Source organism: Lynx canadensis, chromosome X (assembly GCF_007474595.2).
Source record: "Lynx canadensis isolate LIC74 chromosome X, mLynCan4.pri.v2, whole genome shotgun sequence".
Taxonomy (NCBI): domain Eukaryota; kingdom Metazoa; phylum Chordata; class Mammalia; order Carnivora; family Felidae; genus Lynx; species Lynx canadensis.
The window spans coordinates 41971400-42109460 of record NC_044321.2 but is presented as its reverse complement, the minus strand read 5'-3'; the positions used below and the strand labels follow the sequence as shown (position 1 = coordinate 42109460).

General features: G+C 48.0%; 8 protein-coding genes across 22 annotated transcripts in view; 7 read left to right on the top strand and 1 right to left on the bottom strand.

The window, feature by feature from the left end:
* Nucleotides 1-6918, top strand: part of TFE3 (transcription factor binding to IGHM enhancer 3) — an 11421-nt gene extending 4503 nt beyond the window's left edge. For both annotated transcript variants that reach the window (XM_030305371.1, XM_030305373.2), the window contains exons 4-10: nucleotides 252-497; nucleotides 580-684; nucleotides 2158-2275; nucleotides 2634-2690; nucleotides 2864-2939; nucleotides 4452-4599; nucleotides 5082-6918. In XM_030305371.1, the coding sequence (XP_030161231.1) occupies nucleotides 252-497; nucleotides 580-684; nucleotides 2158-2275; nucleotides 2634-2690; nucleotides 2864-2939; nucleotides 4452-4599; nucleotides 5082-5522 (1191 nt within the window). In that variant the 3' untranslated portion in view covers nucleotides 5523-6918. The remainder of the gene's footprint in view (nucleotides 1-251; nucleotides 498-579; nucleotides 685-2157; nucleotides 2276-2633; nucleotides 2691-2863; nucleotides 2940-4451; nucleotides 4600-5081) is intronic.
* A 35167-nt stretch (nucleotides 6919-42085) lies between these two features.
* GRIPAP1 (GRIP1 associated protein 1) lies at nucleotides 42086-64429 on the top strand. 3 transcript variants are annotated; one of them, XM_030305178.2, is made up of 26 exons: nucleotides 42086-42150; nucleotides 44221-44287; nucleotides 44429-44490; nucleotides 45991-46017; nucleotides 46805-46912; nucleotides 49736-49886; nucleotides 50864-51048; nucleotides 51244-51291; nucleotides 51993-52024; nucleotides 52128-52175; nucleotides 52307-52406; nucleotides 54176-54253; nucleotides 54456-54548; nucleotides 55267-55401; nucleotides 56206-56301; nucleotides 56559-56771; nucleotides 56906-57019; nucleotides 58044-58121; nucleotides 58226-58321; nucleotides 58446-58502; nucleotides 58588-58687; nucleotides 60460-60590; nucleotides 61951-62073; nucleotides 62202-62295; nucleotides 63042-63196; nucleotides 63880-64429. In XM_030305178.2, exons 1-26 carry the CDS (start codon nucleotides 42109-42111, stop codon nucleotides 63970-63972), a joined length of 2526 nt encoding a protein of 841 aa, XP_030161038.1. In that variant the 5' UTR covers nucleotides 42086-42108; the 3' UTR covers nucleotides 63973-64429. The 3 variants fall into 3 exon arrangements, with proteins under 3 accessions (XP_030161038.1, XP_030161039.1, XP_030161040.1); XM_030305179.1 differs by lacking the exon at nucleotides 51244-51291 and having other exon boundaries at nucleotides 42087-42150; XM_030305180.1 differs by lacking the exon at nucleotides 63042-63196 and having other exon boundaries at nucleotides 42087-42150.
* A 1809-nt stretch (nucleotides 64430-66238) lies between these two features.
* KCND1 (potassium voltage-gated channel subfamily D member 1) lies at nucleotides 66239-74541 on the top strand. Of its 2 annotated transcripts, XM_030305590.1 has the most exons (8): nucleotides 66239-66459; nucleotides 67779-69023; nucleotides 70968-71130; nucleotides 71233-71316; nucleotides 71408-71506; nucleotides 71779-72029; nucleotides 73116-73337; nucleotides 73663-74541. In XM_030305590.1, the coding sequence occupies exons 2-8, from the start codon at nucleotides 67903-67905 to the stop codon at nucleotides 73679-73681; spliced, it is 1959 nt and encodes a 652-aa protein (XP_030161450.1). In that variant the 5' UTR covers nucleotides 66239-66459; nucleotides 67779-67902; the 3' UTR covers nucleotides 73682-74541. The 2 variants fall into 2 exon arrangements, with proteins under 2 accessions (XP_030161450.1, XP_030161451.1); XM_030305591.1 differs by having other exon boundaries at nucleotides 66240-69023; nucleotides 73116-74541.
* A 3383-nt stretch (nucleotides 74542-77924) lies between these two features.
* On the top strand, nucleotides 77925-107496 carry OTUD5 (OTU deubiquitinase 5). Of its 6 annotated transcripts, none has more exons than XM_030306431.1 (10): nucleotides 77925-79251; nucleotides 79773-79823; nucleotides 89948-90041; nucleotides 97562-97626; nucleotides 97714-97870; nucleotides 97969-98117; nucleotides 102730-102915; nucleotides 104403-104604; nucleotides 104694-104807; nucleotides 105112-107496. In XM_030306431.1, the coding sequence occupies exons 1-10, from the start codon at nucleotides 78658-78660 to the stop codon at nucleotides 105234-105236; spliced, it is 1737 nt and encodes a 578-aa protein (XP_030162291.1). In that variant the 5' UTR covers nucleotides 77925-78657; the 3' UTR covers nucleotides 105237-107496. The 6 variants fall into 6 exon arrangements, with proteins under 6 accessions (XP_030162291.1, XP_030162289.1, XP_030162290.1 ...); XM_030306429.1 differs by having other exon boundaries at nucleotides 77926-79251; nucleotides 102730-102933; XM_030306430.1 differs by having other exon boundaries at nucleotides 77926-79251; nucleotides 102730-102933; nucleotides 105115-105236.
* Nucleotides 107497-109198: 1702 nt separating this feature from the next.
* Nucleotides 109199-114277, top strand: PIM2 (Pim-2 proto-oncogene, serine/threonine kinase). Its single transcript, XM_030306428.1, has 6 exons — nucleotides 109199-109445; nucleotides 109581-109690; nucleotides 110422-110472; nucleotides 111942-112314; nucleotides 112810-112986; nucleotides 113085-114277. The coding sequence occupies exons 1-6, from the start codon at nucleotides 109385-109387 to the stop codon at nucleotides 113246-113248; spliced, it is 936 nt and encodes a 311-aa protein (XP_030162288.1). The 5' UTR covers nucleotides 109199-109384; the 3' UTR covers nucleotides 113249-114277.
* Nucleotides 114278-115200: 923 nt separating this feature from the next.
* SLC35A2 (solute carrier family 35 member A2) lies at nucleotides 115201-124284 on the top strand. 4 transcript variants are annotated; one of them, XM_030305127.1, is made up of 5 exons: nucleotides 115201-115241; nucleotides 117572-117754; nucleotides 120887-121038; nucleotides 121899-122641; nucleotides 123987-124260. In XM_030305127.1, exons 2-5 carry the CDS (start codon nucleotides 117697-117699, stop codon nucleotides 124012-124014), a joined length of 981 nt encoding a protein of 326 aa, XP_030160987.1. In that variant the 5' UTR covers nucleotides 115201-115241; nucleotides 117572-117696; the 3' UTR covers nucleotides 124015-124260. The 4 variants fall into 4 exon arrangements, with proteins under 4 accessions (XP_030160987.1, XP_030160986.1, XP_030160990.1 ...); XM_030305126.2 differs by lacking the exon at nucleotides 115201-115241 and adding an exon at nucleotides 115248-116025 and having other exon boundaries at nucleotides 123987-124284; XM_030305130.1 differs by lacking the exon at nucleotides 115201-115241 and adding an exon at nucleotides 115248-116025 and having other exon boundaries at nucleotides 122489-122641.
* Nucleotides 124285-124339: 55 nt separating this feature from the next.
* Nucleotides 124340-128352, bottom strand: PQBP1 (polyglutamine binding protein 1). Of its 3 annotated transcripts, none has more exons than XM_030305132.1 (7): nucleotides 128247-128352; nucleotides 127716-127800; nucleotides 125878-125989; nucleotides 125505-125617; nucleotides 125040-125324; nucleotides 124747-124810; nucleotides 124346-124564 (listed from the first exon to the last, which is right to left on the bottom strand). In XM_030305132.1, the coding sequence occupies exons 2-7, from the start codon at nucleotides 127780-127782 to the stop codon at nucleotides 124408-124410; spliced, it is 798 nt and encodes a 265-aa protein (XP_030160992.1). In that variant the 5' UTR covers nucleotides 127783-127800; nucleotides 128247-128352; the 3' UTR covers nucleotides 124346-124407. The 3 variants fall into 3 exon arrangements, with proteins under 3 accessions (XP_030160991.1, XP_030160992.1, XP_030160993.1); XM_030305133.1 differs by lacking the exon at nucleotides 128247-128352 and adding an exon at nucleotides 128021-128151; XM_030305131.1 differs by lacking the exons at nucleotides 127716-127800; nucleotides 128247-128352 and having other exon boundaries at nucleotides 124340-124564; nucleotides 125878-126503.
* Nucleotides 128353-128504: 152 nt separating this feature from the next.
* TIMM17B (translocase of inner mitochondrial membrane 17B) lies at nucleotides 128505-133037 on the top strand. Its single transcript, XM_030305134.2, has 6 exons — nucleotides 128505-128605; nucleotides 129469-129568; nucleotides 130983-131046; nucleotides 131842-131970; nucleotides 132057-132167; nucleotides 132264-133037. The coding sequence occupies exons 1-6, from the start codon at nucleotides 128580-128582 to the stop codon at nucleotides 132350-132352; spliced, it is 519 nt and encodes a 172-aa protein (XP_030160994.1). The 5' UTR covers nucleotides 128505-128579; the 3' UTR covers nucleotides 132353-133037.
* Nucleotides 133038-138061: the final 5024 nt, after the last annotated feature.

Sequence of the window (138061 nt, the reverse complement as noted above, 5' to 3'; positions counted from 1 at the left end):
ACACAGTGCTCCAGAAACTGAGGGATTCTGTCCACCATGGGTGGATCTTGGGGGCTCAGAGGGACTTCTAAAAAAAAGAGTTTGGGTCCTGGAGGAGACTTAACCAGTATTTGGGGAGGGGGTCTCAGATTCTGGGCCTGGTTTGCTGGTCTGAGCCTAGAAACAGATGACCTCTGAGGGTCAGGCTGGGGCTGAGGGTCACCCCTGTCCTACCTTGCCTCCCCCCATCCCTCCTCACCCTTATCCCACAGGTGCAGACCCATCTAGAGAACCCGACGCGTTACCACCTGCAGCAGGCACGCCGGCAGCAGGTGAAACAGTACCTGTCCACCACACTTGGCCCCAAGCTGGCTTCCCAGGCCCTCACCCCACCACCGGGGGCTGCTAGTGCCCAGCCCCTCCCTGCCCCTGAGGCTGCCCATGCTACTGGCCCCACCGGCAGTGCTCCCAACAGCCCCATGGCTCTACTCACCATCGGGTCCAGCTCAGAGAAGGAGGTAAGTGGCTGTAGTCGACCTTCCTATGCTCCCCTTCCTCCAGCTTCTTCTAACACTCTTCCATATTTACTTATTCCCCTAGATTGATGATGTCATTGATGAGATCATCAGCCTGGAATCCAGTTACAACGATGAGATGCTCAGCTATCTGCCTGGAGGCACTGCAGGGCTGCAGCTCCCCAGCACGGTGAGGCCCAGGGATGGGAGGCTGGTCTGAACATCAGTGCATCCCTCTATCACTGAGACTACACCCATGCTGGCTGTGTACATAAGACCCTCGCTTTGGATTGTACTAAGATCGAGAAGGAGGCCGTATGATGAAGATAGAGCATACCAATGCCCTGGTACCTTGTGTTGGACTGCATGGAGAGGTAGACCTTGTAGATTTTGATATATGCAGGGTGGAGACTTCATGTAAATATCAGTGCATACCCAAGCACTCAAGCTTCAGTGTGGGAGGGACCAAGAAATGGAACTCTTGCAGCAATTTGAATGTACCAAAAGATTCAGGTCATTGGGACATACCCAGACCATGTAGTGATTGGAACATATCAAAAGTCATAAAACATAGGGTGGCTGAACCTTGTGATTGGAATGTACAACATCTCTTTCAGTGAACCATGCCAAGAGGCTGGGTCATTTTTAGAGAGGGGATAAAACTCTCTAGAGCAAAGGATGTACCAATAAATTGTAACATTCTGGTTCTGGAACATTCCAGAAGTCCCATAACTTGCTTTGGGACATACCAAGTGGCTGTAACTTTGTTCTAACTTACCTGAAGGATAGAAGCATGTATAAAAATGGCATCAGCTTCTCAGAATTTTTTATTGATTTGGAACAGCTAATGAATGGGACCTTATATTACATGGGTCCAGCAGACCAGCAGGGGTTTCAAGAGATGGGACTAATTCATCAAGAGGTGGGACTAATTACTTAAGGATTAGTGTGTTGCCCTAGAGTATATCCAGGAGAGTGCAAAAGAGAGAGAAAACACTGAGGCTGGGATAAAAGCAGTGAGTGCTCGTGGAGTAGTTGGATGAGAACTCCTGAGAGATCAGAACGTGTAGGAAGATACTAGAGTCAGGAGCTTGGTGCTTGACGATGTACATAAGGTGGTGCGACGTAATCATGGCAAAAGACTAGAGATAGGGCTAGAACTCTCCAGAAGGCTGGATTTTGGATGGAACATTACCATGACAATTTCCCAAGGTCTGAGGAGATTGGGTTGGAGTGTTCAAAGAATGCTGAGTTGGAATGTTCTGCTAGGAGGGGCTAGCGGATTGGAATGTTGCCTTGGAGCCATCAAAGACCTGAGAAGGGTGGTTTTCCAGCATTTCTTCTCAGAGCCAATCCCAGAGTTTGGGAGAGGGGCTTCAGAGGATGATCTGAGGTATTTGAGGGCCTGCAGGGGCATGATGAACAGGCCCAGCAGGCTCAGGTCCCCTGGCAAAGCAGGGTAGGTACCCTAGATCCTGTCTTTCCTATGAGTTGCTCTGTGAAATTCCCTTGAAGGAGAAGGAAAGGTTCCCCATGCTGAGTCAGCCAGCCCTTGCATTAGATTGTCTCTGGAGTATGCGGAGGGTTGGGAGCCTGGTTCTGAGAAGGGGCCAAGCCTGGGGGCTGGTCCCAACCGTCATTTCTCTGCCCTCCCTGCCCCCAGCTGCCTGTGTCAGGGAATCTGCTTGATGTGTACAGCAGTCAGGGCGTGGCCACGCCTGCCATCACCGTCAGCAACTCCTGCCCTGCTGAGCTGCCCAACATCAAACGGGAGATCTCTGGTAAGGGCCAGGGTCTTGGCCCTTTGCGCCCATGCCATACCCCGGGGTGAGCCCTATATCAACCAGGTGGGCCTGATGCTGGGGGAAGGGCTCTAAGCAGACAGAAACGGGCTGTTTGCCCTCTTTTTCCACGTGGACCCTGGACTTGCTTTTACCCCATTTCCTCTTGTCTTGGGTTTTAACAAATGACCTATCACCCGGGCTTCTTAAAAAAAAATCATAAAAGTGGCACTTTTTAAAAAAGTCATTTCCCTGCCTGCACCCACCAAATCCTACCCGCCCCCACCCTGGCAGCTGCACTTGCTGCCCTCTTTCTCTCCTGTGCGCAGAGGCCCTGACTACTCCCACTCTCTTCCAGAGACAGAGGCCAAGGCCCTTTTGAAGGAACGACAGAAAAAAGACAATCACAACCTAAGTGAGTGCATGTATATGCCCCTGCCAGCGTGCTGTGCTGCCCTGCCTTAATCCACACCCTGGCCTTCCTTGGGGGACCTCTCCCTGCAACAGCCTCTCCCAACCCCCCAAATCCTCCTCTTCCCTCTTCAGCCCATTGACAACTTTCCTACTCTTCTCCCCCCACCCCCAAAGTTGAGCGTCGCCGGCGATTCAACATTAACGACAGGATCAAGGAGCTGGGCACCCTTATCCCCAAGTCCAGTGACCCGTGAGTCTGGGCCTTAGGGGAGCTGGAGGCTGGCGGGAAGTGGGACAAGGGCCCCATTCCCCTAAAGTTCTTCCTGGGGCGTAACCTTCCAGCATTTCTGCTCCTGGCTGTCTCCCACCTAGCCTTCATCACCCTGAACAGGATTGATACTCCTCATTGTCATCAACCTAAAATTTTAGATGCATGACATTGTAGTCTGTGTGCCTCCTCTGGTCCCCGTAGGACATAGGCACTTAGTTCCTTCTTTTTTTTTAATTTTTAATTTTATTATTATTATTTTTTTAGAGAGGGCACAAGTGAGCAAGTGGCAGAGAGAGTAGGAGAGAGAGAATCCCACGAAGGGCAGAGAGAGAAGCGGAGCTCACCCAAAGCAGGGCTCGAACTCACCCCATGCAGGGCTCAAATTCACAAACCGGTGAGATTATGACCTGAGCCAAAGTCTAGTGCTTAACCGACTGAGCCACCCAGGTACCCCTAGGCACTTAGTTTCTTGTTCACTTAGTGCTTCCTATATTCATTCAAGACATGTATTGAGCTTCTTTGTATCAGAGACCATGCTAGGCCGTGAGGGTACCAGAGGCACAAAACAGACAAAAATCCCTGATATGGAACTGATATTTTAGTGGAGGCAGACAGACCACAAACAAGATAAATAACTAAAGTCTGAGTGATTATTATGAGTGTTGTGGAGAAAATTAAAGAATAGAAGATGGAGGGAGGGCACCTGGCTGGCTCAGTCAGTAGAGCATGCAACTCTTGATCTCAGGGTCATGAGTTCAAGCCCTACATTGGGCACAGACCTTACTTTAAAAAAAAAAAAGAATAGGGGCACCTCAGTGGCTCAGTTGCTTAAGCGTCTGACTTTGGCTCAGGTCATGATCTCACCGTTTGTGGGTTCGAGCCCCACATTGGACTCCATGCTGACAGTTCGGAGCCTGCTTGGGATTTTTGCTTTATCTCTCTGACCCTCCCCAACTCATGGTTTTTCTCTCTCTCTCAAAATAAATAAACTAAAAAAAAAGAACATGGGGGAATGTTGGCAAGGGTTACAACTTGGGGTGAGGAGGGTGGGCACAGGGCAGGCCTTGACTGACAAGGAAACATTTGAATAAAGATCCTAAGGAGGTAAAGTAGGAGCCATCTGAGTGTCTTGGAAAGAGTGTTTGAGGCAGAGGGCAGAGCTGGGCTGGAGCCCCTGAGGTGGGAGTGGTTTTCTGAGTTCTAGGAGCATTAAGAAGCCTGTGTAGCTGTAGTGACAGGAATCCAAGGGATGTAGGCAAGAAGCAGTGAGGGATCAGGTCAGAGAGGGCCTCCTGGGTTCATGGTGTGATGGGGCACCATTGGAATGTTCCAGGCAGGGAGTTTCCATCTGAGCATTGTATACCCTTGATGTATACCCCCCCTTTCAGATCTAGGCCTACAGCAGGGTGCCCTGCCTAGTGCAATTCCCCCTCGGCTCCCGAGACCCCGTCTGTAACCCCCCCCTTCTTTCTTCCCCCTTGGGCCCTACAGGGAGATGCGCTGGAACAAGGGCACCATCCTGAAAGCCTCTGTGGATTATATCCGCAAGTTGCAGAAGGAACAGCAACGCTCTAAAGACCTGGAGAGCCGGCAGCGATCCCTGGAGCAAACCAACCGTAGCCTGCAGCTCCGAATTCAGGTTTGGGAGGACAAGGCAGTGGCAGAGATTGGGGCGGGGGGGGGGGGGTGCTTCCTGCAGGCAGAGGCAGAGGAAGAACCGGCCAGGATTTTCCTGGCATGTTTGGGGGATCCCCGGGCTTCCCGATTCACATGATGGTGATGATAAATAGGAATCATAACATTAACAAGAACAATGATGGGGATTGGCTAACGTCTATAGTGTTTATCTTCAGCCACGCACTGTGAGGAGAGCCTTATCTCCACTTACTAAGTTGGTCCTCCCGACAGTCCTATGAAGCAGGGACCATTGTTGTACTCATTTTACAGATTGGGACTCTGAGGCTCAGAAAGGTTAAGCAACATGCCTAAAGTTACACAGCTAGTGAGTGGCAGAGGCTGATTTCGAACCCAGGCAGCCTGCCCTTTTCACCATTAAACTCCTCTGCCTCTGAGGAAGTGTGAACCCCATCTTACCCCACCCCCACCCCCTACTTTTTGCAGGAGCTAGAATTGCAGGCACAGATCCATGGTCTGCCAGTACCTCCCACCCCAGGGCTGCTCTCCCTGGCCACAACTTCTGCCTCTGACAGCCTCAAACCAGAGCAGCTGGACGTTGAGGAGGAGGGCAGGCCAGGCACAGCAACATTTCATGCAGCTGGGGGCTCTGCCCAGAGTGCTCCCCATCAGCAGCCCCCAGCGCCACCCTCGGATGCCCTTCTGGACCTGCATTTTCCCAGTGACCACCTGGGGGATCTGGGGGACCCCTTCCATCTAGGGCTGGAGGACATTCTGATGGAGGAGGAGGAGGGGGTGGTGGGAGGACTGTCTGGTGCCCTGTCCCCTCTGCGGGCTGCCTCCGACCCCCTGCTCTCATCGGTATCCCCCGCTGTCTCCAAGGCCAGCAGTCGCCGCAGCAGCTTCAGCATGGAGGAGGAGTCCTGATCAGGCCTCACCCCTCCCCTGGGACTTCCTCACCCAGGAAAGGAGGACAAGCATCAGGATGAGGCCCCGCCTTTTCCCCCACCCTCCCAAGAGACTGCCCTGCCCAGGTGTTCTGGGGGAAGAGAAGAGATGAGGCCCCACCCCTGTAACCAGGCAAGGAGGAGGAGTCAGATGAGGCCCCGCCCCCTCCCCACAATACCAGCTGGTAAGGTATTTAAGCCATGGAGAAGGTGGTAACATCAGGGCCTGTCACCTGGAGGTCACAGCCTCACCTGCACCCCATGGGACCCACCCTTGCCCAGGTGAGAGAAGGAGACAGGATGAGCTGGGCCCCTGAGACTTGGGGACTTTCCTAGCCAGGTCTCCAGGGATAAGGAGGTATCAAGATACTGGTCTATCCCCTCTCTTGGAACCACTAGTCTAGTCCACCATGGCAAGGAAGAGGGGTCAAAATAATAGAGGTCCCACCCAGGGGGTTTAAGCCCTGCCTCTTTCCCATTCTCCCTACCCTGTCCAGCCAAGGAACAGAAGTGAGAATGAGAGCCCCTTCACCTGGGAGCTCAGTCCTGGCCTTCTAGCAATGTAGGAGCCAGGCCCCTTCCCTTCCCTATAGGATCAGCCCAGCGCAGGTATTTCAGGCATGGAGGAGGCCATAAGATCAGGCCACCATGTGGAAATCACAGACCTTGTCCCTTAGCAACATCCCATCCAAGCATTCCACGCTGCAGGGGGGAGTGGCACTTAAGCTCCCCAGCCTTAACCTGGGACCAAGGGGACCTAACCTAGGAGGGCTCTGAGCCGACCTTGGAGAAGGGGACAAATCTTCAAATCTTGTGGGCCAACATTCCAGACCTAGGTCAGGAGTGAGAATTAGACCCTCAACTTTGGGCAGAGTCCTGCCTCCTTCCTTGAAGGGCAGTTTGGGGAAGTGATAGGGATTAGGGGGTACCAAGTACAGGTTCCCAGAACCAGCACCCCAGCATTCTGATATTTTGTATAGGAACAGGAGGAAGGAAGGGGCCTTTGTGGGGAGTTCTTGAGTCCAGGAAAAAGTGGAAGCCTGCCCTAACAAAGCAGAGGCTTGGAGGGAGGATTGCAAAAGCATATGTACCCCTCTTTTGTTTATCTGATTTTTTTATTGACCCTCCACTCAGAAGCTAGGCCACCTCCAACCTCCAGCCTCCACTCAGTTCTCCATTTGGAGGAGTCCTCCCCATTTCAGAGTTATTAAGAGACACTCCCTGCCCATCCCCATCCTTCCTACCACATACACCCAAGGTTGTCAGCTTTGGGTCCTTGGGGTCGAGCCCCAAGGAGGGTGTGCTAAGGGGTCTGTAGGTTTGTGATTAAAATAATAAATGCTAGGCGTGTTTGATGCGCTTTTAACTTTGGCAAAGTGTCTCCTGTCCTTGCTTTTGACTATACAGTGAGCATGGTCCATGTTGGCCAGGAAGAAGAAGGGTTCTTTGAAAAAAAATAATTTAAGTGAGATGGGCACAAGAATTTAGATAGAGGGGCTTGAGGAAAACCCTGTAAGAAAAAGCAGTCAGTCCTTAACTATCTGCCAGGTACACTCCTATTACAAGTGTTACACCTAAATTTTTTTATAAATGTTTATATTTGAGAGACAGAGACAGAACGCGATTGGAGGAGGGGCAGAGAGAGAAGAACTGAAGTGGGCTCTGTGCTGACAGCAGAGCCCGATGCATGGCTTGAAATCACGAGCTGTAAGATCATGACCTGAGCCAAAGTCAGAGGCTTAACCGACTGAGCCACCCAGGTGCCCCCGCCTAATTTTTTAATCTGAGGAATATTTGTCAAGATAGTGCTGGTTCTTATTCCCATTTCACGTTGGAAGAAACTGAGGGCCAGAATTTAACTATCTGAAGATATACCTGTAAATGGATTAAGAGCTAAATGGTAAAGTTAGATCTGGCTTGAAGAATTTCGCTGAGGGCAGAGGAGGCAAAGATTTTCTTGCACGTTCACTTTTGAAAGCAACAAGGAAGTGTAGGAGGCTATCTCCTGGCAGACAGTAGAGGTATGCCAGATGGTTGAAAGGGCAAAAAACAAAAACCATGAAGGTAGGGGAACAGGCAAGCAATTCAATTTTGGAACAAATGTTGACATTTGTGGGGGGGGGGATTTAAATGGAGGTAAACAAACACAAGTATCTTCTTGAAGGCTGAGGAAAATATTAGTTTTGGCATTCTGCCACCAAACTCTGATTTCCCAGGGCAGGCATCAGGCCTGCCCTGCGTCTCCCCTAGCAGATTATAACTACCACACTGGCTACTCCTTTATATCCTATCACACTGACCCTTAAGGCCTGGTTGCTGAGTCTCTTCCTCCAGACTGGAGGCTCTCAGATACCTTTACTTTTTTCTCCTTGAATCTACCATGTTCTCTTTTGAATTTTGTAAACATGACCTGTAACACCCAGATGTGTTTTTTTTTCAAAGTTTGTGTTCTGATATCATTTCAGATTTACAGAAGAGTTGCAGACATTAATGTTCCTGTACCCATCACCCAGCTCTCCCTAATGTAAATATCTTACATAACCATGGCATGTTTATCAATTTTAAGAAAATAACGGCGCAGTACCGGGAACTCCACAGACTTTATTTGGATTTGACTTTTTACCGTGATTTTTTTTTTTCTGTTCTAGGATCCAAGTAAGGAAACTCCATTTGTTATCTCTTCCTGTGTAGCCAGTTACCACGATCTCAGTGGCTTAAAAACAATGCACACTCTTTTTCTCCCAGTTTTTACGGGTCATGAATCCAGGTTGTTAGCTGGGTCCTCTACTCCAGTGGCTCCTGCAAGGATACAAGCGAGGAGGGTGTTGGGCAGGATCAGGTTCTCTGTGTAGCCTGTTGAACCGAGGGCCTCAGTTCCTTGCTGGCGGTCAGCATGCCTTGTGTTCCTTTCCTTCCATGAGGTAGCTCACAACATAGTAGTTTGCTTTGTCAAAGCCAGCAAGAGAGCCAACTAGCAAAATGGAAGTTACTGTGTCTTGTCATTTAATCACGGGAAGTGACATCTCAAAGGTGAGGCATTTTGTTGGTTAGGATCAAGTTACTCAAGGGGAGGGGAGTACAAAAGACCAGGAATATCCATAGGCAGGGACCCCTGAGGAGCCATCTCCCCAGCTCCCTGTCACAGATACCATGTTGCCTTTAGCCATCATGTCTTGGTTTCCTCTGACAGTTTCTCAGTCTGTCCACTGAGAAGGCCTAGACACTACTAATGAGCATCTCTAGCACCCAGATCTTGGTTTCTAAATGCCATTCTCTAGTAAAAGGAACCAGGATCATTGGAGAAATGGCTGGTTTTAAAGGCCAGAATGGGGAAAATAAAAGATGATTCTGGAACATCATATAGTCCCAGAAAGAAAGGAAGTACCCCCCCCTCCCAAAAATGGGAACATGTCTTAAGGATATAATAGCCAACCTGAAAGCTCACAATGGCCAAATCTGGAACAACTTGAGCAACAAAAAAATAATGATAGTGTTAGTTTATAGTGGTCCCAAATTAAATATCAATAATTCTGTAGTTATATAAATAAGTGGTATGACTGAATAAGTAAATAAATGCTGGAGACTGGACAACTCTTCCATGCATAAGAATTCTGAATAACAGGGGTGCTTGGGTGGCACAATCGGTTAAGCCAACCGACTCTTTTTTTTTTCAATGTATGAAATTTATTGTCAAATTGGTTTCCATACAACACCCAGTGCTCATCCCAAAAGATGCCCTCCTCAATACCCATCACCCACCCTCCCCTCCCTCCCACCCCCCATCAACCCTCAGTTTGTTCTGTTTTTTTTTTTTTTTTTAATTTTTTTTTTCAACATTTATTTATCTTTGGGACAGAGAGAGAGAGACAGAGCATGAACGGGGGAGGGGCAGAGAGAGGGAGACACAGAATCGGAAACAGGCTCCAGGCTCCGAGCCATCAGCCCAGAGCCCGACGCGGGGCTCGAACTCACGGACCGCGAGATCGTGACCTGGCTGAAGTCGGACGCCCAACCGACTGCGCCACCCAGGCGCCCCTGTTCTCAGTTTTTAAGAGTCTCTTATGCTTTGTAAGCCAACCGACTCTTGATTTCAGCTCAGGTCATGATCTCATGGTTCATGGGATCAAGCCCCGTGTTGGGTTCTGTGCTGACAATGTGGAGCATGCTTGGGATTATTTCTCTCTCTCTCTCTCTCTCTGCCCCCCCCCCCCCCCGCCGGTGTCTCTCAAAATAAATACACATTTAAAAAATAATTCTAAATAATAAATAGAGAAGGAATAAGGGAAATATAAAATTACCATTAAAATATCAGTCTTAATTGCTGCAGACCTAATCCACTAAATGCTAAAATTAGTGGGCAAAACTTTAAGGTGAAGAAAAAGAAATGTGTCAAGTATAATCAAATTTTTTAATTATGGGACGACTGGGTGGCTCAGTTGGTTAAGCGTCCGACTTCAGCTCAGGTCATGATCTTGCGGTTCGTGGGTTCGAGCCCTGCATCGGGCTCTGTGTTGACAGCTCAGAGCCTGGAGCCTGCCTCAGATTCTGTTTCTCCCTTTCTCTCTGCCCCTCCCCCCACTCGTGCTCTCTCGCGCTCTCTCTCTCTCAAGAATAAAAACATTACAAAAATTTTTTGTTCAATAAAAATTTTAAAACTTTAAGGTGAACACCATAGTTGCACAGCCTTAAAGTATCACCTCCAAAATATTCAATATTTAATTCCCCACTGCCAGGACTTGGAGCTTAATTCCCTTCCTCTTGAATACAAGCTGGACTCAGTCACTTGCTCCTAATGACAAGAGTACAGAAAGTGAAAAATAGTAACTTCGCCATGGAGAAACCTGGCAGACACCGCCTTAACCAAGAGATGAGTTAACATCACCGGTTATATGACACATTGCTGTCATGTACCCCCTGATGTGATGCAGTGAGAAGGGCATTTCACTTTCTTTGTACTCTTCCTCAAAACACCATAACCCCTGTGTAATCACGAGAAAAGAGCAGAGAAAACCAAATCAGGGGACATCCTGCAAAATATTTTACCCATATTCTTCAAGTGTCAAGATCAATAAGACAAGGAAAGACTGGTTGTATATTTAAGCAAACAGTTATTTTCGTCTCCATCTGTCAATGCTGGCTTTTTATTTGGGGGGATCCCTGAGACCAAAGCTGGTATCATTCTACAGATATGTTTATCAAGGCTCTCTGGTGTCCTCTGCTCCACTGGATGGAATGTGATGGCCAGGAGAAGCAAAGCTTGCAGTGAGCCTGGACTGTATCTTCTTTCCACCTGGGTCATTTTCAGGACCTGCCTGTAGGGACATAGAATGTAGGGAGAGGACAGCAATATAGCTGAGATGGGGGGCTGGGACAGACCAGATTGCGGGAATGCTGGGATTTCACTCTACTGGAGAGAAAGGAGGTTTTTAGAGGCCAACTTCCCAAAAATCACCAGAGGCATTGCTGTAGGTTTGCGGCCAAATACTAGGCTGTGCAGGCTTATAGTGAGACACTGGGAGGCCAAGCAGAGATCAGTCCTGGGATTCCATGAGCTGAATGGATGCTTGCACAGTTCTGGGAGACACAGGTCTTTTGACCAGCCTGAGTGGAGAGTCCTCATCCAATACCTCAAACAAGAAACAAACACCCCAGAAGGACCATGCCTTAACAGTAAGCCACTTCAGCCAGACCTAGCAAGAGTAAGGGTTACTGTAGATCCTCTCTAAAATATCCTTAAAACCTGTCTCAAGAGGATCAAACTGGAGTGCCCAACTGGCTCAGTCAGTAGAGCATGCAACTCTTGATCTCAGGGTCCTAAGTTCAAGCCCCACATCTAGCATAGAGTTTACTTAAAAAAAAAAAAGGAGGATCAAGCTGAATTGTGGAATTTATACTGCAAGAAGATATAATATACATAACAATGACACAAAGGACAAGGCTTGGGAAAAGAAACTATACTATTGCAGGGGTTTTGCATCTCATGTGAAATGGTGCAATGTTAAATTTCATTTGCATCATAAGGATGCATTTTGTAATCACCAAGGTCACCTCTAAAGAAAATAATGAAAACATGCACAGGTGACAAGCCAATAGAAGAATAACAATTGAGGGGCGCCTGGGTGGCTCAGTTGGTTGAGCATTCAACTCTTGATTTCAGCTCAGGTCATGATGCCAGGGTCGTGGGATGGAGCCCTGTGTCAGGCTCCACGCTGAGAATGGAGCCTGCTTGAGATTCTCCCTCTCTCCCTCTGCCCCTTTCCCCTGCTCACACCCTCTCTCTTTCTAAATTTTAAAAAATAAAATAACAATTGAATATTAAAATATATTTTAACTCAAAAGAAGGTGGGAAAGGAGGAACGGAGGATCAAAACCCAGAAGGAACAAATAGAAAACATATCATAGAACTTAATCTGACCATATCAATAACTCCATAGAGTGTAAATGACTAAAAACCCACGTTAAAGGCAAGGATTTTAAGACCAGAAAGAAAAAAAAAAAAAAACAGACAGACCCAACCGGAGCTAGGATTAAGATAAGGCAAGTGAGGCACTTGCCTTGGGTGCAAAATTTAAAGGGATGTCAAAAAACTCAGCAATCAAGATAAAAAAAAACATTGTTTTTTTTTTAATTTTAATTCCAGTACAGTTAACATAGAGATAACTAACATTTTACTGCAATATTGAGAAAAAATAAAACCTCTACTACAAAGCTGTAATCATCAAGACAGTATGGTATTGGCACAAAAACACATAGACCAATGGAATAGAATAGAGAACCCAGAATTGGACGCACGAATGTATGGCAAACTAATCTTTGACAAAGCAGGAAAGAGCATCCAATGGAAGAAAGAGAGTCTCTTTAGCAAATGGTGCTGGGAGAACTGGACAGCAACATGCAGAAGAATGAAACTAGACCACTTTCTTACACCATTCACAAAAATAAACTCAAAATAGATGAAGGACCTGAATGTGAGACAGGAAACCATCAAAACTCTAGAGGAGAAAGCAGGAAAAAACCTCTTTGACCTCAGCTGCAGCAATTTCTTACTCGACACATATCCAAAGGCAAGGGAATTAAAAGCAAAAATGAACTATTGGGACCTCATCAAGATAAAAAGCTTCTGCACTGCAAAGGAAACAATCAACAAAACTAAAAGGCAACCAACGGAATGGGAAAAGATATTTGCAAATGACATATCGGATAAAGGGCTAGTATCTAAAATCTATAAAGAACTCACCAAACTCCACACCCAAAAACCAAATAATACAGTGAAGAAATGGGCAGAAAACATGAATAAACACTTTTCCAAAGAAGACATCCAGATGGCCAACAGGCACATGAAAAGATGCTCAACGTCACTAATGATCAGGGAAATACAAATCAAAACCACGCTGAGATACCACCTCACGCTGGTGAGAGTGGCTAAAATGAACAAATCAGGAGACTATAGATGCTGGCGAGCATGTGGAGAAATGGGAACCCTCTTGCACTGCTGGTGGGAATGCAAACTGGTGCAGCCGCTCTGGAAAACAGTGTGGAGGTTCCTCAAAAAATTAAAAATAGAACTACCCTATGACCCAACAATAGCACTGCTAAGAATTTACCCTAGGGATACAGGAGTGCTGATGCATAGGGGCACTTGTACCCCAATGTTTATAGCAGCACTTTCAACAATAGCCAAATTATGGAAACAGCCTAAATGTCCATCAACTGATGAATGGATAAAGAAGATGTGGTTTATATATACAATGGAATACTACTTGGCAATGAGAAGAAATGAAATCTGGCCATTTGCAGCAACATGGATGGAACTGGAGGGTATTATGCTAAGTGAAATAAGTCAGGCAAAGAAAAATACCATATGTTTTCACTCATAGGTGGATCTTGAGAAACTTAACAGAAGACCATGGGGGAGGGGAAGGGGGGAAAAGTTACAGAGAAGGAGGGAGGCAAACCATAAGAGACTCAAATACTGAAAACAAACTGAGGGTTGATGGGGGTGGGGGAGAGGGGAAAGTGGGTGATGGGCATTGAGGAGGGCACCTGTTGGGATGAGCACTGGGTGACGTATGGAAACCAATTTGACAACAAATTATATTTTTAAAAAGTTAAAACTATTTCAAAGAAATCCATGATGCACACAACATCAAAATTTTACATCAAGACAGGATTCCAGGGGCACCTGGGTGGCTCAGTTCGTTAAGCGTCCAACTCTTCATTTTGGCTCGGGTCATGATCTCATGGTTCGTGAGTTCATGACCCCCGCATCAGGCTCCATTCTGGCAGTGTGGAATTTGTTTGGGATTCTCTCTCTCTTTGCCCTTCCCCCTCCTCTCTGAAAATAAATAAATAAATAAATAAACTTTTAAAAAAGGACAGGATTCCACCCTGCACTTTGCACTACCCCGGGAATCATGTAACATGGGTGGGGTCAGGCTTATTGACATACAAAAAAAAAATCTCTGAAAAACTGGTGGTTGCTAGAGGGGAAGGGTTGGGAGAAATAGACAAAATAGCTGAAGGGTATTAAGAGGTAGAAATTTCTAGTTATAAAATAAGTCACAGGGATAAAAAGTATAGCATAGGAAATATAATCAATAATATTATAACATGTGGTGGGAGCGCCTGGCTGGCTCAGTCAGTGGAGCATCCATCCCATCCGACTCTTGATCTCAGGGTGGTGAGTTCAAGCCCCGCACTGGGCTCTCTGCTGTGAGCACAGAGCCCACTTGAGATCCTATGTCCCCCTTCTTTGCACCCCCCATTCACTCTCTCTCTCTCTGAAAAATAAACATTAAAAAAACACAGATAGTTTGCTTTGCTCTTATTAAATTCTTTTATAAAAAATTACTTTTCAATATTTGTTTCTCACCAAATTTGTCTGAAAATCTGGTACATAGTTTTCTGCTGTTTGTAATGGTTGATTTTTGTGTTTTTGGTATAAACTTTTATGCATACCAATCTTATATTAAATATTATAATTTATAGGATCTTAAGATATATATTAAGGAAATATTACATATATTTACTGTAAATATTGTGTTAGTAAGAATATATTTTAAATTATTTTTAAATTATTTTAACATTTATTTTCTGAGAAACAGAGAGAGACATAGCGTGAGCAGAAGAGGGGAAGAGAAAGAGGGAGTCACAGATTCCAAAGCAGGCCCCAGGCTCTGAGCTGTCAGCACAGAGCCAGACGCAGGGCTCGAACTCACAAACCACATGATCATGACCTGAGCCAAAGTCAGACATTAAACCGACTGAGCCACCCAAGTGCCCCGAATATATTTTAAATTAATACCAAGAATTTTCAAAGACAAATATGGCATCTAAAAAGCCAAGTGGTGCAATGTTCAGAAAAAGAAAAATATGTTAAGAAATGAATCAAAATTACAGAAAGTAGTTATAGTTTTTGCTATAAGACCTAATATCTCAGCTACTGAAAATGACTTTTTAATTTTAATTTTTTCCAGCTTTATTTATGTGTAATTAACATATAACACTGGGTATCTTTAAGGCATACAACATGATTATTTCATGTATGTATATATTGTGAAATGATTTGTGAATTGAACTACCATATGGGATATTCTTTTTTTTTTTTTTTAATATTTATTTAAGTAATCTCTACACCCAACTTGGGGCTCAAACTCACAACCCTGAGATGAAGAATCATATACTCTTCCAACTGAGCCAGCCAGGCACCCACAGATGGGATATTCTTATGTCTGCCTTAAAAACATTAAAACCTTTTACAGATATTTGATGGGCACCAAGATCAAATATAATCAAGGCATTTTGCTCACAAATCAAAAGTATGTATTATATATTAAAGTACATACTAAGAAATGATAAAATACATTGTTCTGAAATGAAAAGCATCTTGGTGAAAACATGACAAATATGTCTGGGACTTATCTGTGTGGGGCGATATTTTGAGCCAAGTGGCAAAAGTTAGTAAAACTCTGTGATTAAAAAAAAAACCAAAAACATGACTATGGAAAAAACTGCAATCTTAATAGATGGCTCATTCCTCTGCTTACAACAAATAAGAGGACGTAACTTTGAAAGAGATTTTGCTGAATGTACATCATTAGTACAAGGTATGAATATACTTGGGGCGCCTGGCTGATTCAGTTGGAAGACCATGCAACTCTTGATCTTGGGATCATGAGTTTGAGCCACATGTTGGGTGTAGAGATGACTTTAAAAATCTTTTTAAAAAAAATATGGGGGGTGCCTGGGTGGCTCAGTCTGTTGAGCACCCAACTCTTGATTTTGGCTCAGATCATGATGTCACGGTTTGTGGGATCAAGCCCTGGGTCAGGCTCTGCGAGGCCATCATGGAGCCTGCTTGAGATTCTCTCTCTCCCTCTCTCTCTCTTCCCCTCCCACATACTTTCTCTCTCTTTCTCTCACTCACTCTCTCTCTTTCAAAATAAATAAACATCAAAAAAGATATGGATATACTTGTCAAATTTCAAAATAAACACAAAAGGATAGTACAGAAATTGCAAATGTAAAAAAAAAGAAATTGCAAATGTATGAATCACTGTTTGAGAATATCACTTATTATGGAAAGAGTGCATATCAAACAGAAATTAAAAACATCATAGATACTCTAATTTCACATTTAAAATGGTGACTGGAAAAATTTAGTGTCTTTCAGATTTTTTATTTTATCCAGAGATAAGTTATTTTCTACAAATACATCTGATTTACAAAAGGCAGCCATTGACTTATATCTTAAATATTTTTTTAATGTTTATTTAGTTTTGAGAGAGACAGAGACAGAGCATGAGCAGGAGAGGGGCAGAGAGGGAGGGAGACACAGAAGCTGAAGCAGGCTCCAGGCCCTGAGCTGTCAGCACAGAGGCTGATGCGGGGCTTGAACTCACGAACCGCGAGATCATGACCTGAGCCAAAATCAGATGCTCAACCAACCGAGCCACCCAGGCGTCCCAGCTCTTAAATATTTTGATCTACGTCCTGCAGAAATTTATCCAAAATAGTTTGAAGCAGTGTTCAACATCAATAATTTGCAATATAATTCAGCATTACATTTGGATCTTCTAGAACTGATTTACAAATTTTGCTTAGTGCAACCTTATCCAAATTTGGAAATGGCCTTGAGAATTTTTTTTCAGGACAAATGTTTTTTTTTAAGTTTATTTATTTTATTTTGAAAGAAAGAGAGAGAGAGAGCATGACTGAGGGAGGGGCAGAGAGAGAGGGAGAGAGAGAATCCCAAGCAGGCTCTGTGCTATCAGCACAGGGGGCTCGATCTCATGAACTGTGAGATCATGACATGAGCTGAAATCCACAGTTGGACCCTTAACCAACTGAGCCACTCAGGTGCCCAAGGTCTAATGATCAATTATTTTTTTTATTGAAGTATAATTAACATACAGTGTTATATTATTAGTTTCAGGTGTACGATATAATGATTCTATACTTCTATACATTACTTGGTGCGCCTGATGATAGTTGTATACTTAATCACCTTTATCTATTTCACCCATGCCCACACCCACCTCTCCTCCAGCAACCGCCAATTTTTTTCTCTTTATTTAAGAGTCTGGGGGATTTTTTTGTCTTTGTTTGTTTGCTTTGTTTTTCTAAATTCCACATATGAGTGAGCATATGGTAGTTGTCCTTCTCTGACTGACTTATTTCACTTATCACCATACCCTCTAGGTCTACCCATGTTGTTGCAAATGGCAAGATCTAAATATTTTTTATGGCTGAGTAATATTCCATTATAACCCCTCTTCTTTTTTTTCTAATACCTCTTCTTTTTTACTTTTTATTTTTATTTTTAAAAATGTGGAGGGCACCTGGGTGGCTCAGTGGATTAAGCACCTGACTTTGGCTCAGGTCATGATCTTATGGTTTATGGGTTCAAGCCCTGCGTCAGACTCTGTGCTGACAGCTCAGAGACTGGAATCTGCTTCAGATTCTCTCTCTCTCTCTCTCTCTCTCATTTTCTCAACAATAAATAAACAATTTTTTTTTTAATTGAAGGCATCTGGGTGTCTCAGTTAAGCGTCTGACTCTTGATTTCGGCTTGGGTCATGATCTCACAGTTCGTGAGATTGAGCCCTGCATCTGATTCAGCGCTGACAGCACAGAGCCTGCTTAGGATTCTCTCTCTCCCTCTGCCTGTACCCCACTCTCAAAATAAATAAATAAAGTTTAAAAAGTTTAAAAACATTTTTTAAATTAAGTAATCTCTATGCCCAATGTAGGGGTCAAACTCACAACCCTGATATCAAGAGTCATATGCTCTATCAGCTGACCCAGCCAGGTACCCCATATTCCACTTCTTTATCCATTCATCTATCGATGGACACTTGGGTTGCTTCCATATCTTGGCTATTGTAAATAATGCTGCAATAAACATAGGGGTGCATATATCTTTTCAAATTAGTTTCTTCTTTTTCTTTGGGTAAATACACAGTAGTGGAATTAATGAATCATATGTTAATTCTATTTTTAATTTTTTGAGGAACTTCCGTACTGTTTTCCACGGTTTACATGCCACTAACAGTGCACAATTCTCCACATTCTTGCTATCACTTGTTAGTTCTTGTTTTTTGGTTCTAGCTGTTCTGAGTGGTGTGAGGTGATATCTTATTGTGGTTTTTACTTGTATTTTCCTGATGATTCGTGATGTTGAGTATGTTTTCATGTTTCTGTTGGCCATCTGTGTGTCTTCATTGGAAAAATGTCTATTCAAGTCCTCTGCCCATTTTTTTAAAATTTTTTTAACGTTTATTTATTTTTGAGACACAGAGAGAGAGAGCATGAACAGGGGAGGGTCAGAGAAAGAGGGAGACACAGAATCTGAAACAGGCTCCAGGCTCTGAGCTGTCAGCACAGAGCCCGACGCGGGGCTTGAACTCATGGACCGCGAGATCATGACCTGAGCTGAAGTCGGACGCTTAACCGACTGAGCCACCCAGGCGCCCCTCCTCTGCCCATTTTTAATTAGATTATTTGCTTTTTAGGTGTTGAGTTGTAGAAGTTCTTTATATATTTTGAATATTAGCCCCTTATTGTATATATCATTTACAAACATCTCTCATTCAGTTGGCTGCCTTTTTGTTTTGTTAATGGTTTCCTTTGCTGTTCAAAAGCTTTTTATTTTGGTGTGGTCCCAATAGTTTAATTTTGCTTTTGTTTCCCTTGCCAAAAGAGACATATCTAGAAAAATATTTCTATGGCTACTGTCAAAGAAATTACTGCCTATGTTTTCTGATAGAATTTTTGTCATTTCAGGTCTCACATTTAGGTCTTTAATCTATTTTGAGATTATTTTTTTCTATGGTGTAAGAAAGTCCAGTTTAATTCTTTTGCATGTAGCTGTCCGGGCTTCCCAACACCATTTGGTTTTTTTTTGTTTTTTTTTTTTTGTTTTTTTTTTTTTAAAGATTTCATTTTTAAGTAATTTCTACACACAACATGGGACTCGAACTTCCAACCCTAAGATCAAGAGTCGCATGCTCTACTGAGTGAGCCAGTCAAGCACCCCAACACCATTTCTTAAAGAGACTGTCTTTTACCATTTTGTATATTCTATTTCCTAAATATTTTTTAATGTTTATTTATTTTTGAGAGAGAGAGAGAGACAGAATGTGAGCTGGGGAGGGGAAGAGAGAGAGGGAGACACAGAATTCAAAACAGGCTCCAGGCTCCGAGCTGTCAGCACAGAGCCTAACGTGGGGCTTGAACCCACGAACCTTGAGATCATGACCTGAGATGAAGTACGCTCAGCCAACTGAGTCACCCAGGCGCCCTGTCCCCATTGTATATTCTTGCCTCTTTTGTCATAGATTAATTGGCCATATAAGTGTGGGTTTCTTTCTGGGCTCTCTATTCTGTCCTATTGATCTATGTGTCTATTTTTACTGTTTTGATTACCACAGCTTTTTAGTAATCTGGGATTATGATACCTATGGCTTTGTTTTTCTTTCTCAAGATTGCTTTGTTTATTTAGGGTCTTTAGTGATTTCATGCAAGGGCTTGAGGATATTTTAACAATAGTGGTCACAGTGGTGTCCTACAAAATAAGTTTCTGGAAACTGAAGTTGATAAAAATTATTTCAGATTGTTATTTGGTCAAGAGAAATTGTCAAACACGGCAGTTCTCTCAACTGAAAACAGGATAAGCAACGAAGTACATTTTAAAAATATTACTGGTGAGCTTGCTTCTATTAAAGCAAAGAAAGCAAAATTATAATAATTCTATTTTTGGTACAAGTAAAATATTCAAACTTAAAATAATGTGCACTTTAATACATCTACTTCTCCATTTGCCAGATTTTTTCCTCACAACTTTAATATTCTAGAGCAAATTTAACCACTAAAAATTACATTATGGGGCGCCTGGGTGGCTCAGTCAGTTATGTGTCTGACTCCTGGTTTCAGCTCAGGTCATGATTTCACGGTTTGTGAGATTGAGACTCGGGTCAGGCTGTGCGCTGACATCTCTCTTGTGGGCACAAAATAAATAAATGAACATTTTTAAAGTTTTAAAAACTGACATTAAAGGGGCACCTGGGTGGCTCGGTCAGTTAAATGACCAACTTCGACTTAAGTCATGATCTCCTGGTTCATGGGTTCAAGCCCCGCATAGGGCTCTGCACTGACAGCTCAGAGCCTGGAGCTTGCTTTGGATTCTGTGTCTCCCTCTCTCTCTCTGCCTCTCCCCCACTTGTGATCTCTCTCTCTCTGAAAAACAAAGTAACCGGAAAAAATTACATTAAAAATGTATAGGAGCACACAGTTTTCCTTCTGCCTCAGGCACCAATATGGCTTGGCGCAGCACTACACCCAACTATATGCTGTCTATGGGAGAAACCCATTACATGAAAAGACACAGGTAGTTTGAAATTTAACACATAGAAAACTATATACCACAGAAACATTAAACTTGAGAAAGCTGGAATTGCTGTATTAATAACCAACAAAATACATTGTAAGACTATGAGTATTACCAGAGATGGAGACATTTCATAATGACAGACGTGTGAATTCATCAGGAAGACGTAACATCATAAATATGTAAGACATCTACTAACAGAATCTCAAAATACATTGCACAACACAAACATAAAGAGTGAAATACACAAATCTACAATCATGATTGGAGATTTTAACATCCCTGATTTAGTAGTAGAGAAGATTACAACATTAGCAAAACAGTAAGAAGATTTCCACTTTCAACCAAGATAGACTAATGTGGACCAAGTGACCTTCCTGCCTAAAACAACAATCTAGAGAAAATATATGAAACAACGAACAAATCTTGAGATATGGGACATCAGGCCATGAAGAAAAGTGATCCCTGAGAGATGGAGAATAAACAAGGTGAGCCTTGTAATTGATTGTTCAGCTTACTGCCTGAGACAGAGGGACCAACTAAGGCAAAACCTGGAAGTCTAGGGACACCTGGCTGGCTCAGTTGGTAGAGCATGCAGCTCTTGATCTCAGGGTTGTGAGTTTGATCCCCACAATTGGGTAGAGGTAGAGTTCACTTATTTTGTCAAATATTATACATGTGTGTGTGTACACACACACACACACTTTTGTTTTTTGAGAGAGAGAGAGAGAGAGAGAGAGCACAAGCTGGGGAGAGGGCCAGAGGGAGAGAGAAAGAGAAAGATCTTTTTTTTTTTTAATATATGAAATTTATTGTCAAATTGGTTTCCATACAACACCCAGTGCTCATCCCAAAAGGTGCCCTCCTCAATACCCATCACCCACCCTCCCCTCCCTCCCACCCCCCATCAACCCTCAGTTTGTTCTCAGTTTTTAACAGTCACTTATGCTTTGGCTCTCTCCCACTCTAACCTCTTTTTTTTTCCTTCCCCTCCCCCATGGGTTTCTGTTAAGTTTCTCAGGATCCACATAAGAGTGAAACCATATGGTATCTGTCTTTCTCTGTATGGCTTATTTCACTTCGCATCACACTCTCCAGTTCCATCCACGTTGCTACAAAAGGCCATATTTCATTTTTTCTCATTGCCACGTAGTATTCCATTGTGTACATAAACCACAATTTCTTTATCCATTCATCAGTTGATGGGCATTTAGGCTCTTTCCATAATTTGGCTATTGTTGAGAGTGCTGCTATAAACATTGGGGTACAAGTGCCCCTATGCATCAGTACTCCTGTATCCCTTGGATAAATTCCTAGCAGTGCTATTGCTGGGTCATAGGGTAGGTCTATTTTTAATTTTCTGAGGAACCTCCACACTGCTTTCCAGAGTGGCTGCACCAATTTGCATTCCCATCAACAGTGCAAGAGGGTTCCCGTTTCTCCACATCCTCTCCAGCATCTATAGTCTCCTGATTTGTTCATTTTGGCCACTCTGACTGGCATGAGGTGATATCTGAATGTGGTTTTGATTTTTATTTCCCTGATGAGGAGCGACGTTGAACATCTTTTCATGTGCCTGTTGGCCATCCAGATGTCTTCTTTAGAGAAGTGTCTATTCATGTTTTCTGCCCATTTCTTCACTGAGTTATTTGTTTTTCAGGTGTGGAGTTTGGTGAGCTCTTTATAGATTTTGGATACTAGCCCTTTGTCCGACATGTCATTTGCAAATATCTTTTCCCATTCCGTTGGTTGCCTTTTAGTTTTGTTGGTTGTTTCCTTTGCTGTGCAGAAGCTTTTTATCTTCATAAGGTCCCAGTAATTCACTTTTGCTTCTAATTCCCTTGCCTTTGGGGATGTGTCGAGTAAGAGATTGCTACGGCTGAGGTCAGAGAGGTCTTTTCCTGCTTTCTCCTCTAAGGTTTTGATGGTTTCCTGTTTCACATTCAGGTCCTTTATCATTTTGAGTTTATTTTTGTGAATGGTGTGAGAAAGTGGTCTAGTTTTAACCTTCTGCATGTTGCTATCCAGTTCTCCCAGCACCATTTGTTAAAGAGGCTGTCTTTTTTCCATTGGATGTTCTTTCCTGCTTTGTCAAAGATGAGTTGGCCATACGTTTGTGGGTCTAGTTCTGGGGTTTCTATTCTATTCCATTGGTCTATGTGTCTGTTTTTGTGCCAGAGAGAAAGATCTTTAAGCAGGCTCTGTGCTCAGCACAGAGCCCGATGTGGGGCTCAATCCCATGACCTTGGGATCATGACCTGAGCCGAAATCAAGAGTCAGATGCTCAATCGACTGAACCACCCATGAGCCCCTAAAGTTTACTTGATAAGAAAACATTTCTTAAAAAAAAAAAAAACCTAGATGTCTGCCTGTTTTGAGGAGAAATCTGAGAGTCTGGTGGAAGCCAAGGCATTTAGCAGGTCAGAGTATCAAAGTGTGAGAGGGATTCACCGAGAGGCAATTCCAGAGACAACCAGGGGTTTCCAGTGGTATTCAGTTGAGTGTTAATCAGCACAGGCTTGTGAGGAAACTACACAAGGCCAGGGAAAAATACACGAAAAGATTAAAAAAAACAATAGCTGGAATTCACACAGAGCAGGAAATAATACCTTTTCCCAAAAGCCAGAAAGGAAAACCTGATAATTAATGGATTATTGGGTAAAATACTAAGAAGGGTCTCGCCTTGGTAGTGGCGGCAATTAACCCAAGTCTCAACACTGCCCTGGTCTAACAAAGCTTAAAAGCTATACTTAAAAGTAACAAAATGTTTCCAAGTAACTTGATCACATCCCCAAGTAAAACTCAAGAATAGTTAGAGGAATACAAAAATATCCAGTACTCAACAAGATAAAAGTCACAACATCTGGCATTGAATACAAAATCACCAGGTATGCAAAAAAAAAAAAAAAAAAAAAAAGGAATATACAATTCATAATGAAGAGAAAACTCAGTAGAAACAGACCCAGAAGTGATACAGACGACAGAATTAGTAGACAAGGACTTAAAAGAGTTATTGTAACAGTATTTCATATGTTCTAGAAGCTAAAGGAAAGATTAGACATGTTAAGTAGAAATGTGGAGAAATGAGCTAGCCAGGTGCTAGCTCAGCCATTTAAGCAAGCAACTCTTGATCTCAGGGTTGTGAGTTCAAGCCCCACGTTGGGTGTAGAGATTACTTAAAAGTAAAATCTTAAAATAAATAAACAAAATGTGGAAAATATATAAAAGACCCAAATTCAATTTCTAGAACTGAAAACAACATACGATTTTAAAAGTACACTGGATGGGGGAAGGGAGTGCAGTGCTGGGTGGCTCGGTTGGTTGAATATCCCATTCATGGTTTCAGCTCAGGTCATGATCTAATGGTTTGTGAGTTCAAGCCCCAAGTCAGGTTCTGTGCTGACAGTGGAGCCTGATTGAGATTCTCTCTCTCTGACCCTCCCTCATGTTCTCTCTCTCAAAATAAACAAATAAATAATTTTAAATGATTATTTATAATAGGCAAAAAGTGAAAATAATCCAAATGCCAATCAACTGATGAATGAATAAACAAAATGTGGTATACCCATACAATGGAATATTATTCAGCAATAAAAAGGAATGAAGTCCTGGTACATGCTATAACAGATAAACCTTGAAACATTATGTCTAGTGAATGAAGCCAGTCACAAAAGACCACATGTTGTGTGATTCCATCTATCTGACATAGCAAATCTATAGAAATGGAAAGTAGATTAGTGGTTGCCTAGAGTTGGAGGGGAATGGGGAACAGTTGCTAATGGGTAAAGAGTTTCTTTTTGAGATGATGAAAATGTTCTGAACTTGTGCTGATGATTGCACAACTCTGTGAATATCCTAAAAAAATCATTGAATCATACACTTTAAATAAGGGAATTGTATGGGATGTGACTTACATCTCAATAAAGCAGTTAAAAAAGACTAACATTTAAAAATTAAAACAAAAAGGGGCACCTGGCTAACCTCATCAGAAGAGCATGTGACTCTTGATCTTGGGGTCGTGAGTTCTAGTTCCACATTGGGGGTAGAGATTACTTAAAAATAAATAGATAAGCTAAAAAAAAGTATTAAAACAAAACTTGAAAAGGGGTTAGCATATAATTCTGATGATAAAGAGTTCAAAATAAGAGCTACCTAAATATGGAAGGGAAAAAAAGGAAAATCTGAAGGAATTCATCACCAGAAGACCTGCAGACAGAAAGAAAATGATACCATGTGGAAATCTACATCTACACAAAGGAATGAGGAGGACCAGAATTGATAACTACATGAGTAAAAGAGAGGCTTTTTTTCATATAATTTAAATACTTATAAAAGGCAACAAAACTGTTTAGTGTTTATTTATTTATTTAGAGAGAACATGAGTGGGAGATGGGCAGAGAGAGAGAGGGAGAGAGAGAATCCCAAGCAGGCTACTCGCTATCAGCACAGAGAGATGTGGGGCTCCATTTCACCAATCATGAGATCATGACCTGAGCCAAAATCAGACGCTTAACCAACTGAACCACCCAAGAGCCCCAGCAACATACTTGTTTAAGGCAAGAGAGAGAGGCAGGGGAAGAACATGGTATTGGGAGAAACACATGAAATAAATGCATAGAAATAAAATATATGGCGAACAATAGCACAAATGTTGGGAAGGGAGAAATGGTAATATATGGTTTTAAGTTTCTTATACTATACATGAAGTAGTACACTATCATTGGATGGTAAACATTATATAATAAAGATTAATAAGAAGTTAAAAATAAATGCTAAAGCAACTACTAAAATAAAACAAAGAGTTGTAATGAATCAACAAACGAGATAAGAGAGTATCATAAGAAAATACTCAGTAAGGGATGCCTGGCTGTCTCAGTCAGAAGACCACGCAACTATTGACTTCAAGGTTGTGAGTTTGAGCCCCACATTGGGTGTAGAGATTACTTAAACAAATAAACTTAAAAAAATAGTAAATCCAGAAGAAGTCGAGAGAGAAAGAGAGAGGAAGCAAAGAACAAATAGGACTAATAGAAAACAAATAGCGGATTTAAACCCAACCATGTGGATAATAACAGAGTTTCAAAATAAATGAAACAAAAGTTGGTTGGATTGCAATGAGAAATAGACAAATCCATGAATAAAATCAGATTTCAGCCCTCCACTCTCAACAATTAATAGAATAATCAGACAGAAAATCAAGTAAATAGAAAATCAGTAAGGATGTAGAATATACCAGAACTATCAATCAACTTGACCTGACTGACATTTATGGAAGATTTTACCCAGCAAATGCAGAATACACATTTCCTTCAGCTGCATATAAAATATTTTCAAAGGCAGACCATTTTCTGGACCATAAAACAAGTTTGAAGAAATTTTAAAGGATTCAGGTCATACTCTGTTCTTTAACCAAAATTGATTTAAATTGGAAACCAGTAACAGAAGTAGATCTGGAAAGTCCCCCAAATACTTGGAAACTAAATTCATCTTTTAATTCATCTTTTCATAACCTATGGGTCAAAGAGGAAATCAACAGGCAAATTATAAAGTGAATTATAGTGGGAAATTGTAAAATGAACTGAATAAATGAAAACAATATATCAGAACTAATGGGATTCAGCAAAAGCAATTCTAAGAAAGTTTAAAATAAACTACCTTACTTCCACCTTAAGGAACTAGAAAAATAAGCAAAAGAAACAAAATAATAAGGGTGAGAGTGGAAATCAGTGATATGAAAGACAGAAAAACAACAAAGGAAATCAATGAAACCAATTTACTGAGAATATTGGTAAAGGTGATAAACTTCTAGCTAGACTGATCAGGAAAAGAAGACACAAGTGACCAATATCAAGAATTAGAGAGGTTGGGAATGCAAACTGGTGCAGCCACTCTGGAAAACAGTTTGGAGGTTCCTCAAAAAACTAAAAATAGAACTACCCTACGACCCACCAATTGCACTACTAGGCATTTATCCACGGGATACAGGTGTGCTGTTTCGAAGGGACACATGCACCCCCATGTTAATAGCGCTATCAACAAAACCAAAGTATGGAAAGAGCCCAAATGTCCATTGATGGATGAATGGATAAAGAAGATGTGGTATATCTATACAATGGAGTATTACTCAGCAATCAAAAAGGATGAAATCTTGCCATTTGCAACTATGTGGATGGAACTGGAGGGTATTATGCTGAGTGAAATTAGTCAGAGAAAGACAAAAATCATATGACTTCACTCATATGAGGTCTTTAAGAGACAAAACAGATGAACATAAAGGAAGGGAAGGAAAAGTGATATAAAAACAGGGAAGGAGACAAAACATAAGAGACTCTTAAATATAGAGAACAAACAGAGGGTTGATGGAGAGGTTGTGGGAGGTGGGTAGGCTAAATGGGTAAGGGGCATCAAGGAATCTACTCCTGAAATAATTGTTGTAGTATATGCTAAGTAACTTGGTTGTAAATTTTTAAAAAGTATTAAAAAAATGAGAGAGGTAACATCCCCACAGTTTCTACAGATATTAAAGGGATAATAAGGGTTGCTTGTACACCAACATTCTTAGCAGCATTATTCACAACAGCCAAAAGGTGGAAATAACCCAAGTGTCCAAAAACAGATGCATAGATAAGCAAAATGTGGTAGATACATATAGTGGAATAGTTTTTGTCCATAAAAAGAAATAAAGTTCTGACACATGCTACAACATGGATGAATCTTGAGGACACTATGCTAAGTAAAATAAGCCAGACACAAAAAGATTATATGTATTGTATAATACCACTTTTATGAGGTATCTAGGGTAGGCAAATTCCCAGAGACAGAAAGTAGAATAGAGGTTACCAGGGGGTGGGGGTTGGGAGAGAATGGGGAGTTATTGCTTAATGGGTACAGAGTTTCTGTTTGGAATGACGAAAAAGTTCTGGAAATACACAGTGGTGATAATTACACAACATTACAAATTTATTTAGTGCTACTGAATTGTACACTTAAAAATAGTTAAAATGGTAAGTTTTATGTTATGCATATTTAATCACAATTAAAAAAAAAGAATAATAGGGGAATATTATGAACATCTTTGTCGCAATAACTTGCAACAAGTTCCTTGAAAGACATAAAATACCAAGGCTCACTCAGGAAGAAATAGATAACTTGAATAGCCCTGTATCTAGTAAAGAAATTGAATTTGTGGGGCACCTGGATGGCTCAGTCAGTTAAGCATCTGACTCAACTCAGGTAACGATCTCATGGCTCTTGGGTTTGAGCCCCACATCGGGCTCTGTGCTGACAGCTCAGATCCTGGAGCCTGTTTCAGATTCTGTGTCTCCCTCGCTCTCTCTGCCCCTCCCCTGCTCACACTCTGTCTCTGTCTCTTTCAAAAATAAATAAACATTTAAAAAATTAAAAAAAAATTGAATTTGTAATAAGACATCTTCCCACACAGGAAATTCTAGGCCCAGATGGTTTTTTTGGGTAATTCTGCCAAATAGTTAAGGAAGCAATAATGTCAATTCTACACAAATTCTTCCAGATGATTTAAGAGGAGGGAATACTCCCCATCTCATTCTATGAGACTAGCATTACTCTGATACTAGACCAGAGAATGTTATTATAAGAAACCTACAGTGGACCCTTGAACAGCATGGGTTTGAATTGCGTGGGTCCATTTATATGTGGATTTTTTTTTTTATTTTGCGAGAGAGAGAGAGAGCAAGCAAGCCTGGGAGGAGCAGAGAGAAAGGGAGAGAGAATCCCAAGCAGGCTCCGAGTTGGCAGCAAAGAGCCCAACTGGGGGCTCAAACTCATGAACTGCTAGATCATAACCTGAGCTGAAACCAAGAGTCAGACACTTAATCAACTGAGCCACCCAGGCGCCCCTGTATGTGGATTTTTTTTTAATTTTTAAAAAATGTATATTTATGAGAGAGAGAGACAGAGCATGTGTGGGGGAAGGGTAGAGAGGGAGACACAGAATCAGAAGCAGGCTCCAGGCTCTGAGCTGTCAGCATAGAGCCTGACCCAGCGCTGTGGATTTTTTTTTTTAAGATTGTTCTTTATTTTCAGAGAGAGAGAGAGAGAGTGCAAATGAGGAAGGGGGCAGAGATAGGGAGAGAGAGAATCCCAAGCTCAGCTCAGAGCCTGACTTGGGGCTCCATCTCAGGAGTGAGAGCATGACCTGAGCTGATATCAAGAGTCAGACGCTCAACAAACTAAGCCCCTATACGTGGATTTTTTAAGATAAATATAGTACAGTACTGTATATGTATTTTCTCTTCCTTATGAATTTCCTAATAACACCTTATTTTCTCTACCTTACTTTATTATAAGGATATGATATATAATAAATATAACATACATAATATGTGTTAATCAATTGTTTATATTATCAGTAAGGCTCGTGGTCAACAATAGGCTATTAGCAGTTAAGGTTTTGAGGAGTCAAAATTTATTTATTTTTCTTTTTTTGGCTTTATAAAAATTGATATAATACCATTAAAATAACTTTTAAAAAAATTTTTAACGTTTATTTATTTTTGAGACAGACAGAGACAGAGCGTGAACGGGGGAGGGGCAGAGAGAGAGGGAGACACAGAATCGGAAGCAGGCTCCAGGCTCTGAGCCATCAGCCCAGAGCCCGACGCGGGGCTCGAACTCACAGACCGTGAGATCATGACCTGAGCTGAAGTCGGAGGCTTAACCGACTGAGCCACCCAGGCGCCCCTAAAATAACTTTTAAAGTAGAAAAATAAACATCTTAATCCTACTCCCCGAACACAAGTAAGTTTCATATTTTTCACATTGCCTTCTAGTCTTTCTTTCTTTCTTTCTTTCTTTCTTTCTTTCTTTCTTTCTTTTTTTTATATATATATGAAATTTATTGACAAATTGGTTTCCATACAACACCCAGTGCTCATCCCAAAAGGTGCCCTCCTCAATACCCATCACCCACCCTCCCCTCCCTCCCACCCCCCATCAACCCTCAGTTTGTTCTCAGTTTTTAACAGTCTCTTATGCTTTGGCTCTCTCCCACTCTAACCTCTTTTTTTTTTTTTTCCTTCCCCTCCCCCATGAAAACTATAGAAAGCTTATGAAGGTAATTGAAGAAGATTTAAAGAAATGGAAAGACATTCCCTGCTCATGGATTGGAAAAATAAATATTGTCAAAATGTCAATACTACCCAAAGCTATCTACACATTCAATGCAATCCCAATCAAAATTGCACCAGCATTCTTCTCGAAACTAGAACAAGCAATCCTAAAATTCATATGGAACCACAAAAGGCCCCGAATAGCCAAAGGAATTTTGAAGAAGAAGACCAAAGCAGGAGGCATCACAATCTTTCTTTCTTTCTTTCTTTCTTTCTTTCTTTCTTTCTTTCTTTCCTTAATTCTTTCTTTCTGTGTTTTATATGAAATTTATTGTCAAATTGGTTTCCATACACACCCAGTGCTCATCCCAACAGGTGCCCTCCTCAATGCCCATCACCCACTTTCCTCTCCCCTCCACCCCCCCATCAACCCTCAGTTTGTTTTCAGAGTCTGTTATGCTTTGCCTCCTTCCCTCTCTGTAACTTTTTCCCCCATTCTCCTCCCCCGTGGTCTTCTGTTGAGTTTCTCAGGATCCACATATGAGTGAAAACATATGGTATCTGTCTTTCTCTTCCTGACTTATTTCACTTCGCATAACACTCTGCAGTTCCATCCACATTGCTACAAATGGCCAGATTTCATTCTTCCTCATCGCCAAGTAGTATTCCATTGTATATATAAACCACATCTTCTTTATCCATTTGTCAGTTGATGGACATTTAGGCTCTTTCCATAATTTGGCTATTGTTGAAAGTGCTGCTATAACATTGGGTACAAGTGCCCCTATGCATCAGCACTGAGGAGTCAAAATTTATATGTGGACTTCAACTGTGCAGGGGGTCAGTGCCCCAGCCCCCATGTTGTCAATTGTAGGGACGCCTGGTTGGCTCAGTGGGTGGAGACTGTGACTCTTGATCTCAGGGTCATGAGTTCAAGCCCCATGTTGAGCATAGAGCTTACTTAAAAAAATAAGTAAAAAGTTAAAAAAAAAAAGGAGTCAACTGTATACACAGCTATCCTTCACAGAGATGCAAAAGTTTTTAGCAATATTTTAGTAAATCAAATCCAGCAATATATACAAAACTGAATACATCAGCACAAAGTTGAATTTACTCTAAGAATGCAAGCAAAACCATATGATTATCTGATAAATGCAGAAAAAGCATTTGACAAACTCCACCATCCATTCCTGACTTAAAAAAAAAACTCTCAGAAAACTAGAAATTAAAAATAATATCTCCTCAACATGATATAGAGCATTTACAAAAAATCTATAGTAACCTCAAACTTTAAAAAAAATTTTTGATATTTATTTATTTATTTGAGAGAGAGACAGACAGACAGAGCATGAGCAGGGGTGGGGCAGAGGGAGAGGGAGACACGGAATCCAAAGTAGGCTCCAGGCTCTGAGCTGTCAGCACAGAGCCCGACATGGGGCTCAAACACACAAACCGCAAGGTCATGACTTAAGCGAAAGTCGGACGCCCAACAAGTGAGCCACCCAGCTGTCTCACCTCAATTTTTTTTAAGTTTTAATTTTGATTCCATTTAGTTAACACAGTGTCTTATTAGTTTCAGGTGTAGTACAATATAGTGATTCAACACTTCTATACATCATCTAGTGGTCATCACTTCAAATGCACTCCTCAATCTCCAATACCTATTTCACTCATCTTCCACCCACCTCACTTCCAGCAATCATCAGTTTGTTTCTTGGTTTGCCTCTCCCTCTCCCTTTTTCCCCCTTTGCTCATTTGTTTTGTTTCTTAAATTCCACATAGAAATGAAATCATATGGTATTTGTCTTTCTCTGGCTAACTTAGTTCACCTAGCATCACACTCTCTAGTTCCATCCATGTCGTTGCAAATGGTTAGTAACATCAAACTAAACAGTGTAAGACTGAATGTCTTTCCCCCTAAGATCAGGAACAAAGTGAGGATCTCCACTCTCATCACTTCAGTTCAACATGGTACTGGAGGTTCTAGCCAATGCAATAAGGCAAGAAAGAAAGAAAACGTATACAGAATGGAAAGGAAGAACAAAGCTGTCTTTATTTGGAGATAATATGTATGTATGTATGTATTCATCTATGTAAAAAATCATGTGGAATCTACAAAAAACCACTAGAACTAATAAGTGATTTTAGCAAGATTGTAGGATACAAGATCAATACACTACATTTAACTGTATTTCTATATACCTGCAATGACCCTTAGGGAATTGAAATTTTAAAATGTCATTCATGTGGCTCCTGGGTGACTCAGTCAATTAAGCATCTGATTTCGACTCAGGTCATGATGTCACGGTCTGGCCAGTGAGCTAGCATTGGGTGATCTGGAGCCCTGCTTTAGGTTTGGCACTCTCTCTCCCTCTCTCTCTGCCTCTCACTCACTTGTGCTCTCTCACTCTCAAAACAAACAAACAAACAAACAAACAAAATGGTAGCTATTTCTAGAAAAAAACCACAACAACTTAGAAAAGCAAGAACAAATTTGTAGGACTTCCTGACTTCAAGATTTATCGCAAAGCTATATTAATCAAGACATTGTGGCACTGGTGTCAAGACAGCAACATATATCAATGAAAGAGAATAGAAACTCCAGAAATAGACCCACACATACATGGTCAATTGACTTTTGAAAAAGGTGCAAAGGCAGTGCAGAATGGGCAATATTTTCAACAAATGATGGAACAATAGAATACCCACATGCCCCCCCAAAAAAAACCCAACTCAGAACAATAATTGCCCCATGGGGGAAGGGATTGACTGGAAAGAGGGAGGAGGGAAAGTTCTGGTAAATAGTCTATAACTTGATAAGAGTATGGGCTACTTGAATATATTCATCATTTGCCAGGATGCTATAAATTTTGAGAGACAGAGCACAAGTGGGGGAGGGGCAGAAAGAGAATGAGACACAGAATCCGAAGCATGCTCCAGCTTCTGAGCTGTCAGCACAGAGCCCGACGCAGGGCTTGAACTCACAAACCAAGAGACCATGTCCTGAGCCAAAGTCAGACGCTCGACCGACTGAGCCACCCTGGCGCCCTGAGATGCTATACATTTTGATTTGTAAATCTTTCTGTATGGAAATTTTACCTTTAAAATGCCTATAAATAAATGTTGGACTCTAGTAAATAGATTTGCTCTTGTAGAGGTATGGGTTGACAATTCCCCAAATCCCTTTTGTGTGATCTAGGCTTCAGGAAACAAGTAAAATATATCAGGAATAATAGGAGCTAGGTTACTTGCAAACAGAGTTATAGCTATAAGAAGGAAGGTATAAATATGGATGGGGGGGAGTGTCTGGGTGGCTCAGTCGGTTAAACATCTGACTTCGGCTCAGGTCATGATCTCATGGTTCATGAGTTAGAGCCCCGCGTTGGGCTCTGGGCTGACAGTTCAGAGCCTGGAGCCTGCTTCAAATTCTGTGTCTTCCTCACTCTCTGCCCCTCCCCTGCTCGTACTCTCTCTCTCTCCCTCTCAAAAATAAATAAACATTTTAAAAAGTTAAAAAATAAATAAATAAAGATGGATGGAGGAGACAAGAATGTACCCTGAAGTATTGATTTGGAATTGGAGGTAACAAGATGATCTCAAGATTTTAGATAAGATAGTCAGAGAAAGAGAACTGTGTATGTATATTTCCCACGTATGTTCTTGAAGAGGGCCTGGAAGTAGATACACCTTTAGCAGTATGCAATGTATCCACTTAGGATACAGATTTGGTTTCGTTTTCCATTAAAAAATTTATTTTGAAATAATTTCAGATTCACAGAGAAGTTGTATACCCTTTAACTGGGATGTTCCTATGTTAACATTTTTGTCACTTCCGTTTATCATTCCTTCTTTCTGTGTGTGTATGTGTGTGTGTGTGTGTGTGTGTGTGTGTGTGTGAGGGGTCCCCAAGACCATCCCCCAGTTTGGTGATTCAGTAGAAGGACTTACAAGATTTAGCATATAGTGATACTCCTAGCTAAGATTTATTACAGTTAAAGGATAGGTCCATGATAGGATCATTAAGAACAAAAGACACAGGTGGAATCTGGAGAAATCCTTGCACAGATCTCCTTAGGCTGCCCACCTCCCCGGAGCAAAGGGAAAAGGGACATGGGCTGAAGTCCAGAGGAAACCAGGCACAAGCCTCTAAGAGTCCTCTCCCAGCAGAGTCACACAGGATGCATATAACCTCTCCAGCAATGAATTGTGAAAACACATGTGACATGTTGTCTTCCAGGGAAGCTCATTAGAGACTCAGTGCCTAAGGTTTTCACTGGGGGATGGCTACAAGTCACCCTCTACCTGGCATGGAGCAAAATTCTAGACTTCCTAAAGGAATGCAGGTGCTCAGCATAAATTGTCTGTACAAACGGTTTGGCACAGTGAACCATTCTTATCATTTAGAAAAAGTTTTATATCACTGTAGGGAACAGTTTATCAGCCAAGTTTCCAGATGCTAGTCAGGGGCTAACCTTGCAATCAAGTCCTTGTGAGGATAGCCAATCTCAGGCCTCTAGGGCTAACCTTGCAATCAAGTCCTTGTGAGGATAGCCAATCTCAGGCCTCTTTCCTTTACAAAGATCTCTAAGAGAAAGCTATTCCCCTATATAACCACAGTATCATTGTCGAAATCAGGAAGTCAATACTGATATAATCCTGTTATCTATTTTACAGACATTATTCAAAGTTTGCCCATTGTCCCACTGATATCCTTTATAGTAAAATAAAAACCTTTTTTCAGGTACAGGGATTCAATCCAGAATCACGATTGCATACAGTTGTCATGTTCCTTTAATCTTTTTAAATGTGGATCATTTCCTCAGTTTTTCTTTTTTTTTTATGACCTTGATGTTTTTGAAGAGTGCAAACTGTTATTTAGTAGAATGTCCCTCAATTGGTGTTTGCTTGGTATTTTCTCATGATCAGATTCAGATTTGAATTTTTGGCAGAAACACCACAGAAGTGAAGTGTCTTTCTCAGTACATCACATCAGGGGGCAGGAAATACCAGTTTGTCCCCATCTCTTTGATGTTAATGTCATCCACTTGGTTAAGGTGGTGTCCACCAGGTTTCTCCACTGTAAAGTTACCCCTTTCTTCATTATAATTAAGAAGTAATTTGTGTGTGTGCGGTGGCGGGGGTGGGGGGCGCCTGGGTGGCTCAGTCGGTTAAGCGTCCGACTTCAGCTCAGGTCATGATCTCATGATCCATGAGTTCGAGCCCCGCGTGGGGCTCTGTGCTGACAGCTCAGAGCCTGGAGCCTGTTTCGGATTCTGTGTCTCCCTCTCTCTCTCTGAACCTCTCCTGCTCATTATCTGTCTGTCTCTCTCAAAATTAAATAAACATTAAAAATAGTAGATAGATAGATAGATAGATAGATAGATAGATAGATAGATAGAAGTAATCTGTGAGGATGGGAGCGACAGGGTGGCTCAGTCGTTTAAGCGTCTGACTTCAGCTCAGGTCATGATCTCGAGGTTCACGAGTATGAGCTGTCAGTACAGAGCCAACGCGGGGCTCAAACCCACAAACCTTGAGATGGTGACCTGAGCCAAAGTCAGACGCTTAAACGACTGAGTCACTCGGGCACCCCAAGGACTTTTTTTTTTTTAATTTATTTTGAGAGAGAGAAAAGGCACAAATGGGATAGGGGAAGAGAGAGAGGCAGAGAGAGAGAATCCCAAGCAGGCTCTGCACTGTCAGTGTAGAGCCTGAAGCAGGCCTCAAACCCACAAACCATGAGATCATGACCTGAGCCAAAGTCAGACACTTAACAGACTGAGTCGCCCAGGCACCCCAAAGATTTAATTTTAAGTAATCTCAGGGCGCCTGGGTGGCTCAGGTCATGATCTCGCAGTTCAGGAGTTAGAGCCTCGAGTTGGACTCTGCTGACAGCTCAGAGCCTGGAGCCTGCTTCGACATCTGTGTCTCCCCCTCTCTCTGTCCCTCCCCCGTTCTCTCTCTCTCTCAAAAATAAATAAACATTAAAAAATTTAATTTTAAGTAATCTCTACGCCAAACATGAGGCTCAAACTCACAACCCTGACATCAAGAGTCGCAAGCTCTACAGACAGCCAGCCAGCTATCCCCAGAGATTCTTTTTAAGTTCAAATTCATTTAATGGCAGGTAAAACAAGATGCCCCAGGTTCATCTTGTACTGTCCTGTCTCAGCCCTGGAATCAACCATTTCAACAAGAAGCCCTGGTTCCTGTTGTAGAAAGTGGTAATTAGATAAGAGAAATCAATTAGAGGTACATGAATTGGAAAAGAAGAAATAAAGATACCTTTATTTTCAGACGATATGATTTTGTCCCTGGCAAACTCTAGAGAATCAATGATAAAACTAACTCCAACAATACAAGTATTCAGCAAAGTGGAAGGATGTGAAATTAACATAAAGGAGTCAATGGCCTTCGTGGGGTGCCTGGCTGGCTCAGTCTGTAGAGCACGTGACTCTTGATCTTAGGGTTGTGAGTTTGAGCCCCACATTGGGTGTAGAGATTACTCAAAAATAAAATATTTTTTAAAAGTCATCAATTGCTTTTATATATACAAATAATAACCAGTTAGAGGATTATAATGTGAAAACTCCACTTAAAATAGCAACAAAGAAGATAGTATACCTTAAGAAGGAACCTAAGAAGAAATGTGAAAAAAAAATCTATGTGAGGAAAACTTTAAAATGTGTTTGTCGGGGGCACCTGGGTGGCTCAGTCGGTTAAGCATCCAACTCTTGATTTCAACTCAGGTCATGATCTCACGGTTCATGAGATCGAGTCCCTTGTCAGGCCTGCTTGGGATTCTCTGTCTCCCTCTCTCTCTGCCCCTCCCCACACACTCTCTCTCTCTCTCTCAAAATAAATAAACAAACATTTAAAAAATGTGTTTGTCAAAACCTATAGATCATTACAACACAAAAAATAAATTTTAATGTATGAAAATTTTAAAAAGCCAACCAGGAGATCAGGTAATCCCAGGATGGAATGCAGACTGTGACAACATAATCTAACTGTATGACAAATAAATAACATGACCTCACTGAAGGGGGAGGAAGAAGACATGCTGAACTAGGTAATCTTTGAAATGGTATTTTTTTTTAAATGTTGATTTAATTATTTTGAGGGAGGGGGAGTAGAGAGAGAGGGAGGGAGAGAATCCCAAGCAGGCTCCATGTTGTCAGTGCAGAGCCGGACATGGGGCTCTATCTCACAACTATGAGACTATGACCTAAGCTCATAAGTGTCAGATGTTCAACCGACTAAAACACCCAGGTGCCCCAGAAAGTGCCATTTTGACTGGAAACTCCAATGCTAAAGATAAAAGGGACCATAGAAAAGCATTTAACTCAATGTTGGCAAATTTATTTCCCATAGGGCTACAAGTTAACAATTCTGATATCACTATACATGTATACTGCAATTGAATTAAGTAAATGGGTGGTGGATGGTTGGAGCCAGGTTTCTCATAGTTGGAGTGGGAGGACACAGATAAGCAAGAAGAGATAGAATGAACCATGTTGTACTGGAATATCAGTATGAATTCATGTTTTCCTTAAAATACATACAGATTGATAGATACAGAAATATAGATAGGTGTGTATACATGGATTAGTATATACATACCTCTATTTCCAAGATACTATTATCATAAACATGACCAAAAGACAACTGACAATCTGGGAGAAAATACATGTAACATCTATTGCAGTAAAGTGTTCATATCCTCAATATATAAAGAACTCTTAAAAATTAAGGGATGGGAATGTAAGCTGGTGCAGCCACTCTGGAAAACACTATGGAGGTTCCTAAAAAATTAAAAATAGAACTACTCTACGACCCAGCAATTGTACTACTAGGCATTTATCCAAGGGATACAGGTGTGCTGTTTCGAAGGGACACATGCACCCCCATGTTTATAGCAGCACTATCAACAATAGCCAAAGTATGGAAAGAGCCCAAATGTCCATCGATGGATGAATGGATAAAGATGTGGTATACACACACACACACACACACAATGGAGTATTACTCAGCAATCAAAAAGAATGAAATCTTGTCATTTGCAACTATGTGGATGGAACCAGAGGGTATGATGCTAAGTGAAATTAGTAAGTCAGAGAAAGACAAAAATCATGACTTCACTCATATGAGGACTTTAAGAGACAAAACAGATGAACATAAGGGAAGGGAAACAAAAATAATATAAAAACAGGGAGGGGGACAAAACAGAAGAGACTCATAAATATGGAGAACAAACTGAGGGTTATTGGAGGGGGTGTGGGAGGGGGGATGGGCTACATGGGTAAGGGGCACCAAGGAATCTACTCCTGAAATCATTGTTGCACTATATGCTAACTAATTTGAATATAAATTTAAAAAAATAAAACAAGATTAAAAAAGATTTTATTTTGTTTTCTAATGGCAAAAAAAAATTAAGGGAAAAATTGGGTGCCTGGGTGGCTCAGTTGGTTGAGCATCCAAATTCGGCTCTGGTCATGATCTCATGGTTTGTGGGTTTGAGCCCCCTGTTGGGCTCTGTGCTGATAGCTCAGGGCCTGGAGCCTGCTTTGGATTCTGTGTGTGTGTCTCTCTCTGTGTCCCTCCCCTGCTCACTCTCTCTCTCTCTCAAAATTAAATAAGCATTTAAAAAAATTTAAGGGAAAAAGGTCAAAAGAGCCAACAGAAAAATGGGCAAGATATGTGAACAGATAATTCACACATTAAAGGGGGATATTAAAATGGCCCTTAAGCATATGAAAAGTGTAATCTCTCTCATAATTAGAGAAACAGAAATGAAAACTACACTGAGAGAGGGGCACCTGGGTGGTTCGGTCGGTTACGAGTCTGACTCTCGATCTCAGCTCAGGTCTTGATCTCAGGGTCGTGAGTTCAAGCCCTGTGTTGGGCTCCACTCTGGGCATGGAGCCTCCTTAAAAAAAGAAAAAACAACAACAACGAGAATGGATAAATGGATGGTGAAGTATCTATATCACAGAATTCTATTCATCAATAAGAAGGGGGGAAATTCTGATATACACAACAAGTTGGATGAATCTCAAAAGCACGATGCTGACAGAAAGAAGCAAGACACAGAAGAGTGCAAACTGATTCTATTTGTGTGAAACTCTAAAAAAGACAAATACAATCTACAGTGACAGAAAGCACATCAGTGGTTGTCTGATGTGTGGGGGGGGGGTCAGGATGGGGCACAAAGGAACTTTTTGTGGGGCAATGAAAATGTTTTACATATTGATTGTGGTAGTGGTTACAAGGTTGTATACATTGTCAAAGCTCACTGAACTGTAGCCTTAAGATAAGTATATGTATTGTTAAACAAACAAGACAACCGGCCCAAAATGGAGTTGCTTATGCTAAGCCCCACTTCACCAAACCAAGACTTAATTACAGTTTTGGCTCTCCCAGAAATGGAATCGTACACAATCAGGAATCACCTGATCAGCACTAGTTTGGTAGTCTGCCTGACAGACTCCTGCCATCCCTAAAGGAAAGTAACCTTGCAATAACCAATCTGGGTTTTTTGCTTAGAAAATTTCCTTATTCCCGCTCCCTTCCGGCCATAAAAATCTTTTATTTTTGTACAGCTTCTCAGGGCTCCTTTCCATCTACTAGATTAGATGCTGCTGTAGCAGGATTCTCGCATAGAGTCACGACGCCGATGTGGTTTTTTTGTTTTTGTTTTTGTTTTTTGTTTTGTTTTTAGGAACAACTTTATTTGTGCCAGCATGGCTCAGTTGGGTTTTTACCCCAAGAACTGAGCACTGAATGCCACATGGCATAGTTTTTTTTAATATATTTTTACTTTTTTGTTTCCCATATATGGTAACACATAAACATGCAGTCTGATTAAGTGGTCTCATGTTACAAGGTCTTGAGGGCTGTTGTCATGTGTATAGCCAGGTTGCCTTGAGGTTTTTTTTTTTTTCCTTAGGGAGGGGACCCTACCACACTGCCTAATTCAAATAGATTTTTGCTTAAATAAACTTAAAATTTTTAATAAGCCTCGGTTTATCTTTTGGGGGGGTGGGAGAAAGAGGGAGAGCATCTCAATAAGGTTCATGAAATTACAAAAGGGAAAGAGGAGCCTTGGCTGAAAACATTTTCCCACAGCAGGAAAATTATTTATCCCTATGAAATGAGGGCAGAAAAACCCACAAACGCTTCAATGAGCTACCATCTCTTGTCTCTCAGATCAGGGAAAAGTTTTAAATACAACATAGTCTGTTGGAAAGGCTGTGGGGAAACAGGCTGTCAAATACAGTGCTAGTGGAAATAAAATTGGAACAGCCCTTTTGGTAGGAAATTGGTACATACCTAACAAAACTATATATGCACTTTTTGATGCAGCAGTCCTAGTCCTATGTATTTACCCTAAAGATATACCTCAGATAATACAAAAATACATATATGTACAAGGGTATTCTTTTTGGCATTGTTTATAATTAATATTGGAAACAACCTACATGGGAAAACATAGGAGAGTGGTTAAATTGTGTCTACATAATGGGGTACTGTGTGGCTGTGAGAAAGGAGATATTATCAAATGAAAAATGCAAAGCATGCTATACTTCATGTAGGATAAATAAGATAATATACATATACCTGTTTATCTGAGTGAAAAGAAACACAGAAGGGATAAACCAGAAAGTAGAGTGGTTACCTTAGCAAGGGTGGGAGGGGCAAAATGTAATTCAAACAGAAACAAAGGAATCTGACTGCATTTCAAATGAATAACACAGCCTAATTGAAGGGGTTTGAGGAGGAGGAGAACTAATTCAAGTAGTTTTTGAACACAGTATTTTGACTATCATATTAAAGACAAAAGGAACTATGTCAAATATTGAAGATTGTAAAACCCAGTATTTTGACTATAGACTGTCATGACCCTAAAGACAAAAGACTGTAATACAACTATTGACCTCTAGTTGGTAGGTTTGTTTTTTGAAGTAGTCTTATGGTTTAGCAATTTTGGTTATTTAATGTGTATGATTACACAAATAAGTAAATTTATTGTGGATAATGAGAGCCAGGTTTCTTTCTGTTGGAGAAGGGATTTACAAATATGGAAAGTGAGAAAACTAAAATGAACCTTGTGTTGTTGGGCTGAAATGTAAGGTATTAGTAATGAACTTATGTTTTCAAAATATAGATACCTATAGCAAAATATATAAATAGATATGTATGACTAGCTGGATTAGAATACATACATATATTTCCTAACTGTGTACACTAAGAGGGCCTAGAAACAATTAGACCCTAGTAGCAATGAACACTTTGTCAACTGGGGCTGAAAAAGAATAAGGTGAGTCTGTAGCATCTTGTAGTGCCAACAAGAAAGTGCTACAAAAAAAAAAAAAAAAAGAAAGAAAAAAAAACTGTGATGGCAGCATGCCAAAGGGACACAGAAGTCAACTTGAAGGAACTCCCACTGGCCAAATCCGGAACAGTTTGAGCGGCAAAGAAAATAATGATAGTGATTATAATTCATTGAATAAAATAAGTCTGTACAGCTATACATACATAAATGGAAGAGAAAGCTCTTCCTTACAGTAGAACAGCAACTAATAAATACCAAAGGAGTTGGTGTTAGAAAATCATCAATAAATACAGAAACCAATGGTTCAGAAATTTTATATAGAAAGAATGATAAAGAAAAGGTGGTAAAACGTAAACAATTTATGAATTTGGGTAAAGGCTACATAGAATTTCTTTGTACCATTCTTGTTTCTGTGTACATTTAAAATATCAAAGTTAAGTTACCACCCCCCCCAAAGAAATATTTAAAAAAATAGCATGCTAGTATTTATATGTTTCTAAACAGGCTAATGTTTTTCTTTCCCAGATAAAAATTACTGCTTGGGTGGCGGGCGTTGCAGAGGGGGCCAGAAAGCACAAGAGAGGATTATAGAGCATTTTACTACTTATTTGGATGTTCCTGGTGTTTCGCCATCCTGTTTCTGTTTTGTTTTGTTTTTTAAACGAAGTTTTTCGTTTGATTCACTGCCATTCTTTCCTCTCAGGTATTTTAAATTTATTTGTGCCTAGGTCCTTTACCTAACATGATTTACAGCATCATATCAAGAAAATTAGCGTCAAATCTTACCAAAAAAAAAAAAAAAAAGCCAAGGGCTTCACAGGAGGCGGGATTCCCCTCCGGGGTCACACGGAGGAGGGCGGGAACAAGACCAGAGCAAAGCTTCCGCTTTCATTTCTAACATCATAAGTCAACCATTCTCATTAAAGGAGTACGACGGAAGGGTGATTTTCTGTCGGCAAACATTTCCCTAGCGACGAGTCCAACCATGACACAGGGATACCACAGGGTCGCATCACAATGGGTACTTTGTGAAAGCTCAAAAGCCAGATCAGATGACCTAGTTTGTGGTAAAACATTAAATTGCAATTCACTTGACCTGTCAGTTTCATTCTCTTCTATTTGTCTCTAAAATACTGAACTTCCGGGGTAGACTCCTCCCCCTCCATTCCTGGCCGGTGGTTTGATCCGGCCAGAATACTGACAGGAGGGACGAACTGCGTCTGCGCAGAAGGCTGTCGGGGGGGGTGGGGGGAGGAACATGGCGCAAGCTCTGTCTGAGGAGGAGTTTCAGCGGATGCAGGTGCCGCTCACCGGGGAAAAGACCACCGCGTTAACGGACGGGGGGCGGGGTAGAGAGAGGTCGGGCCACCGGCTCTGAGAAGGGGTTGGTTGGGATGGACCTTGAGTCTAAGGGGTTGGTCTGGAGAAGGGAAACTGAGGCTCTGAGTGGTGAGACTGTTGGATTCCGAGATACTATTGGGCTCTGAGGGGTTGGATTCTATTAGCTTTGTGGGCGGAGGAGAGAGTCCTAGAGTGGGTGATACCTTACTCAGACCTGGAGGGGACGAGACTTTTGGACCCGTGCGGGGGACACCATGGGTCGGTGATGATAACATTGGGTTTTGAGGGAAGGAAATCCTGAGAGGGCGAAACCATTTTGTCTGGAGAGGAAGGAAGCAGACGTTGGGCCATTTGCGTCATGGTGGGGGGAGCCCTTGAATGGGCAATACCATTACCCGGTGGAAGGTGGAAATGTTTGTGGGAGATACCACTATGCCGAGGAATTGGGGAAAGAACCCACATGCTGTCATTGTTCCTGAGAGGTGGAGATCCTGCGTGAGTGCTGGTACTGGATCCTAAGAGGTGGTGGTACCATTGGGTGATTACAGGTGATCCCATTAGGTCTGGGGTGAAGAGGACCCTGACTGGGTAATACCGTTAACTCCTGTTGGAGAGAAGACCAAAAGAGGTTAAAGAGTGTTACCTCGGACCACATGGAGGGGAAATCACTGGGCTTTAGGGAGGTACCCTAATTGGGTATCCTGACCACTTGATTCTTTCTGGGACGACTCTGAGATCGGATGAAAGGCCAGAGTAGGCCCTTGTTGAGAGAGTTCCTTACCGGGGAAGACCATTGGATTTTGTGTGGGAGGAGACTCTGAAAGGGGGAAGCCCTGAGTGGGATTCTGTGGGAGGAGAAGAAGAACTCCACGTGAGTATAGGTAGTCCTTTGATCCTTGAATGAGAGAAACCAGTTGTCCCTGTGTGATGGAGGCTTAGAGTGAGAGGGTAAGATCACTGGACCATGAAAGGGGAAGTTAAAACTTGTAACTTGTGTGGGGAGATTCCAAGTAAGAGTACTCACTTAACTGGCCCACCCAAGGCTTTGTGGAGGAGAGACCCTGAAGGATGTAGGACCATCACATTGGATCATGACTGGGGAGTTCTTGAGGGATGTGGGGGACCCTTGGGTGAGGAAGATTGATTTCACTGGGCCATGAGTGAAGGAAAAACCATTTGGTTCTGATAGATAGGGCTTCTCCATGTGTTACAAGGGTGTACAAATTGGGTCAAGACAGGTAGATCACTGGGTCTGGTAGAAGAACAGGGCCAAGCCCTCTGACCTTAAGCCAACTACCAGGGGGTGGAGGCTGGTGCCATGGGAGGAGGGAAAGAACTTGGTGGGGTAAGGGACAGTAGGTCTGGGAAGAACTGGCCTCAGTGCCTTACAGGGCTGTTAGGAAGGGTATGCTATTTGGAGTGGCCCATACCTCACTCTCCCTTAATTCTTGAAAGTGGTTTGGATGTGTTTTGAGAGTCTTGGGGGTAAGGAGGATCCAGGCAGCCCCCAACTTAGTGTAAGTTGGACAGGAGTATACTGGGCCCTCTTCCCTTGAAAAAGGAGTAATGCAGGCCCTTGTCCCCTATACTCAGGGGCCTCCAAGTCTGGCCAAGAGTATAGACAATACTCTTCTATGACAGAAAGATAGAACAATGTTTAGTGTCTGATGAGGCCAGTGAGGATGAGGAGGAAGAACTTTATGCTGTGGGCGTGGAGAACCATGGAACATGCATATGAGCAAGAACCTGCTGGAGCAGTGCTCTGTCATGGCCTGAGTGCTGAGTGAATTGGAAGAGGATAGAAAGAAGAGTGAGGCTGGCTGTGGTTATAAGTAGAGCTAGAGAAGGTAGGACATGGGCTGAGGGGCTGGAGGCTCATTTAGGATGCAGGGTACATAGGTCTTAAGGAGTGGCTAAAGAGGCATGTGGAAGGCAGCAGGATCTGTGGGGCTCAGGGGATTGGTGCCCTCACTGTGAGAGTAGGGACACATTCCTGACCAAGTCATTTCCCTTCCCTGCCTCCCCCAAGGCTCAGCTCCTGGAACTCCGGACAAATAACTACCAGCTTTCAGATGAACTACGCAAGAATGGTGTTGGTGAGCCAAGAGGGTCTCATTAGATGGGGGTGGCTTTTGGAGATAAGAGGCCAAGGGAAAAAACCTCAGAGGCCTGGCAGGAAGACCTTTCAGCTTCCTACCACTGACTGAGGCTGAGATTCCCTGCTTTCCCCACACTAGAACTCACCAGTCTTCGACAGAAGGTCGCCTACCTGGATAAGGAATTCAACAAAGCTCAGAAGGTACCTCCCTCCACCCAATCACCCACCCATTCTTCCCTGTAGCCCTCTGACTCATTCACCTAGCCAGTGAGCACCTACAGGGAACCAGACCTAATGTTACATGCTGTCATCAGTCATTCAAAAAAACTCTCACAGAAGTCTCTTTAGTTTGCTAATTTTATCTAATCCTGCTTAATTATTGATTTTTAGTTTACTCTTAATTCATTTTCAATTTCAATTACTTATTCTCATTCACTACCTTCTAACTAAATAGTCACATCCAGGGGCATCTGGCTGGCTCAGTCAGTGGAGGATGTGACTCTTAATCTCAGGGTTGTGAGTTCAAGCCCCACGTTGGGTGTAAAGATTACTTAAAAACAAAAAAATTCTTGGGCCGCCTAGGTGGCTCAGTCAATTAAGCGTTGGACTCTTGATTTTGGCTCAGGTCATGATCTCATGGTTTGTGAGGCTCTGCCCTTGGTATTCTCTCTCTGCCCCTCCCCTGCTCACACTCCCTCTCTCTTTCTCTCTTTCAAAATAAATACATTTTTAAAAATCTTTTAAAAAATAGTCACATCCATGGGTGAATCTGTTTTGAATCTGCCTTTTTAAATTGTATTTTTAAAAATTTTTTTGAGAGAGAGAGAGAGAGGGGGAGAAAGAGTGTACAAGCAGGGTAGAGGGGCAGAGGGAGAGAGAGAGAATATTAAGCAGGTTCCATGCTCAGCGCAGAGCCCGATATGGGACTTGATCCCATGAACCTGGGATCATGACCAGAGCTGAAATCAAGAGTCAGACACTTAACTGACTGAGCCATCCAGGTTCCCCCCTTGAATCTGCCTTCTATCCTCCACTCACACTCCTGCCTTGTGCTCCCACTTCCCATCCCTGTCCTGGCCCTGTTGGTAAATTGAGACTAAACCTACCTCTCAGATCATCTGAAGATGAATTGCGTGTAACCTATTATGGCCCCTCAAGGCATTCAAGGCCCTCCTTTATCTCTTTCTTCCTGTCCCCATGCATAACTCAATGTTATGTGCTCTATAAATATTTGTTAGATGAAGGAATACAGAATGCGGAAAGTCTGGCAGTCCTGAAGGTGAGCTTCTCTTTGGTAGGGTGCTGATTGCCCAACCTGGCAGTGCCCTCAGCTACCCAACAAGGGAGCAGCAGTTTTCATGGTGCATGGGAGGGATCCACATAGATGTGTTTGGACTGATGTAGAAATGAAGCCATAATTTCTGAGCCCAGAGACCCAGCCCATGAAGGGTTAAATACTAAAACTCACGGAAAGTCTCCAGAGCTTAGAAGAAAACATGTAAACAGGATGTCATTCACTCACTCACTTCATCATTCCTGTGGACTACAGATTTCATTCAAGTTCTGTGGTTAAAGACACTCCCATCCCTTGAACCTATCATCATTACCCACCCCCTTGACACTTGCCACAATGTTTCCATACCCTAGTGAGGGAGTCCATCTCTGTTCACCTTATCTCTCTTCCCACCCCCTCACCCTTAGGCACTGAGCAAGAGCAAGAAAGCTCAGGTAAGGGGACCCATGGTGGGTGAATGTGTCTGGGAGACTGAGGGGCGATATTTCTGTATGCTGGGATCTCCTAGTACTGGCCTTTCTTTCTCTGTGTGTGCACTCACATCTGTGACTACCTCACTGTCACCTGTTTCTATGTCTGTCTTTATTTTCCTGTTTGTCTCACTCTGTGCTGCTTTCTGTGTCTTTCCTTCTCCCTTTCTCCCCATCCTTCTCTCTGAGTCTCTCTATGCCTCTTTTCCTGTTCCTCTCTGACTCTTGCTTCTCTCCCCATCCAACCTTCCCTTTTTCTCTCCCCCGCCTGTTCCTGTCTGCCATCATTTCTCTTCTCTCCCTTTCTTTATCTCTCCCTCTGACTCCTTGTTTCTCTCTCCCCCTGTTCCTCTATCTCTTCTTGACTCATTTCTTTCCCTGACCCCCTCTCTCTTGCCTCTGTTCTGTTCTCCCTCCTTTGATCTCTCTGTTCCTATCTTTCTCTCTGCCTTTTCTTTTTTTTCTCTCCCTCTCCATCCCTATATATCCCCCTTCCCTCATCTCTCTCTACCTCCTCTCACCTATTTCTGTCTACCCCTCTCTTTCTTCCCACTCTCTCCCCTGCCATGTCCACCTTCCCTTCTCTCTACCCTTCCATGTCTGTCTCTTTCCTTCCTTTTATCTCCTGATTTCACCCATCCCATTCTCTGTACCCTATGTCCCCCCCCCATCATTTTCTCCCTGTTTCGTTGTCCTACCTCTCCATCCTTTCTGCCCTTGTTGGAGACCCTGCCCTTGTCTGCCATTGCAGGAAGTCGAAGGGTTGCTAAGCGAAAATGAGATGCTGCAGGCAAAGCTGCATAGCCAAGAAGAGGATTTCCGCTTGCAGAACAGCACACTTATGGCGGAGTTCAGCAAGGTGCTGGTGCCTGGGATTGCCGAGGGGGATCCAAGGGGGGATCCGAGGGGAGGGGCCACCTGGGCTAAAGTCTGAGGGTAGCTGAAAGTGGTTGGACAGAGGCTGGCCCTGGATCACTGTCCATGGTGCTGAAACATCCTTGCTATGTGCTGGGGGGCAGTGATTTGACAAATGGGGCTGCCGACTGTGCTGCGATTAGAAGGCTGCGAGCCCTGAGGACAGCTGGTTCCAGACCAAGGCACTCCTTTTCTTTGAGCTTCAAGTTCCCTTGTGTATATTTGACAGCTGATGCTATGAAGCTTCAGGGCATTGGAGGGTCTGGAGGGTCTTAGGTAAAGTTCTTATGCTTAGCATGAGATGGAAAGATGTTCTAGCTGCTTCCCTTTACTCTTCCTTCCCTTCATCTGACATGAGCCTGGAGTTCTAGTTCTTCTAGATAATTCGTGCTGGATTGGATCATTCTATCTCCTCACTGGTTTTAGTGTCCTGGCTGTTTCTGAATCTACTAGGGAGTTAGAGATATTATCTTTTGTTTCTTTATCTATCTTCTGTATCCATGATCAATAAGTCTCTAAAGTTTTAGTGTGTTTTGAGGAAAAAATTATCACGACAGCAAAAATGGTATTTCCAGGACTGCATGTGAGAATGTAGTACTTAAGACCTTAAATAAGAAAATACGAAAACAACCTTTAAACAGTTACAATATCGGGAGAGGTGATTTAACAAGTCTAAGTTAAGAACCATAAGGCCTAGATTAAACTCTTGGCTCTGCCTTTTACTAACTGTAATCTTGAGCAAGTCACTTGACCTGCCTGTTCCTTGGTTCCCAGATGTTTAAATTGGAAATGATAATGACAGTACCTGCTTTGCAGGGATTTTGTGAAGATTGAATGGATTAATGTCTGTACACCACTTATAACGGAGCTTTGCACATAGTATCAGCTATGTAGGTGTTAGCTACTATCTTTTTATTATTACTGATTCATTTTTCCCCTAAAATATTTTTTGACTATTTAAAAGTTTTGAATCCATCCTGTGGCCCTGCTCTGCCTCAGCCCTTACTGCCTCTTACCTGCTCTATTCCCACAGCCTTCTTGCTGGTCTCCTTACTTCTAGTTTGTCCTACCAGTCTGTGCCCTAGAGGTTGTCCTGACCTGCAGGCCTTACCACATCACTCCTTTAAGCAACAACTCCGAGTGGGTCCCTGACCCTGACTGTTCAGACCCCCTGGTGCTCATGTAATAGCTGACCTCATCGCCTCACTTCTCACTGCGTCCTGCCTCCAGCCTCAATGGTATCATGGTTCTTTTAGGATGAGGCAGGGACAGGGATTCCTCCATAAATACAGCTTGTGTTTTCCAGCACCTGTCCTGGGCTAGGCACTGGACCAGGTATAGAACCTCCTTCACACTCCCCCTCCTCCTCCTCCTGGGAACTGGAAGTGCTAACAGAGAGACCTGGATTCAAGGCCTACCTCTACCACTTATTTGCCAAGATATTTCAGCTCAATTTTTCCTTCAACAAATAGTTATTGAGCACCTCCTTCATGCTCTGTGTTCTGGACATAGTTGTGAGCAGCACAGAACAGCCCCCACTCTTAGGTAGCTTATATTCTGCTTATGGGGTGGGGAGAAAGATAAGATATTAAAAAATAATAATAGTACAGATAGCTGACAGTTACATAGTGTTTACTGTGTGCCAGGTCCTGTTTGATGTGTTTTACATTATTCACTCATTTATTCTTACAACAGGCCAATGAGATATTAGTAGTATCCCTACTAAGCACATGAGGAAAACTGAGCCCCAGAGAAGTAAAGTAATTTGTCTCAAGGTCACATAGCTAATAAATAGCAGAGTAGAAGTTCACATCCAAGCAGTCTGGTTTCAGAATCTGTGCTTGTGACCCTATGTTACAAAATAAAGTTTAATTGTCGATCACAATTTATAATCCAAAAATGTGCAGAGCTTTAGGAAATTAGCGTACTAGGTAAATTTAATTGTGATAGTACTAGGTAAAAAAAGAAATTAACAGAGTGCTGTGACAGAGAGTATTGGGATTTCTGTGTTGGGGGATTACTACTTCAAGGAATACATCTGAACAGAGCACTGTAGGATGCAAAGGAGCCAGTCATGTGAAGAACTGGATGAAAGGAATAGTGTTCTGGGTAGAAAGTAATTCCAGGCAAAAAAATAAAAATTCTCTGTAGGTTTCAGTATTCTCATCTGGAAATGGGGTTTTAGCATCACTTATCAGGAATGCTCTGCAAACTGTGTTTTGGCCAGGAGTCGAGCAAGGGGCTGGCCTAGTTTTATTTGCATTGTACCTCGCTCCAAGGCCAAGCGCTGATGATGGTGGAAGGCGGGGGGAGGGGAGGTGGCTGTGGGTAGCACTGGCTTTGGAAATGCCCTGAAAGCTGTGGTGCCTAGGCTCCCAGACACAGACCCTTCACAGAAGAGGTGTGGCAGCAGGGCTATTTGTGATGTTGACATCTGGGACCAGCAACTTCCAGAGGAATCTGAGGTCTTGGATTATGACTATGAGGTTGGGATTGGGCAAGCAGAAAAGTATTCTTGGTATCCTCAATCCTCTGTGACTCTGCCACTTACCAGATGTGGAATTTGAGGTCATTTAACATTTGTGGCTCAGCATCCTTATCTGTGAAGTGGGGGGGGGTGGATAATGAGGAATGACAGCACCTACATCACAGAGACATTATGAGAATTCAGTGAACTATAAAGTACATCAGCCAAGCACCATGTATATTTCAGCAAATGTTGTTTTGATTCTCTGCTTTTCTGTTCCCTCCCTCCTCCCCTGTTCAGCTCTGCAGCCAGATGGAGCAGCTGGAGCGGGAGAACCAGCAACTGAAGGATGGAGCTGCCAGGGCAGGCACTGCCCAAGCTGGGAGTCTTGTGGATGGTGAGCTGCTGAGGCTGCAGGCCGAGAACACAGCCTTGCAGAAAAATGTGGCAGGTACAAGGAGGCCCTCCTTGGAGATGCAGAGACCTTGGGGACTGAGTAGGGTGTCTTCCCCCTGGGGGCAGGGGAAAGGCTTCAGAATTAGGCTTGGCCCTGCTATGAACCAGCGTATAACTTTGGACAAGCCATTTCACCTCTCTGAGTCAAAGCTTCCTCATCTACAGAGAGCTTGTAGGGATGTACACTCCCCGGAAGATTGCAGTAGAGCTGAGCTAAGAGGTGGTAGCTTTCTTAGTTTAGTTCAGTGCCTGGTACCTAGCAAACGTTAGGTTAGCAGATTGAACATCAGAAAGGAGCTGTTTGCTAAACGGAGAAAGTGAACGAAGGAGCTTAGGGGAGATTCTGAGCCCAGATTGTCAGTGGGGTCTGGGATAAAGGCTGGTAGAGTGTGGGTCCCAACGTGGGGATGTTTGGGGCTTGTGGTGTGGTGGGTGGTAGTTTGGTGATCCGGAGGGAGACTTTGTAGAATTTGGTTGAAGATGAGTTTATAGGAGGATTCAGCTGTAAGTAGTGGGTAGAGGATGGTGGGGCCTGGGGGGGTGGAGGGGTGGGGCTCAGGGAAACTGGCTTGGGCTGGTCTGATTGTAGACAGGATTTCAGTGAATGGTAGGGCTTAAAAGATTTGTGAAGGGAGGTGCCCAGGTGGCTCAGTTGACTAAGTGTCTGACTCTTGGTTCCGGCTCAGGTCATGATCTCATGGTTTGTGAGTTCGAGCCCCTAGTGGGGCTCTGCGCTGACAGCACGGAGCCTGCTTGGGATTCTCTCTCTCTCAAGATAAATAAATAAACTTGAAAAAAATATTTGTGAGAGGTGTGGATGGGGCTGAGCCTTTGTTTTGTAAGCTTTTGGTCATTTTGGGCAGGGTCTCTTCTACCTGAGGGATCCAAGGCCAATTCTCCCATCTATTTGAGGCATGGCAAGGGTCTTTGGAGACCACCTCATCCATCATATATTTCTGTTCTACCCACCAGCCCTGCAAGAGCGCTATGGGAAAGAGGCCGGGAGATCCCAAGCTGCCAGTGAGGGCCAAGGGGACCCCCCAGGGGGCCCAGCCCCTACTGTCCCAGCCCCCATGCCATTGGCAGAAGTGGAGCTGAAGTGGGAAATGGAGAAGGAAGAAAAGAGATTGCTCTGGGAGCAACTGCAAGGCTTGGAGGTGAATCTGGGTCTGTTGGGGCTGGAGTGTCAGGAGGCAGGCAGGTGCCCTAGCTCAGTCTATGGTCCCACGGAAATGTCTGTGACATCTCCATCTTGTGGGCTAATGGATTAGGAAGGCAGGAGGGTAGGGGAAGGCACAGGCCTCACCTCCCCCTTTGCTGAAGATAGCTCCCTCCCTCATCCTTCCCTGCAGAGCTCGAAGCAGGCTGAAACATCCAGACTGCAGGAGGAACTTGCTAAGGTGGGGCTGCTGAGTTTTCCCTGGACTTTGTTCCACCCCACTCCCCACCTGCCATGCTTCCCCTGGCAGGGCAGGAGGAGCGGAGTGCCCCCCTCAAAGCCTCAATGTCACCATCTGTGAAATGAGGGACTCACATTTATGTCTCAGAGTTGCGTTCAATATGGAATAGGCTAATGTGCTTCCTCTGTCTTGTGGCTGGCAGGCCACATCTTTCTCTTATGTGTCCTCTCAGTTCTGCTTGTTCATCCATCCATCCATCCATCCATCCATCCATCCATCCATTGTGTAGACCGCTGGCTCTTATCTTAGGAGCTGGAGACCCAACGATGAGGCAGGCAATCATGATCTTGCCTTCCAGGCCTCCTCCCCTAGCCATTCTATGATGTGGCTGTCAAGCAATATGTTGGGGGCATAAATGCTGGCCTTTGGAGCCTGAGGGAGCTGGGTTGAGGTCATGTTGTTGCTCCTGACCACCTGGGCAACCAAATTACTTAACTCTTCTGAGACTCAGTTTCCCCATTTGTAAAACCAGTAGTACTCACTTCTCAGGACTGCTCTGAGGATCCCATGAGATAACATAAGTAAATTCCAGCTCCCAAAAAGGACTTAGTAAGAAGTGTCTATAAATATTAAATTTATTTTTTTGTCTTTATTAATGTGCAAATCATTTGTCTGCACCCCCCTCCCTCACCCCACCCCAGCTCTCTGAGAAACTGAAAAAGAAGCAAGAAAGGTAAATTTCTTTTTTTCCCAAGGTGGGGAAATGAATTTTGAGGGACTGGAGAGGGGACTGACTTGTGGAACTGACCCATCTATGTCTGTCTTTCTGTGCCCAGTTTTTGCCGTCTGCAGACAGAAAAGGAGACACTATTCAATGATAGCCGGTAACTACCAGGGGTGGGTGTATTGGTGGACAATAGGGACAGTACCCAGCAGAATTGCCTGAAGACCACAAAGGCAGAGGTGGGAGACGGGTCCTCGGGCCATGGTCAACATGCTCCCCCATCGCCCCCAGGAATAAGATTGAGGAGTTACAGCAACGGAAAGAAGCGGATCTCAAAGCTCAGTTGGCTCGCACTCAGAAGCTGCAGCAGGAACTTGAGGCTGCCAATCAGGTGAGGGGCTGGATTCTGGGATTGCTGGGATAGAGACCAGGGCCGGGAGTCCAGGGAACCCTGAGGTCTATAGAGACTGGCTGGGGAGGCTAATAATTCTTGTGTTGGAAATATAGGGACTGGATGGGTACTGGACCCCCTTGGAGCTAAGAAAGTGGGAATTAGGGAGCCCCGAGAGTCCTAGGAATTGGCCTGAGTATGCATGAATCAAAGATCTCAGGGGCGCCTGGGTGGCGCAGTCGGTTAAGCGTCCGACTTCAGCCAGGTCACGATCTCGCGGTCTGGGAGTTCGAGCCCCGCGTCAGGCTCTGGGCTGATGGCTCAGAGCCTGGAGCCTGTTTCCGATTCTGTGTCTCCCTCTCTCTCTGCCCCTCCCCCGTTCACGCTCTGTCTCTCTCTGTCCCAAAAATAAATAAAACATTGAAAAAAAATTAAAAAAAAAAAAAAAGATCTCAGGGGGCTGAGGACTTGGCAGCTGTGTGCCACAAGGTTGGATGAATCTCAAACTCTGGGAGTTTAGAGATAGGAGTCTAGAGTCACTGGGGGCTGGGAGCGAGAGCTGGAGTGAGCCTGAACTCCCTGGAGGTTTGGTGATTTTGAGACCTTTGGGGACTGCATAGATATAAGACTTTCTTTTTTTTTTTTAATTAGTTAATTTATTTTTTGGGGGGAGGGGCAGAGGGGGGAGAGGGCATCCCAAGGAGGCTCCACATTGTCAGTACACAGAGCCCGATGTGGGGCTCAAACACATGAACTGTGAGATCATGATCTAAGCCAAAATCAAGAGTCAGTCACTTAACCAACTGAGCCACCCAGGGGCACCCTCTAGATACAAGACTTTCAAGGGTTTAAGACAGGTGCGCCTGGAGGCTGAGTGTGTTTGAGGCCCTCAGGGTATGGGGGCTGGTTGGGGAGCTGAGACAATTAGTAAGTTGGATTACTTAGGCTAAGTGGTCCTGAGACCTCTGGAGGCTGTGAATAAAAACAAAGCAAAGCAAAGCAAAACAAAACAAAACAAAAAACTGGTTAGTTGAAGACATCCAGAGACTGGAGCAAAAGTCTGAGAGTTAGAGGCTAGGGGACTTTAAAGCCTCCAGGCTTTCCTCCAGAGCAGGTGAGTCTGAGATCCCTTGGATTAGGGATATGGTGGTTTGGGGGTCTAAGGTTGGCGACAGAAGTCTGGGTAAAGCTGGGTCTTCAGTTACTTAGGTCTGAAGATCCCTAGAGACTGGGGACAGGAGTGGCAGGTGGAGGGGGGGGTAGTCAGTCAGATTTCACCAGGAGCTGGAATCTAGGAGACTGTAGGGGTTTGAGAACTCTAAGGTTTGGAGTTATGAGTTTGGGTGGACCCTAAGACTCTCGGGAGCTAGCGACATAGACTGAGTGTGCCTGAAACCCATGGGAATTGGGGTCAGGAGTCTGAGTGACACTGTAGTCCCTGAGGGCTAAGTGTGTCTGAGAATCCTGGGGCCTCCAAGCTAGCATCTGGGTGAGTGTGAGACCTCTTTTGGATGGGAGTGGAGTGAGTTTAAAATCCCTAAAAACCTAGATGTTTTCTGAGATTCTTGGAGTTAGCATATGGGGTCTGAGGCCCCTGGGGGTAGTGACCTAGAATTTGGGTGAGTCTGAGTCTGATGGCTGGGTAGTCCAAGGCCCTCAAGTGCTGGGAACATTCTGTTGGGGGGTCAGAGAGGGATCCTGTATGGTTATATGTACCCCAAAAGGGAGACTGAGGTCTAGAATGGGCTCCCCTGATCTGGTCCCTACAGAGCTTGGCGGAACTAAGAGATCAACGGCAAGGGGAGCGCCTGGAGCATGCAGCAGCTCTGCGAGCCCTACAAGATCAGGTACATGGTAATGGGAAGCTTCTGGGAGGTAAGGGGATGAGTAGAGGGCAGCCTCAGCAGGTATCGTACAGGCAGGCAAGGCCCCAGGGGTCCTGTCTCCCCTAGCCGTGGGTGTGCACCCGTGTGTTTTCTTTCTTGGCTGTGGGTAGGTCCTGTCCCCCTGTTCTGGACCCACTCTCACCTATTGTGGGGGTGGGGCCAGGTGTCCATCCAGAGTGCAGACGCACAGGAACAAGTGGAAGGACTTTTGGCTGAGAACAATGCCTTGAGGACTAGCCTGGCAGCCCTGGAGCAGGTACAGGATACCCGGGAGCCCTCGCTCATCCCTCCCCAGTTTCCCGTCTCCTTCTGCTTCTGATCCACATCAGGGCAGAGCAGTCTGGACCTCCTGCTGTTGTCCTGCCTCTGTTTCTGTTTGATTCTCAGCCTCTCCTCTCTTATGGCTTCCACCCTTCTCTCTGGCCATCCATCCCTGCTTCTCTTGCATTTTCTAGTTTCTCTCCAGTGAAGTACAAGAAGTGTACCAATCGTGGTGTACACTCAGTGAATCATGTCTGTCTGTCTGTCTCCATGGGGCCACCACCCAGATCAAGATGTAGAGCATTTTCAGCACCTTGGAAAGTCCCTTTTACCCCTTCCCAATCAGTACTTCCCCAGAAATAACCACTCCTCCGACCTCTAGTGACATAGATTAGTTTTACTTGTTCATTAGCTTCATGTAGTGGAATCAGACACCCATTTTTGTGCCTGGCTTCTTTCCTGTGAGGCTCATCCATACGTAGCATTGGTCTGTTCTTTTATCTCTGTTTACTATTCCACTGTATGACCATACTACATTCATCCATTCCCCTGTTGATCTCTTTATCTCATTCGTTTTTCCTTTGAAATTCTCTTACTCTCCTGGCTCTCTTTCCACCTCTCTCCTTGTCTGCCCAGAACTGGGAAGCTCACACCCTATGGCTGGCCCCTGGGGCCCTTTTCCCTCCAATTCCCATCACCTCCGTTTATTTCAGATCCAAACAGCAAAGACCCAAGAACTCAATATGCTCCGAGAAGAGAATACTGGGCTGGCAGCTGAATTGCGGCAGCGGCAGACTGAGTATGAAGACCTCATGGGGCAGAAAGATGACCTCAACTCACAGCTGCAGGTGACATCTCTGGCTATGACCTGTCTTCTCCCGGTTCCCTAGTGCTGGCTCCGTGGAGTCCTACATGAGGTGCAGGGAGAAGACTATGGAGTCAGGAGGACCCAGGTTCCAGTCTGGTTTCCTGACTTATTAGCACCTTGTGTCCTAGACCAGGTTGTCTTCCTTCGCTGAGACTGAACCTCTTCAGTTAGACAGGATAGCCATTTTGAGTCTATAGTAGAAACCAGAACCATAGTGGATTAAATAAGATAGAAGCTTCGTTCTCTCTCACGTAAGAATCCAGGTGGGCTGTCTAGGGATGGAACAATGGCTTTGCAATTACCAGTGACCCAGATTCCTTCCACATTGCAGTTCTGCCACCTCCAACATAAGACTTCTATCTTGGCAGCCAAGATGCTTGCTCAGGCTCCCCTACCATCATGTTTGTATTCTGTCTGGAAGGAAGGAGGAAAAAGGGAAGGGCCCAGCATGCCCTTTTCCTTTATGAGTATAACCTGAGTTACACTCACTACTTCTTCATACAGAAATTAATCATAGGGCCACACCTAACTGCGAGGGAGGCAGGGAAAAATCAGTTCGACAACCATGTGTCCAATGACGAAATCTATTGCTAGGGACAGAGGGGAGGACACATAGAACACTGGGGAGCTGCTGCCAGTCTCTGCCATGGTTCTCATCTAGAAATGTAGAGAATAGCACCAACTTTACCAGGGTTAGGGGAGACCAGTCTACCAGAAGCGTCCTGGGTGACCATCACCTCCCCGAGGCTCTTTATGAAACTCATCTCCTTTGTCCCCTCATTAGGAGTCATTACATGCCAATAGTCGGCTCCTGGAACAACTTCAAGAAATCGGGCAGGAGAAGGAGCAATTGACCCAGGAACTACAGGAGGCTCGGAAGGTGCGCAGCTCTGAAAGCCCAGAGGCTGCAAGGGGAGGGATTGGCCCTGGTCTGTAGGGAGGGAGCAGGTGATGTGGGCAAACGCATGGCAACAGGAAAGGATGGAAAGTGACCAGTTCCGTGAGGATAGACGAGTGACTTCGCTGGTTCTGTGGGAACGGGGAGGAGGCAGAATTGGGCTTGTTCCTTGGGGAGAAGGTGGTAGGCCGTGTCTGACGTTGAGAGAGGAGATTGACTGGCATGCTCCTGCCCCCCAGAGTGCCGAAAAGCGGAAGGCCATGCTGGATGAGCTGGCAATGGAGACCCTGCAGGAGAAGTCCCAGCACAAGGAAGAGCTGGGAGCGGTCCGACTGCGGCATGAGAAGGAAGTGCTGGGGGTGCGTGCCCGCTACGAGCGGGAGCTCCGAGAGCTGCACGAAGACAAGAAGCGGCAGGAGGAGGATCTCCGTGGGCAGATCCGTGAGGAGAAGGTGGGTGGGTGCATGGCGATATCCTTCTGTCTCTAAAAGTGGGAGAGCACAGCATCGCCCGTGGGCCAGGGGATGGTGTGGGTGAGGTGTCCGCTCCTCCGCCTGCCCCATCCATGACGGTCTCCCTCTCCCAGGCCCGAACACGGGAGCTGGAGAATCTCCAGCAAACGGTGGAAGAACTTCAAGCTCAGGTACACTCCATGGATGGAGCCAAAGGCTGGTTTGAACGGCGCTTGAAGGAGGCCGAGGTGAGTTGGTGCCTGATGAGGCACAGAGGCTACTGGGGCACATCCATGCCAAACCAGGGGACTGGGAGCAGTCAGGCCCTGGAATTTCCTGAGATACTCTGGACTTGGACATCCCTGCAGCCCCACCAGTTCCACGGCAGCCATCCAGAGGGGAGTCAGGGGATGGCCATCAGTAAGGCAGGATGTCAGATATGCAAATTTGAAAAGGCATCGCTTCCTTCTGAACCTGTTTCTGTCAGGAAATTATTGTAATATACTGTTTGTGTTTATAACATCTGTTTATTCTTCTATTTTTATTTTATTTTTTAAATTATTTTTTTTTATTTTTGAGAGAGGGAGAGAACATGAGTGAGCGAGGGGCAGAGAGAGAGGAAAAGAGAGAATCTTGAAGCGGGGGCTTGAGCTCACCCAATGCGGGGCTTGAACTCAAGAGCCGTGAGACCGTGACCTGAGCCAAAGCCAGATGCTTAACCGACAGCCACCCAGGCGCCCCTGTAATAATATACTGATTTTGTTCAAACAAGGATTTTTACTGCCATTTTTTTTGAAGACTCATAATAATACCTCAGAGGAAGTGTCACGTAGTAGTGAAGAGCACAGACACTGGAAGTAGTCATTTGCATGAGTTTCCATCCTGACTGAGCCCCTTGCTAATTGTGGGCAAGTTACCTGACCTGTGGCCTGTTCTCTTCACCCGTAAAAAAGGGATAATAATAATACCTGTCATCTAGGTATTATGGGAGGATTGTATAAAATGAGTCAATATATGTCAAATCCCTACAACATTCCTGGCGTGCAGTAAGTGCTGTGTTATATTTTGTTAAATAGAATAAAATGCAGATGTCAGTCTGTGATGCAAACAGCACAGCCCTGGATGTGACACTTCTGTGTACTGCCTAAGGGCACACAGTGTTCCCTGCAGGAGTGTCTCCTACATGCCCGCAGGCCCCTGCCGCCATCACATCCCTCACTGGGCGTGACGTCCTCTGGGAGGCCATGGCCAGACCCACCACTTGTCTCATAGGAATCTCTGCAGCAGCAGCAGCAAGAGCAGGAGGAAGCCCTCAAGCGATGTCGGGAGCAGCACGCTGATGAGCTGAAGGTGCCCCCCTGCATGATGGCATCCTTCTCTCCCGGGAGGGCCAGGCCCTAGAGGGAGGACAGAAGTTGCCCAAGTAGAGGCCTGAGCTGCCCTCTGGTTTGCAGAGCAAGGAAGAGGAGCTACAGGGTGTGCGGGATCAGCTCCAGCAGGCCCAGGAGGAGCGGGACTGCCACCTGAAGACCATCAGCAACCTGAAACAGGTCACTTGTCCCTCCGCCAGTCCAGATACAGCCTGGGCCTCAGCACATAGTAACGGGGCGGGGAGGGAATGCACTGCACATGGCCATTGTGGCAGCCACCAGCCACACCTTCTCTATCCCACAGGAAGTGAAGGACACAGTGGATGGGCAGCGAATCCTGGAGAAGAAGGGCAGTGCTGCGGTATGATGGGGAGGTGTCCAAGCACGGCCCCCCACCTCTGGGTCCACTGGGCCTCAGCCCTCCCCTTTCCCCCTGTTCCCCACAGCTCAAGGACCTCAAGCGCCAGCTGCACCTGGAGCGGAAACGGGCTGATAAGCTGCAGGAGCGACTGCAGGACATCCTTACCAACAGCAAGAGCCGCTCTGGTGAGGGACCAAATGGCAGGGGGGGCTGGGGTGCAGGGGAGGAGGCCAGGCTGGGGCCCAAAGGCCAGAGGTATTTCCTGTACCTCGTTCCACTGGGCTGTCCTGCGCTTTCTGTCCCTCTTGAACTTGGTGCGTCTGTCTGGCTCTCCTCTGTTTCTCCTGCTCTCTGCATTACCTCTTTCTTTTTCATTTTTTAAAAAATTTTTTATGTGTGTTTATTTATTTTGAGAGAGACAGAGACAGCGTGAGCTGGGGAGGGGCAGAGGGAGAGGGAGAGGGAAAGAATCCCAAGCAGGCTCCACACCATCAGCGCAGAGCCTGATGTGGGGCTGGAACTCACAAAACCATGACATCACGACCTGAGCCAAAACCGAGAGTCGAATGCTTAACTTGACTGAGCCCCCCCGGGCGCCCCTCTGCATTATCTCTTTCTGTGTCTCTCCTCTGTTTTGGTCTCTCTGTGCCGTCTTGTGCCATCTCTCTGTCTCTCCTTTTCTCTCTCTCCCTGCTTTCTTTCTCTCTGCTCTCTTTTCCCCTTGCTGCTTTTTCCTTCTCTGTCTCTATCTTCCCTCTCTCTCTCTCTCTTCTCTGTCTTTGTCTCTGTCTCTGGATCCCCCCAACTCATACATATTCCCACACCTCACCTGGTGTCTCTAAATTTCTTGTAGCCATTCTCTCATTCTATGAATAGGGACTGAGCCCCCGTGCTCACATCCAGGGTCTTTGATAGGAAACCCCCCGAAACTCTGTCCTCAGGGAGCTCCCGGTTGAGCTAGAGAGACACACAGCAGTGCAGCATTATCACCATGCAGCTAAAATCCATGTTATTTCTGCCGCTTAGGGCAGAAGATACAACAAAAACCCTTGAGTTGCTTTGGACTTTATTTTTTAAGAAGGAAATGGCCTATAAATACATTTAAATAAATAGATAAGACACAGTGATGATAGCTCTGGTGCATCTCCCACATCACAGGCTCAGAGAAAATTGCTCCCCTGTCCCCCTGCAGCCATCGGCTCCTGCTGGAGACCCTCGGGGTGGGATGACAGCCCCCTTCCCTGATACCCAGAAGCAGCTGCAAGAGTAGAGGCCCGAGCTCGGTGGCCCTGTTTTAAGTGACATGGCAAAAATGGATGTATCGCTCACCCTATCTGTGTCTCTCAGAGACACTGGGTCTCCTGAAGTGACCTCTCTTTATAAAGGAGTTTTGTTTCTGTTTTGCTAACCGATCAGTGTATGAATCAACAAGCAGATTCCAGTGGCTTGCCATACATCGTCCTTGTCCATTAGATGAAATCCGGATTTAGGTTCATGGCTACATGTCCGTCTCTTTTTTATTTTTCCCCTCTGGTCTCTGCTCTGACCCATGTCTCTATTTGCCTCTCATCTGCTGTGGCTTACTGTCTCTCTTGGATTTCCCCTCTGCGTGTGGGTGTGCCCCTGTGCTCTCTCCAACTGTTGGTCTTCCTTTCTGCATAACCCACGTCTGAGTGAGTGCATATGGCCCTTTATGCCCGTACGGGTCCACATTGCCAACTTTCTCCCAGCTGCTTCACCTTTGTTTCTCTTCTGGCGTGTGTGTTTGCCTGGAGAGGCAGCCACTTTCTCTGTTTCTGCCTCTCCCTGTCGTACTGTCTGTTTCCACCTTGCCTGTGCCCGAGTGTCACATCACCTCCTTCCATCTCCATCAAATCTATTTCTGCCTCTTCCTGCCAGTCGCTGCCCTGGGACCCTGGGGGATTGGGGCTCAGGTTTCTCTTCTCTCTCTGCCCAGGCCTCGAGGAGCTGGTTCTGTCAGAGATGAACTCACCAAGCCGGACCCAGACTGGAGACAGCAGTAGTGTCTCCTCCTTCAGCTACCGGGAGATCTTGCGGGAGAAGGAAAGCTCAACTGTTCCTGCCAGGGTAAGGGGCTAGGAAGAGCCGACAGCCCAGCCTCTCCTACCCAGATTCTGGGGGTCCACCTTTTCTCCTCCCCTGCAGCCATCTACTGCTCTGGGCCCAGCACACACATTTTCCTGTCAACTGTTGTCCATGCTTGCCAACTTGGATTCAGATTGCCAAATCAGGGATGGGCAAGTTATTCTCTCTGACCCTCTGTTCCCTCATCTGTGAACTAATTCCACCTTTCCTGGTGTCATAAAATATGTAGCTCATAGAAGGTGCATCATCTCTATGGGAGGTCCTTTTTTCCAACTCATAATTATCACTTGTGACTGTCGTCTATAATGTCAGCTTCCTGGGCTGGCCACTTTTCTTTGTAAATGATTTGTTATCAATCTGTAAGTAGTATGTGTGCTGTATAGAAAGATTTGAAAAGCACCCACAAGCAAAGACTTTTAAATCCAAAGAAACCACATCTTCACCATCCAGAGATCACCACTATAAAGCCTTGGTTCACACCCTTCTAGATCTTGCTCTTTTTTTTTTTTTTTAATGTTTGGTTTTTTTTGAGAGAGAGACAGAAAGTGAGCCCGGGAGGGGCGGAGAGAGAGGGAGACACGGAATCTGAAGTAAGTTCCAGGCTCTGAGCTGTCAGCACAGAGCCTGATGTGGGGCTCGAACCCACAAACTGCGAGATCATGACCTGAGCTGAAGTCAGATGCTTAACTGACTGAGCCACCTAGGTCCCTTGAATCTTGGTCTTTCTTGAACCTAAATGAGATCATAAGTAACCCATTTTTGTTCAGCTGATCTTTACCTTCCCAGTTTTGTAAATTTTCATCTCATCTGGTACTTTGGCCTTAATCACATCTCTCTGGTTGGCCCCAAAATGTCCTTGATTGCTGGTTTTGCGAAAACTGGCATTCAGTTTCAGGGCTCATGTCACATCTGGCTGCTTTATGTCCGTTAAGTGTCTTGAGTCTAGTGTGGTCCCTTTTTTTTTTTTCATGGCACCAACCCACAGAGGAAACCACCCAGTTAACCTGCAGAAAGCATCCCACCTTTTGGTTTTCCTGCTGGCTTCCTAGTGGTGTCATATTTCTTGTTCCTCTGTCCCCTAGTTTTCCTGTCAACTGGAAATGAGATCTCATTTGTTATAGGCCCTTTGTTCATCTTCTCAGGAAGGAAATGACTTGGTGGCTCCTATGTCCCTCTTTAGGCAAAGGGAGGCCCAGAGCCTTCGCAGGTGCTGAGACTTGTCTATAGCCCCCGTCACAGAGCCCATCCTCATCCCCCCTGGCTCCCTCCCAGCCCCTGATCCTATCTGGGGCAGGTGGCAGCGCTGAGACAGGGCTGGCCTCTCCTCTCCTCTTCCCTGCAGTCCTTATCCAGCAGCCCTCAGGCCCAGCCTCCGCGGCCAGCAGAGCTGTCAGACGAGGAAGTGGCCGAGCTCTTTCAGCGCCTGGCAGAGACACAGCAGGAGAAATGGATGCTGGAGGAGAAGGTGCTGCCTGCCTGCCTGTCCCCACTTGGCACTCCCTTGGAGAGGAGGCTGGGGCGTTGTGTGTGTGTGGGGGGGGGGTGCCTGGCTGGGCCCCTTATTGTGCATGAACATGCTGGGCCACCCTGCAGGTGAAGCACCTGGAGGTGAGCAGCGCCTCCATGGCAGAGGACCTTTGCCGGAAGAGTGCCATCATTGAGACCTACGTCATGGACAGCCGGATCGGTCAGTGCTCCATCCCTAGCCTCACCCACCATCCAGCCTCTGACCTGCCCCCTCCTGCCCCACTGTTTCCTCTCGTCTTGCAACTCAGCAGAGTTACTGACAAGGACCACAGCTGCCAGAGGGGAGAGCAGGCCAGGCCCGTCACTGTGTCTGTCTTTCACCTCGGCTCTTCCCTTCTGCCAGGGTCTCTCCTTTCCCCAGTGTGTCTCTCTGTCCTTCTCTCTTCCCCCCACCCCTTCTATCTGCCCTGCCTCCTCATCTTGTCTCACTGCTCCTGCTACCTGTCTGTCCTGTGCCTCCTCTGGACGTTTTCATCCTCTGCATGTATACCCCTTTGGGGCTCCTTATCTGTTCTTCTCCCCTCTCCCACTTTCTCTCCTCTTTTGCCCCCCTCTCCCATCTTCGTTTCTTTTGCTCCTTTCTTTCACACCTTCTCCAATCCCTGTTTTCCCCGTATTGATCAGAATAACATGGACTGATACGTGCTGAGAGCTGACCGTGTGCTCTGCGCTTTGCGTGCAGCCACTTTTCCAGGTCCACGAATTGTTTATTAGCCCCATTTCTCAGGGCTGCACAGGTAGTAAGTGACAGCCAGGTTTCACATGGCAAGGCCTCTGCCCCCTGCATCACGTGGCTTCTCCCCCCACTTTTCGACCCCACTCTCTGTTTCCCTCTCTTCTGCCCCATCTCTGTCATCTCTCCTTCGGCTCTGCCGAAGGGGTGGTTCTCAGCCTGGCCCCTTGCAGATGTGTCTGTGGCAGCAGGCCACACAGACCGCAGCGGGCTGGGCAGCGTTTTGAGAGACCTAGTGAAGCCAGGCGACGAGAACCTTCGGGAGATGAACAAGAAGCTACAGAACATGCTGGAAGAGCAGCTCACCAAGAATATGCACTTGCACAAGGCGAGTGTGGCCTACCAGCCTACCCATCTGTCCATCTAGCCACCTCCTCCCTCCACACCCACCTGATCCCCCCACCACACAGCCCCCAGGTCATCTGCCCCCTACCCATCTAATCATCTGCCCCATGTCTTTCCACCCATTTCCTGACATACCCCTCTCTCCCTCTTACCTACTCATCAGTAGCCCCTTGTCTTACCTTTTACCCACCTGCCCAGCAACCTGCCTGCCTACCTGTTGTTGCCCACCTGTTTGCCTACCATGGATCCCCCATGCATCCACCCACACGTCTACTTGCTCATCCTGCCCCCCAGATATTCCCCTTTTTCTGGGGGAGTCAGAAATTATGCAGACCCAGCCCCTGCCTCTGAGAAGTGAGCTCACCATTTAGTGGAAAAGATGGTCGTGAGGTGAGGGTTGTATCCTCCAGCCCTCACCATGCACAGCTGGTGATCCATGCCTATATCCATATCCCTGGGAGGCTCCCCCTCCTCTCCCCCCCACACTTATCTTTTCCAAGCCCAGCCCACTGCTGGGGTTCTGTGAGCCTCTCAAAATACCTTCCTGTGCCAGGCTAGACATAGCTGGGCATTGATTAATGAGGTGAGATGGATGACACCCCAAGCTTGGTGAGGGAGCTTCCCCTGCTGCTTCCTCTGGCCCCTGATGGCTCGTTTGTTTCTTAGGACATCGAAGTTCTCTCCCAGGAAATTGTGCGGCTCAGCAAGGAGTGCGTGGGGTCCCCTGACCCAGACGTAGAACCTCGAGAAGCCAGCTAAAGACCTGCGAGCTGCACCTACTCCTTCCCCTCCCCACCCACCAGGAAACCATTCCCTTGGGCTGCGGTGGGAAAATGGGACTGCCAAAATCAAATAGGTTGGGAGACTGGACATTAAAGGGGTTGGAGGCCTGATGGCTGGTGTTAATGACCCTGTTTTAGGGCAGAAGCCCCTAGGGAGTGGGGATCCTGAGGGGAGGGTCAGGGATTTCTCCTCCTTCTTGGCCCTGGCTCCCAGGGGCCTTTGCCTTCATCTCTGCATGAGCTCTCCCTCCCCAGAGACCAACTCTTTTTTATTTTATTTTATTTTTTAATTTATGTCTGGAAGCCTGGCTACTCTGCATTTGGGATTGGGGATGTTGGGTGGGGGACGGTCCATGTTCAGCGTTCTAGCAACGTGTGTGTGTGTGTGTAAAGGCTGCAGCCAAAATACCATCTGGCCAGATGGGCCCACCCACTGATGTCTACTCTCATTCTTTCCAACCAGGAGGGATGTGCTGGTGATGGGGAGGTCACACCATTGGAATGGGAAGGGAGGTCTCTGGTGGCATGAGGAGGGTGGTCTCTGGCTACAATTTTATCCCCCTTCCCCTACCTTCACCCAGCTGTCTCCAGTCACTGTGGGCCCGCCCCTCAAACTGAATGGAACAGAAACATGGGCAGATATGTATGTGGGTGGATATGTATGGGGTGTGGGTGTGGATGAGTGGGCAGATGAGAGGATAGATAAGTGGTTAGATGGACTGATGGATAAATAAGTGGAAGGTTGCATGGATGAGTGATAGGTTGAGAAAAATGGACAGATGGATGGATGGGTGATTGCATGAATAAATGGATAGATGGATAGGTCAGGGATGTAAGTGGACAGATGGATGGCTAGGGGAATGGATTGATGGATGAGGAAGAGTAAAGAGTAGGTAAATAAATGACGGGCAGGGCTATGGATAGACAAGTAGATGGGTCCGGGGGGTACATAAGGAAAGGTTGGCAAATGGGTGGATAGGGTGAATATACAAATGGGTGAGCAAGTGGGTGGGTAGAGGGATAGGTAGAGCATTTGGTTGTGTGGGTGGGAGAATGAATGGATAGGTGTGTGGTGAGTGGGTGCAGGGATGGAGAAATGGACAGATCGGGAGTGTGATGAGTGGGCAAACTGAGGATTATGTGCATGGGTTAGACTGATTGAAAAGTGGAAAATTGGCCTGGATTTATTGCCCCCCTGCACCACACCTTTATTTTTTTTAATGTTTATTTATATTTAGAGAGCACTCACAAGTGCCTGAGCGGGGGAGGGGCAGAGAGGGAGCGAGAGAATCCCAAGCAGGCTCTGCACCGCCAGCGTGGAGCCCTGTCAGGGCTCAATCCCACAAAACCCTGAGATTATGACCTGAGCCAAAACCAAGAGTCAGATGCTCTCCTGATTGAGCCACCCAGGTGCTCCCACCACACCTTTAATTACTAAAACGGAGGCCTCCCCTGTGTGCCCTGCCCTGTGCCATCCCCTTTCACGTCACTCCTAATGTGCCCAACGACACTATATAGGTAACGTGACATCTGACAACTGAAGATACATTGCAAGTCACTTGCTCAAGGACATAAGTCAGTAGCAAAGCTGGAGTTTGAACCCATCCATGCCTGGTACGCTTGGTACCCAGTGCTCTATGCCATCCAGGAGCAGAGTCCTCTGGGGAGAAGGCATGAATGCAGAAGGCTCCTGGACATGGACGGATGAGGGAGACTGCCCCTCAGCATGGGGCCCGCCTGAGAGAGAAGCTGGTATGGGGGTGGGACCTGGCTTGTCCCATCTGCACTCCCCTTACCCCCCACTTCACATCTGAAAACAGGATGGTGCTCCAATCCCACAGCAACAGCTTTGGTCAGAGCTGGGCTCTAACCCATGCACCCCCCCCCCAGGGAGCAGCTTTGGGGGCCTTGCCATCTAGAGAAATGCCCCCCACCGGTCCCTCCATCCACCCCCTTCTCCAGCCCTTCTACAGCATGGGGGCAGGGAGGGGACACAGCGCTGCATCATTCCCCATGGCACTCCGCTCTGGGGCCATTAACAGACGCCTCCCCATCGATCGGATCTGCTAAGTGCTGCTGATTCAGACGGGTGGGGGTGGGGGCCCCTGGGGGCAGAGGGGGTAGGAGCTGGGCAGGAAGAGGGGGGAGTCCAGGAAGGAGGTGGGGAGAACTGGCAAAGCTCCCTGCCACCCCCATTTTCCAGATGACGCGACTGAGGCCCAACCAGCTTTGTAGGAGGCGGAGTCTCCCCAGGGTCCCTCTCAGGCTGTCCTAGGGGAGGGGGCTCTGGGAGCCACGAGGCCCCTCCCTGTCTCTCTCTCCATCTCCCGGCAAGCTCAGAGGGGCGGGGAGAGAGAGCCAGAGGAGGAGGAGAACTCGGGCAGCTCTGCAGAGGGGGGTAGGAGCTCCGGTGTTTGGTACCCCCAGCCCCACCGCTGTTGCCGCTGCTGCAGCGGGGACACAGGTGAGGACGGCCCTTTGGGGAGGGGGAGGGGGCCACCCACAGCGCTGTCCTTGTCCTTCCCTGGTCCAGCCCCCACACCCTAACCCATCCTGGGATAGTCCCCAGGGGTTCTGCTGGACCTTGTCCTTCCAGGGACCCAGCCCCCTCCCCCTGCCTGTGCTGCCTTCTCCTCTCCTAGGCCTGGCTGTGGCTGCTTCTCCTCTTCCTCCTCCTGCTGCCGCTGCTGCTACTGCCGCTGTCCGGCACACACTGACAGCCCATCGGGGTGTGGTTTCCCCAGACCAGCCCCCAACGGTGGGACACAGCTTTATCCTGGCCTCCCCCATCCACCTCCTGCAAGGCCCACCAGCCCCCCTCCCTGGAGACACACCCAACACCCTTTCAACACCTCATCCCACTCTCCAACCCATTTTGGGGGGACCCCTCTCCTCTTAGTCTTTTAACATCTGGGTGCGCTGGGGCTGTTCCCAACTTCCAACGGAGCACCAGGGGGCTTCCTCGGGCCCCTTTCCTCCCCCTGGAACTCTGGAGAGGGTAGACCAGACTTTCTCAGCACCCCCCATACCCGTCTCTCCCAGACACCTCTCAGTCTCTGAAAGATAACCTAGCCCCATATCTACCCCTTTAGATACCCCATTGCCTTCCCTAGCCCCTCTAGGGGGCCCCACCTCGCCTTCCTTCCCCAGAACTCCTGTAGAGTATAGACACCCCCCCCCAGGCTATTCTTGGCAGCTCTAGGCACTCCCAAGACACCTCTCAGCCTCTTTACAACCTCCTGGTTCTATAGCCACCTCTTACATTCACCAACCCCTTTCCTAGATCCACGAGGGAGCTCCAATCCCCTAATCTTTTCCCCAGAAGTCTTGAGGGTGTGGACAACCCACCTCACTTTTCTCAGTCCCTCCAGAACCCCGCTCCAGCTACTCTTGGCCTCTTTCAAACACCTCTGGTCCCATTTCTAGTCTTCTGGATGCACCAATCCCCTCTCCAAGCCCACTAAGGGGTCCCAGCCCCATTTTCCCTCAGAACTCTTGAGAGTGTGGACAGGTCCCCAGCGTTTCTTGCCCCTCCTAGACACCCCAGACATCTCACAGGCACCTGCTGACCCCTCTAGAACCATCTCAGCGTTTCTAAACACTCCCTGAGATCCTCGTTGGTCCCTCTAGGCTCCCCTTTTCTGCTACTCTCCATGTCCCCCTAGCCCCTTCTCCGTAGTTCTCTCAAGACATCCCCCAGGTCCTTCCCAGACCCTCTAAATGCTCCCCAAGCCCCTGCCCATCTCTCTAGTTCCTCCTCCTGGTTCCTCTTGGCCTCTGTAGACACCCCCAGTTTGCTTGTGCGAGTGGCCCAGGGCCTCCCCAAGTTCCCACCATCCTGGAGACAGCCACACTCTCCTAAAGGCCACCCCCCCCCCCAGTCTCCGTGGGCCTGGGGCGCGGCAGGATGGCGGCAGGCGTGGCCACGTGGCTGCCGTTTGCGAGGGCGGCCGCGGTGGGCTGGCTGCCCCTGGCCCAGCAGCCCCTGCCCCCTGCGCCCGGGGTGAAGGCGTCTCGAGGGGATGAGGTTCTGGTGGTGAACGTGAGCGGACGGCGCTTTGAGACCTGGAAGAACACTCTGGACCGTTACCCTGACACCCTCCTGGGCAGTTCAGAAAAGGAATTCTTCTATGATGCTGATTCCGGCGAGTACTTCTTCGATCGCGACCCCGACATGTTCCGGCATGTTCTGAACTTCTACCGCACGGGTCGGCTGCACTGCCCGCGGCAGGAGTGCATCCAGGCCTTCGACGAAGAGCTGGCTTTCTATGGTCTGGTGCCTGAGCTCGTGGGCGACTGCTGCCTCGAAGAGTACCGGGACCGCAAGAAGGAGAACGCCGAGCGCCTGGCGGAGGACGAGGAAGCTGAGCAGGCCGGGGATGGCCCAGCCCTGCCTGCCGGCAGCTCCTTGCGGCAGCGGCTCTGGCGGGCCTTCGAGAACCCCCACACGAGCACGGCGGCCCTCGTTTTCTACTATGTGACCGGCTTTTTCATTGCCGTGTCGGTCATCGCCAATGTGGTCGAGACCATCCCGTGCCGCGGCCCCGCGCGGCGGCCCCCGAGGGAGCAGCCCTGTGGCGACCGCTTCCCACTGGCCTTTTTCTGTATGGACACGGCCTGTGTGCTCATATTCACGGGTGAATACCTCCTGCGGCTATTCGCCGCCCCCAGCCGTTGCCGCTTCCTGCGGAGCGTAATGAGCCTTATCGACGTCGTGGCCATCTTGCCCTACTACATTGGGCTTTTCGTGCCCAAGAACGAGGATGTCTCAGGCGCCTTTGTCACCCTGCGTGTGTTCCGGGTATTCCGCATCTTCAAGTTCTCCAGGCACTCACAGGGCTTGAGGATTCTGGGCTACACACTCAAGAGCTGTGCCTCTGAGCTGGGCTTTCTCCTCTTTTCCCTTACCATGGCCATCATCATCTTCGCCACTGTCATGTTTTATGCCGAGAAGGGCACAAACAAGACCAACTTTACTAGCATCCCTGCGGCCTTCTGGTATACCATTGTCACCATGACTACGCTTGGGTGAGTGCAGACCCTGTGTTGGGAGCTGCCCGATCAATTACACTCACCCTTTCTGAAGGTTAGGGTTAGAGGGCTGCCTGGGTGGCTCAGTCGGTTAAGCGTCCGACTTCAGCTCAGGTCATGATCCCATGGTTCATGGGTTTGAGCCCCACATGGAGCTCCTCACAGGGATTCTCTCTCTCCCTTTCTGCCCCTCCCCCACTTGTGTGCTCATGCACATAAACTCTCTCTCTCTCTCTCTCTCTCTCTCTTTCTCAAAAAAAAAAAAAGATTGGGAAGATTAGATAAATGATTTCTTTTTCTCAATGTGCACTTCAGTTTGCTCATCTGTCAAAACGAAGGGAGCTGGACTAATCTCCAAATCCCTCACAGCTCTGACAATGCCTTCACCTTCCAGGTCAGGAGACTTGGGTTCAAGGATTGTTTTAACAGCACTTTTTCTGTTGACCTTGTTTTCTCTGGACCTGTTATCTCCTGTGTCAAATGAGACATGATTATCCCTTCATCTAGAGGGGATTCAGTGACATCACAGTTGTGAAAGTTCTCTGAAAGTTTCTGGTGTAGGATACATAGGTACTGGCTTTCTATCACCCCCTTTTCCCATCTTGAGGACCCATGTCTCCCAAACCTCTAGAATCATCTGCTGTATGGGGGTACTACCCCTGTGGCTTTGTGATTCTTTGATGTTCTCCAGGACAATGTATTTTCGACATTATTTTTTAAGTGCCAATCCCTGAGAGGAAACAGTTGGGATAAAAGTATCACACGGAATCACCAAACTCGTGTTCTTCTTAAAGACATTGTCTAGGGCAGGTACCATGTTCCTCTAAATTTCCATCACTGGGATTAGGTATACAGTTGCTGCTCAATATCTATTGAATGGATGGATTGGGCTTGATCAGTGCTTTAACAGAGGTACAGAAAAATTGATTTGAGGTTTGTATGGAGTAGAAAGTAATTCTGGTTGGGGGTTCACAATTGGATCGACAAACAAATGCTGAGTCCTGAGAGTGGGTTGGAACTGGGTATTTGGGTGCCTTTTACCCTACTGAGTCCTCACAACAACCCTGGGAGGGTGGACAGCTGCCTGCATCTCATAGTTGAGGACACAGTCTGAGATGACACATCACAGACCAGAAATGGCCAAGTTGGAGAGACTTTTAAATGAGTCAAAACAAAGAAATAAGCAACAGCCATCCTTGGGGGGAAGAGGGACATGGACTGAGCTAAGGCCTAGAGGCTGGGACCGCAGAGGGGAGGGGATCTAATTGGTCCCGTGATCAGAACAAAAGTGTGCTGTGTGATCTTGAGCCAGTCAGTTACAGAACCTCCCTGGGCTTTGGTCCCCCCACCCCCACCCTGTGAAACAAGTTGGTTAGACTGGCACTGCTCCAGCTCCATGGGAGAGGAGGTGGCATGGAGACAAGGAGGACGGAGTTTCAAGGCTCCCCCCTCCCCTATTTTTTCATATGAGGACAGTTTCAAGACTTTTTTTCTGGAAGATAAGAAGGGGTCCTACCTACAGAAGGTAAGACAGATGTAAGCAAATACAACAGAGCACTTCTCCCGGGACTCAGAGCCCCTCAGCTGGCTAGTGGTGCTGGGACTCTCTCCCCAGGAAACTATATTTACTGCCTGTCACTTCCTCCTTCTCCCCTCTGCTTGGTATTAATAGATTTCCAGCTGACTCAGATGTTCGGTGTGCAGCTCAGATGGGGGCAGCAGATGGTAGGGGCCCAAGGGCCAGTTTCTCATTTGACCCCCACCCCCCACTGGTGGCCACAGAGGTCTTTCCCCACATTTTGCAGAGTGAGAAACTGAGGCTCAGAGAGTTTCAGTGCCTGGCCAGGGTTGCAAAGTGCATCAGGCTGGATGGAACGGAGGGGGAGACTGAGGGGTGCTTGAACACTTTTCTTGACCTTGGCTTACCTCCCCCGGCCCCAGCTATGGAGACATGGTGCCCAGCACCATTGCTGGCAAGATTTTCGGATCCATCTGCTCCCTCAGTGGTGTCCTGGTCATTGCACTGCCTGTGCCAGTCATCGTGTCCAACTTTAGCCGCATCTACCACCAGAACCAGCGTGCTGACAAGCGCCGAGCACAGCAGGTAACTGCCCCTTCCATCTGAGTACCTCCTGTTCCCCATACCCAAAGCCAGTCTACTCTTGTGTTTACCCACCTGACCCTCTATCTCCTCCTCTCTCTGTAGAAGGTGCGCTTGGCAAGGATCCGGTTGGCAAAGAGTGGTACCACCAATGCCTTCCTGCAGTACAAGCAGAACGGGGGCCTTGAGGTGGGGAGGGGCCTGAATTGGGGTTGGGGGGTGAGCAGTGATGGGAGGAGGAGAGGGTCCTGACCTCATCCCCCTGCTCCGTCCACTCCAGGACAGTAGCAGTGTGGACGAACAGGCACTGTGTATCAGGAACCGTTCTGCTTTTGAGCAACAACATCACCACCTCCTGCACTGTCTGGAGAAGACAACGGTGAGACCTAATGAGAGGTGGCATGGTGGAATGAGGGGGTTTCCTCTGTGGGCAAGCCAGTTCCCACCCTGGGATGGGAGGCTCACTACTAATTGTGGAAATCACACAGGGCTTCCTGGAAGAAGGCCCGGTACAGCTGAGCCTTGAAGGATGGGCAAGGGAAGGGAATCAAGAGTGACTTCTGGAAAGAAAGGAATGGCCTAAGCAGAGGCCTAGGGGTGGGGTCAGTTCCTGTGTGGTGCCTTGTGACTGTGCCTTCCTTCTGCCCACAGTGCCACGAGTTCACAGATGAGCTGACCTTCAGCGAGGCCGTGGGTGCCGACTCACTGGGGGGCCGCACCAGCCGCAGCACCTCTGTGTCCTCCCAGCCTGCGGGACCTGGCAGCCTGCTGTCCTCCTGCTGCCCCCGCAGGGCCAAGCGCCGTGCCATTCGCCTTGCCAACTCCACTGCCTCGGTCAGTCGTGGCAGCATGCAGGAGCTGGACACACTGGCAGGGCTGCGGAGGAGTCCTGCCCCTCAGAGGTAAGCGCCCCCACCTGTTGGCTACCCCTGGGGAAGCTCAGACCTTGCACCAGGGCCTCTGAGGTTTCATGACTTGGGGCCTAGCAAGCCAAGTTCGAACCCAAACTCCTGTATGCTGGGAGCTTGGGATTATCTTGTCTGGAACTTGTTCTTCATTGGTTCTTTCAACAAACATTTATTGAGCACCTATTACATGCCAGGCATAATTTTAGGAACTTTGGAGTTCACTTCAGGAGTTTAGGAGTTGAGTCCACTTTAGGCAGTGAAGAGAACAGATAGAAATCCTTGACCTTCTGGAATTTATATTTTAGTGGGATGAGACAATTAATAAACAAAGAAACACAGAGATGATATAGTATGTTAAGTGCCAAGAATAAAAATAAATCGGGGATCGGGGACAGAGAACACAGAAGAGGGTGTGATGCAGTTTAAATAGTGTGGTCAGGGAAGGCTTTGCTGAGGTAACACCTGAAGGAGGTGAGGGAGGGAGCCATGTGGATGTCTAGAGGAAGAGCTGTCTAGACAGAGCAAATAGCCTGTGCAAAGGCCCTGAGGCTGAAAAGGGTCTGCATGTTAGAGATGTAGCCAGGAAGCTACTGTGAGTGGAGTGGAGTGAGTGAGGGGGAGAGTGGTAGGAAGTAAAACCAGAAAGGAACAGGGACAGGGTTGTGTAGATCTGACTATGGATTGTTGTGAGAATTTTGGCATCATAAGGAGTAACTGAAACGGAGAACATTTTTGAATGTGTGCTCATTCTGTTCCGGGCACTGCTCTGAGCACTTTGTATCACTTACCATCTCATGTAATCTCCACAATGACCTTATGAGGTAGAAAATGCTGTTATTCCCGTGCTACACATGAAAGAAAAAGAAGAGAGGTTTAGAGATGCTAAAATGAGACCAGGATTTGAACCCAGGACCATCTGACCCCAGAGCCCTCACTGGGCACCACCATAATTGAGGATGCAGATGAAGCATTTAGCACAGTGCTAGCTTTTCAGTCAGTGCTCATTAAATGTCATGATCACTGTGGCAAGTATTAAGATGACGTTTTAAGAGCCTTCTGTCTCCCCACCCTTATCCACAGCCGCTCAAGCCTCAATGCCAAGCCCCATGACTGCCTTGACCTGAACTGCGACAGCCGGGACTTCGTGGCTGCCATTATCAGTATCCCTACCCCTCCTGCCAACACCCCAGATGAGAGCCAGCCTTCCTCCCCTGGTGATGGTGGTGGGGCCAGCAGCACCCTCAGGAACTCCAGCCTGGGTACCCCTTGCCTCCTCCCGGAGACTGTCAAGATCTCTTCCCTGTGAGCAGTGGGCCCGCCCATCCAGAGGGCCCTCTCGATTCTTGGGGACTCCTTTCCAAAGCCATATTTTGGGGAGGTGGGGAGGGGCATGCCTGGGGACCCCTTCTGCCCCCCACCGAGAACTATGCAATGGAGTTTCATGGAATGGCTCATCTGGTGGGGAAGTGGCCAGGGAAGGGGGCAACTTTCCCCACCCCAGACAGCTGTTCCAGTGGGCACTGAGGTGCTGGGCTTCCTCAGGCCCCCGGCCTCCTTGCCCCAGCACACTGGGACTGGCCTCCGTCTCCTAGCTGGCCTCCTGCATGCTCCTCTTCTTGTGTCCCAGGCTCCCACCTGACTTCTGAGCTCTGGCCTGACGAGAAGAGGTGAGACCCCCTCTTCTCTCTGGCTGGGCTGTGGAGGTTTGGGGGTTCAGAGAAGAGAACCTTCACCTCTGTTCTGGCCTCTAGGGGAGGTCCCCACCCTCCACCAAGCCCAACAACTCCCCGATTCTGAAGCTTGGAATGCAACCACAGGCTTCATGGGCTGTGGCCTCAGCAGTGACCTGCCACCCCCCTGCCCTCGCCTTGGCTCAGGGGTCAGGCTGCCTCTCCCAATACACACAGATAGCACAAATGCCATTCCCCTTTCCTGGCTGCTGGAAATGGGTCCCTGCAACCCCGTCCTCCGCTGGGCCCCCAGCAATCTCTAGCAATAGCAGTTGCTGCCGTGACATTATGCAAAGCCTCTGCCCAGTTTGCTGCAGCGTTTACATCTGCCCTAATCAGAGGGGCCACCTCTAAGTACTCCTCCTCTCTTCTCTGGTTTGTTTCCTCCCTGGGTTGGGCTGGAGCCTGGACTGGCTGAGATAAGAGCCTAGCAGCCAGTGAGAGCTGGGCTGTGTTTGGAGATCATAGGCTGATTCCATGTTCTTGGGCAGAAGTCCAGAAGCGTCAGGGGCTGAGGCCTGGGTTGTTCCTGAACTCTGGGAGTTGTAGGAGGCAGGAGGAACTTCTTGATTTCCTCCTCCTCCTCCCCCACAACGCCTTTTCACATATTCCTCTCTCTTTTCCCTCTTGGGTCACCTTCCGGAACTCTGTGTCTGCTCTTGGGCTGAAATCTGGCATCATCTCAGGTTCCCTGTCCCCAGCACTGTCCCTGTGGAGCTGGTGGCTGACAAAGATGTAGTTTCCATCAGTCAATAAAACCTGAGAGGAGAGACGAGGATGAACACCTCCTGGCTCTGTGGGTTCGGAGGCTGGGTTGGGCTGGGGGGTTGAAAGTACTCTGGTTTCAATTCCTTCCAACTAGAAGGACTGGTGTGGGCACAGGTATGGGAGGTCAGTGGTTGGTGACACGTTGTGGAAAATGGGGATCTAGGAGAAATTAAAGACAGTGGCTTGAAGAGTTGAATCTACATCCAGCAAGGCAGGCCAGGATGTCTTGAGACATGCCCCTAGGACATCATCTGCTCCAGCTTTCTCACTCACAGATGGGGAAACTGAGACCCAGAGCAGCACATGCTAGGTTAGAGGAGACTTAAACCCAGACTTCCCAACAGCAAACGGCTCTGAATTGAACCCTAATTGAAAGCATCTCTTGGGAGCACCTGGCTGGCTCAGCCAGTAGAACATGAGTCTCTTTATCTTGGGGTCGTGGGTTCGAGCCCCACATTGGGCCTAGAGCCTACTTAATAAAAGGAAAAAGAACTCAAGAGTGAAAAAGAAAAAGAAGTAAAAAGTATTTCTCAGTTTGGTAAGTTTCCCTTCCTTGTGGACATCCCCTACATTCTGGGCTACTGGGTACACTAGACTAGTGTGTGACTGAGCTCTGTGGAGCACTAAGACAGACCTCGCATTTGGTTTAACCTGGGTTCCAATCCTTAAAACTTAAAACTTCTCTTGCCTCAGGTTGCTAATCTATGAAATAATAATTACCAAATATAATACATGTATAATAACATAATACAGTAATTCACCAAATATTTAAAATTTTTTTCATGTTTTTTTTAATATTTTTTTTCAACGTTTATTTATTTTTGGGACAGAGAGAGACAGAGCATGAACGGGGGAGGGGCAGAGAGAGAGGGAGACACAGAATCGGAAACAGGCTCCAGGCTCTGAGCCATCAGCCCAGAGCCCGACGCGGGGCTCGAACTCACAGACTGCGAGATCGTGACCTGGCTGAAGTCGGACGATTAACCGACTGCGCCACCCAGGCGCCCCAAAATTTTTTTCATGTTTTATTTATTTTTGAGAGGGAGACAGACAGAGTACCAGTGGGGGAAGGGCAGAGAGAGAGGGAGACATAGAATCCAAACCAGGCTCCAGGCTCTGAGCTGTCAGCACAGAGCCCAACGTGAGGCTCGAACTCGTGAACCGCGAGATCATGATCTGAGCCAAAGTCGGATGCTTAATGGACTGAACCATCCAGGTGCCCCCACTAAATATTTATTAACTGCATATCACATGCTAGCCCTAGTGACACAAAGATGGGTAAAGAAGACATTGTCTCTGATCTCCCGAGGTGAGCATGGAAGGCAGATAGTTAAGCAATTACAATGTAGTGTTGTAGGACTAAAATCGATGGGATTGCAGAAGCATGCAGATGGCAGGAGGACCTAAGCCGGCCAACACCCAAAGAATGAGGTGGAGTTGGCCAGGTAAAAGGATAAAAACGTTTCAGGCATTGTACAGCATGTACAATGACCTAGAGGTTAGAGAGCAAGCCCAAGGCCCTTGGGGAACTTAAATGAGTTCAGTACAGCTGGGGAGGAGAGTGTGAGGTTGTGATGAGAGCAAGAGATCACTCCAGCTCACAAAAAGCCTTTGAAGTTATGATACAGATTGTGGACTTCATCCTAAGGATAATGGAGACCTCTGCAGGTTTTTAAATAGGAAAGTTGTCATGAGGTTTGCATTTCAGAAGGATGGTTCTGGCTGTGGAGAGTGGATTCTAAAGAAACAGTCCTGGTGGGAGGAAGAGCAGTGAGGAGGCTTTTGCAGTATTGGTAGGTGATGGTGGCTTGGACCACGTAGTGGTGGTAACAGTTGGAGAGTCAAGAGATTTGAGAGGTAGAGTTGGCAAGACTTGGGATTGACAGGCATGTGGGAGTTGAGGAAAAGGGAGCAGGCAGGGTTGACTCAAAAGTTCTGGCTTGGGCAAAGGCTGAATGGGGGCACCATTCCCTGTCAAAAGGAACATCAAAGTTGTTCACACACAGTGCCAGGCACATAGTAAGTACTTGGTGAAGATTAGCTACAATGATCATCCTAAGTTCATGTTTAGGTGTGTAGTGCTAGACAAATATCCAGTAGGAAATGGGATATATAGGTCACGTGAGAGGTTCAGGAGAAGATTCAATGTGATAACATGCACAGGCATTTGGCACAGTGCCCTGAACACAATAAGCCTAGTAAACGTGAGTCCTCTCCCATTAAGTCTCCAGAGCAGAAAACACAACACTCTTTTTGTAGTCATTTCTTCAGGAGTATTCCTGAATATTATTCCTGAAGGAAGAACTGAACCAAGGTCGGCATCTGAAGGAAGAAGGTTAGGTGGCACTCAGAAGAGATTTCTGATCATCTTTCTTTCAGTCAACATGTTGTACAGCTTGACTCCTGAGACTGGCAGCAAGCCATCACCTCTCGCAACAACTTCTCAGCTCATAAGCTTATCTGAACCCCATAACTGCTCCCTGAGGTAGTCTGGGCAGGCATTATCATTCCCGTTTTGCATGGGTAATCTCAAATTTGAGACAATGACTTGTTCAAAGTCATACAGTTGGTAACAGTCCATGGAGGGCTGGAACTAATGTCTTCCTGACTCCAAAGCCTGGGATCATTTTCGTTGCACTGCCATTCAGACTAATTTATTGAGCACTTAACTCTGTGCCAAGCACAGCACTAAGCCCTTTACAAGCATTAATCTTTGATCCTTAAATTGGAATTATCATTGCCATGTTACAGAGAAGTAGAAATTGCAGATGGGGGCCCTGGCTGGCTCAGTGGGAAGAGCATGCGACTCGATCTCGAGGGTTGTGAGTTTGAGCTCCACCTTGGGTACAGAGACTACTAAAAAAATAAATAATTTTTTGAATTGCGGATGGGGTGGATGTTAAATGACTTGTCAGGGATCACTCAGACAGGAGGAGCAGAGCTACGATTAGCCTGTAGATCTCCAGCCGCTCTTTACCAGGAATTTTACCAACCCCATTGCGGGACGCTGGCTGGTGGACAGTGCTGGTTCCTAAACTTTTGCTCAATCCAGGTAAACTCTGGGGGGGGAGCGGTGTACGGTGGGAAGGTTGTGGCGCGTTTGCGCACTAGCCACCGAGGCGGGGAGGTCAACTCGAGGGCGGGAGCGCAGTGGTGCCAAAGAGGGCGTGTTTGCCTCGCAAATACCCAAGGTCCCCACGATGCAGGTCTGTCCCGGGGTTGGCCAATCCGACGTTAGTGACGGCTTCTCTTAACCAATTACCGCAGAACTCGGCCTGTTGCCAGGGTGAAGCGGAGCCCGCCTCTCGGCAGGACAGGGATTTGCAGGTGGGTGGGACCGGAAGTGACGCTTCAGGGAATTGCTATGCTCTGGGAGTGTTGATATTTTCCAGTCAGTCCGGCTGACTGCGGCCAGGTTGGAAGCCTGGCAGGGAGTCGTTTTCAAATTGTCGCGCCTGGAGCCGGCCGCACTGTGCTGTCATAGTACCCCCGCCTGTGAGTCAGAGCCTCAGGGAGAGAAGAGCGCGACAGGACGGTTGAGAGAAAGAAAGGCAAGGAACGAGAGTGCAGACTTTGACTGAAATCTGAGACGGAGGGCACGGGAGGGCGATCGCTAGCTTCTGATTGGCCCGTGGGCATCATCGTAGACCCACGCAACTGCCTCGATTGGTTGGTGTCTGCAATTGTTTTGGCGGCGGCGAAGATTTTGCCCACGTACTTCCGAACGAGAGGCGGGACTGTGCCCTGGCGCGCGTGCGCAGCGCCCCGGGGCCCCACCCGGTAGTTCAAGAACCTGCGAGGGGGCGGGGCGAAGAGGTGCTTGTTTTGGTTCTGTTTCCTTTGAAGCGGCAGGCCGGAACGAGCGAGCATAGCAGTAAACTTGTTGGACTTGGAGAAAAGGCTACGACAAACTCGCCGCGGTGCCATCATCTAGGACTTCACATCCGGGTTCTCCTGCCCCGTGACCTGCGCGCCACCGACGGTTCTCGAACCGGTGCCTCAATCTCTTTATCCGGGTCCCGCCGATCCCGTCGTGCTTCGCGCACCACAGTAGCCCCCTCATCCGGGTTCTATCCCAGCGTGCCTCGCGCCGGGTTTGCTGGGGGGTACTCGGCGGTGCCGCCATGACTATTCTCCCCAAAAAGAAGCCGCCGCCTCCCGACGCCGACCCCGCCAACGAACCGCCGCCGCCCGGGCCGCTGCCCCCGGCGCCGCGTCGCGGCGGGGGTGTGGGCGTGGGCGGCGGCGGCACGGGTGTGGGCGGTGGCGACCGCGACCGTGACTCGGGAGTCGTGGGGCCCCGTTCCCGGGCCTCACCACCGCCTCAGGGCCCGCTACCGGGGCCGCCGGGAGCGCTTCACCGCTGGGCGCTGGCCGTGCCGCCTGGCGCCGTGGCGGGTCCGCGACCACAGCAGGCCTCTCCTCCTCCTTGCGGGGGCCCTGTCGGTCCCGGCGGCGGTCCCGGCGACGCGTTGGGCTCAGCGGCGGCGGGTGTGGGCGCGGCGGGCGTGGTGGTGGGCGTGGGCGGAACCGTAGGCGTGGGAGGTTGCTGCTCCGGGCCAGGCCACAGCAAGCGGCGACGTCAAGCCCCCGGGGTCGGAGCGGTTGGCGGGGGCAGTCCGGAGCGTGAGGAGGTCGGCGCGGGTTACAACAGTGAGGACGAATACGAAGCGGCTGCAGCTCGCATCGAGGCTATGGACCCCGCAACCGTTGAGCAGGTATGGCTGGGGGTGATAGGTGAGTGGATGTGGTGGGTGGGATCCCCAGACTGGATAGGGACCCAAGGAAGGCTGTTTGAGGTCCCCCCAAGGGACCTACGTCTTCTCCCGGGGCCTGGCATTCATTCTTCTCTGGTGGTAGGGGCCTAGGACACCCCTTCCCTGCCCCCCACCAAGGACTTGAGGGTTAGAAGCCCCAGATAAGATGGCGGACTTAACGATGGAGTCCGTGGTCTCTTCTGGGACCCATAGCCATTATTCTGGGCCCTGAGACGTCCTCGTGTAGGGCCAGTAGGTAGGAATGCCACCTGAGAGGGGAGTCTCATGACTCCAGGGGACCTTGGTTTGTGTTCTGTGTCTTGAGATTTTCTTTCCTCTTGGAATAGGGTCTGAGATTTCTCCTCAGGGGAACACAAATAGGATGGAAACCTTATACATTTTTGAGTGTCCCCAAGATATCTAAACCATTTTCGGGAGTTTGAGACAGTACATACAGGACAACCCCTCCCTTTACTTTTCAGGGGGAACAAAACACAGGACCATTCCAATGGATTCCAGCGACTTCCTTAAAGGTTCTAAGCCTTTTTTTCAAGGGCCTAAGATTCCGTCTCCTAGAATCAAGTATCTGACACACACAGATACATTCCCTTTAGAGAAGGGCATCTTCTAGCTTTTCTTCAGGGAAATAAAACGACTTTCATGGAGATAAGATTCCCTTCCCCTTGGGGACAAGCGCCAAAACTAACACTCATGGACCAGAAACTACTAAGGTACATGAGATTGATCCCTTTTCCAGGTGACAAGAGTCTGTGCTTCCTTTCAGTGGTCTGAGACCTCTTTGGGGACAAGAGTCTGAATTTCTCTCTAGGAGCTTAAGCTTTTTTTAAGTGATAGACCTTCAGCTCTTCTCTTCCCCCACCTCCCCAGCCTGAGCCTTTCTTCAAGAAAATAAGCCTCACTGTTTTGGGTACTTGAGCCTAAGATCCTCCTGCTTATGAACTGGGGCTTACAGAGACTGGGTCTGAAGCCTCTTCAGGAGATGGATTACCCCCCATCCACAGAAGTCCTTTCTCCTCAGGGATTGGTGTCTGAGTATTCTTGGAGGTCTGAGACACCCCCCCCCCACACACACAAATACAGGGATATGAGGTTCTTCTACCCTAATTATGAAAGACTGAAACATACTTTGGGTCCAAAAACGCCCCTTCTCCCCCTGAAACATGGATCTGAGCACCCCCTGCTCCAAGGGCCTGAGCTGTTTGTAAGGGATGTAAGATCCCTGCTTTGGGAACTGTAGCCTGATACCAGTCTTCAGGGGACATGAGCAGCATGGAGTCCTAGAGATGGACCTGAGGTCTTCCCATGGATCAAGGGCCTGAGACTCATTGAGCCAAGGACACTTGAGCTTGTCCTCAAGGACAAGAGACCCATGAATACTCCAATGACTGGTGTGTCTCTAGAAATGTGGTCTGGGCTTCTCTCTTCAAGGAATTTAAGGATCTCTTCAGGAACAGGAGGACTCCTTCTACCTTAGGACTCGGAATTGAGCCCCAAGACCCTTTTCTTAGGGGCGTGGATAGGGAGTCCCTGGAAAATAGGGTCCCGAGTCTCCCTCTAACAGTTTAAACTTTCTTTCAGGTGCGTGAGACACCTTACCCACCTTAGGACCTGAGACCTGAGTCTGTCCTGAAAGTACCAATTGTCACCTCACTTTAGATAGCATAGGTATACCCGTTAAAGGGGCCTTTGAGGGATTTTTTTGCTTTGGGGACTTGGGCTTCAGGCCATTTATGAACTAAATTCCAAGAACTTTCTACTCCCCTTGGGGACATGGATAGGACAGGATTCTGAGGAAGAGGCTGAGCCTCTTCCTAGGGGCCTAAGATTCTCCTTAGGGACAAGAGATCATTTATCTTAAGGAGAGACCTGAGTCCCCCTTGGGTATGAGGCGCTCTCCCCCTCCCCACAACCAGGCAATCCTTTCTTACCAGGGAGAGGGACATGAGGTCCTCTCCAGTGTGGCCTGAGGCCTCTGCCATTGAACAGAAGGACCTGGGTGCTATATAGTCCTAAGAACCCCTTACCTGAACTCTCACAGGCCAAGAAGATCTTCCTACTTTCTATGAGAAGGTTGCCAGGTACTGGGGACTTGGGGCTGAGGCCTCCCCTCAAGAACTAGGAGATAACTCTGAGTCTCTCCCTGACCCAGCTCTGTTTGCTTCTCGTTTCCAGGATTGGAAATATCCTGAGCTTTCTGAATTGCTTTCAACAAGCTTTTTTCTTCCTGGAGACATTCCCACTCCAGGGAAATTCTCTACCCATATTCCTATTCCCCTTGATTCAGATAAATCTTTCTGCACTTCACAGGGGCCAGGGCCTTGTCTTGAGCCCCCTGTCCTTGATACCTTTCTACCCTTTACTACTACAGGTAGAATAAATTGTCTGAGTCTACAGGGTCAGGGCCAGGAATTGTTTCTCTCCCTGATTGTAGTAGGCTGCCTTTCCTCCACAGAACTAGAGAATGCTACATCCCTGGTCCCAGGGACATAAAGGAAGAAAGTTGCGTGCTGACATGGTGACTAGAAAGACATCTCCTTACACCCCCTTTGCATCTTCTAGGCTGGGAGTCCCTCCCCCATACTTGTTCCCATAAGAATATGCGTGGAAATAAAACTCTGTGGTTGCATGATGCCTTCCCAATGACAGGGGGAAGGCTTTTCCTGTCTTCACACTTCTTGGGACAAAAGGAGAATAAGATGCTTCTCCCTGCCTCACTTGGTCCAACTTGGGGCTTTCTGGGGATGAGAAGAGCGGAGATTCTTCCTGAGGTTCCAGTCTTTGTCCTGAACTATCACCTGGGGGCATTTATAGCCTTTGAGGCCCATTAGATCCCGTGGAAAAGAGAGAAGTTGGTGAGAGGAAACCCAGATGGTGGATCCTTGTTCCGACTACTCAGACTTCCTGTCTGTTTGGATGCTGTGACTACCTCCGCTGATTTTAGGAGCCCTTTTGGCACCCTGGGGTCCTGGTGCTAGGGAGGTGGTGATGTTGGGGGTTTCTTTTCCAGGCATGGCTGCCTTACCGAATCTACACTGTGAAAAGAGCTTGAGGACCCCTCAGAGCATTTTAAGAATGGGGTGTGCAATGCGGAGGTGGTCAGAGGTACTGGACCTGGCACTGTAGCCAGAGTACCTGGGTTCCCACTCTGACTCTGCTGGAGCTTTGCTGGATGAACCAGAATAGTTAGGTCTGTGTTCTCTGGGTCTCAGTTTCTTCATGGGTCAGGTAAGGAGCTGGTGAAGGGTCGTTTAGCTTTGGGATTTTAGGGAACTCCTACCGAAGCCCTCGGGACCTAGAGGTGACAGAGAATGGTGAGTGTCTTTTGAGGAAAAACTGGGTTCCTCTTCCTCTTTCCCTTGCCCAAGCTTGGTGGGCAGGACAAGTGTCTGTTCAGTGTGAGGTTTGGGGTTGGCAGGCAGTGATGTTTTATGTCCAGCTGTGTTATGGTGAATAGACTTGGGGGTTGCCCGTCAAGGGGCCTATTGGATGGTGTAGAGGTAGGTTTGTGTGTGGAAAAATTGGGGGCTTTGGAGCTGGGCAGGCCTGAGTTCAAACCCTAGGGTCTCCTACTTGGCTGTTTTATGGCTTCAGGCAAACTCTCAGCTTCCTTCCCCCCACCCCCAAGAGTCCACCCATGCCTGGGGTTATTGAGTGTAGGAGTGCCTGTCCACCTCGGAGCTTGGCTGATTTCTTCTCTTGCAGTTTCCCCAGGACAATCTAGGTTCTCCCTGGGAGGCTTTGTTAACAATTGAGCTTTGTTAGCAAAGACCCTTTGGCATCCAGGAACCGTTGGATTCCTTTGGCGGGGAGACAGAATCTTATAGCAGGAAGTGGTCCCTGCCTGGGCTTTCTGGGTTTGAGTTCTGTATCTTCAGGCGGTTCCCTTTTCTGGGCCTCAGTTTCTCCAGCCTTGAAATGGGTAATAATGAGGAGGGAGGTTGGACTCATTTCTGAGAAGCTGGTTGTAATCTCTTAATTCCCTGCTCCCCACTCCCCCTCCCCATTTTGAAAGTTTTGGGTAAGGCCCGTTGGCTTATGGGGGTGTGTTACGAAGTCTCATACAATGTTTGGCTTCCTTCTCCTCTGCCATTGTTGTCAGCCCTTGGGTTTGTTTAATTTTAACGGCTTTATGGAGAGAATTCACACAACATAGAATTCACCAATTTAAAGTGTACAATTCAGTAGCTTTTAGTGTATTCAGAGTTGTGCACCCATCACCACGATCGATCAATTTTAGAACATTTTCATCACTTGCAAATGAAACTTTGCACCATCCCCATCTCCCAATCCCCCATCGCCTCCCAGCCCCAGCAACTACTAATCTACTTTTCATTTTGATTGATTCTTCTATTCTGAACAGTTCCTACAAATGGAATCCTACAATGTGAAATTCTTTGTATCTGGGTTTTTTCTCTTAGCATATTCTTTTCAAGGCTCATCCGTGTTGTAGTATGCAGCAATACTTCATTTCTTTTTGTTGAAGAATGATAGAATCTTCATTTTTTTTAACCCAGCCCCTCTCCCCTTGCCCCCTCAGTGGCCCAGCAGCAGGTTTGGGTCCTTGCTCCTTTCCCATTCCTTCACCTTGGAGAGCTTGTGTTGCTCCTTAGAGAGCAGTGCGCCTCTGTTTTTCATTGGATGGGTTGCCTGTGTTTTGCCCATGGAGTTGAGCCAGTGTTCCTGGGTGATTTGGGGGGAGAGAGGGGTGGTCTTGGCATCAGACTTGCTGGGACAGAGCTGTGAAGGCCAGAATACTAAACACCTCTTGGCCACGGGCTCTGGGAAGACATCTGCCCAAGAGCTGCCACTGCTGCTGCCATCTTCCCCTGCCCCCTCTGTCTTCAGTGGCAGCTCATTCATTGATAGGCAGGGTCAGTAGCTTCCCAAACTGGGAGGGGGAGTTCCAAGCCCCTGCTGCCTTCATTCTAATCCTCTCCCTGGGGGAATGCTAGAGAGGTAGATCCTGCAGGACGGGAACCATGCCATATAGCCTCATGGCTCACACTAGGGAGTGCTACAAATGGGTTGTATTAGTTTCCTGTGGCTGTTGTGACAAATTACCACAAACTGAGTGGTTTAGAACAACAGAAATGTATTCTCTCACAGTTCTGGAAGCCAGAAGTCCAAAACCAGTTTCACTGGGCCAAAATCTAAGTGTTGGCAGGACCACACTTGCTGCAGAGGCTCTAAGGAGAATCCAGTATTCTTCCAGCTTCTGGTGGCTGCCGGTGTTCTTTGGTTTGTGATCACATCACTCCAGCCTCTGCCTGATTTCATACTGTCCTCTCTGTTTATGTGTGGTCTCCTCTTCTGTGTCAGGTCTTTCTCACACTTGTGATTGCATTTAGGTCCTACCTGAATACTCCCAAGGTAATCTCCCCATCTCAAGACCCTTAACTTAATCACACCCCAAAGACCCTTTTTCCTTACAAAGTACCATTTACAGGTTTCAGGTTTAGGGCCTCTGATATCTGTGGGTGGTCATCATTCAGGTTACTATAGGGGTATTCCAGGGGAAGAAGGAAACCCCATTAAATGTTATTCTGCTGGGTAAAGTCATGTAATATTGGAGTCTTCCCAGTAACCCTATTATTGGGAAGCTTGTTATCCTATTTCACAGATTGGAATACTGCGGAGTTTTTAGAGTGGTTCATCACATGGCTAGTAATTGGTGGAGCTGGATTGGAACCTAAATTACTTGGGTCCCACAGTCTGCTTCAACTTTTTTTTTAAATTTTTTTTAATGTTTTTATTTATTTTTGAAGGAGAGAGAGAGCATGAGAGGGGGAGGAGCAGAGAGAGAGGGAGCCATAGAATTTGAAGCAGGCTCCAGGCTCTAAGCTGTCAGCACAGAGTCCGATGTGGGGCTCGAACTCAGAAACTGTGAGATCATGACCTGAGCTGAAGTCGGACGCTTAACTGACTGAGCCACCCAGGCGCCCCTGCTTTAACTTCTTTTGGGCCTTTGGACCAGTAGGTTGCAGAGTCTTGCTCCTGGGATCCCCTGATGTCAGAGAACTTTGTCCAGTCCCCTTATGGAGGCTCAGAGATGTGGCAGGGACTCACCGACAGGCTCAGCAGTGGCCTTGTAAGATTCATGGTCTGGACTTGACTTTCTCAGGCTAGAGCATTGTAACTTAAACTTACCAATGGCAGGACTAGCCCCCGCCCCTCTCCCCCACCAGCATTTTTTTCCTGGGCCACTTTCCTAAACAGTTCCCAAGTTGGCATCTTTCTCAGAGGCTCCTGTCCAGCTATGGGAAGGAGGAGACTATGCTAGAGGCTCCTGGGACTCTTCATCTCTTTCTGGAGCCCAGGACAATGATGTCCTATTTTCTCTCCCCAAAGGGAAAGGCACGGTTTCAGCCAGAGCCTAAGCCCTTAAGGCTGCTGATGCTAAAGCCAATGGGTAGGTAGTGGTCTGGCCTCCAGATTCAGGCCTCCTTCAATTTTAGGGACAAACCAGGATTTTCCTAGGATAGGCTGCCAGGTATGTCTCTACACTGTGGCTCATGAGGCCTCCCCTGTTACCTCTATACTAGCCTTTGCTGGTGCCCAAACCCCAGCTCTTTTGCCTCTGTCAAATAAGGTTAATGCTCACTGGCAGCTGGACTGTGATAAGAACAATTAAGTGAAGTTAACTTTTGCATCAGGCACCTGGTGAGGGGCAGACATTTGGCTAATATGAGTTCATCTTTCTTCCTGGCCCCGCTCTGCTTACCTGTATAGTCCTACCCAGGACTTGAGCTGTGCTGGAGTCATTGCTGGGCCTTTGGCATCCCTAGTGTTCTGTGGCAGAAGTGATTTTTTTTAAATTAGTTTAAGTAATCTCAACACGCAACATGGGGCTCAGACTCACAATCCCAAGACCCAAGAGTCACATTCTTCTCCAACAGAGCCAGCCAGGTGTCCCCAGAAGTGATTTCTTACCAGTTAACAAGCATTTCTGGAGGTCTTTATGTTTTGATCCTTTGGTCAGCTGGCACCTCTATTCAAGTGCCAGCCTTAATGACTGGCCAGGTCCCTTCCTCTGTGTTTCATAGCACTGTGTGTTCAATTCTTTCACTGCCCTGCTCACACTGTGTGTGGTCATTCCCTGTTTCCCCACCCCCCTAGCAATTTGTGAATTTATCGAAGGTAGAGACCAAGTCTGATTCATTTCTCCGTCCTCATTGCCAGCCTTAATACAGACAGGGTCTGACTTAGCAGCTGCCTGGTAAACTTTTGTTGGATGAATAAGTAGGGGCCCCTCTTATCCTCTTTGATCACCTTGATCTCATCTCCCCCCACTCCCTCCCCACACACACTTGAGGGCAGGAGGTTGCTGTGTGCCCTTCTTTTTAAGAACTTTTCTTTCTGTCCAGTCTGCGCCTTTAGTCATAGTTGTAGCTTCCCTGCTGGTGACCCCTGGCTAGAGCAGGCACCATGGTGTTGGGATATGACTGTCCCTGCAGGACAGGGATGGACTTGGGGGAACTGGCTGGAGTGTACTAGTCCACAGTCTCTTGGTTGTGGACAGGCACCTGGTTGTTGGAGTGTTGTGCTCAAATAAGAGTCTTTGTGCTGTCTATGGGAACCCATTAAGGGCTTCCAGGTACCTTTGTCATCTCTGGAAAGCCGGTAACACCTTCCCGGGGGGTGGGCCCTGATGGTGGGGCTGCTGGGCATTCCTTTGTCACCCCCATCTTCATCCCTTACTGTCCAGCCACTCACCTGGTACTCTCTGAGGGCCTCAGTTGTGCATCGTCTCTGGGCCAGTGTCCACTCTTCTGTGACTGGTGACTTAGGTTATTTACAAAGCCTTTTCAGGTCTTGAAGCTCCTCTGAGCTTCTTGACAGCTCCAGCAAGTAGATCACATATCCCCTGTTTGATAGGAAACTGAGGCTTGGTGAGTTCAGGTAGCTTACCTGAAATCATGCAGCGAGTGAGTGGCAGAGCTGGGATTGGAATGCAGAGCTTTTGGCTTCCAGACTTCGTACTTCCTACTCTGCCGGGAATTTTGCTCACTTGAGCTGGGGAAAAGTGTCCTGTAGAGTAGTGATCCCCTCTGTCTAGTGATCATTAGCCATATACTATAAATCCCTGGTCAGGGTGGTGTCCCAAAGGAGCAGGCTTGGTACTTCTGGTCCCTAGCCTGGATGATAGGTAAGGCTGGTTTCTTCTGGTGGCCACCAGAGGGCGTAAGAGGCCTGGGGAAAGGTCTGCTGATTCTAGTTTTGTTTTGAAATGGAAAATATGTTCTAAGTGACCCGTGGACATTATTATTTTTTATTTTTTTAATGTTTGTTTATTCTTGCAAGAGAGACAAAGCATGAGTGGGGGAGGAGCAGAGAGAGAAAGGGAGGCACAGAATTTGAAGCAGGCTCCAGGCTCTGAGCTGTCAGCACAGAGCCTGACGTGGGGCTTGAACTCATGGACTGCGAGATCATGACCTGAGCCAAAGTCGGACGCTTAACCGACTAAGCCACCAGGCCCCCCTATTTTTTTTAATAGACTTAATATTTTAGAGCACTTTCAGGTTCACAGAAAAACTGAACAAAAGGGGTTAAATGTCTAACTTCGGCTCAGGTCATGATCTCACGGTTCGTGAGTTCGAGCCCCGTGTTGGGCTCTGTGCTGACAGCTCAGAGCCTGGAGTCTGCTTCAGATTCTGTGTCTCCCTTTCTGCCTCTCCCCTGCTCATTCTCTGTCTCTCTGTCTTTCTCTCAAAATAAATAAACATTGAAAAAAAATTTTAAAAAACTGAACAAAAGAGTTCTCATATTGAACAGGCAGTTCCCATATATCCCCTGCCCTCACACATGCATAGCTTCCCCCATTATTAACATCCCCCACCAGAGTGGTGCATTTGTTACAATCAGTGTCCATGTAGGACACATCATAAATACCCAAAGTCCACAGTTTACATTAGGTTTCACCCTTGGTGTTGTACATTCTATGGATTTGGACAAATGAATAATGATACATAACCACTTTTTTTTTAAGTTATATTTTATTTGAGAGGGAGAGAAAGCATGAGCCAGGGAGGGGCAGAGAGAGAGGGAGATAGAAATAATCCCAAGCAGGCTCCACACTGTTGGCATGGAGCCTGTTGCAGGACTTGAACTCACGAACCATGAGATTATGACCTGGGCCAAAGTCAGATGCTTAACCGACTGAGCCACCCAGGTGCCCTGACACATACCCACTTATAAAGTACCATACAGAGTAGTTTCACTGCCCTAAATACCCTCTTTTCTGCCTATTCATCTACTTTTTTTTTTTTTAGAGAGGGTGTGCTTATGTGAGCAAGGGAGAGGGGCAGAAAGAGAGAGAGATTTGTTTTTTAAGTTTATTTTTTTTTAATTTTTATTTAATTTATTTTTTAAATTTACATCTAAGTTAGCATATAGTGCAACAACGATTTCAGGAGTAGATTCCTTAATGCCCCTTACCCATATGAGGACTTTAAGATGCAAAATAGATGAATATAAGGGAAGGGAAGCAAAAATAATATAAAAACAGGGAGAGGGACAAACAGAGGGTTAAGTTTATTTATTTCTTGAGACATAGAGAGTGAACAGGGGAGGGGCAGAGAGAGAGGGAGATAGAATCCCAAGCAGGCTCCATGCTGTAAGCACAGGGCTCGATCCCACAAACTGAGATCATGACCTGAGCCAAAACCAAGAGTCAGATGTTTAACCAACTGAGCCACCCAGGTGCTCATCCATTATTATTTTTTAAGTCTGAAAATACGCATTTGTCTAGGCACACTAAACCTGAACCTTTGGGGTCAGATGTGCTTTGGAATTTAGAGAAATTTCAGAATTTAGAAAAATCACCTGATGTATATACTGTGTGTTTGGTAACACCTCTCGTGGAGTCTGTGGCAGTACCTCATGAACACCTGAATGTTTCTGCATGGCAATGTTTGAATATTCACCTCCAAGTGGGGGATAAATACATTCTCGCCAGCTCAGGTCAGGTTATGATGGCAGATGAATTAGAGGAAGACTTCTGGTTTTCAAAGCTTTTTGAGTTTTGGAATTTTGGACAAGGGATTGCATACTTTTCTTGAAGACGGTCAAAATCACCTGTAATGCCAACTTTTAGGGGTATTTTGTTGGATGGTCTTCCCAACTTTTACATGTTTGTATACTTATATGTATAGTCACATGTATGTATGTTAAACTTGTTCAATTGTAAGTGAAATCATACCTTGCATGTATTTTGCCTTATACAAAGGCTCTTGCCATTTACTCCCTCCTCCATATCATCCCTACCCTAAGTGACTAGAGGATCCCCAGGTGAAACTCCTTGAGGTAAAGCCAGGTTCTCTGCTGCCCCCTACCTCCAGGTACTTGCTGGGTCAGGGCCTCCCGCTGCCTATGGGAAGGCCAAGCATTGGATTCCCAACATGGTCAGCAGGGGTCCGTCAGAAAGCAGATGAGGCCCTTCTGGGAGCAAGTCTTCTGCTTACACAATGACCAGTTCCCTAAAAGAAAGGGTCTCCTCTTCCTTTGCATGCATAGAGTGTCAAACAGGGCTGGGAGTTTGACCCTGCCATTTAGCTAGGCCCTTCGGGAATTGGAGGGCAGGGCCATGGGGAGGGGGTACAGGTCTTTCCTGTTGCTGACCCCCACCTCTTCCCTCCAGCAGGAGCACTGGTTTGAAAAGGCCCTGAGGGACAAGAAGGGCTTCATCATCAAGCAGATGAAGGAGGACGGCGCCTGTCTCTTCCGGGCTGTAGGTGAGTCTCTGCCTCAGCCTTCAAGGGCCTAGAAATGCCCCTGAGCTACTTCTAATTTTTAGGAGTAATCCCTAAGATAGGGTTGAGGGTAGAGTTTACTGGTCTTTTCAGGATTCCAGGCCCCAGCTTCAAATTAGTATCTGGCCTCTAGCCTTTGGTCATGAGGCAGTGTGGTGGCACGGAAGTAATAACAACAGTAATAGTGATAAAGAAAATAACAATACTTGGTGACAGATTGCACTGTCAGCCACTAAAGGAAACCCTTTTTAATTCTCCCCCAGGCTAGGTAAGTGTAGGGACTGTCGTGGTTTCCATTTGTCAGATGAGAAAAGCAGCTTAGAGCAGGGGAGTGACCTGCCCAGGATCAGGTAGTACATAGTAGAGTCAGGGGTCTCTGGGTCAGGTTAGTCTGAGGCCCATGCTCTTAACCACAGCACACTGCTGTCACCCTGGGACCATGGAATTTTTTTAAACTTACACAGAAGTAGAATAGTGAATTCTCATGTACCCATCATTCATCTTCAAAATAGTCATCAACACATGGCCAGCCTTGTTTTATCACTATCTTGCCCACTTTTTTTTCACTGTCCTGAAGCAAGAGTATTTTTAAAGCAAAACCCCAACATTGGATCATTTCATATGTTAAATACTTAAGTATGTTTCTCTGGCAGATAAGGGTTCTTTCTTTCTGTTTTTTCCTAACATAACCAAAGTGTTATTATCCTATCTAACAACATTCATAATTCCTTAATGCCATCAACTGTCCAGTCTGAGCAGTATCTTTGAGCTCCCTCTGGCTCTGAACCTGTGACTCAATAGGCAGTTGTAAGGCCCTGTGCTAGTGTCCGGGGAAATTGGGGAATGTGATCTGACCCTTCCATTGGGGCTCTGATAATCTACCAGGAAGAAGGGCTCTCTGATAGCAGCTTTCAGCTAGGAGTCAGAAGCGCTATCTTCTAGTTCTGGCCCTGATTCAAAAACTTGTATTTCCCCATCTGTTAAATGGTACTGATTCTGAAGGACTCCTTGAATCCCTACAAGGTCTGCTATCCTCTCTGTGGCTAGCCCCCATGAGTACTGGTGGGCTGGACTGACTCAGGCTCCACTTTTGGCTGTGCCACTGATTCTTGGTGTGAACTTGGGCAACCAGTTCTTTTTGCTTGAGCCTACTTCCAAGGCTGTAACAGGAGGCTGAGAGACCCAGTGTTACAATGGATAAACGAGATTACTTCAGTAAATCCCTTTAGTGCCTGACAGTAGGCCCTCGGAACAGTAGCATTGGTAAAGCCTGAATGCTGTTTTTGGTGGTGTCTCAGAGCCACAAATGTTTGTTGAATGGGTGGAAGAAGTTTACATGGGGTGAGTGCTTGCCTGCCAGTTCTACCAAGGGGAAGAGGTCCAGGCAGAGGTCTGTGCTGGCCTGGGAAAATCCCAGTCCTCCTCCCCCTGTGGCTCAAGTCTGTGTTCTCCTGGAATGTTTCCTAGAGAAAGTGCTGGGTTTGGGGGCATCTTGGACCAAGGAAGGCAAAGAAAGAATAGGTGGGGGCCTTTTAGGTGCTAGGCCCTGTGCTGAAACCTCAGGCGAGATGTGGGATAAACAGGGCTACTAGTGGAGTGAATGTAAGAGAATGTAGCCGGGTATACTTGGTCTCAGGCAGTCTTTGAGGCAGATCTTGGGGCTAGTAACGACCTGATTTATGTAGTAACCCATATCAACAGCAACATTTTCACGTATGTCCATCTAGCTGACCTCCCCAAACACCCTCTGATACCACACCACACTCCCCCTGCCCCCACCCCAGGCCTTCCAGTAAAGGGCCTGAGCTTATAGGAAGAGCTGACCGTGGCAGGTTGAAGGCCTTTCCCTATCAGCACTATGGCTACCCATTTCCCCCAACTGAGCTGCCCTTGGCTTTTCTCTGTAAAACCTCAGAAGCCCCATGGCCTCTCTCTAGATGTACATGGCCCCTGGGTCTCCAGGCCTCATCTGGAAGTTTCCCTGCAGCAGAGTGCACAGGACATGTGCCCGAGAAAGGGACTTTGTCCTCCAGCTTTCTGCTGCCCCTCTGCTTCCAGCCTGGCTTGTACAGGGACAGGTGGTAGTTGCCCTGAGCTCTGGTGAGAAGGCCTATAGCTTCTGACTTCCTGCTATGCATTGAATAGTGGAAGGAGCACATCACTGAAGGTTGGAGTTGGAGGGGGATTGCACACACAGAGACCACTCTGTTGTTTGTTGACCCTGACTGTTTTGTTCGCTGGCACTCAGCTTGGTGCTTCAGATTCACCTGCAAAATTGGGATCATTATCACATGATACAGGTGAGAAGGTTGAGGCTCAGGAAAGGGTCATTAGTGGTAGAGCTGGCATGGGGACCCAGAGGTATCCCAAGGACACATTCTTTCTATGACCCTGGGAAAGCCCTGCCTTCTCAGCTTTGCTTCTCTACCCTCTGTTTTACCTCTGCAGTCCAGGTGTCCGTACTGTAAACCAGTATTCACTGCTCTCTCCCACTACCCCCTGTTGGGGACTTGTGAGCATCAGTGAAGGCTTGGGTGGAGTAGAAGTACAAGTCTGAGTTCCTGAGGTGTCTGGTGGCCCACCCTGCCCCTGCTATGTTCAGATAACCTCCTCCTGGAAACATGAGTCTGCCTCTCTCCTTCTTCCCTCTCCCCACATGGCTTTGACTCAGCAAAAACCTCTGGCCCTGGCCTCTGTGGGCAAAGTGGAGGCCACACGTACATCTGTCTGCATGGGCCATGAGGAAACAGCTGGAGTTGTACATGTTGCAATGGTGGGGCCCAGAAACATTAGCCTGGACCATCAGCATTGGAGGGATGTATCTTTGATTAATTTTGACTGTTTTGTTAATGGGAAAACTGAGGCCTTATGAGAAAGCCAGGACGTTATTATCTAGGTCACATAGCCAGTGTCAGAACATGGTGTTTGAGGTTGAACTAGGCCAGAGGAGAAAATTCCCATGGGCCACCATGGTACCAGTTTCCACTGGGCTCTTTCTGCCCTGCCTCCTTCAGTTTTCCCATCTTTGCCATGGGAATCCTTAAGTAGAGGAGCAGGCATCTCAGAGACAGGCTGTTAAGAGGACTGAGTTTTGTCTCCCCCTAATTGAGGATGTCTCCCCCACTGAGGGTGTGCCATTTGGGGCCATGGGCCAGGTGCACACAACAGCTGCTTGCTTGATAGGCAGGTGAGGCCTTTTTTTCTGGCTCATCTTCTTGGTGGGGCTGGCATTCACAGTGGGCCAGGAGGCAAGTGGGGAACAGATCAGGTTCCTGTCTCCCCCTGCTGCTGTGTGTACACACATTTGTGTGGTTTGTTTTTAGATTCCCTGCAGACACCAAGCTTCCTTTTCTGTCCTCAGCAGAACTTGCTGTGGCTCTTCTAGCAGGCAGGCAGGCAGCAGCCTGGTGGGGAGGCAGGTCCCAGGTGCCTCTAAAACAAATGGTAGAGCCCTGTACTTTATTAAACTCCTTTAGATTATCCAGGCTCTCCTGTCTTGCTTCTGCACATAACTCTTTGGCAAATAGTGACTTTATTTTAGGGAGACTAAGGAGGAAGGATTACAGAGGTTTGGGGGACCTTCCCTCAGGCAATAGGGGAAGGAGGTTGAGGCAAGTCTGTTAGAGCTATTGGCTATTCCTCCCTCCCTTTAAGCCCCTGGCAAAGGGTAGGAAGGAGGTGGGGGTCCTCAGTTTGTACAGCCTTGCCTCATGTGCAACCTTTAGTCTTTCTTGGTTAGCAGCAAGGGCAACTACTTGTGGAATACAATAGGTCTCTGTAGTTGTCAGGGTGGTATGGATATTTGGCCTCAGGGAATGTCTTTGGCAGGATCTGCTGGCTGTGTGTGTGTGTGCACATGCATTTTTGTGCTGGTGTCTCAGCACGCTCAGAGAAAGGACCGGTGTGGGATACTGACCTCTCTGTAATCTCTGCTCACTCCCAGGCCTTTCCTGGGTTCCAGCTGATTCCTGTTTGTGCTGGTGGAGAAACTGAGGCAGACAGAATCAGGCCTTGCCTAGGCAGTCAGGTGGCTAAGGTGATAGGTGGATTGGGAGTGGTGGTAACATCACCTGGAGCATGAGTGTTTGAAGTCACTGGTTATTTCTTGAGAGCTTGGCCTCACCTTCACCCTCCCAGATGTGTGGCCTTGGGCCAGCTGTGCTGTATTTTTGTACCTCAGTATCCCTCCTGTGTAAAGTAGGGCTTTTTTGGGGTGAAGATGGAAGAAGTTGGAATGTGAAAAGACCTTAGTGGAACCAATTATAGTACTGTCCTGAGGATTTCTGAGCGCTCTTTGGGTTGGGGACAGAGGTGAGGTAGTGGGGACCCCCTTCAGCTGGACTCTGGGAAGGGAGAGCAGGTGCACGTTGCCCACAAGTGCAGCGTCAGCAAGAAGAGGAGTTTCAGTTTCTATCAAAACAAGTTCTCTGAATTCCCCTACCTCTGCAGGTCCATTGGCCCTTTCCCCCACCTTGGCCCCCACAGGGAAATCCAGCCCAGCCTAGCCCCTGGTCCCATATGGCTACCCTCTCGGAGGAGGAGGGCTTTCTGGAGGACAGAGGTGGAGCTAGCAAAGTCAGGCAAGCACCGCCTCAGTGAGGGCTGCCTGTGTTTCTGCCCTGCCCTGGATGCTTTTCCCTGCCTTAGATCACTGTAAAGACCCTTCTCCTCTCCCTCTTTGGGGAGGTATTATTGTTCCGTTTTGCTGGTTCAGATAACATATTTTCTTCCATGTGTATGATTCCCCAAACTGGGGTATATCTTATAATCAGGTAGGTGGGTCGTGCCGTGCCACTACCACCCCTAACAAAAGCTGCGATTTAAATGCATGTGTGGTACCACCTACCAGTGCATCTTAGAATTGAAGAGAGAAGGGGATATTTTACAGGGAGGTAGGTAGGAAGGTAAAGTTATACCTTGCCCACACTTAAGGGCCCTGGTTTGTGAAGCTTGTATTATTGATTTGATGTTAATTTGGTTGCTAAAGATTTGAACTATGGATACAGAAGGTAGACCTGTGGACCTTTGAATTCAGTAAAGGTTGAGACCCAGTCCTGCCTGTGTGAGGAGGGACAGCCTAGACTCCTAAGTTTGGGGCATTCCTCTGGCTGAGGAAGTGACAGAAATGAGGAAGGGCTTAAATAAGTGGTTCCGGTGACATTCTGACTGACTTGTGAGTGGTTGGCCATCTGAAAGAGTCAGCGTCTACTCGTAATAAATGGAACCCCATTTCTTGAACACCTAGTACACCTTAGGTGTTCAGCAAACCCTACCCCTAGTCTTGACAGCTCCCTGTGAAAGGAAGAGGAGTTACTCTCCCCACTTCGGAAGAAGACATTGTGGCCCAGAGAGCTTGATGGTCTTGTCCAGTGCCACACAGCTAGGAGGCAGCAGAGCCTTTCTGCTAAGGCAAAGGAGACAGTGGCAGGGGAATGGAGCAGGGGGACCTTCATGAGGTTCCCTCAGTTCCCTTCCCTGTCCCAGTCTCCCCTTTCCTCCATTTTCTTGCATCTGGCATCTAGCTCAGGTAGATCCATCTCCCAGGCCTGCAAATGCCTGTTGATCCTTCCCTAGGAACATCTCAGCCACCTCCTTGAGCTTCGCAGCCCGGCCCCTATTTAACCCCTTTGCCGCCATCTCAGTTCCTGTTTACTGCAGCTGCTGGCAGCACTGCCTCCTCAGCACCCCAAGCTCATTCTACATAAATAGCTCTCGGCAGCCACAGAGGGCTCTGTGGTCCTGGCTTCTAAGAAAGGCGGCAGCAGGGGGCCCCCAGCCTGTGCTCAGGGCACGTGACTTGCTGGAAGTGCTGCTGGGGGTGGGGAAGAGTGTGGCCGCAGAACCCACATCCTTGTTTACATCGGCGAAGGGGCTACCCCTTCCCGCCTTCACAGCTCCCCTCCCCCTCAGTCCTCTGCACCTCCGAAGAGGACATGAGACAGGCATTGGCCCCGTTTTCTATCTCAGAAGTAGCATTTTTCTCCTTATCTCACAGAATCCTCCAGGGAGGGAAGGGGGAGGGTGGCAAAGGCGTTCTTCCGGCGATTCTTCCAAGGCAGACTGGCTCTCATGGAAGAACTCTGTGGTGTCCCCTGAGGGACTTGACCCTGCCCCAGTGCCCCGGGTGATCCCATCAGAGCAGTGGTCCTGGTCCTTTGGGGAGACAAAGGGAAATTCCCTCTTTGTCTTAGCCAGTGGACACCAGGTGGGCCTCGTCTTCAAGCCCACTTTAATTTCCCAGGGACAAGACTCCCGGCCTCCCCCCACCCCAGCCTATCCATCCAGTCAGCAAGCTCTTCCCGATTTCCTGTACTGTATTGGCCTCTGAGCTGGGGTGGACTTGGATGTGAACTGCTCTCAGCCCTCAGTGGAAGTCAGAGTGCTCAGGCAGAGGAAGTCTGCATACATCTTTGATAAATCTGGTGATAGAAGTGCTTTGGAGGGTGGGAGAGATGGGGAACTGTATAAAGAACACATGGGTATTTGACAGGTAGGCAGCCGAGGAGAATGGAAAGAATGCCCTGAAAAGAGGAAATGACATGTGTGAAGATCCTCAGAGTGAGGCAGGAGGAGCCTGGTTCTTATTTTGACCAAAACCCCATGATGCCTAGACCATTTGGGCCATTAAACTTAATTTCCTGAATTAAGTTTAAGTTATGTTCATATGTGTGTTATTTCTCTTGCTTAGATTACGTGCTTCTTGCAGGCAGGGGCAGGATTTTACTCACCTCTCTCACCTTCACAGTACCCCACATTCAGGCCCCACTATGGGTAGGGAACTCTTGATTTGCTGAGTGGCTGGTCTGTCCCAAGCCCAGTGCTAGTCACCGTATACCCTTTATCTCATTGATCCCACAAGAGGCCTGCTAGGGAATCATCCTACTTGTTCCTGTTTTGTGTGTGAGGCACATGAGGCTCGGAACACTTGGGTTGCTTTCTTCTAGTCGCTTAGCTCACTAGGACCTGGCAGAACTAGGCTTGGAGCCCAGTTGTTTTTCTTGTCTCTTCTTTTTTCATTTTTTTAACCTACAGAGGCCATGCTGGCTTCCAGGAGTCAGGAAAACTGGATTCTAGAGTTGAATCTGTCAGACTCACTTGCTGTGTGACCTTGATGAAGCCACAAACTCTCCCTGAACCTTGGGTTCCTCGTGTGAAGAGTGAAGGGGGAGTGTGGAATTGCTGGTGCTCAAGACCACTTAGGGGACTTAAAATGTTTATTGACTTGTCTGAGTGGCTTGGCAAGCCGTGGACAAATTCATCTGCCTGAGAGGACTGTGGTTGTGTTCCTCTCGCCTATACTCTTGTTCCTAAAGACTGTCCCTGCCTGCCTCTTTTTCCATGACCCCATTCCAGCCCACAAAGCCTAGCACTCTCCAGGCCTTTAGTGTAGGAAAAGGAGTTTTTCTGGCCCCCAGCCCTCCACCGCCAAGGATGTTCCATGACTCCAAACTCTTCTGGTGGCAGCTCTTAACCCCAGCCTCTCCTTTCTCCTCTCCCCACAGCTGACCAGGTATATGGAGACCAGGACATGCATGAGGTTGTACGAAAGCATTGCATGGACTACCTGGTGAGACCCTGTGGAGGCCTTGGGGTGGGGGCAGTATGGGTGCATCTCCTCCCCCCGCAGACCTTGACTCTCCAATCTGTTCTGCAGATGAAGAATGCGGACTACTTCTCCAACTATGTCACAGAGGACTTCACCACCTACATCAACAGGAAGCGGAAAAACAACTGCCATGGCAACCACATTGAGATGCAGGCCATGGCAGAGATGTACAACCGGCCCGTGGAGGTGTACCAGTACAGCACAGGTACTTCTGTGGTGGGTAGGTGAGCGACCGACTGCACCTGGTCCGAGCCTGCCCTGCCTGGCCCATTGTGGATGCTCCTTCCTTCTCTTTCTCTGCAGAACCCATCAACACATTCCATGGGATCCATCAAAATGAGGATGAACCCATCCGCGTCAGCTACCATCGGAATATCCACTACAATTCAGTGGTGAATCCCAACAAGGCCACCATTGGTGTGGGGCTAGGCCTGCCGTCATTCAAACCGGGGGTAAGTGGGTCCCCCTGCTCAGGATGACTGCTAGATACAGAGGCCAAAAACCTCTGTTGGGGTCTCAGTTATGCCCTAGTCCACAAAAATGTCCTGTCCCCTCTGAGTTGCCCCTGAGGTCTCACCTTTATAAAAATAGGGAGTTAACTTGGGGCGCCTGGGTGGCGCAGTCGGTTAAAGCGTCCGACTTCAGCCAGGTCACGATCTCGCGGTCCGGGAGTTCGAGCCCCGTGTCAGGCTCTGGGCTGATGGCTCAGAGCCTGGAGCCTGTTTCCGATTCTGTGTCTCCCTCTCTCTCTGCTCCTCCCCCGTTCATGCTCTGTCTCTCTCTGTCCCAAAAATAAATAAACGTTGAAAAAAAAAATTAAAAAAAAAAAATAGGGAGTTAACTCGAGGGGATCTCAGGGCTCAGTCTGTGGTCTCCATTTGCCTGTCCCAGCTGGCTTACCCATCTTTCATGCCTGTTGATGGTTGACATTTTGTGATATGGAGGCACATCTGAGAACTGTGAACCAAGGCTTGGTATGGGTATCTTGGCACCCACATGGATCCTCTTCTGAAACTCAGCAGTTATAGACAGCTGTGTTCAGAGACTTAAAGTGCGGGCCTGGCTGTACTACTTACTGGCTGTGGGACCTAGGGTAGATTACCCAAGTAATCTGGGCTAGTAGCTCAGCCTATACAGTAAGTGCCTAACACTGAGCCTGGTGCCTAGTAGGTGCTCAGAAGGTGGCAGTATGTTTTCCAGCACATGCTGACATTCTCATTCTCTCTCATAAACAGTCATCTTCTGGGGATTTTGCTATCTTCTATTCAGGTTTCACTTCCTATAAGCAGAAAGTGCCCCTGCCTCATTTTAGGAAATGCACACCCTAACACCAACACACCCTCCAATGGAGGGTTTTTTTGTTTTGTTTTTTTAAGTAAACTTTTAATTTTAGAATAGTTTTAGATTGGCAGAATTACTGAAATTAGAGAATTTCCATGTTCCCCACTCTGATTAGCATGTCAGCATAGAACATTTGTCACAATCAAAAGGCAATATTGATAATTAACTAAAGACTGTACTTTATTTAAATGACCTCAGTCTTTCCCTTATGATCTTATCTGGTCCAGGACACCATACTACATTTAGTTGTCTTGGCTCCTCTTGGCTCTGACAGTTTCTCTGAGTTTCCTTGTTTTTGTCTTTGATCTGTTTACAGATCTAGTTTTGCCTTTTCTAGAATGTCATGGAATTGGAATCCTACAGTATTTCAGAGTGGCTTCTCACACATAACACTACGTATTTAAATTTAAGATTCATCCGTGACTTTCTGTGGTCTGATCACTCATTTTTCTTTTTCCTTATTTATTATTTTTAAAAAATTACATAAAAATTGTTTTTTAATGTTTATTTACCTTTGAGGGAGAGAGGCAGAGAAAGGGAGACACAGAATCTGAAGCAGGCTCCAGGCCATCAGCACAGAGCCCGACATGGGGCTTGAACTCACAAACCGTGAGATGATGACCTAAGCCGAAATTGGATGCTTAACTGACTGAGCTACCCAGGTGTCCCTTAAAATTTATTTTTTTAATGTTTATTTATGTTTTGAAAGAGAGAGCACGAGCATGGGAGGGGCAGAGAGAGAGGGAGACACAGAATTCGAAGCATCCTCCAGTCTCTGAGCTGTGAGCACAGAGCCCAACGTGGGGCTCGAATTCATGAACCTTGAGATCATGACCTGAGCTGCAGACACCCAATTGGGGAGCCACCCAGGCACCCCTCTTTTTCCTTTTTTTAAAAAAATGTGAATGCCTTAAGTTTTTTTTTTTTGTTGTTTTATTTGTAGGCTTGGGTTTTTTTTTTAATGTTTATTTACTTATTTAGAGAGAGAGCACATATGCATGCATGCCAGAAGGGGAGGGGGCAGTGGGAGGGAGAGAATCCCAAGCAGGCTCTGCACAGAGCCCAAAGCTGGGCTCGATCCCACGAACCAGGAGATCATGACCTGAGCCAAAATCAAGAGCCAGACGCCCAACCAACTGAGGCACCCAGGCGCACCTAGACTTAATGGTTTAGAAGTTTTAGATCTACCAAAAAATTAAGAAGATAGTATAGAGTTCCCATGTATTCTTCTCTCCGCTTCTCCCGCCCAAGCCCAATAGTTTCGCTATCATTAACATTAGATGACTATGATACATTTGTTATAATATTTGAACCAGTATTGGTACGTTATTATTAACTGAAATCATGATGTCTTTTTAGGTTCCCTTATTTGTGACAATTTCTCACATTTTCATGTTTTTGATGACCTTGACAGCTTTGAGGAGTACAGGTCACTTATTGTAGGATGTTTCTCTTTTGGAATTGACATTTGTTATAATATTTGTACTAATACTGATACATTGTTATTAACTAAAATCATGATGTCTCTTTAGGTTCCCTTATTTGTGACAGTTTCTCATGTTTTAATGTTTTTGATGACCTTCACAGTTATGAAGAGTACTGGTCATGTATATCGTAGGATGTTTCTCTTTTGGAATTGGTCTAATGTTTTTCTCATGATTAGACTGGGGCTTTTGGTTTTAGGGAGAAAGATCACAGTGGTAAAAGTGCCATTCTCATCACATCATGTCAGTAGTATATACTGTGAACATGATTTATGACTGTTGATGTTGACCTTGATTGATAGTGGAAGTAGTGTTTGTCAGATTTTCTCCACTGTAAAATTACTCTCTTTCCCCATTCCCTTTTTCATACTGTCCTGTTTGGAAGGAAACCATTATGTACAGCCCACACTTGAGAAGTGGAGGTTATTCTCTATCTTCTTGAGGGCGTAGTATCTATATAAACTGTAGAATTCTGCAAGGAAGATTGGTCTCTTGTCCTCCATTTATTTATATCACTGTGGACTCAAGGGTATTTCTTTTATACTGGATTGTAACCCAGTACTATTTTTATTGATTTTGATGCTCACATTGTTCCAGTTTTGGCTATTAAGAGCTCTCTTAGTTGGTTCCTACATCTCGTTGACATCCCCCTATCATTGTGGTGGTGGGCCGTTTTAAATTTTGGGTTTTGTTTGTTTATTTTGTTTCATTTTGTAGCACTTTCGTAGCTTCTGGCACTATGAGGTGCTCCAGGTTCATCTTGTGTATTTCTTGCCCCAATTCTAGAACCAGCCATTTCTCCCAAGATCCCTGGTTCCCTTTATTGGAGTGTGTTATTAGAAACCAAGATCTGCAGGTGCCTGGGTAGCTCAGTCGGTTAAGCATCCAACTTCAGCTCAGGTCATGATCTTGTGGTTCATGAGTTCGAGCCCCACGACAGGCTCTGTGCTAACAGTTCAGAGCCTGGAGCCTGCTTCAGATTGTGTGACTCCCTCCCTCTCCCCCTCCCCCTCCCCCCTCCCCCTTCCCCCTCCCCCCTCCCCCTTCCCCCTCCCCCTTCCCCCTCCCCTTCCCCCTCCCCCTTCCCCTCCCCCTTCCCCCTCCCTCTTCCCCCTCCCCTGCTTGCTCACTCTCTCAAAAATAAACATTAAAAAATTTTTTAAAAAGAAAAATCAAGATCTGGATGTTGAGTATGCTCCTTGTTACTGGGGTGTCCTTGCTTCTAGGCTCCTTCAGCTGACAGAGCAAGGAAATATATCTGTGTATACTAACCCATATGTATACACTTACCTAGAAATATTTCTATGTATACTCTTATCTAGAAATATTTTTTTATGTAACCATCTGTATCTATATGAAGCTGCAGTTCTTACTGATACCTCCAACAGATAAGGTACCTCATTGTTTTAATTTGCAATTCCCTGATGACAAATGGTGTTGAGCATCTTTTCATGTGCTTATTTGCCATCTCTATATCTTCTTTGAGGAGGTTGTGTATTTAGACTTTTTTTGCCCACTTTTTAATTGACTTGTTCTAACAATTTTACATACTTTTTGGACTATTACACATGTGTAAAAAACTACGCTTTACATCATAACTTAGTGCACACACACATTGGTGTGTAGTGTGTATATCTGCATTAAAATAATGTTAGAATTTTGTTGAGCAATAATTACACTTAATGCCTGGAATATGCTCTGATATTTTTCTCATTATTTCATATCTCCTAGCCTGACGAAAAGCACTTTCCTACGGTGTCCCACAACTCATAATACCCTATACCATGACAGTACTGTCCTCTTGTCCCCTTAAATGTCCAAATACTCCCTTCGCCCTGTGTACACACAGCTAACTTTTCAGGTCAGGTGATCTTTTCTCCTTGTCCCATGTGGGCATAGGTGAGGAAGGCCTCAGCATTATGAAACTGAGTCATCTCTGGGTAAGGCGTCTTTAAATTCCAGTACCTGGCTGCCCCAGACAGTACTTAAGTCAAAGTGTCTTGGGGTTGGGAGCAGGGCTTCTGAGTGTAGGAGTTTGGAGTGACAAATCCCACTACCCCAGCCTGCCTTCCCCCGATACCTGATGAATAGACAGCCTGCTCAGGGGGGTGCTTAGTAGGAGTACCTGCCTTCCTATCCCCTGTCTTCTGAGCCTACAGACTCATAATCCTGAGCCAGTTCTGTCTCTTGGCTGGAGTTCAGAGTGTCACCCTACATCCCTGTCCTCTGTGCCTTGCAGTTTGCAGAGCAGTCCCTGATGAAGAATGCCATAAAAACATCAGAGGAGTCATGGATTGAACAGCAGATGCTGGAAGACAAGAAGCGGGCCACAGACTGGGAGGCCACAAACGAGGCCATTGAGGAGCAGGTGGCTCGGGAATCCTACCTGCAGTGGCTACGGGATCAAGAGAAACAGGCCCGCCAGGTCCGCGGCCCCAGCCAGGTGTGTCCTGGGCTCTGTCACTGGCCTGGCCAAGAACCCCTTACTTCCCATGCTCTGCCCCCATACTGGCAGAAAAAAATTAAGCAGTTTTGACATTTGGGAGAAAAGGAAGCTCCCAGCCCATTCTGTACCTCATCTTGGCCTAAGTCTTGGCATTGTGCCTTAGAACTCTCAACACCTTTGCAGAACAGGCTCTCTAAAAGAGTGAGGGAGGCCAGCCACTGGTGGTGACACGTGGGATTGATGGGTAGTTCCAGAGGGACGGGCTTTTGTTGAAGGTCCTTGTGCGTCAGGCTCTGTGCTGAGGATGTAAAATCAGGTCTGGCCTGCTCCACTCTCAGAGATCCCCTGTCTACTGAGGAAGACACACATCAGTGAAGCCCTTGACCCTGTCTAGGAGACCAGTAGTTGTGGGGGCTCTGATCAGTCTTCACACAGGAAGGTTGAATGTTTAGGGCAAAGAGGAGGCAGAGCAGGCAGGCATTTGAGGAATCACAAGGAGTTTAGAGTGACTGTAGATGCTGGAAAGAGTTGAGTCATTTACTTAACAAATATTGATCGCAGGTCTGTGCCAGGCATTGTTCTCAGTGTACGGGGGTACATTGGTGAGCCAGGCAGGCCCAGATCCCTGTGCTTGTGATGCTTACATTTTTGCAGAGTGGAACAAAATAAACAGTAAACATAATGAGTACACTAGTTGAGAGGTGGGACAGATGAAACATGTAGAGCAGGGTAAAGGGAATGAGTAGGGCTAAGGGCGCTGAGAGGTCACAGTATTAAATAACGTGGTCAGGGTAGGCCTGAGAGCAGGTGAGATGTGAGCAAAAGCTTGCGGAAGGTGAAGCAGTTAGCTAAGTGCATGTGCCAGGCAAGGCAGAAGGCCAGCAAAGGCCCTGAGGTAGGGCACACCTGGTGTGATTTGGGTGTGGTCAGGAGGCCAGTGTGGCTGAGCAGATGTAGTAGTAAATGAAGTCAGAGGTGGTGGGGCCAGATTGAGAAGGGGCTTGTGGGCTGTGGTGAGGACTTTGGCTTTTACTGTGAGTGAGGCAGAAGCCATTTGGAGGGTTGTGAGCAGAGGAGGGACAGGATCCCCCTGATTGCTGAGTGCAACATGGAATCTAGGGGGCAGGGGTAGAAGCAGGGGCCTGTGAGGCAGAGGCTACTAGAATAGTCCCAGTGGTAACTGATGGCGGAGCTGGCTAGGAAGGAAGGAGAAAAGGGGATGGAGTCTGAATGGATTTTGAAGGTGGGAGTATAGGTTCCCTGTCAAATTGGCTGTAAGGGTGTGAGGGAGGATTAAGGAGCTTACCTTTGTCCTGTGGTCTGCTGTGTGCCCAGGAATGATGGTGGCCTATGTAGAAACTGTATCATAGCCAGGATTCCGGGAGGGAGCCAGCCCTTAGGGATGGGGCATAGGAGGGTCATGACTGGCGTTGGTCCTTCCCTCCTCCTCCTCCTTCCCACTGCAGCCCCGGAAAGCCAGCGCCACATGCAGTTCTGCCACAGCAGCAGCCTCCAGTGGCCTAGAGGAGTGGACCAATAGGTCCCCACGGCAGCGGAGTTCAGCCTCTTCACCCGAGCACCCTGAGCTGCACACCGAGTTGGGCATCAAGCCCCCTTCCCCAGGCACTGTCTTAGCTCTTGCCAAACCTCCTTCACCCTGTGCACCAGGTCAGTGAGTTGGTGACAGGGAAGCATGCCGGGGTTAGGAGGTGCTGCCTAGGTCCTGGGCCCTGCCTCTGACTATCCCTCTGCCCCAGGTACAAGCAGCCAGTTCTCGGCAGGGGCTGATCGGGCTACTCCCCCCCTCGTGTCCCTCTACCCTGCTCTGGAGTGCCGGGCCCTCATTCAGCAGATGTCCCCCTCTGCGTTTGGTAAGCCTCCTCTGTCTAGGGGCCCAGAGGCCAGCTGGGAATTGGGGAGAGAGAAGAACCAACAGACCCCATGAGGGGGGCCTTCCAGACCTCTGGCCATCTACCCAAGAAAAGGGAATTTTTCAAACCCAAGGGATGTGTCCAGGGGGGATCTGAATGGGATTCCATAGGCCCGGAGGAGCCTTCTCCATAGAAATGTAGAGGGGCCTGGATAGGATCTCTCTAGAGCCAGGGATCAGCAAAGGGTGAAGAGAAGGAGGGCTGGAAGTATTCCATCATCCTTTTCCCCTTCCTCTTGGCCCAGCAGGTCTGAATGACTGGGATGATGATGAGATCCTAGCATCGGTGCTGGCAGTGTCCCAACAGGAATACCTAGACAGTATGAAGAAAAACAAAGTGCACAGAGATCCACCCCCAGACAAGAGTTGATGGAGACCCAGAGACTGGAGACCATCTCCCAACCCCCACCACTCCTGCCCTCCGGTGCCGACCCACCTTCTTTGGCTTTCTTCCCTCTTGCCTTCTTCCCTCTCTCCTTTCGTTTCCCTCTTCCCCACTTCCCTCTGGCTGACCCACCACTGCACCCCCTTTCATCGCTGCCACCACCACCATCACCCGTCTCTTCGCCAGCTGACGTGCCCTGTTGCCCCCTGCACAGCACCATCCCTGCACTCCACAGGGGACTTGGGCAAGGGTGCCGAACATAGGCAAGAGGCACACAGAGACAAACCAACTGGCAGCCAGGCAGTCCCCGAGGAGAAACATTCAGACAGAGGAAAGTCTCCCTGCCCCCCTCACTCCCTGCCCTGTTTCTTCCAACTTCAGAAAAACTTGTTACCCCCACCTCCACAATGATGCTGGGAAGGTGCGAGGAAGAAGTGGGAATTCCCCTTCCCAGTACCCCAAGAATGTCTGAGCCTTCAATGTTGAATTTTTTCTTTATTAAAATGTACTTTTATCTTATAAAATCAATCAATCCAAAATGATGTAGACAACAGCATTGGCTCTGTGAAGGCGGCATCTCTGGTTTGGGAGCAGGCAGGCCATGGGCCACAGAGGGAGCACAAAGATGTGGTTGCTGTCTCTAGCCTCCAGCTCTGTGGAGGTGGGCAGTGTCTAGAGTGCAAGCCGGGGCAGGGTGGGGGGCAGGGGGGCAGGTGTCATATGGGCTTTGGACACTGAGACTCTGACCTCGCTGCATTCCTATTGCTTCCACACCACCACTACCACTACCACCACCACCACTGGTCTCTTTGGAATCTTGGGGTGGGAGGCACCTTTGAGGATCATGGCAGCCACTGCCTGCCCAGGATTTGAGTGGGGAGTGGGAGCAGCCTCAACAGATGAGGCACCTGTGCCCTGCAGGTGTTGACAAGATCCACCATCTGTAATGTCCTTGGCACAATAAAACCAAATGTCAGTTTCCCCTGAGCGCCTCTGTTCTGTGTGGGGCATGGGATGGGTGGGGCTTTGGGCAGAGGCGGTGATGGCATAGGCCTTGGCTTGACCTCTGAGGGCTGCATGCTCTCCAGTACGGTATTTCCCCGGGCTCGGGGTTTGTTCATATTTGATTCACTGCTCACTAAACCAACTTCTGGACCTGTTCCTAACAAGAAAGTTCCATCTTTGCCTGCTGCCCCTGCCTCAATACTGGCACGTGTAGCCTGCCCACCTTGTGTCCTGGGGTATGATGGGAGCAGAGGACTATGAGCTTGAGGGCTGGTACTGAACTTCCAATTTCTCTGCCTGCCTCCTTGCCTGCATACGTTTGCTCTTTCCTTGTGATCTTTGATGAGGAATGCTTTGGAAAGGCACAACAGAGGCCTCATATCAACGTAAGTTTAGTGGAATTGACTGGTGGGCCTCCTGGGTTTAAGGAATGGTTAAGTCCTTTCTTATTGATGTCCCCGGTCTTCTAACACCCCTGTCTGCCTTTCCTTGGGGTAAAGTCAAGGCAGAGAAGGATGGCTGGTCCCCATGTTTTGTCAAGAATGGGGTTTGTTTGTTTGCTGTGCCTCACTAATGGGGCCCATGTGGAAGGGTGCATGTCCAGGTCTGCCGGTGAGGGCATGGCTGGCCAGGTGGCCACCTGTGGGGTGTCTGTGGAATTCACTGGTCATGCATGCAGATGTTGGAGAGTTGGTTTGAAACCTACCTGGCTTTTTCTAGATGTGTGGCCTTGGTCAAATCATAGGCTCTGTGAGTTTCAAGGGTCCTACCACGTGTCCAACAGGAGTGATTAATGTCTACTACCTCACACTCTCTGGTTGTGAGCACAGAGAGAGAATGCATGTGGTCAATATAATGTATGATAGCATGGTGCCTGGCACGTTCTGAGAGCTCAGATGTTAGCAGATAGTATTTATTATCCTAATACTGAAGTTTCTGCACCATTTGGCCCCTGCCTACCTCTTGCTGCTCTGTCCAGTTTCATTGGCCTCTGCCTGGAATTTGCCCTTCCCCTGTCCTGAGCCCCCAACCTTGTCCTTCAAGATGGGTAGAAGGTCACTTTCTGAGAAGCCCTGTGTGACTCCACATTCTCACTTCTATCCACAAATGTGTCTTTACTCCTTCCCCAATAACTGTGCAAGGGCTGTGATGCCTGACTTAATCTGTGTATCTCTTAATATCTGCACCCCTGCCAGGGCCTGGCAGGCTTACGGTAGACCCCTAATAAATACTGGATGAATAAGGGAGAGTACATGTGTGTATTTGCTTTTTGAGTGTTGTCTGTGTGTGACTTTGGTGAGTCCAAGTCTTCACATGCCTCTCACAGTGTCTCCAGTGTGTGTGACAAGGGCTTGTTTCCAGGTGTGTCAGATGGTGACTGAGTGTGGGACTCTGTCTCTGACAGTTTATGCCTGTTTCTGAGACAAGTGCATGTCTGCGTGGGTCTGTCTGTGACAGTGCATCTGTGGTTTCATTCTGATGTGGTGGATGTCCGTTTGTATTCCTTTGACAGATTCTAGGTAGCTATTTCTGGACAATTTCAGTGACAGCGCTGCATGTTTGCTGATTGTGTGTCTGACTGGGTCTCTCCACATCTGTTTTTGTGACACTGCCTATCCATGTGGCTCTGTTGCATAAGTATTTATGTCTGCCTTTGGAGCAGTACTTGTGTGTCTCTGGAGCATCTGTGTGTCTTCCTGTGACAGCCACGAGGTCTCTCATTTCTGGGACAGTACAAGTCTTCCTGTGATAGTGTGTGTCTGATGGTGCCAGTATCATGACAAGTTCTGGTGGTGGTGAGTCTGACATTTTTGTGTCATTGTCACATGGCAACGTAGGTCCATGTGAGTCTCTCTGGAGTGCCTGTCTTTCTGTAACAGTGTTTCTCTGGGTGTCATTCTGGGACATAACTGGCAGCATGCCTGCCTGACAGTGGATGTCAGTCTCTGTGACAGTACGTGTCTGCATCTGTGTCATGTAAGTTTACATGAATGTGTCTGACAGTATGGGTTTTGTGTATATCATATGGTACTTTCGTGAGTGCCTTGAGTGCATATCTTCTTGTGGCATGACACTGTACTTATTTTTCACAAATTTGTGACAGGATATTTTGCCACCTGTCTGAGTTCTCCCCGTCCGTCTCTGCCATTTGGAAGCATACCCCCACGCCACCATCACTCTGGCTTGCTCCTCACCCCCGCCCAAGATCCACTTCCCCCTGCCATTCCAGATTCTAGACGTGCTGACTGGGCTCGTGGCCAAACCTAGCCAGGTCTGGCCAGGTTAAGGGCTCTAAAAACACACCATAGGCCTCCGCCTCAGGGCTTGGGAACGCTGTCTTTGACCAGCGCGTCCCCCGCGGTGGTGGTCAGGAGGGCTACCCCTCCCTGGAAGCTGGGCGGATTCTTCCAGGATCCCCGGCTTCAGTTTGGGGGGAGAAGCCGCCGGTCGCCTTGAGGGCTCTGGTCCTGGGTGTTGAGCACTCTTCGGAGACCGGGTCCAGGGTAGCCACAGGCTCGCATTCTTAGAAGCCGGGCCTGGCATTATCTCCGCGCTAATCTCGAAGCAGCGGCTGCAAACCAACTTCCTAGGAAAGGAGGCGGTGCAGTTATTTTTTTAAGTTTATATCTATACACATACACATACGCATATATATAAAAACAACCTCCCGCAACAACCAAAACAAATGCGGTCGCTGCAAAGGGATTCCCAGAACCGGTATCCTCTTCGCGCGCGCCCCCCCACATTTGCATGCGGGCCCGGCCCCCGCGGAAGATCCGGGCATGTATTTGCATAAGGGGGTACTTGAAACGTTGAGGGTGGTATGCAAATAAGGACTAGCTCCGATTGGCTGGGGTACAGCAGGTGCCGCGTTCGGATTGATCAAAGCCAAGTGGGCGGGGCTGTCGCCCGGGGCGACTCTCTCGGGAGGCGCGTGCCCCGGCTCAGTAGCGTTAGGGCTGGCGCGCGCGTCGAATCCGAACGTTGCGCTGTTTGAGGGCCCTTCTGGGCCACCAGCTTCTCTGCCTTCCACCCTGGCGCCCCCAAGTCCTGGCTCACCAGCCTCGCTGCCCCGGGCGTCCACGCCCTGCGGGCTCAGCGGGCTCAATCTGCGCAGCACCTCCTCCATGTTGACTAAGCCTCTGCAAGGTCTCCCCGTGGCCCCGGTGACCCCCACGCCGCCGCCAGGTGAGCGAGGCTCCCCTACCGTGACTAGGCCGGGCGGGCTGAAGTGATTGAGGGCGGCGCGGGAGGAGGGGAGGAGAGGGTCGCAGCCGGGCTCAGCACGCAGCCACCCTGACTTCCTCGCCCCCGCCTGCGTAGGAGGCAAGGATCGGGAAGCGTTCGAGGCCGAGTACCGACTTGGCCCTCTCCTTGGTAAGGGGGGCTTTGGTACCGTCTTCGCAGGACATCGCGTCACAGACCGACTCCAGGTATCCACTACGAGGGTCCTGGGAGGGTCAGGGGTGTGCGTGTGCGCGTGTGTGTGCGCGGCGGGGGAGGGAGTCTCGGGGCCCCGGAGTCCCGGGGCTGGGATGCTGACTGACCAGGGGATGAGCCAACAATGTGTGCGTGGTAGGGTCATGAGGACCAGGATCCAGGTTGGTGGGGGTGCCCGAGCGCGCGCACGTGCGCGCGCTTGTTTGTGTGTGTGGCGATCCAGGTGGGTATGTGGGGGGAGGGGGGTTTCAGGGCAGAGATTCTGGAAGTCCAGGGGGGTGAGACTGAAGACTGGGAGGTCGTGAGGACTCTAGATTCTGGGATCCAGGGGATATGTATCTGTGTGGGAAGGTGGAGACTCAGAGCTGAGATTTGGGGGATTTTGAGGGCAGATGTCCAGCGTGGAGTCCTGAGGACCAGGACCCCGGTAGAGAGTTGGGGTGTCTTGGAGCTGGATGGAAAGATCGAGGGCTTGGGGTATTAGGAAATTCAGAGCTGAGGAGCTGGAGCGAGGGGCCTGAAGCCTGAGAAGGGAGAACCCAGGGCTAAGGATGATGGGAGAGGTGAACTTGGTTCTGGGGACTTGGAGAGCAGGGGAGAAGCTCCAGCTCATTTTGGGTTGTGGCGTGGCGAGGTTGGGACCAGAAAGACTGGGGTGAGGGTCAAGACTAGGAGGGGCCTGGGGGTCGTCCGCTGGTCCCCTCACCTCAGCCCCCTTCTCCAGGTGGCCATCAAAGTGATCCCCCGGAATCGTGTGTTGGGCTGGTCCCCCTTGGTGAGTATCTTTGGAGTCCTGCCTGACCTGGCGACGCCATCTCTGACGATGGGCCCTGGCGAGGGACTCACCCCCTTGCCTTTCTAGGGCTTGTATGATTCCCTGGGCCCTGTAATGGTGAGAACACTCTTACCAGCCCGTGTTTACTCCCCTGTGGTGACATCCACACCTCCAAACAGTTCTCACCCCAGCTACCCCCATGGCCTTGGATTCTCCCCTCCAAACCGCCTTTCTCCTTCTCCCTCAGAACATTGCCTCGGGGGCTGCCCGCGGGGCATGCTGGTGGGGAAAGAGGGGCAGAGGTCACTGGTTGCCATGGTGACAGTGGCTGCTTCACTCCGGCCGTTAGAACGCTAACGGACAACTGGGCGGGTCTGGGCTAGTTGTAGGAGTGCGAGCGCCCCCTGGCGGACTCTAGGGGAGAGTGCGCCCGCGCAGGTTGTGGGACCCGGAGGGAGAAGGTGCGCCTGCGCAGTAGCGGAATTTTCACCACCGTGAGAAAACCTGTCTGCGGCTGTGCAAGTCAGTGGACTGGCCGGGAGAGGGCCCCACCTCAGGCTGGGAGGCTGCTTCTGGCAGCCCTTGTGCCCGCGTTGGGCTTCTAGCGTGGGGCGGCTTTTATGGCCTAGCATTTATGCCTTTTATTGAGCACTGACTGTATGTCTCAGGTTTTGCTTCATCATCAAAGCTTACTGTGTTCCAAGTCCCACTGAGTAGTTGCAACACAGTTCTATAGATGTTTGGTGTCAGTGACAAAACATCACATGATGTTGAGTTCTTACTTTGTTCCTTTGTACTTAATCAGCTTCAGCTATTTAACAAATGTATATTGAGCACCTACTATGTGCCAGGCACAGTTTTAGGCATTTGGCAAAATATTACATTTATTGAGAGCTAATTTTGTGCTAGGTCCTTTCTACTAATTGCTTTTACCTGTTTAACAAACATGTATTAAGCCCTGCCCTGTTACCAGACCCTGTTCTAGTGTTTGAGCTATGTCAGTGAACAAAACATTACAACTATTACACAATAATAGTATTTATTGAGTGCTAACTCTGTGTTAGACTCTATGCTATAGAGTACTTTCAGCTATTTAACAGCTATTTATTGAGCATCTACTGTATGTAAGGTACTATTGTAATCTTTTCTGAGATGCCAGTGAACAAAAGATACCCTATTACATAGTAGTGTTCATCAGTTGCTCCTTCTGCAGAAGGCTTCTTTTTTTTTAAGAACCACTTTCATTTATTCAAATAGTTACTGAGCCACATGTTCATAGGATTTTGGCTCCAACCACCTTTGCAGTGGCCCTTAAGGCTAGGGAACTGAGGCTCAGGGAGGGAAGTGGGTTGCTGAAGACCACAAAGTCAGGAGGCTGAGGGGCTATGAATTAAGTTCAGGCAAGAAGTCCGCCTCACAGCTGCTGCCCTGACGTCTGTGTTCTCTCTTTTCTCCTCTTCCCCTCACAGTCAGACTCAGTCACATGCCCACTGGAAGTGGCACTGCTATGGAAGGTGGGTGCAGGTGGTGGGCACCCTGGTGTGATCCGCCTGCTTGACTGGTTTGAAACACCAGAAGGCTTCATGCTGGTCCTCGAGCGACCTTTGCCTGCCCAGGATCTCTTTGACTACATCACAGAGCAGGGCCCATTAGGTGAAGGCCGAAGCCGCTGCCTCTTTGCCCAGGTAGTGGCAGCTGTTCGGCATTGCCATGCTCGTGGAGTTGTCCATCGTGACATCAAGGATGAGAACATCTTGATGGACCTTCGCCGGGGCTGTGCCAAACTCATTGATTTTGGTTCCGGTGCCCTACTTCATGATGAACCCTATACTGATTTTGATGGTAAGTCTTCCCTAAATCTCAGTGGGGGGATTTTTTACCTTTTATCTTTGTGGTCTCTTGATCATTGGCCCCTAGTGCTGGGGTGTCCTGTAATCCTTGATCTGTATTGCACCTTTGTAAGGTTCTTGATCTTTAATACTGGGAATGCTCAAGCCTTGTCCTCTGATAAAGTCCATCTTCTGACAATGCCTAGACCTTGTTCAGGGTTCTTATTCTGGTAAGGGGATTGTGTTATCCTGAATGTTCCTTTTCTATCTGGTAAAGGGATCCTACTGTTACTTTTAAGTGCTTTTGTTCTGTTGAGGGCACTCTGCTATTACCTTTTTCTAATGATGAGACTCTGCTGTTATTTTTAAAGAGCTCCTATTCTGGTGAGGGAACCCTGCTCGTGTACTGAGTTCTCTTAATTCTGGTGAGGGGACCACACTTCCTGGGGAGGGTGAGGTGGGGGAAGGGCATTATCAGAGAGTGGTCTAATCTCTGGCTTGTGTGCAGGAACAAGGGTGTACAGCCCCCCAGAGTGGATCTCTCGTCACCAGTACCACGCGCTCCCAGCCACTGTCTGGTCACTGGGCATCCTCCTCTATGACATGGTGTGTGGGGACATTCCCTTTGAGAGGGACCAGGAGATTCTGGAGGCTGAGCTCCACTTCCCTGCCCATGTGTCCCCAGGTGAGGCCTTCACTGGTCCCATCCCAGTGGACTGCATCCTTCCCAGGGACTAGTGCCCCCAACTGACTGCTAATCTTCTGTGTACTTCTGATCTGCAGACTGCTGTGCCCTAATCCGCCGGTGCCTGGCCCCCAAACCCTCTGCCCGACCCTCACTGGAGGAGATACTGCTGGACCCCTGGATGCAGACACCAGCTGAGGATGCATCCCTCAATGCCCCCACGGGGGGTCCCACCCCTTTGGCCTGGTCCCTGCTGCCCTAGTCCTGGCCAGGCCCCCACTAGTTTAAATACCCGTCCCATGGCATGCCACAGGGATAGATGGACATCTGTTGACCTGGTTATACAGGTCAGTAAAAATCCAGTGTTACTAGGGTCAGAGATTGGGGATCAGGGATCAGGAGACATAAGCCAAGTCTGCCGAGTCCCCATCCCAATCCTGCTAAGGAGCCTTCCTCCCAGAACTTACGGTCTCTTATTCTGGAGGGGGGGACTTCCATTATTTCTCATTTTGCTAAGGATGTTTATTTGGTTTGAAGTTACTTCCATTCTGAGCCCCAGGACTCTTATTCTGATAAGTTGTAACCCCTACACTGGCACCTCCTGCTACCACCGCACACACTTAGTTTAAATGCTCTCACTTGGGCAAGGGTGCTTTCCTTCCAATGCCCCAGCAGCTCTTATTTTAGCAAAGGGACCCTTTCCCCTAGCCCAGGGTCTATATTCAGTCAAGCTGCTTGCCTACCTCAGCCCAGGGTTGTTAATTCTGGGAGAGGTAATGCCCTATTGTTATTCCAGGACTTTTTAAAAATTTTTTTTATTATTATTTTATTTTATTATTATTATTTTCTTTTTTTTTTTGGTGAGGGGACCCTACTCTGTTATCCCAAGTGCTCTTATTCTGGTGAGGAGAACCCTTCTTCCATGATTTGGGGAAGGAATGGAAGATGGACACCACCAGAGTCCGCTAGGATGGGGTGGATGGTTTTTTGGGGGATGGGGTGGGGGAAATAAGTCTTGTTTGTTCTCCTGGGCCCCCCCCCTCCATCTTTTTCGGATTCTTGCTGCCTCCTTCTGAGCCAGGATTGTCCAGTTGCTGAAATGTAAATACTTATGTATTGGTGGGAGGGGAACTCCAACTGTGTCCTCCTCTTCCTTCTCCCCCTGCCTGGATTATTTAAAAAGCCATGTGTGGAAACCCACTATTTAATAAATGTTATAGAATTAGAAGCGACTGGCCACTGTAGATGCAGCAAGGAAACCCACTACTTAATAAATGTTATAGAATCAGAAGCGACTGGCCATTTGTAGATACAGTGAGGCAATTATGGAGCATCTGTATGCTGAGCCAAGAGGGAGGTGGGCTGGAGCTCTCCTCAGCTCTTGGGGATTCTTAGCCTTGTGGTACCATCCTAAAGCTCCTTTAGGGTTCATTTAAGCAGGACCACAAAGAAAAACTTGATTTCCCCCTCTTCAGCTCTTATATAGCTCCCAGGATGTGCAGAAGGGCTCCATTAGAGATACCATAGACACTGAAGATGTTTGGGACACTTCCCGAATCAAAAATGGGCTTGCTCAGGCAGAGAAAACTGCTTTCCTCACCCCCAGGGGAGGAGATAAAATCCTCCCACAAGAGAAAATGCCTTTCAGGGCACTGATGAGGGAGGGGCCAGGGTTGGGCACAGACAAAAACCTTCCCAGCCTTTCCTTGTTTCCTTGTAACATTCAGGGTGTAAGTCACATGTTTTGCCCCTACATTCTCATGTCTCCCTTGCAGTCTTAACTTGTTCATCCCTCTCCTCTCTCATTCCTCACTTCTATTTTTTTAATTTTTTTAAATTGTTTATTTTTGAGAGAGACAGAGTGTGCAAACGGGTAGAGTTCAGAGAGAGGGAGACACAGAATCTGAAGCAGGCTCCAGGCTGTCAACACAGAGCCAGTTGCGGGGCACAAATTCACGAACCTGGAGATCGTGAGCCAAAGCCCAACGCTTAACTGACTGAGGCACCCAGGCGCCCCTCAGTCCTCACTTTTTGACATACCTGCCCTGTTCTGTCTTGGTTTCACTTGTCCTGACCTCAGCTGAACCCTCTCTTGCCCCTCTTTTTTTTTTTTTTTCTTTTTTGAGAGAGAGAGGGAGACACAATCTGAAGCAGGCTCTAGGCTCCCCAGCTGACGCGGGGCCCGAACTCAGGAGCCATGAGATCATGACCTGAGCCGAAGTGGGACGCTTGGTTTAACTGACTGAGCCACCCAGGTGCGCCCCCTCCCCCTCTTTCAAAAGCTAACCTGAACACCGCCTCACCTGCTGGCTTACGGGTCTCCTTCGCACCCTCAATAGGGGCTCATTTATCCTCCAGTCTCAATTCTCCTATGCCCTGTCACTTGTGTGGCCTCTACCGCTCTGCTCTCATCTGCTCGATGAAACTTGACGCACGCCCGCCCCGCCCCCTCCGTCTCATTTTCCTCCCAGATGCCCGCGGGCTCTCCAGGAGGCGGGACCTCGCTGGAGGTGGGGGAAAGGGGAACTTCAGTCCAACCAGAAAGGACCCAGGAGTTTTGATGCGGAAAGGGCGGTATCCTCTTGTAGAAGGTGCCAATAAAGAGCCGAGATAGAAGAGGGTCAGCTGAACCAATGAGACGAGGACATAGGATGGGCGGGTGATCTGGAAAGCAGGATCAATGAAGATGAGGGCGGGTCTGGTAACGGGAATAAGCCAATGAGGCTCTGTAGAGCCATCAAGAGGCTGAGCCAGCCGCCTGTTCCCGACTAAATCTGGAAATCCCAAGGCCGCGGTCTTAGATTCACTGTTCGGGAGCGGACGAGGAAAGCCCTGGCTCCGGCCAGCCCCTCGCTTGTCCCAGCTCCACCCAAGAGGCCCGGAAGCGGAAGTGAGGGACACGGAAGTGGCCTGCTGTTGCCGAGGGGACGGACCAGGCAGATGCCAACATGGCAGCGGTTGGGTCTGGCGGTTCCACCGCGGCGGCAGGACCTGGGGCGGTCTCCGCGGGGGCGTTGGAGCCTGGGACAGCGAGTGCGGGTGAGATAGGTTGTGACCGAGCAGGGGCGGCGGGGCGAGAGTCGAGATCGCTGGGGGGTCAGGAAGGTTCCTCACTGAAGCTAGAGGGAGCATCCCATATGGACCAACCTATGTGTGTTGGGGGGTGGGGGATGGAGGACGGAACGGACTGTCGTGAGTGTGTTGGAAGGCGGGGAAGAGACCATTCTGAAGGTGATGGAGGGTTCCTTCCGCATATGGAGAGCAGAAATCATTCTGAGTCTGGGGGGTTATTCCCTTTGGTGGAGGCTAAGATCATTAAGACCATTCTGAGTGTGTGTGTGGGGGGGGGGTCCGTCCTTATAGAAGGGAGAGAGCATTCTGAGGGTGGGGAAGTTCTTCCTTATAGAAGAGAAAAGCTATTCTGAGAGTGGTGATTTCTTCCTTATAAAGGGATAGGGGCTATTGTGAGTTAGGGTGGGGCGGGTCCTTCCTTACACAACTTAAGAGGGTCCATTTTGAGGATTGGTATGTCTGTCATAAGGGGAGAGGACCATTGCGGGGGGGCCCTTCCTAGTGGAGGTAGAGTTCATTGCAGGTTGGAGTGGGAGGGTCCTTCCTTATATGGCAGAGAAAAGACTTTCTAAGGGTGCAGGGCCCTTCTTCATAGCGGGGAGAGTTCGTTATGAGTGTGAGTAGAACAGGAATGATTCTTGGCTGGAGGTAGGGGTGGTGCAGTGGTTGGAGGATGACTGGACCATGTGGAGTATAGAAAAATATTTCCTTATGTCTAGAGGGAACCAGACCATTCTTGGTGCAATAACCATTTATTATATGGGGTTCAATCCTAGGGACTGTGGAGGAATTATTTCTTATGTTTATGAAACCATTCTGGGTCAGGTGGACTCTGGTGGTCATATAAGGTAGGAGTTGGAGAGACCATTCATAGTTGAAGGGGATGAAATGATATTTTAGATGGGAGAAAGACTGTTACTAGGGGGTGGACATGCCTTATACAGTGATCCCTGTATTGAGGTATCATTCTTTACATAGGACAGCCTCTCATTAAATAGAAGCATCATTTCATATAAATCTTTGGTTTGCTCATCCATAGAATGGAATCCTTGTAGCTCATTCAGAGATCAGAGCAATATAGAGGTCTGTTGAGGTAATGCATATAAAATCCTTTAGCCCAGTGATAGGCAGACAGTCAGCACTCAAATGTTGAGAATGTAGTTGGTATTCTGTCTGGGCGTGAGTTGCTTCTCATACAGAAGAGGGGGAGAGGGGGCCAGAGTGTGTCCAGAACCTGCCCCAGCCATTTCCTGATACGTCACCAAGGATTCCAAGTATGGGCTGGACAGGGTGAGGCCCATTTCTCCCTTTGTGGCCCTTCCTGCCTGTTGAGGCAGTAGAAGTATATGGGAGTCATACCCTCATTGGGTTAGGAGAAGGAGGCAGAGGGAGGAAGTAGCAAGTGGCTAGGAAGATCCTGGTTGAGAAAGGAGTGAGGGGGAAGGTGGTGGTGTGGCTGTGCCCCAGCAGCTTCTGATCCCTTCTTCCCCCTTGCTCATTCCATTCCCCACAGCTCACCGGCGCCTCAAATACATATCCCTAGCTGTGCTGGTGGTCCAGAATGCCTCCCTCATCCTCAGCATCCGTTATGCCCGCACACTGCCTGGGGACCGCTTCTTTGCCACCACTGCTGTGGTCATGGCCGAAGTGCTCAAAGGTCTCACCTGCCTGCTGCTGCTCTTCGCACAAAAGAGGGGTATGAACCAGAAAGGGGGTGCTGCACTGGAGTTGGCGGGTGGGACTGTGTGGGTGTGTACCCATCCCCACATGGAGGGTTTGCTGGGGGAGTTTCGGGTTTGCTGGGGGAGTATCACTGTGTCCGTGAAATTGCCTGGAGAATATATATGTGTAGCTAAGCTGCCTTGTCCCTCCAGGTATGAGTAGCTGCACCCACACTTTTATATCCCTAATCCCCTGGGAGCTGGCCTGTGTGGACTGTAGGAGTGAGACCATCTGTGCCCATAAGGTATCAGGTGACCATTACATAGTGATTCAGTTATTTCCCTTTAACTTTGCATTATGGATAATGTTAAACATACACAAATCCGAGGTAGTAATAAAATGTCCATGTACCCATCACCCAGATTCATCAATTATCAACCCATGACCACTCTACCATTAAACAGCATCAGTGATTATCCACTCACTGCCAGTCTACATGTCTGCCACCTGCCACCCACCCCCTGCCTTATTATACTACAGTATGTCCCACATGAAGTATTATTTTGCAGTAAATCCCCCCTTACAGTCCTGAATAAATATTTTTGTACATTAAAAAAATTACTGTGATATCTAAAAATCATACACCAGAAAATTAATAATTTTTAAAGTTAATAAAATAATCACATATCCAGTCAAGTGTTCACATTTATAATGGTTTCTCAAATATCCTAACAGGTCTTAAGAATTTGTCTCAGTCAGGTTTATATATGGTCAGTATCTTGTAGTTGGTTGATGGCTTCTAGGTCTGTCAACCTCAGGGCTCCCCTCCAGCTCTTTTTGATATGCAGTTAATTTGTTGAAGAGAGCAGGTTGTATGTCTTGTAGATTTTGGGTGGCCTGGATTTTGCTGGCTGCCTCCCTGTGTATCATTTAACATGTTCTTTTATCCTCTGTATTTCCTGTAAGGTGGATTTATCTACTAATTTAAAGCCCTCCTTTAAAACGTTACCAATCATTTCTCTATAAAGGCCTTGCGTGTGTAAAGGATATAGATGTATGATCTAGCTCTGCCCTCAGTATATTTTTAAAATTAAGTTTATTTATTTATTTTGAGAGAGAGAAACAGAGCACACGAGTTGGGGAGGGGCGGAAGGAGGGAGAGAGAATCCCAAGCAGGCTCCGTGCTGTCAGCACAGAGCTAAATGCGGGCGGGACTCAGGAACCATGAGAACTTGACCTGAGCCGAAGTCAGATGCTTAACCGACTGAACCACCTAGGTGCCCCAAGTTTTTTTTCTTATAAATACACTACAGTATTGAAAATGCATTTTCCTTATTATTTTTTTTCTAGCTTACTTTATTGTAAGAATACAGCATATAATATTAACATACAAAATACGTATCAATTGACTATGTTATCGATAAGGCTTCCAGTCAACAGTAGGCTATTGGAGTTAAGTTTGGGGGAAATCAAAAGTTATACGTGAATTTAAAAAAACATTTAATGTTTTTTTTTTGAGAGAGAGAGAGAGCACAAGTGGGAGGGGCAGAGAGAAAGGGAGACAGAATCTGAAGCAGGCCCCAGGCTCTGAGCTGTCAGCACAGAGGCAGACACAGAGCTCGAACCCAGGAACTGTGAGATCATGACCTGAGCCGAAGTTGTATGCCCAACAGACAGCCATCCAGGCCCCTCTATACATGGATTTTTGACTGTGCGCGAGGTTGGTGCCCCAACCTCCTGTTGGTTGCTCAAGGGGCAACTGTAATATTCTATTAGTTTCAGGTGTACAACATAGTGATTCAACAATTCTGTATATTACACGGTGTTCACTGTGGTAAGTGTAGTTACCATCTGTCACCATACAATGTTGTTACAATATTATTGAATACATTCCTTATGCTGTACTTTTCATCCCGTGACTTATTTATTTTATAGCTGGGAGTTTGTACCTCTTAATCCCCTTCACCTATTCCGCCCATCCTCCCCGCCATTGCCCTGACAACCACCAGTTCCCTGAGGCTGTTTTTGTTGTCTGTTTTTTTGTTTTTTTTTTTTTTTTACATTCCACAAATAAATGAAATCATACAGTATTTCTCTTTCTTGGTCTAACTTCTTTCCCTTAACATAATGCCCTGCCAGGCCATCTGCTCTGTTTTTGATTGACTCTGAGACAGTTCAAGTGCTCACTGCAGCAGGCCCTGCTCCAGCTGTGGAGGTGGATGCGTTAGCAATGCAGTCTGCATCTTGCCCTCATAGGGCTGGTATTTTAAAAAAAATTTTTTTAATGTTTATTTTTGAGAGAGAGACAGACTGCAAGTGGGGGAGGGGCAGAGAGAGGTGGAGACACAGAACCCGAAGCAGGCTCCAGGCTCTGAGCTGTCAGCACAGAGCCCGACGCAGGGCTCGAACCCACGAGCTATGAGAACATGATTTGAGCCGAAGTTGGACCCTTCGGCTGAAGGCACCCAACTGAGCCACCCAGGCACCCCTAAAATCTTTTATTTTTTTAAAGATGAACTGAAAAAAAATGGGGTGAGCTTTGCAAAGGCCTTATGACACAGGAAGGTGTTCTCATGTATTGGTGGGAGCAGATCCCAAACAGACTTTCTGCTTAATAGTCAAGCTTCCACTCTTCCCTGCGGCAAGGGCAACCACATGATTGTGTGTGGGGCTGACAGAGAGAAGTGTCTAACTGGGAGGTGGCCCCTGCCCTCAGGCAGTTCGCCAGCCAGTAAGGAGCTAGGATAAGTGTAAAAGTCGAGTCTAAAACTTCCCCTCTGGTAAACAGTCTTGCTTTCATACTCCTAAGGTTTCTGCTTCACAAGCTAGTTCATGCTGATTATTTCCTTGTACAGACATTTACTGAGTGATTGCCCTGAATGGGACTCTGCCACAGAGGTAGGCTGTAAGCTGAGTGAATACGGTCTCTGATTCTCAGGAACAGTGTTAAGGATGATTGTTTTGTGTCCATCAAACTGGTACCTGAGATACCTGCTAGGGACATGGTTGTACTGTCAGGAAACTGATAACACAGACCTCATAATGGCCCTCAGGGAGTCAGAGCAGGGGGCTGGGAGACACAGGCCCAGGCCCAGTCCTGGCCCTCAGAGGATCTTCTTCTTTGGTGTAGTCAGTGCTAAAAGGGGCTGTGTTTCACCCCACCCAGGTAACGTGAAGCACCTGGCTCTCTTCCTCCACGAGGCTGTCCTGGTGCAGTATGTGGACACACTCAAGCTTGCAGTGCCGTCTCTCATCTACACCTTGCAGAATAACCTCCAGTATGTTGCCATCTCCAACCTGCCAGCTGCCACTTTCCAGGTGAGCCCCATGCCCAGCATGGCCTCGGAGGGACTGGCCAGGGTGGGGGATGTGTGCTGCTGGCAAGGGAGGGCTGCAGAGAGCAGGAGCCGAGTCACCTTTGAAATGGCCTTGGCTCTCCCTCAACCATGGTTTCTTCATCTGTGAGAACTGAGAATGGGAATGCCGCCTCGCCAGGAGGCTGGGACAGCTAAAAGAAATGATGCCCAGGAAGTGCCCTTGGTTGGCAATAGGTGAGCTTTCGGCCTTGGAAAATGGTTGAAGAGCCTGGATTCTGGGGCCAGGCTGCCTGGGTTCAAATGCCAGCTCTGCTACTTTCCAGCTGTGTGATCTTGGGCAAATCACTTAACCTCTCTGTGCCTTAATTAGTTTTCTCCTCTTTCTGTTGGACGTTACGATAGTGCCCACTTCATACATGAGCATTAAGTGAATGGATTCATGCAAAGTACTTAGACCCACACTGGCACACAAAACGTTTGCTGATGTCATTGTGGTGGATTTGTTTGTTTCAGCACATATTTATCACGAACGCCCTCATCAAAGAGCCTGTTGCCCATTCTTTACCTACCGTGGGAAGTGGTTCACATACAACAGCTGTGTTTTATAGATCATGTCTGGACCAAGACAGGGCAAGTGCTTTGTTCCTCATCACACAGCCAGAAAATGGGGTTGGGATGTCGACCTGGGTGTGGCCCGGGACTTCCACAGCTGTGGACTTTCTGGGAGGCATGTCATGCTGCATGCCAGTCAGTGGCCAGTGGCTGGATATTTTTATTGTTGTCTGTCCCACCCCGTCCCTCCATTGTGCACGTGTCGGGGGTTGGGAACACCCCTTAGTGCCTTCCACATACCGCTCGCAGGTGACGTACCAGCTGAAGATCCTGACCACAGCACTGTTCTCCGTGCTCATGCTGAACCGCAGCCTTTCCCGGCTACAGTGGGCCTCCCTGCTGCTCCTCTTCACTGGCGTCGCCATCGTCCAGGCACAGCAAGCCGGTGGTGGGGGCCCTCGGCCGCTGGATCAGAACCCTGGGGCGGGCCTAGCAGCTGTGGTGGCCTCGTGTCTGTCCTCGGGATTCGCAGGTGTCTACTTCGAGAAGATCCTCAAGGGCAGCTCAGGCTCGGTGTGGCTGCGCAACCTGCAGCTGGGCCTCTTCGGCACAGCCCTGGGCCTGGTGGGGCTCTGGTGGGCTGAGGGCACTGCCGTGGCCCGCCGTGGCTTCTTTTTCGGGTACACACCTGCTGTCTGGGGCGTGGTGCTCAACCAGGCCTTTGGCGGGCTGCTGGTGGCTGTTGTCGTCAAGTACGCTGACAACATCCTCAAGGGCTTTGCCACCTCCCTGTCCATCTTGCTGTCCACTGTTGCCTCCATCCGCCTTTTTGGCTTCCATGTGGACCCGTTGTTTGCCCTTGGCGCTGGGCTGGTCATCGGTGCCGTCTACCTCTACAGCCTTCCCCGAGGTGCAGCCAAAGCCATAGCTTCCACCTCTGCCTCCACTTCCACCTCCGGGCCCTGCACTCACCAGCAGCCTCCAGGGCAGCCGCCGCCACCGAAGCTGTCTTCCCATCGTGGAGACCTCAGCACGGAGCCCTTTCTGCCAAAGTCAGTGCTGGTGAAGTGAGGGCTGGTGGTGGTGGGGGGAGACAGGGAGGGGGACTGGGTGGAGGGTGTTGGGCATCTGCAGGACCTGAGTCGCCACTGGGCCTGGCTCCTCTGGGGTTGGACGAGTCTTTTCTCCCGGGTCATGGAGACTTCTGGAGGGGCGTGGAACTGGGCAGGGTATCACATGAACCCTTCCTTGTAGACTGACCTCCCCCTCCCCTGGAGGGGGTTCTTAAGAGCTGCCTCCTCTGCCCCAAGTTAACCCCTTGGGGACCAGGTTGGCAGTATTGTCATTCAAGGCCTTTTTTTGTCTGCCTGCCCTTAGCCAGAGGCGTCCTGTCTTCCATGACTGGGAGAGTCCCTCCCAGCAATCCCTCCACCTTTGTAAGGACAAATTGGACAAAAATTCTACAGCTCTTTAGTGACAGATGCTGATCTGTGGGGCTCAGCTTCCCATGGCTTGAGGCCTTCTTGCCTCCCTCACAACCACGGTGGATGGTGTTAGCCTGGTGTTAGCCACTCAGTCTTTTTTTGTGTGTGGCCTTGGGGCAGCTTTCCTGACAGGAAACCCTTGAAAAATGGGCCTGTTGTGAGCACCCCGGGGAGGAAGGGGTAGGAGCTGAGATTTTTTGCCTGGTCCAGGGGAGGGTGCATCAGGGGGCCATCGGTTTTTTACAGGTTTGGGAATTTGTGGTGTAATTGGGTAATTAATGATCCAGGGTGTGGGAAAAGCAGGCAGGCGAGGTCACTGGGGTGATTGAATCTCACTGAACCTAAGACACTGTCAGTTGCTGGACGCAGGGTTATTTTCTGAGACGTTCTGAGAGGGAAAATTAAGCTGCCAACCACACTCTTGATACGCACTGGCTGTATGAGGCACCCTTACTTTTTAACAGGGCCAAGGGTGTCTTAAAAATGGCTGGAATGTGGAACCTGCCCCTGCACTCCTCAAAGCTTATTAACCCCTTAACTGTCTCCCAGGATGTGTGTGCACGTGCGTGTGTGCATTTGCGTGCACACATGCACGCGTGGGAGATGCCTGGGCTGTCTTTGCTATGTGTAAATAGGGTCATTGGATCTTTATTTTTGATTAATTTGTTCTGATTTTTTGGTTGTTTTCTAAGAAACTGTAATGAACAAATGTCAGGATACCCGATGCCAAATAAAGATGTTGTATTTATTTAGTCCACGTGTAGCTTTCTGACCCAGGGGACTCTGCGGGGGCTCTATTACTAACCCCAGGAACTACCAGCCTCACAACTGTCACCCTCGCTTGCTCAGGACACCCGCCTGCCAGCCCACCCCAGCTCTCTGTGTTTTTCTTTCCTCCCCGTTCCCACCACAGGTTGCTCACCAAGGTGAAGGGTTCGTAGCTGCTGGGATTGAAGACGCTGGCCTCGTTCTCCCTTCTTGCCCTGGCCCAGCCAGGACCAAACTCTGATCAGTATTAGTGGTGGGGGGAGGTAGACACTGAACCCTCCATGGCCCCACCCCCCACCCCCACGCAAGGCTAACACGGCCAAACTCTGGTAATGAGGGCACGGAAGGAACCCACCCCTGCCTCCGGCCCCATCCCCACCCCCCTATCCCTGCCACTCCCGCACTTTCTTAGGTGAGTTTTTACAAATAAAATGTTTTGCATCTTGCCAGTTTGGGTTGGGAAGCCTCAAAAGTGCATGGGAAGGAAGCACTCAGGTCTCATGGTCACAATCCATTGAAAAGCCTTTATTAAAAATCCCCGGGGGGTGGTAGGGTGGCGGGGAGGCTCAGTCCTGCTGCTTGGTTCGGGAGGCCTCAGCATTGGCCCGGAGCACAGCCCCTGGTGACGGGTAGGGGCGCTGCTGGAAGAGGGGCCCAGCTGCTGTCGTGTCTGCACCCGTCTTGGCCTCATTCCGCTTGGGGAGTCCTGTTGACCACGTGCCCCTGGGGGTGACAAGGGTTAGGGAATATGGGTCAGCGGTTGGGAATGTGGGTTGTGGTAGGCACTCTCCCCAACTCCCAACAACTGACAAATGGGGAAAGGAGACAGGAGAAAAGGAATGGTCATCGACACAAGTAAGTCACGAGGAAAGAGAAGGAAGGGCTCATGAGGCGTTGTCACTTACCGAGGTGCATCTGAGTATGAGCTGGGGTCCATGGGGTCTAACTCTTCATCCTTCCGGCTCGCCACTGTGGAAATAGGTGAAAGAGTGAGATCTTCAGTGGAGGCAGAAGGAGCATCTGATCACCAAGCTCCCTCATCCCAGGAAGGAATGGAGCATATGGCTGCCATGGCAGCACCTTGGTGCAGGACCCAGGTTCAGGCAGTCGCATGAGCAAAGTGAGGACTTCCTTTACGCGGCTCACCTGTGGTGCCTCACTTGCCTTCCCCGACTCCTGGTCCTGCTGCTCTGCTTACCTTTCTTGCTCTTGGGGTAGGGAGCCAGCTCCTCTCGGCGATGATGGCGCCGTTCTTTGCTCTCTTCCCGGTCTACTTTGTCATACCCGCGGTCACGATCCCGATCCCTGTCACGCTCTCTCTCTCTTTCCACCTTGTCATAACCACGCTCTCGATCTCTGTCAGACTTCTCGTGGCCCCGCTCTGGTTTTTCGTGGCCCCGCTCTGGTTTTTCGTGGCCCCGCTCTGGTTTTTCGTGGCCCCGCTCTGGTTTTTCGTGGCCCCGATCCAACTTCTCCTCAGTGTCTGGGGACACAAAATCCTTGAAATGACTCGGGACCCAGCAGCCTCTGCCTTCAACAACCTCCCCTGCTGGGGGTTGGGCCTGCCTGCCTCACCTGCCCCTTCTTGATCCACAATCATTTACCTGACCCCTCTGTGAGAGCTGCAGAAGCATGTGAGGCACCCTTGGATCTATCAACTCACCTGCATTAGTGCTCCTGAGCTTCTTGGCAGATTTGGTAACGACCGAGTTGGGGTCATGTGGGGAGAGCCAGGACACGAGGTCTGTGTCCACGTTCCAGTAGTAAGGGAGCCCACTACAGGGCAGTGGGAGGGAAGGAAGGAGAGAAGGAGGGGAGGGAAAGAGGGAGGGAAGGAGTGAGCACAGATGTCCTCTCCTTGTAGCCTCAACTCTTGTCTTCCCCGATCTCTGCCTAGACCTGCCCCATGTCAGGACCCCGGAGGGAGGACCCCCAAACCTCTTCCCTGTGTTCCCCATTTACCCCAAGGCCAGGGACAGCACAGGAAGGGTGAAGTCAGAAGTCAGCACCCCCCCCCACGAGTCCCCCAGGCTCACCAGGAAGGGTCAAACACCTTGTACCAACTTGGTGGCAGACCCTCCAAGCGGGTGGCCTCATAATCCACAGGATCATCATCGTAGTCCTCAGCAATGATCTCTTCCTCTGGTTCTGGCAGGACAGCGAGGTTGAGAAAAGCAGTAAGGGCCAGAGGGATTCTCATCCTACAGTCAGAGCCTGGTGAGACACTCAGATTCACATGGACCATGTGTGTGTGTGCACACACGTGTGTGTTCTGCATCTCACCTGCTGTGGGAGATGTCACTCACATTCCAAATCTGAAGATTTGCAAAAAAGTTTACCTAAATCCTTTGTTTCTGGCTTCAGATAAGATTTGAAATTTGATACTGTCACCCAAGCCTATCTGGTTTCAGAGTTTAGATAGGGATTCATCAAAACAAATGTATCCTCCAGTTCCTGAGTTCAGGAAGCATGTGACACCATGCTATCCAAATCTATTTGGGTAAAATGAGCTTGCAAAGTAAGGGGTTTAGCTGAAAATAGTCCAAATCTATTCAGCTCCCAAGCTTGGCAAATACAGAGTTTCGGACCCTGTGTGTGTGTGTGTGTGTGTGTGTGTGTGTGTGTGTGTGTGTATTTTTTAAATCCTTTTTTAAAAATGTTTTTAGTGTTTATTCTTGAGAGAGAGAGAGAGAGAAAAAGCGAGAGCGCATGAGCAGGGGAAGGGCAGAGAGAGAGGGAGACACAGAATCTGAAGCAGGCTCCAGGTTCTGAGGTGTCAGCACAGAGCCTGACGCAGGGCTCGAACTCACAGGCCATGAGATCATGACCTGAGCTGAAGTCAGACACCCAACCAACAAAGCCACCCAGGCGCCCCTCGGACTCTGTATATTGAGTAGCAGGTCTGGATAGCAAGGGATCTGTCCAAACACTGCTCTGAATCCATTCAGTTCCTAGGCCTGACACACAGTGGGCCTGCAACAGTTGTCACTATCAGTAAAATAAAAAAAGGTGTAGGTTGTCACCTCAGTATGTGACCCTCAGTAGGCCTACCACACATTTCAGCTGTGGATATAACTAACGATGAAACGTATATGTCAGCAACAGCATACTGCCTGTCACACAATAGGCCCAAAGATGTCAGCTGTAAGCATCAGTATTATTAGTAAGATATACATACCATCAGCACAAGACTTGGTACTCAATAGGCTTAAAATAGATGATCAATGATCATTATCAGTATTGTTAACCACAAGATCTATGCCTGGCACACATTCGCTGGTGACAGATGTCATTTATCAGTAAGATGAAAATAAGATGTACTTTCCAGTGCCTAGCACACTGCAGCCCAAAACAAATGTCAACTTTTACTATTATTGACAATGAGGTGTAAACATTAGCAGCAGCAGAGTAAGCGTGTAAATGATAGTTCCTATCATTATTTTATACTGTTAACCATAATGTGTATACCAAACACTTAGGCCCCAAATACAGGTCAGCTACTGATATGGTAACCAATAAGGTATAGATCACTACTAGCGCCACAATAGGTCTGAGATAATGGTATCGACCAGTAAGATAAAGAACAAAGTATCAGTATCTTATTATCCTATTACGCTTGTCAGCTGCCCTTAGCGTTACATACTTTGTAATCACTTCCACGGATTTTTTGATGGACTGCACGTGCCATTAGGTGCCAGTATTACGGATGAAATAGGAATGGACACCAGGAACCCATATTGTTATCAGTGAAATGCCTGCCACCCTACTGATTGGTTCGCGGTAGGCCCATGCTAGGTATCAAGTGGAAGTATCAACAACAAAGTGCCTGTCAAGCCTGGCACATGGTAGGCCCATCTGCTCTTAGTTCGCTCACCAGGCTCCAGATGTTTAAGGATGCCTCTCTTGGCCAGTCGGGTCTGCAGTGCAACAGGCAGCGGCATAGCGGATAGCAGACGGACCTAGGATGGACGGACATGCAGGCAAAAAAAAAAAAAAAAAAAAAAAAAAAAAAAAACAACAACAAACCCAAAAAACAGCTCAAATGAGGATTCAAATCCAAATCCTAAAACCAAGCGCCTCCTCCCGGCATGTGCTCACGCCCACCTGCACCAATAGCTGGGTGGACGGAATCTACGTGCTAAAAGATGGAAGATAGGTTGCAATGCCACCAAAACTCACCAACCCTTCCCTCCAGGCTGGGTGTTCCAGGACCCAGTATAGCTCTCCCGGGCCCAGGCTCCGCCCACCGCCGAAGGGGCCAAGCTCGGTTCACCCGCGCCCTAGAAATGGGCTCACCCAACTTCCCCCAAAGACTGCTGGGTAGGAGGAACCAAAGCGCTGGGGATGGGGGAGCAAAGCGCAGCACTTCCTCCAGCTCCAAAAAATACGCCCACCCCGACATTACCAATACAATCACGCGAGTAGCGGAAGGCTGTCAGACCGGCCGCCTCTCTCTTGTCGCCACTAAGACCGCCAGGGCCATACGACTGCCTTCTCCCAAAGCACAGAACGAGCTCGTCTCTCCCCGAGCCTTGAAGTAACTGGACGACGCTCGGCCTGCAGTGCAGATGACGCAAACCTGGGTGGCCAATGACAGTGCGACCCTGTCGTGACGAGCGGCAAAGCGACCCAATCGCTGTCTTGGAATAGGTGGCAAGCTCGGGCGCCTGTGTGCGTTTACAGTGGGGGCGTGGCCGGGCCAGGTGTTAGTCAGACTGCGCGGCCGGACGCCGGCGCCATGGAGGAGTACGCTCGGGAGCCTTGGTACGGCGATGGGCACAGGCCTCGGGACTGTTGCCGCGGCGCCACGGCCAGCTGGGGGAGGCGGGCGGGAGAGGTGCTGGCCCCACCGCGCCACATCCCAGACTCGGGAGACTCTGAGACATTTGTGGTATCCTTCCGCTCCCCCAGTTTCGTTCCTCCCACGCGGGCTCCGTTAAGAGGAGCCACAGGCATGTGCCTGGAGAAGATGCCGTGCAGGACCAACCACTCCACGTTTCCCTCGACTCCGTATCTCCCCAGTCCCTCTTTGTTAACTAAAAGAGACACGCGGGCCGAGTCCATTCCGGCCGAGGGGTGGCGCGGTGTCGAGCGGAAATCCCCAGGGTTGCCACGCGTGGCTTTTCCCCTGTCTCTTGAGTTGTTGGGGGCGGGGCCTGGGTGAGCCTATTGTGGACAAGCTGGATCCTCCCCACGGTCCGCTCTTGGTTTTTACCAGCTGCAGCAGGTTAAAAAAAGGAGGGAAGGAGGCGGGGTTTGGTTGGACGTGCTCATTGTCGGAGACGGGGGTGAGACCATTTCCCGCTTTAATAACATTAGCAAATTAACACGTAACGCTGATTTACACGCGCCCACTCTGCTTGTATGAGTTCATTTAATCTTTTGATGGTAGTAAAGCAGTTGGCAGATTCCTTAGTTGGCTATAGGGGGAGGTGCGGACAGGGCAAAGACTAATACTTTTCCCCTTTTGCACCATTTCTTGCATAAATGAGGGGGAAAATAATCTCATTATCTGAAGTGCTGCTTCTCATTCGGGTGACTTGGTTTCTCCCAGTTGGAAAGAGTCCATGTGACCTGGCGGGGGTCGAGGGGCTCACTTAACCCCATCTTCCCCTTCTGGCTTGCAGCCCATGGCGAATTGTGGACGATTGCGGTGGAGCCTTCACTATGGGCGTCATCGGCGGCGGAGTTTTCCAGGCCATCAAGGGCTTCCGCAACGCCCCTGTCGTGAGTTGTGGCCTTACGTGGGTGGTGCAGGGGGTCCTTCCCTGCCCACACGCGATATTGCTCTGAAAACTGCTTGGAGCTGCCAGTCGTATGCACTTACTCGTTATGGTGCCTGCTCACCTACTGTGTGCCCTGCCTGGCTCCAGGATATGTGATTTGGGGAGAACTGCAGACAGGGCCCCCATATCCCTCAACACCACCCCTTCTCCCCCCAACCCAACTGGAGCTCCTCTGTAGAAATGCTGCACTGTCAAAACGATCATTACCAAATCCTAACTGTGCAAAGCCAGAAAGATTTTACCCAGAGGCGGATTCTGGGTCAGAAACCTGTACGGGGAGGTGACAGGAGTTTAACTGGCAGGAGAAGGACAGCCTTAAAGTTAAGAAAATGCTTTTATTTATTTATTCATTCATTCATTCATTCATTCATTCATTTATTTTAAGTAGGCTTAATGCCCAGCATGGGGCTCGAACTCATGACCCACCCTCAGATCGAGCACTGCGTGCTCTACTGACCAAGCCAGCCAGGCACCCTGAAAATGCTTTTAATTTAACCTAATCAGTTCTCTCTCGTTCTCTGACCACCCTCTCCCAAGATCTTCTCAAATTTCATGGCTTTAAAGGCCATCCATTTGCCTAGGTCCCTGCAATTTACATATCTAGTCCTATCCCTCCCCTCAACTCCTGGGACTCTTTCCTGGATCCTTGCCCAAGTTTCCTGTTCTCATCCTCAAAACCTCAGCACAAATGCCCCCTCCTTTGGAGTCCTTTCCTAACCCCTCAGTTGTCATCATATCTCCTTTTTTTAAAAAAATTTTAATGTTTTATTTATTTTTGAGAGAGAGAGACAGAGTGCAAGCTGGGGAGGGGCAGAGAAAGAGGGAGTCAGAGTCTGAAGCAGGCTCCAGGCTCCAGGCTCCGAGCTGTCAGCACAGAGCCTGACGCGGGGCTCGAACACACAAACCATGAAATCATGACCTGAACTGAAGTTGGGTGCTCAACCAACTGAGCCACCCAGGCACCCCTATCATATTTCTTGATCCTCTTTCCTCTAGAGTATGTATTGCTGTCTAAAGCATCTTGTTTATCTGTACCTCTGCTAGGGATCTGTCTCCCACTATAACGTGAGTTCTGAGGGGGCAGGGGCTAAGGTCTGTCTCATTCACTATCCCTGCATACAGCATGGTGCCTGGCACACAGGTGCTAGTAATCATTGAACAAATGAGAACTTCCCAGCGCTGGTCTGAGGACACCCATATTAGAGTGCTCCCCAGGCTCCTAGTTCTTGGCCACTTCTCCACATCTCTACTCCTGATACTCCTAATCCATCACTCTCCCTCTCTTAAAAGCTAGAAACCCTGTGTGCCAGGGACCTCATCCCTATTCTGACTCCCCAACTCCTCACTTTTCCCAGGGAATACGGCACCGATTGAGAGGTAGTGTCAACGCTGTGAGGATCCGAGCCCCCCAGATTGGAGGTGAGAGGCTTGGAGAGACATAAGAGATGTGATGCCAAGTTGGGGGTGGTTGCTCCTTTGGGTCTAGACTGCAAATTTGGACTACAGATTCCAGCCCCAACTCTACCTGGGGATTTCTGGGTCAGTGATGTTTTGGAGGGGGTGAGAATGTGAATTCTGGAGTTTAAATCCAGTCCCTGGATTTTCCCTGATGTATGACTTTGGGCTCATGGCTTAACCTCTCCAAACCTCATCTGTAACATGGGGATGATGATAGCAATAACCACCTAAGTTGTTTCATAATTTCTGTAGTTTACGTAGTACTTGCTGAGTGCCGGTTGCTCTGCTAAGCACTTGGATAATATGAACGAATTTAAGACTTCAGAAGTCAAATAACGTGCTGTGCCTAGAACAGGTCCTGGCACATAGTAAGGCCTTTAACTATCATATTAACTGGCTTTCCTAACCTGTTTTCTTCTCCCTTAAACCAAGATCAGAATTCCCAACTCTGTGTGATGGTTAGGAAGATCAAAGTGGTTCTCTTAAAAGTCATAGAGAAGAAAAATTTGCTTCCAAACACTTTAGACCCCTACAAATGTAAAGGGAATGTTGCTGACGATTAGGGGTCACTTGAAGAAGGAGCAGTCATGATGGCAGAGGGGGAATATCCTGTAGGAGTTTACTCATCTGCCTTTGTGTTTGGGTTTTTCTCCCCTTTCATTGCCAGAGCATTCAGGCCTTGGAGGTCCCCAGACCCTGTGCTGTGGATTCTTGGGATTCCTCAGGAACATTAATCAGGCCTTGGTCTCCCTGCAGGTAGCTTTGCCGTGTGGGGGGGCCTGTTCTCCACCATCGACTGTGGCCTGGTGCGGCTGCGGGGCAAGGAAGATCCCTGGAACTCCATCACCAGTGGAGCACTGACTGGGGCTGTGCTGGCTGCCCGCAGTGAGTGTCCCGGCCCCCGGCCCCAGCCCCTTCCGCCCTGTTCCGCCTGCCCTCACCTTTTTCTCCCTGCCTCTTCACTCTCCCAGGTGGCCCATTGGCCATGGTGGGCTCAGCAATGATGGGGGGCATCCTGCTGGCCCTCATAGAGGGTGTTGGCATCCTCCTCACTCGCTACACTGCCCAGCAGTTCCGCAATGGTGAGTACCTGGCGCATGCTGATCAGGGAGAGGGGCAGAATGCTCTGCTCTGCCTGTGCACTGCTTCTCACTCTTACCTGATTCTATCCTCTCCAGCACCCCCGTTCCTGGAGGACCCCAGCCAGCTGCCCCCTAAGGAGGGTACCCCAGCCCCAGGCTATCCCAGCTATCAGCAGTACCACTGAGGAAGTGACTGCCTCTCATCACCACCATGGGAGCCCCTCCTCCGTTCCCTCCCAGATGATCTACCTCGAAGGGAGGGCTGGCTCCCAGTTGGCCCTGGGACCCTCCAGAGAGGGCTTCTACTCTGCTTCCTTGTCCCAGGGTGGGGGTGGGGCACCCCAGCTGCCCTGACGGATGGGTCCCCTTCTCTCTCAGGGTACCCCAACCCCATACTCACATGTAACAAGTTCTCACCCCATCCCCTTTTCGTGGCGCCCTGATGAGTATTTAAAGCCAGTTTTGAAATGCCTGTGTATGTATTCCTTGGGTCACCCATGGGAGCCCCTCCTTAAGGACAAGGGACAGAGCCCTCTTCAGGGACTCAGAAGCTGTAGGATTTGGAATCCCACAGAGAGTGGCGCTCTACTAAATATTTGTGGGATGAATGAGCAGGAGGGGGAATGAATCAAGATATGAATAGGTACATGAATAAGGGTATGTGGGGGCCCGGTGATGAATCATAAGCAAACAGGGCAATAGGCTTGGGAAAGAAGTGAGTGAACAGAAGGATTGCTGGGGGGCGGGGTATAGTACTGCATCTTGTACCCCTTACCCTCACATGCACACCAATACCCTGGCCCCTCCTTCCCATGCCCCCATTGCCAAGGCTGGAAAATCTGGCCTCACAATAAATTCTGGCTTTCTGGATACCAGTCAACCCATTTATGAAGGTAGTCTCCCTCTGTGTGGCCTGTGAACCTGGGATGGAAGTAGGTGTCCGAGAGACCCAGCTTTCTTGAGGAAGATGCCCTGTGTCAGTCTCTTCTGTATCACAGAGATACTTGTGCTCCATGATGGTCTGTGTTGTAATTTTTTTAATGTTTATTTTTGAGAGAGAGAGAGCGTGAGTGGGGGAGGAACAGAGAGAGGAGGAGACACAGAATCTGAAGCAGGCTCCAGGCTCTGAGCTGTCAGCACAGAGCCTGATGTGGGGCTCCAGCTCACGAACTGTGAGATCATGACCTGGGCCAAAGTCGGAAACTTATCCGACTGAGCCACCCAGTGCCCCTGTAATTTTTTTAAGGGCAACCATAAAATAACCAGAAAGTTTTCATATTGGGGTGGGGGGTGGTTATGGGAAAGAGATTTTTCTGGATGGGCTTTAGCCCCAAACACTGTTTCTTCCATGCAGACCCCTACATACGAGACAGATATCGTCAGCACTGGGGTACCAATGGCCTCATGGGAGACCTAAGAACGGTCTTTTCTGTGCAAGCCATTAAAAAGAGGTTATGTTCTTATCCAAAATTGCTTCCTTGGGGCGAAAGTACAGAGTCCCTGACCTCCCAGTGGCTTCAAGGCCTCAATGGTAGCAGAACTGCAACACTGCCTGCTTGAGTGCCTCAGTGGCAGACATTTTGCAGCCACCAGGCTGAAGACCTCCCGGGAAGCAAGGTGAGGGTGGACCACCAGCACTATGCACACAGCCCTCGCAGGGCCCTGGCCTCAAACTCAAAGCTCCACGAGCAGGCATAGCAGCAGCAGTGGCACACACAACCTTTACGGCCCAGGTGCCCATCAGGCCCAGGGTATCCCAGGCTGTGGTCCTTTCTGGGCCTCTTTGGTCTTGCCACTTCCATGCAAGACCCTTCTTCCTTCACCACCAGGTGCCACCCCCCTGCCTCGTATTACCAGACCCCATCTAGCCCCTATCAAACACTGCCCCACTAACATCTCCTAGCCTTTCCCGTCCACCCCACTCATGTGGCCGTGGTATCCACAGACCTGTTCCTCCAGGCCCTGGCTCCTTATCTTTCATCCCTGTCCTCTAAGGCTCGTGCAGGACCTACCTGCCTTATGTGTCAGCTCTGGCTCCTCTGAGGCCCCGTCCCTACTGTATCTCCTTGGTTCCCTCCAAGTGGGTTCCGCTGCTATAGGCACCTTACACCTGCAGGTTTTTCAACCTCTAGACCGAACCTCTTCCCACCTTGAGGCCCCACCCCTCCTCCTTAAGATCCCTCCCCTTCAGGTTCTTCCAAACTCCCAGGCGCTCTGCCCTCCTCTCCCAACCCCGGGACTCTGTTCACTGTCTCTGGACCTGGAAGGCAGCCGGATTTGCGGGACCTCAGCACAGTTTGTGGCGACCTTCAGGCCTTTCTGCTCTGGCTCCTCGGGCCGCTGGCTGCGGGGGCCAGGCCAGTGCTGTCTTTCGTAGCGGAGGACTGGGCTTAGCAACCGAGGCTCAGGGCTTTGGGTGAGAGTGGCTCTGGGCGGTATCAGGCCTCTATGGGGGCCTGGCGTCCGCGGAGCCCCTGGACTCCTAGCTGGTCCTGGGGCCCCCAGAGTCACCCAGGTCTCCGGAGCTGGAGCCGGCCACGGGGCAGCGGCCAGGTCGGGTCTGGGCCCACAGACAGTTTCTCTTTCCCAGAGAAGGGAATACGGGTTCAGATCCTGGGCGGTTTCCATCAGGAGGGACTACAGAGACCAAGAAAAGGCAATAGGTGGAGAAGGTGAGAGGCAGACAAACAGATGGAGAGATGAACAGAGAGAAATAGAAGCCTAGAGACATACACGTAGGGAGACAGAGACACCAATGGAGAGGTAGAAAAAGATGGAGGCAGAGAGGGACATACAGAAGATATGGGAAAAGAGGAGAAAAGGCAGAGACAAACTGTAAGATGCCATGTGAGGGTCAGAAATGCAGGTAGGGATGTGGGAAGACCGTCAGCACTAGATGGAGGGAACCGCAGGAAAGGTGAGGCAGCCGTTGTAGTTGTGAGCTGCGCTGAAGGGCTATCAGGTCCCCCTCCCATAACCCTCTGGCTGAGGGGCCTCGGAGAAGCAGAAAGGTACCCCTTCCTCCCTCTGGCTGTCTCTCACTCTCATCTCTAATCCCATCTGCTTCCAATGAGGATTTCATGCCTCAAGTTCTTCCTTCCTATCTTCTTATCCTGATCCCCCCACGCCTACCCCCTTAGCCCCAAGTCACCCTCCATATGCTTTCAGCTGCCTCTCAGCCCTCCTCCCCCATTTCTCTGCCACCATCCCTGGCTGGTGGCTCCCACACTCCCTGTGACCCCTGGTTTTGCCACCCACTGATGTGCATGGGGCAGGCGGTGGGGGGAAATATTTGGTGGACAGGAAGGGTTAGAAAGATGGACAGAATCAGGGAAGTACGAGGAGGTCCAGCCATGACAGTGGGGTAAGGAATCACTGTCTAAGGCAGAGACCCTGAGAGGATGGGGAGACAGACATGGGGAAATTAGACCCAAAGAAAATAGAAAAGGACAGACACAGAGAAAGGTAGTGAGACAAAGAGAAGGCAGAATTTACAGAGACATCAAAAGAGAGACAGATACAGAGAGAGATATCAAGAAAGAAAAAACAGTATGACAAGTGAAAATGATGGGAAAAGAGTGTAAGTGGGGAGATAGACATAAAGATTAGGAGAGTCAGTGCAGGGGACAGGGGTTGAAAATGGGCAGAGAGAGAACAAAACAAAGCAGTGAGAGAAAGAGCAGAGAAAGGCAGAGAGAAAGCAAGAGAGACGAGAGTTGAACACATACACCTTATCCTGCGTCTGGGGGTGCTGGTCTGAGTGTTCTTATTTCCTTTGTTTTCTTTTTTTTTAAGTTTACTTATTTATTTTGAGAGAGAGAGAGAGTACAAGTGAGGAAGGGGCAGAGGGGGAGAGAGAGACTCCGAAGCAGGCTCTGTACCACCAGCATAGAGCCCGATCGCGGGGCTTGAACTCATGAACCTCGAGATCATGACCTGAGCCAAAGTCAGACGCTTAATCGACTGTGCCATCCAGGTGCCCCTGCTTTGTTTTCTTAGTGGCAATCAGAGAACAGGGCCTGACTGGGCAGGGCAGCTCTACCAGCCCCAGCCCCCAGCACCCCACGTCATCGAAGTGGGTGGGAGGGCAGCCTCCCCTGCGGATACACCTTTAGAGAGCAAAGCTCAGATGGTGTCAAGGAGCCCATTTGGGGCCAACCTCTGCAGCGGACAATGGGAGCCACCTCTAGAGAATCTGCAGTGTCGTCAAATTACCTGCGAACATGTGGAAGAGGAAGGATGGGCCAACAATCCCTTCTGAGGGGACAGAGAAACCTTCCTTTTGTTACCCTCATTATACATAGGGAGAAACTGAACGCACGAAGAGGTAAAGCAACTCACCCATGGTCACACTGACTTGAAAGTGGCAAAGCTGGCATTTATTTATATCCTTATTTATAGCACTTAGAGTTTCCGACATGTGTTTTGCACCCTAATTTCCAACACATAATTATCAGTCATGACAGGTGTCATTTGAAGGTTTTCACAGGCCATCGTAACAATTTCTGAACTCCCTTTGTTAAAGTAATAATCTCAGTAATCTCAGTGACTCCGTGGAGATGAAGTTGGCGGCAATCTTGGGCATTCACACAGTCATCTTAGATGATCATGTGCATTCAGTTTAAGAACATTCATGGGGTACCTGGGTGGCTCAGTCAGTTAAGCCTCTGACTCGTGATCTCGGCTCATGTCATGATCTCACGGTTTTGTGTGCTCAAGTCCCGAGTCGGGCTCTGCGCTGACTGAAGAGACTGCTTGGGATTCTCTCTCTTCCTCTCTCTCTTTTTTTTAAAATTTTTTAATGTTTATTTATTTTTGAGTGAGAGAGTGTGAGCAGAGGAGGAACAGAGAGAGAGAGAGGGAGACACAAAATGCAAAGCAGGTTCCAGGCTCTGAGCTGTCAGCACAGAGCCCAACGCAGGGCTTGAACCCACAAACCATGAGATCATGACCTGAGCCAAAGTCGGACACTCAACTGACTGAGCCACCCAGGAGCCCCTACCCTGCTCTCTCTTGCATGCGTGCTCTCTCTCTCTCAAAAATAAAAAAAATATTCATCAGATTGGACTCTTCTAACATTGACTTTTATGTATGTATATCTCACTAAAGAGTTAAATTTGAACTAGAGACATGTGTATCAATATGGATCATTCTCAAGCTTACAGTATGAGACAGAAGAAGGAAAGTCAAAGACTGCTATGTAGAGTATGATATTTGTTTTAAACACATGCAAACAATACATGCAGTTCATGGATCCCTAATTATATGATAAAAGAATAAAAAGATGCAAGGAAATGATCTGTAATAAACTCAGAATTGCACTTACCTCAGAGGATGAGGGGAGGATAGAATTGGGTGGAGGGACAGGTTTCAGCTGGAGCGGAAATATTTTGTTTGTTTCTTTTTAAGTTTACTTATTTATTTTGAGAGAGAGAGAGCGAACAGGGGAGGGGCAGAGAGAGAGAGAATCCCAAGCAGGCTCCTTGCTGTCAGTGCAGATCTCATAAACCGTGAGATCATGACCTGACCCGAAATCAGGAGTTGGATGCTTAATCAACTGAGCCAGGTGCCCCAAAATATTTTGTTTCTTAAAGAAAAAAAAATTGAGGCAAATGAGAAAATGATGAGAGTTCCCAGGCATCCATTGTATCAATATCTTCTGCAGATTATTGTCCATTTGAAAATATTTCATGATTTAGGAGATGAAAAGGGATTCTACTGGTGTTAAATTGAATATATAGATTAATTCGGGGATCTATTTCTCCAGTGTTGATTCTTCATGCCTGGAACACGATATCTCTTTCCATTCTTTCAGACCATTTGTTTTTCTTCTGTAAAAATGTGTAGAGTTCTTACTTTTCTCGCTCAAGGCATTCCCAGGAAGTTGATGGATT

Coding starts and splice junctions, on each gene's coding strand:
- GRIPAP1 (XM_030305178.2), top strand. CDS start 42,109: ATGGCGCAAGCTCTGTCTGAGGAGGAGTTTCAGCGGATGCAG. Junction 49,887..50,863: donor CTTGCAGAAAAATGTGGCAG/GTACAAGGAGGC, acceptor TCTACCCACCAG/CCCTGCAAGAGCGCTATGGG. Junction 58,503..58,587: donor AGAAGAAGGGCAGTGCTGCG/GTATGATGGGGA, acceptor TGTTCCCCACAG/CTCAAGGACCTCAAGCGCCA.
- KCND1 (XM_030305590.1), top strand. CDS start 67,903: ATGGCGGCAGGCGTGGCCACGTGGCTGCCGTTTGCGAGGGCGGCCGCG. Junction 71,507..71,778: donor ACTGTCTGGAGAAGACAACG/GTGAGACCTAAT, acceptor TTCTGCCCACAG/TGCCACGAGTTCACAGATGA. Junction 72,030..73,115: donor AGGAGTCCTGCCCCTCAGAG/GTAAGCGCCCCC, acceptor CCTTATCCACAG/CCGCTCAAGCCTCAATGCCA.
- OTUD5 (XM_030306429.1), top strand. CDS start 78,658: ATGACTATTCTCCCCAAAAAGAAGCCGCCGCCTCCCGACGCCGACCCC. Junction 90,042..97,561: donor CTGTCTCTTCCGGGCTGTAG/GTGAGTCTCTGC, acceptor CTCTCCCCACAG/CTGACCAGGTATATGGAGAC. Junction 98,118..102,729: donor TGCCGTCATTCAAACCGGGG/GTAAGTGGGTCC, acceptor TGTGCCTTGCAG/TTTGCAGAGCAGTCCCTGAT.
- PIM2 (XM_030306428.1), top strand. CDS start 109,385: ATGTTGACTAAGCCTCTGCAAGGTCTCCCCGTGGCCCCGGTGACCCCC. Junction 109,446..109,580: donor GACCCCCACGCCGCCGCCAG/GTGAGCGAGGCT, acceptor CCGCCTGCGTAG/GAGGCAAGGATCGGGAAGCG. Junction 110,473..111,941: donor TGTTGGGCTGGTCCCCCTTG/GTGAGTATCTTT, acceptor TTCCCCTCACAG/TCAGACTCAGTCACATGCCC.
- SLC35A2 (XM_030305126.2), top strand. CDS start 115,935: ATGGCAGCGGTTGGGTCTGGCGGTTCCACCGCGGCGGCAGGACCTGGG. Junction 116,026..117,571: donor GCCTGGGACAGCGAGTGCGG/GTGAGATAGGTT, acceptor CATTCCCCACAG/CTCACCGGCGCCTCAAATAC. Junction 117,755..120,886: donor GCTCTTCGCACAAAAGAGGG/GTATGAACCAGA, acceptor CACCCCACCCAG/GTAACGTGAAGCACCTGGCT.
- PQBP1 (XM_030305131.1), bottom strand. CDS start 126,119: ATGCAGAACACACACGTGTGTGCACACACACACATGGTCCATGTGAAT. Junction 125,618..125,877: donor AAGGTGTTTGACCCTTCCTG/GTGAGCCTGGGG, acceptor ACTGCCCTGTAG/TGGGCTCCCTTACTACTGGA. Junction 124,811..125,039: donor CTACCCCAAGAGCAAGAAAG/GTAAGCAGAGCA, acceptor CTATTTCCACAG/TGGCGAGCCGGAAGGATGAA.
- TIMM17B (XM_030305134.2), top strand. CDS start 128,580: ATGGAGGAGTACGCTCGGGAGCCTTG. Junction 129,569..130,982: donor GCTTCCGCAACGCCCCTGTC/GTGAGTTGTGGC, acceptor CACTTTTCCCAG/GGAATACGGCACCGATTGAG. Junction 132,168..132,263: donor TGCCCAGCAGTTCCGCAATG/GTGAGTACCTGG, acceptor TATCCTCTCCAG/CACCCCCGTTCCTGGAGGAC.